The following is a 121,862-nucleotide window of genomic DNA, read 5'->3' as shown; positions in this document are numbered from 1 at the left end:
CCTCTTAGTCTCTGCTGCAGCAAAAGCACTACGCAAAAGGTTATTATTATTTTTTTCTGAAGCTTAATTTTTCCTCCAGCTCAGACAGGACAGGAAATGCATCGCTTTCAAACAAATAAAAGGTCTTTACTTACACGAACCTGTCTCTTTTACTTCAGGTGGACCTCCTGAGCACAGTCTGCCATCAGAGCAGTGTTGTACACCACAGCCACGTCCCTGCTGACTAAAGTCCAAATGGGCTGTAAAAAGAAGAAAACTCGAGTAAAATCTAATCAGTCATACATTTTTTACAGCTGCAAGATAACTCATTATGTGTTATGAGCAAAAAAATTGCTCCTGCCTTTGTGTAGGCACTTTTGGTGTGCACAATGAATCCTGAATTAATTGTATATGCAGCGGATTTGAACAAGCAGTGTAAGAAGTGGAAACAGTGCAAGGAGCAAGCACTGGGAAATGATAGAATTCATCTCAATAATACGCATTATTTCTCCAAAAGGACACTCTGCTGAACATTCATGGGCTTTATCTAAAACTTATTTCAAGTTTTAGCCTTTATCGGTGTCGTCAAATTAGACCTATTTATAGCTTTATATGCAACATTTCCTTTTGCCCCTCCATTTTACGAATTCTATTTTAATCTGTGGTGTTCTGTGAAGAGAAAGTATATTCCATGTGGTGCTGAACGGAAAAATGTTGCACAAATTTCCTGTAATAACAGAAAGATAAATAGAAGTTTGTCTTCTGCTGAGAGAACTATCCCAGAGTGCCCCTTAGGTGCCTTTCATAGGACAGAAGATGGTGTTCTGTGAAATTTCATCTGCAGTAGGAGGAAAAGAAGAGACAGTTGAAAACTTAGGAAATCAATTGTAATTGCTGACTCCTAAGAACTGGAGAAGCGAACATCCTGTCATAGCTATGAAAGTGAGAATAGGGATAAGGAAATAAGAGCCTTCTAAATACACTGACATCAAGGAAAGACTGTAAGAAAACAGCAAACCCTGCAACTTCCATATCCTGGAATGTTGTCTGCTTGACAAAGAGAAAAGAGGCCCATCAGCAATGCTGCACAACTGAAGAAGTGGAATGTGCATTTTCCAGGCTGAAATAATTATTAATAAATAATATTAATAAATAAATAATATGAAAACAAATTATAAATAAATAATGTGAAATAAATATTAATAATCATTGCTTCCTACAAAAATGCAGTAAGCAATAGCCAGGATGTTTCAGCCTAGCAAATCCTGCCTCTTCCATGTGGCAGACCCACTCACACTCGCAGGTTTCAGCTCAGCTTGCAGCACAGAGATGCTTGTACCCAGAGAGGACTGTGCCCTTTCTTTGATCGCCATCTCTGCTCTCCCAAAGAGCTTCCAACTGCAAAGCAAAGCAAAGCTTCAGCACAGTGGAAAATGCCAGCACGCTGGGGTCATCTGTGCACCAGAGTCTGTGGGGCTGCAGATGTGTGTTCCACCATGGACTCATCACGCTCAGCAGTGCCTGTCAGCGCTCCCAGACCAGGATGCTTCAGGAGTCAAAGTGTGTCCTGTCACCTTTTCCTCTTGCAATGCTAATTAGACTCTGTGCTCTGCAAGTGCACAGTGGAGGCACAGAAGATGTTTATGCATTTTGTTTGTTGTAGCCCTGTAGCTATAATAGATGCATCTCAGGACAGGCAAAAGGGCTAAGCAGAAATTTTAGAATTAATCCTGTGTTTTAGAAACAAAGTCAGCAGATAAAACTGTTTCTGCTTTAAGACATTTATACTACCTCATTAAAACTGTGTTTAGGCCGCAAGCAAATAACACAAATAACACTTCCCTTTTCTCCAGATATTTTTTTTTTTCCAAACTTTGTATCTACTGTGGCACAGAGAGGGGAAAAGCCTTGTTTTCATATCTGATCAGGATGGAGACAAGTTTTTTCTTCTGGCATTGAAGAATAATGTCCCATGTAAAAAAAACTTGCAAGTCTGAGAGTGTCAAACAACTGAATTGAAAGCTTCTGTTTATGTTCAGAATTAATGTACCTAGCTAGAGGACTGGAAGTTTGTTGTTTGAGAAGAAAATATCAGCGAACAATGTTTAAATTATCTACAAAGGTCCTAAAGATCTGAAGTATCTCCCCTATGTACATTAATTTATCTGACTGCATTTCCTTTTCGTCCAGTCTTTCCATATAAGAAGCTTTATGAAATAATAAGGCTAAAATACAGGGAATTACATTCTGTATTTTGCTAAAGAGTGCTACAGCTCACTGTAAACCAAGGGTCATGGATTTGGAACTTGCAGTTATCTTTTTGGAGTTAGGCCCATTTATACTTGGAATTAACACCTAATGGGAAAGTAGATCTATCTCATCGTTTATTCCTTTAATTTCTGAATAATGACTTTGTTTAATTGTGAGTGAGAATTTGAGGCAGATTTTATTCTTTAAGATTTTTCCATCAGAAAACAAATCTTCTGCATTTCTACTGTCAGGGCGATCAGAGATGCTCCTTCTTTATTCATATTATTTTGACAGAAGCTCAGACTTTTTCCTGTGAATGAATTCTCCTCATTTAGACGTTTCTTTTATGTGTCCTAGTTTCTCTAGGAGTATGGCATAAGAAACAGGAATGTATCTTCAATGGAATTCCCAAATCGCCACTGACAAAAATAAAATAGAAATACATGGGAGGAAAAAAAAGGAATATAGATGTATTCATAGCTTGCAATTTACAGTAATACCCAAACAATCTGTCTGCCTATTATTACACATTGTGTTTGTATGTACATGCCTGCCAGAACATTTTATACAGTTTTAGTGGTACAATAAGATGATATTAAGACATTTTTACATCAGCTTTACCAGTACTCCTGAAAAACACTTTTTTTGTATGTGTGAAATTTCTTAGATTTTATTGCTGTCTTCTGAAAATTATTTATTACTGTTGAAAAGAACTCATTCATGGATCAGCAGGGAGGTTTCTTTTCTGTAGCTTTATTTCTGCTGTAATTTAGGAGTACCAGCAGGATGATATCTTGTACATACGGTACCTAAAAGGCGGATGATCTGTTAAACATGATACAGTTATTTGCTAAACAATAGTTTAAGAAGAACTAGGATTATTGTGTTTTAATTTTGGTCAAGGAAAAGCATGGTAATGGTTAAATGGTGAGTGAGGAATTGTGACTCTTGATGTTTGGTATGCATTAATGGTGCTTTCTTTTGTTCAGACACCTCAAAGGCAGGGATGCTGTAGCATGTTAGAAGGTAGAAAGCATCTTCTTGGGCAGATTTATGTGGTCTTTCAGTTGTGTCAACTGCAGGGCCGGAAGGATTCAGAAGCAATGGCATATTGATGTTATTGAATATGATGACAGTAAATGGCCTTGCATCCATGAGAGGAGAAATAAATGTGTGAAAGCAATGAACAAGAAATAGAACCAGTTAAATGCGCTCTGAAATATTTTCATTCAGCTCTAGTACTCTGTAATTTAACCTTCCTTCAAGTTAAGTTCAGCAACTTTTCACCTAAGAGTGAACTGCATTAGCATCCTTGGTGCCCCTTCATAGTTGCAAACAGTGAAAGCAGTGGGCCTTTAAGCCAGAAGCTCTTTTTACATTTCTCTTTTCTCTTTATATCCTTCTCTTATTAATAGCCATTTGTCAATGTAGAATTCTCTGAATTTTAGTATAGATGTAAAAATATCTTCTTTTATATGTATCCATCTTTATGATTAATAACACAAATGTGGAGACTAGCCTAAAAAGACTGATTCCTTTCAAAATTATAAAAGGCTTTCTTCCCATCTTCTGATCTGATCTTAAATGAGGACATTTTCAGTTCTGGAAGAACGAGACATTGCTACCCCATATAAATCAAAATCTGAGTTCACAGTCTAATTTAATCATAAAGAGGAAGAAGAGCTTTTACTGGAAAATGCAGACAGAATCTTCAAATGATAGATAACAGAAGATCAATGGAGAGTCGTATCTTAGGAGAAAAATAAACCAAAGATTTACAGTTGTTAGATTATATTTACTATTAACCTTTACAGTGTAACTAAATAGAAACTTTTCCCAGCAGGAATTAGTACTCAGCATGTAGCTTTTGGATCTCCATGGATTTATGAACCATGTTCAATTACGTTTTTAGTTCTTTCCTCATATACAGCACTTTATCACCTTCCCATCTATCAGAGCACCATAAAAATAGGACTCTGCCACTCCTAAGAGACCTATTGTTTCCAGACTTCACAGACTTACTATTAAAGCTCATTTCATGTTTCATAAATTTTTATTTCAAACATTCATCCCGGGCTCACTTTCCTATCTGGATGACATACTGGATCTTATTTTAATGATAAATTAAATCCTTTCAGCCATATTTTCCTCATTCCAGATGTAGCTCTTCAGAATCTCTATGGAGTGACATTTGAGGATGAGAGAAAACAAAGCCCATTTTGAAAACAAAGGGCAAACTTATCTAAAGTTTGGCATACACTGAAATCCTCCTCAGTGTAGCTAATGCAGTAGTTGTTGTTCTCCTGACTCTACAGTCAGGAGAGTCAGTCAGGATGTGTGCTTCTGTTAAAGGCTGTTTGTCCATATACTCATAGCTTTAAGTGTCTGGAGAACGGGAGAGCTCTGGGTACTCAAGCTAGTCATTTTAACTATATCTCTGCCACTGATTCAAATAGAACAGTAATGTATTAGGCAGATAACCAGGGCTACAAGGGCAGATAACCAGGAGGTCCTCAGCTTTGAAGCAAAAACCACAGTTACAGGTATATCGTTATTCTTGTAACTAGTCCCATGGATTTCATTAGTATGTACATTCCTGAGATTAATTCAGAACAGCCATATATAGCAGAGCACAGGCTGAAGGTCAGTGAGACTATTTATGTGCTTAACTGCCTTTCCAGAGCAAGGTCAGTTAAAAACTTGAATTTTAGATTCTTCAGCAGAACTCGGGTCTTTAGAGAGCAAACGTTAAGACACAAGACTTAATTAAATGCCTCATGATATTAGAGAGGAGTAGAGACTAAGTGAAAGTACTAAGCTTAAGGAAGTAATAGAGGTGGTTTAGCAAATGACAGCCATGGATTCGAATATGTATTACTTCCCTCCAGCATAACAAAGCTCATTTAAAATGAGATTTTTTTTCTCTGATAGGTTCTGTCTGACATGCTTTCTTGTACTGTCATTCCTGTCTTGATATTTGCTAGCATGAGGCATCTCAAGCCTTCAAGAATTCGTTTTGTTGGCCTGAGAGGCTTTTATTACCCACCACTGAGTCTGCCCAAGTACTTGAACTTTCTTACATATTCTTAACTTTTGAATTAAAACTCTGTAAGGGAACAGTGTGTTGTATCAAAACTGCATTTTACAGTGGCCAACATTTACTACCACTGCTTCATCTTCTTGTGTTGCATTTCTCAGCCTGCTCCTTACATCTCAGTAACGCAGATTTTCTTGAAAATGCTCACTACTGGTAACTTCAGGTAAAAAAACATATGAAGATTAAAAACATAATTATCTCAGAGACTTAAAAGTAATATTTTTCATGTCTTAATCATTACACAAATAAGTATGAGGATGTTTGTTTTTTTCAGCCATATTTCATCTGTTTCATGTGTAGTGATTGAACTAACCCTGGCTAAAGGAAACTCTTTAAAGGGCAGCAGGCTCAAAGGTGCTGGTAGAGTGAAGTCTTCCTTTTTATATACAAGACTTAGGTTGTAAATATATGTTGCTTCACTTCTTCCTAAGAGTGTTGTGATTCCAGACTTCAGTGAATTTTCAGATCTCGATAGACAAGATAAAGAAAAGCAACAGAAGAAAGAAAGACAAATATGCACACAGCCCACAGATTCTGCACATTATGCTATAGTTTGCTTTTCTATCCTCAGATACTTCAGTTCAGGAATCAATTCCTGGTTGGGAACATAACTAGCAGAACTCAGATTTTGGCTAGTAGCCCAGTTCCTCTGATATAAGTGCATCAGCCATCTCCTGTTCCATTTACAAAACCATAGTTTCATGTATTTGTTACAGAAAAAATGCTGTTAATGCTTAGCCAAGCTCTGAAATTATTTCTTGAGTACTTTACTTATTCCATTACAGCAAAGGAGAAACTATTTTATCTGCGCACATTTAGCTGGCTTTACTTCTGGAGTACGAGATTAATTCTAACATTAAGATGCTACTAGTCAGTGGATCTGCTTTTTCTGAGATACATTCCTAATGCTTAAAAGTTGAACTGGAAATGTTTTAAGAGTCTGCACATGAAGAGTTGTGATTTCTTTGTGCTTTCATTTCTGGTAACAGAGCTGAGTGTGGTTTTTGCTCTTTCTTTGTAGCAGGTCCAAATGCAAATAGCCCTGGCCTTCTCAAGCCATCCCAGCACCAATCCAGGGCACAGGAGGCAACAGGAGGGCAAGGGCATTATATGAAGCCAGAGCTGCACAACTGTAGGAATAAAGACTTTGCACTGAAGAAAGGAGCAAACACATTCCCTCCTTGCTTCAGCAAACAGAACAAATTTGAAATACTGCATCATCCTCAAGCAAATAGCATCACCTTCCATTCACTGTATGAGTTTCCTTTGTAATTCCTACGGCTACAACAAACAAAATGCATAAACGTCTTCTGTGCCTCCACTGTGCACTTGCAGAGCACAGAGTCTAATTAGCATTGCAAGAGGAAAAGGTGACAGGACACACTTTGACTCCTGAAGCATCCTGGTCTGGGAGCGCTGACAGGCACTGCTGAGCATGATGAGTCCATGGTGGAACACACATCTGCAGCCCCACAGACTCTGGTGCACAGATGACCCCAGCGTGCTGGCATTTTCCACTGTGCTGAAGCTTTGCTTTGCTTTGCAGTTGGAAGCTCTTTGGGAGAGCAGAGATGGCGATCAAAGAAAGGGCACAGTCCTCTCTGGGTACAAGCATCTCTGTGCTGCAAGCTGAGCTGAAACCTGCGAGTGTGAGTGGGTCTGCCACATGGAAGAGGCAGGATATGCTGGGCTGAAACATCCTGGCTATTGCTTACTGCATTTTTGTAGGAAGCAATGACTAATTATTTCAGCCTGGAAAATGCAAATCCCTCCCCTTCATTTGTATAACGTTTGTCATCTATTGGGCATTGCACAGGCAACTGAAAGACAACCCCTGAATAAGGAGCTGGCAGTGTACAACGGATCAGATTACTGGCTAAGTGTCCTCAACTCCTATGTTAAATTAAGTTCTGGTTATTTTCTTCTCATATACAAGATTTTCTGTTTTTTCTTGAGAATACTTGCTAGAAACAATGACCAGCAATGATAATAAGCTTAAAAATGCAAGAGAGATTATATTTAACAATGGGCTCAGGATACAGCAAGAAGCTTTTTTCACCACTTTTTAATTCAAAATTATTTCATTTCCTTTGCAGTGGGTCTCCTGACTGTCAACTTAAAAGTAGAAGTCGACAGAGAACAATGTTTTTGGAGAAGTCATTAGCTATAAATAAAGCAGTTCATAGGATCTGATAAACAGCCTCCTGTAAAGGGATCCATGTAAATACATTCTGTTCCTTCTCTGTGCGCTGTCATCCTTTGTTTGCCTATTTTTCATCAGCTGAAGGCAGCTGCCAGTCATTCTGCACTCTCTAAACAGATACTGTGATTGTGGTAAATTTTGTGAGCTGTGAGAATGCCGAAACCCATGGAGGCTGCAGAGAAGAAAACTAAATTTAGTATTGTCTTGCTGTCACCAGCTTCTCCCATATGCACCTGCAGAAATGAATCTGCAGTTGCTGGAAGCAGCAGTAGGGAAGCCCGCAGCTGTTTGAAACTCATTTCCCCATCTGGTGTCAGCTTCACAGTCTGGTGCCTTAGGAAACCTAGGATGATGTGGGAATTGGAGGAAAAAAAAATAAAAAAGCAATAAAAGAAAATTAAAGCAACGTCATAAAATTCTCTCGTAGTCAAATGATTTTTTCCCATTAAAATACAGCTCCTCTGCAGTAAATCTGCACCATGGTGAAGCAGATGGTGCTGTGGTGTGTGGTTTTTTTGCAAAGTGAGAAAGAAGGAGAGACAGTTCTGACAGCTGAACGTATCACACCACACAGCTATTTTAGTACAAATCATACCATTTGGATCTTAGCAGGCAAACTGCCTTGGACAAGATGAACAAACAAAAAGAAGTGCTTTTCACTCTAGACTAACAGGTAGAGTAGGTAACACTTAATGTACATAATAGACATTTCAATTTAAGAATCTGACCACCGTTACCTAACGTCATTTTTAAAGTCTTCTGTGAGTTTCTCTTACAATTAACTACTGCATTTTTGTTTGCATGTTTTTGTTTTGTTCTGTTTTCCTACTGCTTTTTAAATTTCTTTTCGAGCTTTAATATTTCTCTTGGAAGAAGTTTATAGCTGTATCCTGTGGACATCAGCAGTGCTCACTGAGTTTTCTCTGTTGACCCTTTAACAAAAGTCTGTGTCTCTTCCTTCAGCCGCCACTTTTACAATCCCATTTGAGCCCAGAGATGTGAATGCTTCAACTTTATTTATTGGCAGCCCTAACTCAAGCAAATTCTAAGCAGTGAGCATGCATAAATCCACTGTCATTTTAAAAAGAGGGAAAGTCTTAAATTCTCAGTACCCCAGTGGAGCAGTTTTCCACTATTTTTATTTTATTATTTCTCTATCTATCTTCATCACCAAAATCTTGGTGAATAAGTGAGCCATTCAAACTGAGTAACACGAACCTGTCCATAAGGCTCCATAAGAAAAAGCAGCAGTCTGTACAAATTGATCTCATATTCCCAGGAACAAAAGCGCAGACTGCCTGCTGCACGCCATTCAGGGACCATAAAGCAGTCAGAAAGCCAACTTACCTTGTTTTCCCAAGGAAATGTTAGACAGCCTAGGGCTGAGTTACCTCTGTCATGCCTTTTAGAAGGCTTGACTGCTGGGGTAAGTTCAAGGAAAGGTGTGAGTGTTGGATCACTGCTGCCCCTTTGAGATTGACCATGGCTATAATCAGCCTCGTGAAGACTTGTGGCACTAGATTCAACTTGAAATCTGTTCTAAACAGTGCAGTCAGCTGAGTCTACAGTTAATTTTCATTTCAGAGTAAGGCAAAAAAGACATCTGTTACCTCAGTTCCCCTCTCATCCCAGTTTTGATACAAGCTTAGCTTGGCTAAACTAAGGATGTAGTGCAGAATGCAACCCATAATGCTTTGCATATAAGTGTATCTGAAAGTACTAAAAATGCAAGCTTGGAATTAAAATGTGTAAATCACATTTGTAGTCTCTTGCTTAATGCAAATTAAATGGTCTACAATATAAGACAAGAAACATCTGCTAAACTGAGTAAAAATTAATGATGAAGAAAATTAGGTTTCCTTTGTTATTGAATTTTATCAATTCCTGTTCAAATCTCAGAAAGATTTAATAAGAAGGATGCCAGTTCATACCTAATTCTAAGTGATTCTAAATTGCTTCGTTTCTATTTATATTTTGCTTGCATATTTTGGAGTTCTTCATGAAAGTGGTCAGCTTGTGATGCATGAATCCACCAGCAAAAACTTCGCAACTATGTCCAAATATATCTTCACCAAGTAGTGATGTGAAGTTATGCAGCTATTTAAATGAACTACTCCAGACAGCAGCTTTGGCAGTCGGGACCATCTTCAGGTTAATCTGCTAGGCTCCTTAGTTTACTTGTTTTGTTGTTGTTTTTCAATTTATTTTTGTTTTTAGTTTCTTGAAATAATAAATTAGCTTCAGGTAGAACTTACACTAAGTGATGTACTTCTCCCTGACATCAGTACACTGGATCTGGGTTATAGCTGTTTACCTGCATACCTCCAACCTTCCAAACACATCCAAGGGGTGCTTCCTTTGCGCAGCAGTTCACTGTGTGTGTGTGCTGTGCTCTGGTGCACTGTACTTTGTAGCAGAATCTTAGGCTTAAATAAAAGACGTTGATAAAACATGACTGTTTTCCAGAAGTCTCCACACATCCTGTGACCGTGGACACTGCATTGCCAGGAAGTAAACAAAGATCAGACTTTACATGTGGAGATGTACTCTAATGGGTGCTGGGAACTGAGAACCTTGGAAAATAGAAGAGAATGGCTTGCGTGGAAAATTGCTATTTTCATTCCATGTCTGCAAATGTTCCCCTTCAAAGGAGATGCAAGATGAGCGAAATTTCTGTAATGAGATTTCTCATGGGTTTATCAGGAAGAGGGGAGAATCTACCTGTATCGTTTTGTATTTGCTGCAGTGTAAAATTCTGGGAACAATATTATAAAATATTATCTATATCAACTGAAAAGAAGGATAAAAAACATTGGCTGAAAATCCACAGCTTTACTCACCTCTTATCAAAACTCTTATAAAAAACAGTTTCATGTATTGTTATACTGTTATTCCTCTGGAGAGCTGTGTCTGTCATGGCAAAAGAACATTCTGAATATTCTAAAATTTGTTTCTTGAAAACATCTGAAGAAAAAGCAGGAGATATTTGGCTGCATTGCTATTTTATTCTTGACATGCAGAAAAGACCGTTTTGTAGTTTCTGTTGCAATTTTGTATAGTAGCAGGAGAAAAGGGAAGTGAGTCTGTGTGCTTCTTGGGATATTCTGATACAAGTTTCCTTGTTCCACCCTGCAGTGAAAGTTGCCACAGACTACATTTGCGTGTACTTCTGGTTATGATAATAGCACTGTTTGAATCTGAAAATCCTGAGAAGGCTTTTCCAGCAGGCAGCACAATACAGTAAACAACAGAAGCTTACTCTGAATTTTAGCATCCTCTCTAATATAAAGCAGAAATTGTCTGGATTTTGGTGGCATTTTTTAGAGGAAGATTCCATCAAACTGGACCATGCACGCCAGTGCAATTATCTAGTGAGACTGATGGATCATGCAGAATCGTATCTCCCCTGTTCTTGCCAAGGTTAAAGGAGCAGTGAATTCAGTTTGCATAAAGAGTAAATGAAATAAATTATTATTTTTACATTGTTCTGACAAGCATCGTTTTATGCGGCTTCTTACAAACGTGGTACGTGTAAGCAGTAGGAGGAGCTGTTGAGCAAGATTTGTTTTTCCTACCTCATTATAAGGTGTATAATTATGAAGTTTATTTGTGAAGCTGACTCAGCGATTGCTTTTCAAGCTTTTCACAGTCGAACAAGTGCCAGAGTTCTATCCCCAACAAAACCCAAGTGAAATCTTTCAATCACATATGCCACATACTTGTGAAGTTTTTAATGATTTCCTGTGCTGAAAAGAAAGTTTTTGGGTCACGAAGTTCTGGTATCCTCCCACTGGGGAGATTTGCTAGAGAAAGCAATGCAGGATTCAGCCATGGAGCACGTAATGAAACACGTGAGTCCCTCTGCTCTCTTGTATCTATTTAGCAGAAGAAGATTTTGCCTGCAGTGTATTTGTTGCATCTGCATTCCATTCAGAAGTGAAAGCTTTGCACACTGTGCAGCTACAGAGTGTTCCAGATCACATTCTCAAGCTGAGATGCTTTTGGAACTAACTCAAGCTCTCTTGCAGCATAGGGGATGTATAAAGCTAGACAGAAGATAGGCAACAAAACTCAGGATGCTGATGCAGTTCTTCAGGGTGGTGTGAAGCATCTTCTGTTCTGGGGGGCTGTTGCACAGTGTGTGGGTACAAGTCCCCAGGAACTGCAGTAACAGTTTGGGGATGCATGCTGGTGGCTGGAAGAGCACTTTGTGCAGAGTCTGGAATGAAATCACTTTATTTCACTTGGCAATCCCACCATCTGACTTCATACCACTGTCAGTGAAGCACAACTTCTGTACAGGTCACTGTGCCCTCATGGCACACGGACACTTATGTTTCATTAGAATGATGATTAAATAAATATCAAATTATTTGGCTGCAGTGAGTGTTATCCTCCACTCTTTTAGATGTATGTTATCTTCTGCTGAATATGAGATTGAATAGAATTAAAAGAAGCAAGAATAAAGTCGCTAGTAAAAGCAAACACAGTTGTTACAGAGCAAATTTTGCTTAGCAGCCACGTGCAGCTTACAGCCAGTGCAATCAATAACTCAAAAGGGAGCTGCCATAGCATGCAGCAAAAAGCCAGGAAGAAGAAATTAGCTCTCTAAAGTTGCACATACAAAGACTGACTGTGTGGAGGAATCAGTGTTGTAGTGCAAGCGTCCCAGCCATGCTAAGACATAATTTAAATAGGAAAAAAGAAATGAGGCTTTGTTTAAACTGAGAAGTTTCACCAAAAAATCTCTGTTTGTGAAGTGAGAACCCAGTCTGACAGAAAAGCTTCAGTGTAGCCATTGTCAAAAAGTTAGCAAAATTATTCTTTAATTGGTACAACATATTTTCGGCCTGTTTGTCACAGTTAGTTCTATGTTTCCTAAAAGTCCTCCTTAAGCTGGCTGTTTGGTTAGCACCCACAGCTTTGCTGTTCTGATAGTACCGAAATGATGAGTGCATATCTTGGTCTTTCAGGTAAAGAGCTCCTGGCTCAGCTCACATGGATAGCAGCAGAGGGGAGGATGAAGGTAAGAGTCTTAGGCCTGAAATATACGACTTTAATATTGATTTGAAATACTGATGAAGTGTTACGCACCTCTAAGATTTTATAGCAGTATCACTGTTATTTACGACATCTATCGTTATCTTTCCTGCTTTCCAGAGCTGGATGTAAGAATTAAAGCTGATTAAGCTTGACTCTGACTTAAGCTGATCTTTGAAAAGATAGCAAAAAATATCGTGTAAGTTTACGTACAACTTCTGTATTACCAGCAGCCTAAAGAGAGAGGGAGCTGTTGGAAGACTCTGAGGGCACAAGCTCAGCTCTGGCAGAAAGGCAGGTTCAAAGGCAGACTGTTCAGTCAAAATTTCCGACAGGTTTTGTGGTTTGCTAATTCATTTTCAACACCACCCTTATGTGTTTGACTGTCATATCAGCCATCACGCTCTTGGAGGTTGCTGGCTGAATATTGTCAGTTTTCAGACCCCCGTTCTGCCAGCTGGCTGAAATTCCCTCCCGCTCATTTGCAACTCAGGCGGTGAGCTGAATTGATTTTATCCCAGCAAACTTCTGCTTGCAGACAAAGCTTGTAATTTCCATTGCTTAGCAGTTATCAGAAAAACAACTTACAGAAGTGGGTCGGAGAAAGAAAATACACATTATCAGGAGTTCCTTTATTCTTTTCATTAGCTTTGTCTAGACACCCTTGACTATTGGCTTGATAATTTAGAAATGTCTGCTTCTGTTCCTCTTCACCCAAATGTGAATTGCACGTGAATGCATCTTGGAGATTATTTATTACATTCAGAAGATAATCTTCCATGACTGGCTTCAAGAACAGCACAGCCCCGTTTTGTTTCTTTGTTTCTCTGGCTTTGAGTAAAGTAGGGGCTGCCGAGGGGTCTCCAACTGCTGCTGGGCTGCGAGCAGCTCAGCCCGGTGCTTGTACCTTGGGGAGTCCAGCGGTCGGTCACACTGCTGCTCCCGGATCACTTGACATCGATCTTCACTTGAATCTCCCTCTTGCTATTAAGCCCACAAGCGGGATATTTTTGGTTGCTATTCCTGCTAACAAAGCACGCACAGCACCGAAAGAGCTGACAGCGGAGGAGACTCGGGAAGGGTCAGAACAGGCAGAGACGCGTGCGGGGAGAGAGGAGGCGGCAGGAAACTCCGGAGACGCCCCTGGGAGATGCCTGCGGGGCTGCAGCTCCCGGCGCTCGCTTCTCTTCGGCGCAGCCGCTCCGGACTACAACGCCCGCAATCCCTCGCGCCGCCGGCAGCCAATCCGCCTGGCCTCCCGCTCGGAGCCCGCCGGGACTTGTAGGCAGGCGGCGGGGCCGGGCGAGGAGGAGGCGGTGGCGCCCCGCCCCGGGGGAGGGACGGCGCAAGGCGCGGGGGGCACGGCGGCCAGGTACCCGCGGCGGCCCTGCCAGACGCCAGCTCGCTGCGACCGGCCCCCGCCTCCGCGACGCTGCGAGCCGCGAGAGCGCCGGAGCGCGGCTGTCTCCCGCGGGGCCCCGAGGAAGAGCAGCGGCCTAGGGGCTGCCCGCCGCGGGCTCGGGCTCGGAGGGGCGCCGCGGCCGCGGGGGGTGTGCGGCACCGGCGGAGCCTTCCCCGCCGAGCCGGGCCGGGTCGGGCCGGGCCGCTCCCCGCAGGAGGCACGGGGCGCCGCGGGGCCGGCAGCGGCGGGGCGAGGAGCGGCCCCCCCGGGGCGCCGGCCGGAGCGGGGAGCCGCGGGGAGCGGGACTCGGCGCTGGCCGCCTGCCGGCTGCGCCCCGGCCGAGCATGCACTGATCCGCCGCCTCGCCTCGACCCCGTCCCGCCCGCCGGGAGCGCGTTGCATGGTGTGGGGATACACGGTCTCGATAATAAATGATAGAGGATACAATGACTTTGCTGTCTCTGCTGGGTCGGATCATGCGTTACTTCTTGCTCAGACCGGAGACCCTGTTCTTGCTGTGCATCAGCCTGGCTCTGTGGAGTTATTTCTTCCATACGGATGAGGTGAAAACCATCGTTAAGTCCAGCAGGGATGCGGTGAAGATGGTGAAGGGCAAGGTGGCCGAGATCATGCAGAATGACAGGCTCGGGGGGCTGGACGTGCTGGATGCCGAGTTCTCCAAGACCTGGGAGTTCAAGAGCCACAACGTGGCTGTCTATTCCATCCAAGGCCGGAGGGATCACATGGAGGACAGGTTCGAAGTAATCACCGACCTGGTGAACAAGACTCATCCCTCCATCTTCGGGATATTTGATGGGCACGGAGGAGAGGCAAGTGCTCAACTGCAAAAAGGGTTGGGGGGAGGATGATTACAGGACGAGGAGCGGACGTGTCCTTGCCTGAAGGTTCGAGCGGTTATCTTGAGACACTGACTGGGGGATTCCTTTCCTCTTCGGGGGAGCAGCTGGGGGGGAAGAGTTCTGAGTACGGAGGGAGTAATGTACTCCATCTGCTTTCTCTTTCATTACCACTTTCACTTGCAGTGTAGTGTAAATGTGTTCGTGCCCTCTCTGCCCTTTACAGTAGTAAGGTTTAATTAAAGTAAAAGCCGTTGAAGGTGGCTCCTACGTGCGCTGAATAGTGATGATGAGCACAAATTCCCTGGAGGCATCTTTTGTGAGCACGGAGTGCGGTGTGCTCTGATTTTGGTGAAGGGCTGTCGGGGGCTGTGCTCGTCAGCAGCGTTTCCGAAGGAGCATCCTGCATGCGTTCAGCCTCAGAGCTGGGCTGTGTGTGTCTTCTCTGTGATTCGCCCTCCTCTGAAGACAAACCAGTCATGGAGAATGAGTTCCACGCTTATGAATTACATATTGGTTTAACAAAATAATATTTGTGCTTCATACTTGTCCCCTTCCTCCTGGTAATCCAGAAAAACTGTTATTTTGAAACTCGTGGTGTTTAACCTCTGAACTTTTTAGATAGTGGTTTCCTCTCAGTTGTCCTGTGTGATTAGTGTTCTTTCATGGTGTAATACGTCCTTTATTTTAGATGACAAATGTCAAAACTATAGTTTCCTCTTTACTTAGGATTGTGGTGCTGCCAGTTAGCTTTTTGTATAGCAGAAAGCATCTATTTCATAACTGCGGCAAAGAAATGCTGGAGAGGAGGAGGTTCCTTGTATGACATTAACTCCAGCATCCATTATGCAAGGAATGAAATTATCTTAAGGGTTTTGTTAGGATGATGGAAGCTGGAGAGGAATACTGAAGTTTTTCATGCAAATGCTCCTGCTGAGAAGTAAAGCTGCGTGTGCTGTACAGCAGGAGTGCTTGGGTTTTAAACCAGCTGCTTCCACAGGTCAGCTATTGAATCCTTCCTAGAAGCTCTTGGGCAGTGACCAGACACAGGAGCACAAAGGTGGCAGCTGCTGTCCCTCTAAACCTGTGAGTGCTCACTGGAAAATCCAGGCCTTGGGCAAATAATCATAAAGCTTCTCTTGTGTTGCTTGCACAGCTGTAAAGTGATAATGCTTTTTTTTTGCGGTGTCCAGTGTTTTATCCCCTTTAAAATAGAGCCAGCACTTTGGATATTGAAAATTGCCAACTTCATGGAAATTGTGATTGTGTTTGAACTCTGTTTTCCTTTTTGTGTCTGTTTTTTGGTTGGGATGCAGTTGTGCCAACTCTTATTGGCAATGTTGTGTCAGATCGCTGTTCCTTGGCCTTCGAGGAATAGTAGTAGGAATATGTGTGTAGATCACAAACTGATACACATCTTCTCATCAAGGGATATAACTTCTGGTCTGTGAATTTGGTACATCTGGCTCTTTTGTTTTGTGAGGCTTTGGACACAGAGCTTGTGTTCTGTCTTTTGTTGTCTTCCCTGTTGCTTAAACCCAGCGTGCCCATCTCAAATGATGAGCCAGAACAAGTTTGAAAGAATATCTGTGTCGTTTATAAACAGTGCTCTGAGATTGTTGCTGTAGAAATACAGTGTAAACAGTTAAACTTTGGCATTGCTAAAGAGAGATCTGATTTCTTTCTTCAGTTTGTATCATCTGTGTATCTTGATCCGCATTGGATTGCACACTCAGTTCCTTTAATAATCCAAAGCTAACACAGAATAGCAAAAGGATAAGAAAGTGCCCTATGCATATCTGTGTGTGTATAGACATATAGATGTATTTTGTCGTGGAGCTTGAAGTTACATCCATAAAAATGTTAGAATTGTAATACTAGATCTGTGGAAAGCTCAATTACCTTAATTATTTTGATTCCCCAGAGAACTCTTTCTAATTGATTCAGTGACCAAGTGTTGAGCATTTCTCTGAGGCCTGCCGTTTTGGAGGGTTTTGTAGATCTTTCTCCAAGCCTTACTGAAGTTAATATTTAAAAGCATAAGAGCGTCACTTATTTTTCTCATGAAATCCCCAGCTGTTCTTAGTGGCCTTTTCTCCCACAAAAAATAAGTGTCTGATCGCTGGGGGCAGAGCTTGTTCTCCCAACTAGTTTTTACCTAGAACCAGAAACAAGACCTGTGTGCTTTGCATACAGCAAAAACAGGTTGCAGAAAGGTTTTTTATCTAAGCGAGTCATAGCTCTCAACAGAACAGAGGGGAAAGAAATGAAACAACAAAATGAGCAGTCTTATTTAATCTGTAGTACATAATATTAAATTTCAAGTCTCCCTTTGAAACTGTTTTCTGGGTGGCTTATTTGTATCTTTTTGTTTAAAAAAAAAAAATAAAATTAATAACTTCATGTAACACTTTTCCTGCGTAAGTAGCAAAGCCTTTGTAAGGATGATATTTTTGCTCTGGGCTCCCATCAAATATTGCTGTGTAGCAGATAAAGAAGAAGGAAATGCAGATCTCTAGAGCTGAATGTGAAACAGACTGTTCTATGTGCAGGAAAAAAATGGTTTTCCAAATGGACAATGCCACAGATGAAATGCTAGATTAATTCTTTCCAGCTGTATGCAAGGCAACACATCCCTGTTAATTACTTCCTGCCACATCAGGTTGAAGTAGAAGGAAAGAGAAGCATGATTCATGTAATACAAATTACTGCGTAATTCTGATTTATGAGGATACCCAAGTTTTGCTCGAGTATTGCCAACTCTTTGCATAAATTCTACTTTTCTCTTATGTCACGTGCTCTTCCATTTTAACAGTTTTATCCTGAATAGAATGGCATTCACTGACTGAAATTTTGTGGCGGACTTGATAAGAAAGCAATAGACAACAGTTGTTATTAATGCAATTAGAGCTAAGGACGTGGTGCACTGCTGTGATTGCTGTCTAAAGGGGATAACGTTTTAGAGGTGAAACTTGATGTGTGGTGTGTAGTGTGCTCTTTTTATACAACGTCAGGTTGTCTTTTTCTTGATGGCTGAGTAATTGCAATGCAGTGTGGGCAGAGGCAAAGAAACAGGCTTAGGAAGAGTGACAAAAAGTTTTGCCCTGTTGTCTCACTGAGTGACTGGTGAAAGGAGTCTTGGATGTGACGTAACTTAGAATCAAAACAGAAGTGAAGAAAGATTTTGTCTGTCACCTCCTCAGCTTCTTTATCAAGCTGAAAGATGCCTTGCATGTTGGCTTCGTTGTTGTTCATTTTTCTGGCCGTGGGGCTGTCTGGACTGAGGGACTGAGAAGTAACAAACCAGATAAATGATAAAATAATATTCTATTAATTTGAAAGCTGAGCAGTTAGAAGGAAAGGGCGCTTTACCAGAAGGATTTAACCATTTTATCTATAACTTACTAAAGGTTTCTTTGAGATATTTAAGGTTTAAGTGCTCGGTTTTAGCTGAGATCTCAGTATTGGACAAAGATGAAGCAGCTCACCATCTGCAGTTTTATGATTGTGGCCACGTTGCTTATCGTGTTATCAACCCTAGGAGGTGACAACTTTTAAAATGAAAGCATTAGGACCTTAAATGCCACCTTGTTTGAGGTTGAAAACTGATGTGGATTACCGGAGTGAGAAGCTCAGTAACTGTCTCATGAAACGTGTCTTGCTTTTTTTTATTTCTCTTAGCCTCCTGAAGTGTTCTTATCCACCTGGATAAGGGCACGGTATGGCTGGTTTGGAGAGCTGCAGATGGTGTGTTGCACTATGTGAAATACTCCTTATTCATAGTGTAGGAAGCTCAAATGTAAAGTAGAGAATTTGCTGTATGTATGGCTACGTATTCAACCATGCACAGAATCTTCTAAAGCTTTGTGGGCTGTGGGACCTTGAGATCAGCAGCATGAACTGTTAGCAGAAATCTCTGGTTACTGATTAACTCCCAAAGACAAGGGGGAAAAAAAGAAGGTCAGAAGATAATGGTGAGCCCTTATTTTTGTCTGAGCCTGTGGAAATGTGAATGCTGAGGTAAAGCCTGGAGAAGGCTGCCCCGTGCCAGCTGTGTGCAAATGAGCCTGCTGTGCATTTGAAGTACAGGTACTTGAAAGCATGATGAATCCACCCTGATTCACTGGGCTGAGCTTGCTGCTGTGTGCTGTCTTCTGGAGGACTGCCACAGCAAACAAGTTGTAGGACGTTTGATTGGGAGTGAACTTCTGGAGAACTGCATGCTTAGGTCACAGCTCACGTGGTGTTGAACAGGAGCGGGATGGAATGGTCTCCAATGAAGGGGAACAGTTCTTGAATATCATATTACAGGATTATGATTTTCTGCCAAGAAAGCTACAGTTAGGTGATTTTTGGGGTCTGTATTCCCATGTGTGCTGCAAAAAATGTGATTTAAGATTGCTTTTAAAGGTGCAAAAATTTGTAATTGGAAATGAGAGCTCTCAGCACCGTCGCTCACAGCTGTATTATTCTTCGGGTGTGGATCTGAATCTTTTTCAGTTTTTCTAAAAATCAAAAAGTCAATTAATTTTCGGTGTATTCTGCCCACTTAGCTTGAATCCGTCCTTCTATGTTTGGGTGCACTGTTAGCTGCTTTAATTAAATCTGTTTTGATTCACAGATGCTTTTAGATTATGAGCTGTCATTTAACTTTGTCTCTGAGCTTGAATAACTCCTAGGAAGTGTTTGTGTGTGTGCTCCTGCTCCGCAGTAGGAGCTCTGCAGCTTATCCATTGCCATAGATGGGATGGGTATTTCACAGCTGCTGAGCAAGAATGCTCAAGCAGCCCTTGCTGGAGTGCTTGATGCTTTTTGACTCAAAACCACATCCTGCTCATGTTCTTAGGTGTATAGGCAATATTTAAAGGCAAATCGAGGCTCGGTAACGAGGAACGCCTTAAATTGCTTAAAGATGTGCTGATTTGTGCTGCTGATACTACTTAGTGTACTGATAGACAATGGTCTATCATAGCATCCAGCCAGGATGTTTTACAAATAAATTTAAATGCAGCTTTGGGGCAGTGAGATGTTGAAACAGTAAGTTCTGTAGGTCAGGGAGCTGCTTATTTTTGAGTGTTAGACTAAAAATTTATACTCTTTTGTCACATGAGGTTACTAAAAACAGCAGATCACTCGAGCTTTGTGCACTTTTCTCATGTTTCAGTAGCTCTTTTGGACCACAATAATATTTCTCCTTCCTCCTTGTTGTTAGAGAGATCCAAATATTTATGGTGTAAATTGTATCTTAAAACTGGACTTCTGGCTTCTGGCAGCTTCACTTTTAAACAATCTCCTGGCGCCAGATGCTCCGTTCTGCTGCAGTCCAGTTGTCTCTGGTTGGAGCAGCACAGCAGCCCTGGCACTGCAGGTGGGCCCTGTGCTGTGATTCTGTTCCTCAGGGCTGGGCAACTCTAATTTTCCCCTGGATCGTGGGACCCTTTGGAGCTCTTCCACTTCACCCGGCCTGTTCCACGTGTTTCCTTGGCACATTTCTCACACCTTTCCAGCAGGAAATGACAGCGTGTCCATTGCCCCCATGTTCTGATAAGGCCTTGCCTTGGCTCCAGGAGCCTCTGACTGTGCTGAGTTTGGATATATTGCTTCCCATCACGTTCTGAGAGCTATCTGACTAACGCTCCAAGGTCCTCAAACCTCAACATGCAGAGCTTGCTCTTCGTTTTGAGCGCATCGTAGATATAATAGATCCAGAAAAAGGAACAGAATGCCTGTTTTCTGTAAGCTCTGTGAATCCATGGCCTTCAGATGAGAGTCCTGAAAACTAGTTTAAGGACAGCAGCTGCTATAATTACACACAAAGTCTGGGGGCTGCCTTTGCTGGGGTGTTCAGCCTGCGCCTCAGGGTGCCACAGATGAATGGCAATGTGAGCTGCTGCTGCTCGTGCCGTGTGGCACATTCATGCTGCTTAAACTGATCTGTGTGTTCCTAGCAGTGTCTTTGTGCCTCGGTATGAAAACCTCTATAATGAGCTCTGGAATGTGTTCCCTGTGCCACCACCTTCTGAAAAAGGGCGCAGATGAGAATGAGGCTGTTCTTTCTTAGAAGCAGCCTTTATGACTACCAGTTCCCAACAGCTGCCAGCTCCCTGGTCATGTTCATGTTATGATCGCCGTTCTCATCACTGGCCGTTACTTAGATACCAGCCCAGCTGGACAGACCAGTTCCTCTGGCTCAAGGCCATCTCTTTGCCCAGGAGATCTTCAGTGTAAAAGATCACGAAGATTTAATGACCCTCTGTTTTTATTAGCCGTGTAGAGTTTCAGTTCACCCTGATGTGAACGTGACAGCAGGAGACAGATACTTCCAAAAGGAAGTTTCCATGCTGACAAAGATGTACAGAAAGGCAGCTCGTGATCTCAGAGCTGCTATGAGTTGTATGCGTCATCAGCAGCTGCAGCAAGTTGGAGAGTTCCTTTATTTTTTTTTTGTGCTTTCACTCCAGCCTTTAGCTGGTGTTCAACGCTTGAGCTACTGCCTTTATTAAAGCAGTTTAAAATTTACTGACAAATGTAGTAATTTTATTTGAAAGTAATAGAGCTTTAAACAATGATTTTTTTTTCACTATTTTGCTGATAAAATGTTTTGAAGATTGCAGAGTATTAATAGATAGTTAGTCCAGGGCAAATACTGAGAGTGCGTGAATCTGGGTAACTGCCCATTTAAGCCCTGTGGCCTGATGCTGAGAAACGAAAGCTGTTCCTGGTCTGGGATAAGTGATCTACATTGATTGCAGTCGGGAAATAAAAAGATGAAGCTTTTAAGTCTATAATGAATGGCTACCTATAAAGTAATCTGAATGGAAAATCTACTTCTTTTTACTTGTGTAGAAGAATAATTCCAGAGAAACTGGTGACGTGGCTGCACCTGGTACTGAGCTGGGAGGAAGGCTCAGGCTCCAGGTAGAGCAGCTTCAAAGCTGCTGAGCACTAAAGCAGCCAGTGGGAGAGGATGAAGTGCCGCTGCTTGGTTGGTGCCATAACAAACTTCAGAGCGCAGCGTGGCAGCGTAGAGTACCAGTGCTGCTGGTACAAATTGATTGTGATGCTGAAACATTGCTGGCTCTCATCATCTCCGACCTTGTCTGATTCACAGCTGTGTGAGCAGCTGACATCTCCAGCCAGACAATCAAAGGACGTGTTTTAACTGCTAAACCACAATGCAATTATCCATAGCGCGTTATGTCGACAAACCTCAAAGTTCCCCTGGAGAAAGGAACATTTATTTGCATTTACTTTCAGTGCTGAAATGTTATCCCTTGCAAATTTTCTCATTGTCCTTAATGTTGAAAAAGCTTTTTTTCCCCCCTCAAACTCCCTTAAGTTAAACATTTTCTGCTGCAATAGCTGATACTATCATACGGTACTGCTTTCAATCAATACACTTTTAATGTAATAAATATCTTCACCTTTTCATTCTCTACCAAATGGAGAACTGCTGAAGGGCTCAGAATGTTTGTTCTGATAGTGAAGGTGCATGGTGTGTCATACTGCTCTCTGATATGTTCCATGGCTCGCTTGCACGTCTTCAAACTTGCATTTTAAATGGGAACTTGAATTAATTGCAGGTAGTCTACTCATGGACTCCACCAAAGAGTTGCCTCAACTTTCCCTGAAATGTGTGTTCTCCAAACCCACTGATGCAGAGATACTGAAAAATCTGGTTATGATCAGCATGGGAGTAAGAGGAAACGGAGGATGAAATATGCTAATCTCCTTAGTTTCCCTTCTGCTTATTGCCCTCAGGTTCTCCTGCAATTGAGATGAAACCACACTTTCTTGTGGAAGAGCAAGAGTGTTGGCTCCGGCTACTGGGAGCTGATGCTCAATACCCCATGGTGCAGCTGCTGGCATTCTCACAGAGATGTGTATGTGCTTGGCTGGTCAGGTGCTGGAAACTCTGAAGTGTACTGAGGAAAGTTGTTGGTTGGTGGTTGTTTTTTTTTTTAATACCAGCCTGAAAAAAGGGCTGTTGCTGTCTTTTCTGCCCATGCAGAAAAGTGTCTGTTTTGGAACAATGAGGCACAGGGACGAGAGCAGAATGGGGCAGGGTGATGAGAGGGGGAGCTTTCGATTGGAAGACAAGAGTGTGAGAAGAGGAGAAATGGAAGATAGCATGTGGGTTTGCATCATTGGTTGCCTTAATTACTGTAGGCTGGACACACTTAATAACACAGCCCTAGCAGGACTATCGGGCAGCCATAGGAGAACTACTATCAGTTTCAGTGTAGCACTATTTATATACTGCTTGAGATCCAAAACCTGGGAGATGTTTGTGTGAGGGTTTCTTCTGTAGCTTAGGATGAATATTGTTTTATTTCTCTGTACACACTGAGAAACAGAGATCGTGAACGTAAATTTTGGCTGCATCTCTTTGTGGCTCTTGAAAGCACAAACGGTTTATAATTCTGGATGCTCTGAAAAGGAGACTTTGCCCTTTTTGTTCCTACTGATGTCCATTGCTTTGCTGGCAGATATTGAGAGTCCTTATTGCTCAGGACTTAAGGAACAAAATGTGGGACCAGCTGCTCGTGTCGTAGTGCCAACTGGCATGGAAATGTCAGAGAAGAGCTCCAAGCAGCCCCTCCTTTTGCTCATGCACCAGACATAAATAGTAATGTGAGGTGCTGCGTTAACTTACAGTTTGATATGACAGACTTTTTCACTTTGCAAAGCGAATGTTTTACGCTTTCATATAAAATACATCACAGAAGTTTGAGGGTTTTTTGTTGTGTTTTGTAAAAGGGAACTTGCCTTACAGCTACTATTACAGTCGTGGTTTTGAAAGGCAAAGTAGTGTGATTGAATTCTCTGTGGATGAATGCTGCATAGAAGATTTGTAATCTTTGGCAATTAGAAAATTGTTGCTGAGGTTAATGGTGATATTATTTTTAACTTTGAGGGCAGGAGCAATCTCCTGCCTCCAGGATGAAATTATTTCAATCAGTGCTTTAAATAAGCACTTTCTACGATGTTCGAATTTACAAGCATTTAAATCATCATCCTGAATTCTTCTTTTGCTGTAGTATTTGTTTTAGCAATTATATCACTTGATATACAGCTTTACATTATCTGTTCTTGTACTGTTTGTGAAAAGGAGGATGGGATATGCTATCCATTTCTTCTCAGAGATTTTTTTTGCCCCGTTCTTGTGTGGACATCAAAACTGTCAATAAAGGAGAAAAACTTACATGAGACAATGTATCTACACTTGTTAGAAGTTATTGAATGATTTGCTAATAGAACTTTCTGTACTGGATGTTTTGACCCTATGGAGCGGGAATTTATTTGAGATATGCTTTGGGGCTTTTGAGCTTGATTTGACATAGAAGCATATTCTGAGTAGATTCAGGTATCTCTTGAGATGTGTTGGTTTCCACTCTGCACACTTTAAGTTGTGTGTGTTGGAGTTTGTATATTCTGAAGCGTTCATGTAAACTCCCAAGGCTGACAATTGACACAGCTGTTTCTAATAAAGTAAACAACATTATAATGCCATGATGCAGGAGCCAAAAGAAAGTGTATCCAGCTACATATTGGAATTAGCTGTTTGAAATGTAAGTTTTAAAAGCTTTTTTGGCATGTGGGTTATGCATCTCTTATTAAGGAAAACCTGACAGCGAAGGGAGATGAATAATAGGAAAGGACATAACCTCAAGCCTGCTCCAGTACAGAGGTTTTTTACTGGAATGTTTTGCTGCTGAGCTTCCCAGCACTCCCGATTGATTGGGAGAACAGAGTGCAATTTGAGTGACAAATGCTGTTCAACTTTGAGCTTTTTTTTTAATACACAGATGGGAAATTTGGTAGTTTGTCTGACACGGGGGGGCTCTGCGTCCACCTACTTGTGTTTCTGGTTCGAAGTGTTTCAGAAGTATATCAGGAGAAAACATTATACCTCTGTGAACAGGTGTTTTCAGATCATTTTACAGGCTTATATTTCAATTTATGTCCCCTGGCTGTTTGGATGCAAGTCAGTAATACAACTGAAAATAGAACTTCATAGTCCCCCTCGCTTTTTCTCCTAGCTGCAACTGCTCCTTTTTTCTCTATCAGACATGAACATCATCAACTGTGTAGCTTCTGTTTCTTTTTAATGTAATACCATCACCTGCCTGTTGCTTTTTGCAGTCTTCATTTTCTTTTCTTAATGTGGTTATCAAGAAAGTAATGATTCCGAAGACCTTGCAGAATCGATGCTTATTCCACAGCAGCACTGTGGATCTTAATGGCCATCTTTTGTACCAAAATATGGTTCTGCTGTGTCCCTGCTGCTGTGAGAAGCCCTGATGGACACACCAGGGACATGAGCTGGGCTGCTGTGGCTGTGCAGAGCCTGAGCTGGCAGTGGTTTCTCTGCCCAGCACTGCTTAGTGCTGTAGCTCTGAAGGCTTGTAGCTGGGAGTTGGTTTCATAAAGTGAAATTGGTAGTATGGAACAACATGAATAAGTAGGAAATACTTTCATGTGCTGCGTGAGTGTGGCTGCATGGCGCTGCTGGGACCTGGGACAGGATAGATTTTAGTCCCTGCTACCTCACTGGATTAACTCCCAGACCTTCCAGGCCATCCCTGTGGAACTGCATAGGGGGGAGAAGCTGAAGTTCATCTTGGTGCTCACCTGTATCTCTGGATGAGGGGCGTGGTGTTCTCTTTCTTTGATAACAACTCTTTCCATGTAGTGAGCTAATGGCAAGGCTTGAAAACTTGGCATGATTTGTTCTCTCTTGGGCAACATAAAGGAGAGTCACTGCAAGCAATGTCTTCTTGTTATTTAACTACCACAGGTGTCGCAACGTGGATTCCTGAGGCTGTACTCTTTCTTTCCTCTAATTTTCAGGTGTTGAAAGGAGAGTTAAATAAATGCCCTGGAAGACTAAAATTCTGTGGAAGCTGCTTCTTTTGATCTAGGAGGCCAACTGCTTAGAGGCTGGGGCTGTGAGCAGAGCAACTGGAAGGAGTATGGCTTTCTGATATAAGTAAGGAAAGAGAAGTTAAACTAGGAAACGGTATTTTTTTTATATTTTTCATACAAATGCCACAGATGATCTATTTAAGTGTTTTTGGGGGGGTTTGACTTTCAGAGTTATGTTGATAAAACGCTTAAGACTGCCCCAGTTTTTCTTCAATTAATGTTCTGTATCACAAGACAGTTGCCCTTGGCAGTGAGGAGAGCTTCAAGGTGAAAATATGGGTTGGGAACAATAAAAGGAAATTAGACAAATTAAAATTGGGAGTGGAGGATTGTGTTGTTATCATGCCTTCATGTAGCCACGTGAGGAGAGGTAGCAAATGAACCAAGGGGGGACAGTGTGTGTAAACCCCAGCTGAACAGGGATCTTAGCATTGCTTAAGCAGCTCTGTGCCATTGGAAAGAACTTGCAAGTGTTCTTTGTATGCAGGAAGAAATTAGTGAGAAATGAGGGAGGAAAAAAGTGACAGAGCTAATGAATGCCTGAAAGGAGCATACATATAAAAAATTAAGTAGATAAAAGTAATTAGTGGTAGCAATAAGCTAAAGCCCAAGTGGTGAATTGCCAGGGAATCTAGACTTTTTCTAACAAACGGTTTCAAGTTGTCACTGTTGCTTTGCCTACTTCCATCATTAAGCCATAAAACCCAAGAACTTCTTTAAACATCAGAGTTCAGGATCCTGTCATGAAGCTCTCTTTTGAGGATAAAAATGAGGCAAAACACTCCAGGGAAGCTGTTCTTACTAATGTATCCCTGCAGCTGCTAGGTCCTGCTGAGTGCAGGTCCCATTGATGTACTGCAGGAGGCTGAGCATTTCTTTGCATTTAAAGTTGGAGCTCTCTGGCACACGCAGGTGTGCAGGAGCCTGAAGGGAGCTGTGAAGCTCTCCTAGCACTGGCAGTGCTCCTTAAGTGCTTTTTTTCCTCTCCATCTCTAGCTGTGGTGCTTTAGGATGATGGTTTAGAGAAGCACATCAGCTTCCTTAAGAATTGCTGGCTTCCTGCTCATCACCAGGGATACAGGGCCAGAGTTTTACTAGTTGAAGTTTGCCATCCTTTGCCTGTCCCTGTTGCGCGACCTTCAAATGTGATCATTTTCAATATTCGAGACAACTTGAACCAGCTGCAATTAGTAAATGCATTAATGATCTCTTATTTGCATGTCCTTTAAAAGAGAGGAGCTAAATACATTGCAGCTGAGTTTCAAAGGGACCAAAGTAATGATGGGCTGACCTGCCTGCTACAAGCCTTGCATACCTGCTGGGGATGTGATGACTTCTGGTCAGTGAACCTGAAAGAGGGGGGCTTTCTTATTTCTGTTTTCTTCTTCAGTAGGAGAATTTGTAGAGTTGTGGGATGCTATTCATAGATTGAAAAGAGCTTGACTTAATATATTGAAGAATAGAAACTGAAGGCCTTTGAGCAAATGTTTAAAAAATACAAGTGTAACAAGCCCTGTTTTTTCCTTCATATGGAAACACAAAATCAATCAATTGGTTTTTTGTTTCATTCCAGTGAAGATAAGAACTGCATGCTTGGCAGCAGCTGCAAAGAGAAGTTTTCTGTGCATTTTTTAATACTGGGTATTCCTGTGCTCCACTGAGAGGTATTATAAGAAGGAGATGTAAAAGTGCAGTTGCAAAGGTATGAGTATTTTGTGTAATTGCAGTGCACCATGATGTACTTCAAGGTTTACAGAGAGCCAGCTCCTGCTTTGCTATGTGAGTTCGTATCAGGAAAAATCTTGTACAGAAGCTTGAGGCAGTAATGGATTTAACACTCATTTAAAACTCATTTCTTAAGATGAAGAGAAATATTGCAACAAAATAAACATTGTGTTGGGTTTTTGGCACTCTGGGGACTGGCATGCCCCTACTACTGCTGTGGCTGCAGCATACAGAAGCTTGTTAGAAGCAGCAAAGGGTGCTGTGATGTGTAGCTGCAGCGCTGGGGCTGAACAAGGGTGTGCATGGTTAACCTGGGTGCCTCTCCGATGCTCGGTCCTGCTGAGCACATCAGTGGTACAGCAGCCACATGCTGATAATATGCAAAGAAGCTATTTAAAATTAGCACTCCAGTCTATAAATTTATCTTTTGCTGTCTCCACTAGACCTACTTAGTTCCTCTTCATTTTACCCAGCACCCAAGTTGAAATGCTTTACTGCTTAAATAAAATATTTGACAGCTATTGCAGGAGCTAATACTTGATGTTTCTGCATGAAACTAGATCACTGTTCATTAGGATGAAATTGAGATTTCTAGCTAATTAGGGAAGATAAAAGTGCTGCTTCATATTCTACCGTATGAGAGAATTTAGTACTAATTACTCATTCTGTGATTTTGTTTTTTATATATGTTTTTCAAGTACATTTTTAAAATCCTCATACTCCTTCTTGAAACTGAATTTCAGTCTACACTTGACAATCTGGATTTAGGAGCATTTGTAAGACAAATAGGGAAGCTGCAAAGCACCAGCTAGCACTATATCTGGAATTTATCAGTGTTAGTAATTCCTCTTGTTTCTCTGGACAAGAAATCTGCATGCACACTCATTTAATAAATGGTGTGTGGGTAGGAATGTACTGCGTGTTGGGCCGTGGTGCATACGTAAATAGTATGAGGTCAGATTTGAAAATGCTGCTGTTCTTTTCAAGCTGAAAGCAGATAATAACCATAGATGTTTTATACATGGACAGTGTATTTAGTAGAGGTTTTATTAGCAGTTGAGTGTGGTCTTCTTTAAAAAGTAATCTCTTCTTACACACGTACGTGTTTAAATCAGTGATGTTCAGCTGTCATTGCCTGCAGGTATTCAACTTGCTTGTGTGTGGACTCTGGAAGCTGGGTAGGCTGTAATCCTCAGCATCTCAGTGCAAGCTGACTTTAACAGAGGAGGAGATTGGAGGGTTTATCGGAGTAACTTCTAGTTCCCACTTTAGAAAGTTGCTTCAAACTATCCTGAAAGTGAAGTCTATAAATTTTTTAAATTGCCCATACAGTAAAAATTGCAGACTTATGTTAGCTGAATAATTCATTGCTCCCTGGTTGTAATCCTGGTGTGAATGCTGCCTTCCCAACTGCAGGATAAAGTATTCAAGTTGTCTTCAGTTGCAAGGCCTTCGTCTGGATGGAATGAAAGCAGAAGTTTGAGACCAAAAAGAGAACAGACTTGGGGCACACATGTGAGGGAGGAGGTGGGGAAGAGCGCAGGGTAGGAATTGCGGTGTTGTGCAGCTGGATCCAATTTAGTTTTTGCTTTTTGTTAGCGTGTCCAGGACCAGTAATCTGCCCTTTCATGATTCTCCCAGATGGTGTTTTCAGCCCTTGTTTGGCTGACAGAAGACAACTGGAATGACAGCTATTCATTATGTCAGGGGAATGCCTTGCATGGACAGCAGCCTCGCTGTGTGGGAACCAGTTCAAAGGCTGTTAACTAATGTGTGTTAATACACAAAAACAGTGAAAAACACGTCAAGTATGCGATGTAACCCAAAGGTTTATCCTGCCTTTAAAGAAAGATGGCGATTTCTTTAGCAAAAAGAAGCACTGTGACATTTCACCATCTGAAAATGAATGAGAGATATCACTGAAAATGTTCAGTTTGAAGGCTATAGCTGCTCATCTGTGAAACTTGTCAGAGCTGGATGTCAGGAATGGAGAGGTCAAGAGAAAACGTCTAGAAGATGAGGAAGAATCTGGTGTTTTGGTCTTTAGTAGGCAAGAGGCTCTTGAGGATTTGTTGGTTTAGATTTTTCCAAATGGAAAAATAGGGAGCTTTAAAAAAACAGAAAACACCTCTGTCCTGGGTTAGAAGCTATGTCAGAGATTGAGCATTTGCTGTGTAAATTTTATGAGCTATTGAAATGGGGAAGTGATATATGAAAACTTGCTTCACTAATTCCTTTATTGTAGAAACTCCATTTTGCTTACAAAATATTTGGAGTATCTATTGTAAACGCACTTAAAAGAATTTTCGTGTTATTACTGGATTTATGAGTTCTATTTTAAATTAATCCCATCTTAAAAAAAAATAAAAAAAATTACTTCTCTCTGGAGAAATAATACCATTTTAAAATAGGAATGCAGTCATATTTGTGCTCTGTGATTATTTCATCTTCCCCAATCCCAACAAATGATAGTTCCCCTCAGTAATGCCTGAGGCTGGGGTTGAGGTAAAGACCCTCCTGTGATAAATACTGATTGCATTGATGTCCTCCTGAGTTCGGAGAACATTCTTGTTTGGAAACGTTAAAAAGAAATATAAAGTAGTCGTGCTGTTCCAATAGATCTCACAATATTATCCATGGCTACAACAGAGACAAAAACTGATAAGAACTTAATAGTTACTTTAAATGATCTAATTTGTCCTGTGACGCAAATACACGATTGTCTGCAAAATCGGTTGAAGTATTGGGTGACTGAACAGGGAAAAGGTGTGTTGTAACAGGCAGCAAACACTGAAGTTCAGGATGCAATACACTGACAGCCTCTGGTCAGCAGACTTGGCGGAGGGGTCCGTGCGGCTCTGCAGGAATTCCCCAGCCATGAGTTCACTCTGGCCTCTCTGTGCAACAACACACGGATCCCAAACACCTACAACCCGTGTGAATTTTGTCATGTCTGCTTTTTTGTTTGGATATCTTCCGTTTCAAGATCGTCCTAGTTGTGTAAGATTTCAGACTGTAGCAGGAAAGCTGTCAGATGCAGTTTGCTACTGGCCACTCTTGCACCTCTGACTTAGTGGAATGTATTCTCCATCTGCTGTTTGGTTTCTCCTGGGTCTTCCTCCACCCTTGTTTTCTGCTTAAAATCGGGAGCAAATGTATTCCTGTATTCTGGGAACTCTTAAATGTGCAACCACATGTTCAAATGCTGGGCACAAGTAACTGTTTCCTTGGATTGCCCTGTGAGGAGGATAGATTTGCTTTGTTTGTGATGAATTAAGCTCCAGTTAGTTTTCTTAATTATACATGAAATTAAATATACGTTTCTTCCAAGGCAGGATTTTACATACATGACTGAATGTTCTTCAAGAAGCGATCCTTCGCCGTCTTATCAGAAAAGCCACAACTATGGTACTGCAAACGGCACAAGTAAATGCAAGCTAATTCCTTTTCCATGGCAAGTCTTGTGTGCCTGTACTAATCCCTTTCCTGCTGCTAAGGCAGAAATGTGGCATCTGGTGAGAAGGAACATCCTAACTGGAGGTGCTGATTAAATGTCTACTGTGTTAGAAGAAATGTATTTACCAGTCTGCTTTCTTAGGTCCTATGCCTGTTGTTTTAGCCTACCAGTCAGTAACAGAGCAGAGTTGGTTAGATACGTGTATTTACACAGACACCTGTGTGTTATTGGAGTCGTGGTCTTTAAATGCTGGACAAAAGCTCTCTGTGTTACAGAACATGAAATGTTTGCAGAAGACTCAACAGATCAGAAAGTGGCAATAGTGCCCTTGGTTTTCATGCTAAATTCAGATGCCATTGTGAGAAGAATGGGATATGGGAAGGCCGAAAATGGAAATTATTATTCCACTGAAGCCTGGAATGTACCACAAATTTTCTAGAGACATAATGGGAAATTGTTCTTTAAGTAGCAGATATTTAGCCCCAGCAAACAGAATCAAATTCTGTGGACTAAAACTTCCTGAAGCAGGTGTGAAAATCTTTAGCAGGCTCTGATTAATCCTATGGACCAGGTTGAGGGTTTTCAGTTCATTTGTTTTTTCCAGAAAACCTGAGGAAACGGTTCACGAGTTATGCATTTCCAGTTGATGAAAAAGCTGCAGTAGATATTGGCCTTTTTGAGATGCGTGTGTGGGGGAAACAAAAGGCAGGTTTGGTAATTATCAGCATGAAAGAGCAGTGCCTGCCCCACTAGGAGTCAATTGTCTTTCAGGTGGGAGCCCTCGGCCTTTGAGGAAGGAAGAGAACTGTAGCAGGATGCTTTTTTGTAGTAATAAGAAAGATAATCTGAAGGTTCTGAAATTTGATGTCAGGACAAATGTTAGAAATCTCTCAGAGAACCTTTAATATGATCAGTGTGTTTATTCTGGTGGCTTTTTAGGAGGCTTTAGTGTGCCTTCTTAAAGGAAAAAAGAAAGCAGAAAACAATCATAGTAGAACGTTTCAGTTACTGAGAGACGCAGTGAAAAAGCACTAATCTGCAGTGAGTAATACAGTGTGAAGTTAGGCTGGGTATTATTGGGAAATTTGCCATATGTGGAGCTTCCTGCTTCTGATTTGGAGGCACAGAGTAGCTTTCTTTTCAAGCTCATAAAAAATAGCTTTAACCAGTCTTCTCAGACTGTAGTCTGTATTTTCTTAGTTCTCATCAATATTCAGAGGTTCTGGTAGACTGACATTTAATTTATTTGCACTAAATTACTTTGCATAAACATACAGGTCTTAAAAATCCTTTCTCACCCATCCTAGTGCAATGGCAAGCTGCTGCCAGAAGGGGAGCTCCCATTCTCCGTGCTTTTTCTCCATCTTCCTCAGTTGGTGGTGTGATTGTGGTGGTCACAGCCACGGGCTCCTAAATTTCCTGTGGACCTGCTAACCTAGCTGACACCAAAGGTACGCAGTTCCCAACACAGACACGAGAAAGTCTCAGGAAGCTGAACATCCTGCTTGGGATGGACCCACGTCTGCTGGAGGTGTCTTCACCCTCAGTGACTTGCTGTGGCAAGGACTGGTGTCAGCAAGCAGTCTTAGAGCATTGCCTCCCATAGAAAAAACCTGCCACAAAGATAGCCAACAGTGTCAAAAAGATTCTCTGGCAGATAAGATGTTTTTTCCTTTCTGCACAACGTTACAATACATTAAAATAATTTTTTTTGTTCATTTTACAGCCATTTCCATTTTTGCCTCCACTTTCCAGTAATTCTACCATTTTTCTCACCGGGTTCCCTAAGAAAATCTCGTCCAGCCCACTGACCTCTTTAACACCACTCCTTCATCTACACCTCTGCAGTTGTAACCTGGGACAAATCCTTTTGTTCTGTTCCAGTTGCTGCACTTCTTACAGATCTACAGTTGTTATATCTATTTTTTAACTGGCTTAGTTGCCTTCTGCCTGCTTATTTTTTCTTTTTCTGGACACTCAAAACAGTGCAATTAGATTTGTTTCACTATTAGAATAACTCTGGTATTAAATGGGGAGGTTGGTGGCCCTGCCTGTGGCAGGGGGGTTGGAGCTTCATGATCCTTGAGGTTCCTTCCAACCCTGGTCATTCTGTAATAACTCTCCCTGGTCTTTGTTTCCTCCATGGTTTCACTGTGCCAAAAAAAAGCACAAAAAAAGGGACATTCCTAATTCCACAGCTCCCTGAAGGTACTGTCCTAGTAAATACCAGGCACCTTATCAGCTGACAGCATTGAAATGAGGTTGACTTATACAGCTGGGTTGGTGATACCCCTTTAAGCAAAATGCTGTGAATTTTTGGGTGGGCTTGGTTTTGTTCTTTAAAGCCTGCTATAGCATCGTAAGCAAACAAACATAATGCCCTGCAGAGCTCCTCTACCAAAATGAGTGTACCTCTAACTATTCTACCCCATGAAATCAGCTAATGCCAGCCAGCTGGTTTGAAGCTCCCAGCCTGCCTGCATCAGGTTCTGACCCCAGGTAAGAGCACAGGCAGTACAAGGCAGCACCATATCAGGGCTCAGTCAGCTGCAGCTTTTCAGCCACAGTCCCAGCTGTGCTGGGATATTTATCTATTCCAGAGAAAGTCCGATGCTAGGAAAGTGCTTTTTACCTCTCACTGAGCCATCTGCACTGCAGCCCGTTGCTAAATGGTAAGCTTCTCAGCAGTAATAACCAGAACGTGCTTTTGGGATGTCAAGCCTGTGCCTCTCTCCTGCCCTCCTCTCTCCCTGCCACTTGCCTGACTGTCAAGAGCTGCTTCAGGCAGCTGAGTTGGTGGAAGTTTGTTTGCCCTAGCTTTTAGCTATGAGGCATGAGAGGGAACGTGGGGTGGAACTTCCTCTTAGATGGGGTTTCTGCCTACAGAGGCTGTAGTTTCAGGCACTTATTTTTCTGTGCAACTCCAATATAAAAAAAACCTGCTTTTCTTTCTGAAGGCAGTGCCTCAGGTTAGACTCCTTGTGACGATCTTACAAGTATTCCTGTGACTCATTCACTACATCTCAGCTGCTGCTTTCTACCTCCACCCGATCTTCCATTGCATTTTTTTATACCTGTATCTTGTTGGTAATAGTTTTTTCAATTGAAAAACTTCCTTTTCAAACCCTTCCCCACTTCCAAAGACCAGCTTAGCTCCTCTGGCCTTACTATCCTGACTGTTCTTTGCTGACCCCTTTACTCTATTCTTTTTCCTTTCTGAGTTTGATTAAACTGCTTGCAGTTTTCGGTCAGTCTGTGAAGCTATGGGAGAAGTAATTGCTTCTTTAGAAATGTTTCAGAGGTGTGGGAGACTGGCAGTGCTGCTTTCCTGCTCCTGTGTGTGCTACAAAAGCTCAATCCAGGGATGGTTTATGTCTTGTGAAAGGATATACTGCCTAGGAAGGAGGCAGGATTGGTAACTATAACATGGTGTTTGTGTGCTCGTTTAGTGTGTGCATCCTTTGTACTGGGATACAATGAATTACTTGTCTTTGATATGATAAACTGTTATTGCAGATTTAAAAGTGCTTCATAATATGCTAGGCATAGTAGAGACAGAGCAAGTCTCCCCAAAGGCTCTATTAATATTCATTACAGAGTTAATAGCATTACAACACTCCAAAACAGACATAATATAGAGAGAAGAAACTTTGTGGGGGTTGAATCTGAGGACTGTGAGCTAAAAGTAGCTGCTGCACTTTTGGAGCTGGAGCGTGTTGGCAGCAGGAGCAGCGACACTTCTCTCCTTGCAGCCATTAAAAGACAGGTGAAATATAGCATTGCAAAGCTTTATATTTTGAGCTCCATAAATGCAGTTGGAAGAGGTACCCAGATCTCTTGGCACCAGCTCTAGGCAACCTGTTGTGGCAGCCACAGGAACTGCAGTGATGCGCCCAACCTGGCAGCACTCGGTGCTCGGGACTGGTGTGCAAAGCTGAAATGCTTCCCAGGGTGCGTGTCTCCCCTATTAGAGTCTTGTGTAATGAAACCATTGCTGTGTTAAAAAGTAAGCTGTTTGCTCTGTTTATGCGACTTTGAATTTGTGCAGCATTCTTGATATTAACAAGTGGTTTATTCTTAGCAGTGCTTTTACAAACGAAGCAGTCATATTTTATAGGCAGAAAGTGGCTAAAATGGAGCAACGTGTTCCTAGAAAAACTGTGTCATTAGAATAAGAAAGGGACTGACTCCATACCAGCAATTGGAGTAGGACTTCCTGGCTGATTTCCAACCCATTTGGTACTTTGGCTGTTGTACTGGTCAGTACTTTCAGGCTTTTCTTGGCAGTGTACCCAGATGCCATATGTTTCTTCTTTACAGTTAAGTCCCCCAGTTAGTTCCTCATTGGATCCTAGGCAGAGCTTTTGGGGGGGTATAAATGAGCTTTGTGCAGCAGATGAGGGCACTTTGTTGATGTTTCTTTAGGGCTGGACCCCACTGCCTGTCTGATTCATTCAGCCCCAAGGCAGCTTCTGAAGGCAAGCTGGAGTGGGCTGATGGTGACAGACTCCCAAGTACTCAATAAGTGGATTCAGTGCCTTATTCTTCTACCATTTTCTCACTATCAAGTTGCAAAATACCTGGTATCCCACACTGTTTATAGGTATTACTTGTAAATTTTTTTCCTGAATGTGACATTGCAATGAATTTAGTTAGGAGTTGAAGCTATGGCTTAGCGTGCAGTAAATTTGAGTCTCAATGAAACGGCATGTTATTGCCTTTGTTTAGTAAGGTGGCTTTTGTTGTCTTGGACTCTTTGCGTTTCACGCATTCTCAATATTTTGATTTATCACCATTTTGTAATTGAAAATGTGTGTGATTCCAAATTGGCTTTCATGCATCTTGACCTGTTTAGCACCATCTCTGCTGTATTTATTAGTTTTGAATTGCTTTAATGTAAAAGTAGGTGTTCCATTTGATGTTTGTTTTGTGTTCTCTCTTCAGTGTAGCAAAATTTAGAGAGAGGAGTCAGAGATTACCTAATAATAGCTGTAAGTTTTATGAACAAGGCCATAAACGCTGCGTTTTCTTGCACCACTGCAGGTGGGTTAATTAGTTCTGCTCCTCTGTGGCAAAGGAACTGAGTGGTAGGTGGCAATCAGCTCTGTTCTGATGTGTTCCCAGCTCAGGGGAGTCAAGCTTTTGAATGATTGATTTGGGGGTTGTTTATTTTTAAAGCAAGTAATTGTCAAGGCTGAGCCTTTGTAAGGTGTATTTCTGCCTGCTTAGGTGTGGATAATAAGATCTGTCTGTCTCTTGAGTGGAATCAGTCTGAGCATAATGTGGATGAGCAGCCATACTTTGGTAATTGATTGTAAGGGTTTTTGATTCTTTCAGAACTGTGGTTAAAATCAGGCAGAGCAAAACAAAAGGACAACTATTATAATTTCTAAAATACCACCGAAAAGATGATGGATCATTCAATTTGTAGATCTTATGGTGCTCAGATGGAGAAAATACCAATTTCTTAATTTGTGCCTTAATAATGTTTTTAAAGGGAAGATTTAGAAAAGAATAATTATAGGAACTGGAGGGGATCAATGTTTGCAGATGATGTTGAAGTACTGTTTGCTGTGGTGTCTGCCAGTGGCGAGGAGGCTTTGCATCACAAGGGTCACTGGGGCAGCAGGAGGTCCCTGCTGTGCTGCCATCCTCTGACTGTTGCCACAGACAGTTGCAGCATGGCATGCTGCTGTGTTTGGTTTGGGACTCAACTTTGCATCTCTGTGAAAGTTTGTGCCAGTGTTGGTGTGGAAATATTGCCAGGAAAACAAATGCTCCCATCTCACAAGTTCCTTGAAAATCAGTCACCGACATGAGTTGTGTTTGTTTAGGTTTTCCCCTCCTGCGACCTAAGAGAAGCACTGCCCTAATCCTGCCAGATATGGTAACAGCACGTGGTGGAAAGCTCGCAGAGGATTCTGTTGATGGATTCCTTAATATGCTACTTTATTGCCACCTCACAGAGCACAGCATTTGCTGAGTTTATCTCACCTCATCTACACTCCAGAGAGTCTCTTCAGACCAGTGCTGGCACTGGGTTTTAAACCAGTGGTGACTTTGATGCATCCTGTTTTGGAGACTGATGGGTTGGTGTTATTTTGTTGTTTTTACTTTTTTCAATATAGATAACGTTGTCTACCTGCATGATAAGTGCTTATCTGGGTGCAGATCTCTGTTGGTCAACAGGTAAGTAACCAGTGATGTCGTTTTGAAAGTGAGTCTGCTTACTGTGTTCGTGTAAAGAAAGGCGAATGTCTCCTCTATCTTTGTTTCAGGAGATTTGAAGGCAGACTGTCTGTGATGAAACATACACAGGAGAATCACTTTATGACATTTAATTTGTAGAAGAGCTTTTGGAAATAGCCGTGAACACAGTAAAAATGACTTTACGCTTCCATCTGTTGAGTGGCAGCCACAAAAGAGATGTCTTGTGTTAAATCCGTGCTGTATGACATAAAACATTCAAGCTGTTAGAAACAGATAAACAACTTGATATGGAGCTCTTGCATTCACTGAGAACAGCTTTGGCTGATGAATTTGAGGGGTGAAAATTATAAACATACAGCAATTATAAAGGCTGAAAGATATTTTGAATTAAAGTTTCTAGCTTCTTAGAATTCACTCAATCTGATATAATGGGAAGATTTAGGAGGGGTTAAGATAACAAATAGCAAACCTCTAATTTTAAAATTGATTCCCTGCAAAATCAATTATACTTCAAAGTACACTATGCTAGGAATAACTGCATGGTTTTGTTATTGTTGTTTCATATGTTTTCTTTGCAGAGCCAAAAGAAACTTTTTTTTTTTTTTTTGTATATTCCTTCTAGGACTCTAAGCTTGGTTGCTTGTCAATAAGGATTATAATATGTTGTAAGCATATCATCTTACGAAGAATTGGGATAGTGAGGAATTAAGCTGCATTGCTGGGGAAACAGTAAAGAAATAGACAGTGGGTGTAGGGACTGAATTGCGTTTGTGAAAACAGTTTTAATGGAGTGTAGAAAAAAACCCAAGTGCTGTGTGGAAGGTAGCTGAAAATTTCAGTAGAGGAGAAACTGTTTCTAGTGCTGTTGTTACACGTATGTGTTTGCCATCCGTTTGCTTTGTGCTCTGTTAGTATGAGCTAGTGTTTCTAATTGGAATACCCGTTTTCTGTGAAGGCCGATTTGCTTTTTCAGGTTTCCTTAGAGCTGTAGCACTGCTGTGCTGGGGAGCAGCCAGAACAAAGCACTGACCTGATAAATGTGAGTTTGTTCTTCTGCCGTAGCTCAAACAGCCAAACCCGAGCGTTCCTCACTGCAAGTTTATCTCATCCCAACATTGCCTAAAATCAGGTGTGATGTGCTGACCTTGTGTGAGCAGGACCATGAGTGCCAGGAAGGTAAAACCAGTGCTTCTGATGCACCAAAGTCATCATAAACGGGTAGAAATCCATTTGTTACTTGTTTTTTGATATTATTGGGTTGCACTTCAGTCCACTGACACTCCGTGTTCCTTAACATCTGTGTCTTCAACAGACACTGGGTGCTATTCCTGAGGTTTCAAAGAATGCTTTCTATTTCCTGCCTAGCAGTCTTCCCAAACTGATATTTGTGGCTGCCTGTATTCGGTGCGCAGAGCTGTCCCCACAAACACTCTGTGCCTTAAATGGAGAAATACTAAAAATAGTTGCAGTCCTCAAAAGGAGAGGAAAAACAAATCAGGCTATGGCTTTTCTTCACTTCTGTGGTCTGTTCTGTACCCTGGTTTTGATACAATAATTCTGATGGCAAAATCTTATATTCATCTTCAGTATTCTCATTCATGTTTTTATGCAAGATTTGCAGTTTATCCTTGCCGTGTTTTACTCCCGAAAACTTCCAGCTCTGTGGTGTTATTTGTAGCTTTCTCTCATCTTCTGGTCCTGTTTGACTTAGAATTTAGACTTCCCAATCGTTTCGTGTCTCATCTTTTCCTGGGCACTAGTTAATTTTCTTCCTCTCTTTCATACTTCTATTCCAGCACTTCTTACCTGATCTTTCTCTCCTTCCCACATTCTGGCAGAGTCCTTGAAAGCTGTATGCTGGCCCTTTTTCTCCTTTGAAGTCTCAGGGTGAAATGTACAATTTTCACCCTCTGTTCTCCCTGAGCTGAGATGTCAGTGTGCGTGGCCAAGTCTCCATCTATCACTTTTACTGTTATAATTTCCTTGACTGACAGTCTATATGCCCAAGGGCTAAATTTTGCAACACCGTGTCACACACATCCATTTCCTTGCACTAGGCAAGTCTTGTCCTTTCAGTCGTGTTTCCAAGCCAGATAATGAATATTACTGCTTTGAACAGAATAGTGAGGCATTTTCTCCACTCAGTTCCCAGTCATTTATACTTTTTTTTTTTTACTGTTTTCCAGGTGTGTTGTTAATACTGAGTTCAGCTTTCTTATCTAACTGCTTCTGAGCCTGTCAGCCTCAGATTTCCACTCAAATCCAGCTCATGTCTTATCTGTGGCACTGTCCTGGTTTTCTTGCTGGGGAGAGAGTCCTAGATTCCCATTGCCTAGTTCTTGTGTTTCCCCTGTCAGGGGAGAAGCACTACTTGTACGAAAGTCATGTTGGTTTGGTAGATTTTCTAGTTTTACTCAGGTGAATTGTGGTCTGTGGTGATGTGGGATGAGCATGCAGCCCTTCAGAGATGCTGAGCACAATTTACAGATCAAGGCCTGATAGAGCATTAGGTGCAAACAGCAGTGAAATAGAATAAAAAGCCACTGCCAAATGTTTATGTTCAAACAGTTTGCTGTTGTTTGTCAGCTTTGCACAGTAACCCTTCTCTGTTGTAACAACATCTGACTGTTTATCAAGCTCTGATTTACTCTTTTGCTCAAGTTGGTACTCATTGCATGGCTAGATTTTCTCAACCAGTTCATCACTCAGTAATACAAATGTGAAACACAGAGTCTGGAGAACTTGAGCTAAATTTGATATTTGTAATGCCAAGTGAATAAGTACGTTGTGCTAAAGCTACTTGAAAAGTTCTCTGCATAAAAGGTGATCTGCCTGTATGGTACACCCAGCTGTTTGATGTCCAGCAGTTCTCACGTGGGGGCAGGGTGAGGAGTTGTCTCACAGTGCTGTGACACCTTGTGGGTTTCTATTTGTATCTCCTGTATAGATTCATCCACTGAGCAGCATTCTACTCTTGGTGAACTTGTGGGCCCACAGTTAGTTGAACAAACATCAAATGCAGAATCCCCCAGCACGCAGTCGTTGTGCTTAAGTGCAGAAAGGAAAAGGAAAGAAAGCCAAGAACAATGCATGATGTGTGTGAAACAGAAACAAGCAAAACCTAAAACCTGCCTATTTTGCATGGTATCTTAATAGAAAGCGATTGTTCCTTGCAGAGCCTCTGCTCTCTTAGCCTCCTTATTCTTTTGCAGGAATGTCAGCCCACTCTGAAGCAGGCTTGGCTGCTAGGACAAAAGAGGTTATTATTAAGTTATTGACGTTCAGAAATGGGCTTGGGTGGTTAGATAAAACCTTGTTTTAAAACTCAGACCGATGCTATCTTTTAGTTGCATCCCCAAATAGCCTAATGGCATTTGATGAGCTTTGAGGAGAGGTGAGCTACAGCGATGTATTTGCAGTGTTTCAGAACAACAGTGTATATTCAGCCTGTCTTAGGTAACTTCAGTGAATTCCTCACATCTGGGCAAGCTGCAGTGCCTTTGATCAGATACGAGCCTCACTCTTGCAATCCCTGTTACAGGAGTCAGCGTCGCTCCCTGTTGCCTCCAGCATCTTCAGTAGTTTTGCTGAGGTTTGGTCGTTGTGATTCAGACAGTCTAATACAAGCCAAGTGAATTCACTAGATTGGGCCCCAGTCATTTTGTAACAGATGGGCACAAATTAGGTATCACATGGCTGAGGACCATGTAAGTATCCAGCTTAAATGTTTAATGATACAAAATATTGAAAACTAACTCTCCCTTAGCCAGTAAAATAGGAGGATGTGAAAGCTTCCTAGTGACATTTAATTGTAATGTGAGTGGCTTTGGGATGTGAAGAGCAAATGCTTTGGGGGTTTATGTAGTATAATGAAAGCTCTGTAACAAGTGCAGGACTTTATTCCCGGTCTGGGAATGAATCCTGGCATAGCTTTCCACAAGGGTGGAGATCTTTTTTACTTTGAGAAGATAAAAATCCTCTGCCTGCCATGCAGAAATGCAAACAGTTCCCTAGGAGCTGCTAGGAATTTGAAATAAAAGATCACAGGACCATGTCTTTCTCTTTCATATGATTCCCTAGTTGTATCAGTTTAGGCTTTCCCTACTTAACAAGTACTGTGCTGTGAGAAGAAAGCACTTCGTGTTTAACTTCTTGGCTCTTAAAGCAAAAACCATGTAATTATAATTGGATAGCTTGGAAAGGCATCAGCATGGATTAATGAGGTGGCCTCTGTCTTTGCTGCTCTTATTGATAGTAAAAATCAACGTTTCCTCCTGAAATGCTTCTTCCCACTGAAATGGTACTTAGTTGATATATAAATTTAGAAACAGATTTCCTTTGAAGCTTTTAAAGTAAGGAATTAACTGTCCAGAAGTAAAACTTTCCCTTCAAATTACCAATCCTTTCTCAGTTGGTCCAGTGCCTGGTGGCCTGTCCCTGATTTGGGTATAGGACCTGGCCACTAGAATGGGGTTAAATAGGTGCAGCTGGTATATTTACAACTGCTAAACTGCTGCTGTGTTGGAGTTTTTAAATGAGAGCAGTGGTGTCTTGGCAGAAATGGAGTAATGGTTCCCAGGTAGGATTTTGAAAATGTAGATCAAATATGGGTTTTTGATTCTTTTGTTTATATCTATTTCTATGTTGCGTGCTTGTGTTATTGTCAGTAATAACCAACTGTATTATCAGATGTTTCTTTCTGTTTATAATCTAATGATGAAATGTATTAACACTTCTGCCTGCTCCCTATCTTCATATTGAACCATCTCTCTGGCTGTTGAGAATATGGCAATGCTTTGCAAATAAAGAGCAGGCTGGAGAAATGCTCTGTGAAAAGGCAAGCCCTCAGCTGCACAGAGTCAGGAGTGTAAGTTCAAGTTGGTAACAAGTTTAAAAATAAATCACATTACATAAACATAAAAACACTGTATTAGCATAGCAGTTTTGAGTATGGGTAGTAAATGTAATAAGCCTGCTTGTGGCCTTGCCTAAGTACATACTTATAACCCCTTTTCTTCCTATTTAATATCAAAGGTTAAGATTTCAACCTCTTCAATATGTGAGAAGTTCCAAAATGCTGCTGTGATTGTAAGCTGTCCTTGGAGGAATCTGAAACCATCTATTGTTTTCTAACCTGTGAAGGCAAGACTGCTTTTTCATGTATTCCTCCAAAGCTGAAGTGCAATGGAGAGTTGTCTTCAAGCAGCAGAGCAGATGGAGCCTGAGAGTTGTAGCTCCCTTACATTGTAATGGTGTCTGTAAAGCCCTCCAACCCCTGTGCCTTCCTGCTCATAGCAGCACAGCAGGCACTGGCTGTGACCTGTGGTAAGGAGACCTCAGAGGTGTCTTTTGGATCTCCTTAGCGGACTAAGAGTGCACAAAAGTAACAGGGTAACTATTCCTTAGCAGCTTTTAGAAAGGCTTACGCAGTCAATCAGGAATCAAGCTTTCTTCTGGTGTGAGTCATTAGAGACCAAGTTTTTATCCCACTTAATAACTTGTGTGTCTTGGCTCGTGCTGAGACATTGCTCCAGGTCTTAAATTTTGGACAGTGGTGTTCATTTCTTTGTGAAAAGTGTCTCAAGGTGGAATTAGAAAAGTAAAGATCTTGAGAAAGTCTTAATACAGACCTGCACGCTGTTTTGTGATTGTCATAAGCGTGCATTAAGCAGCATTGAAATAGAAGTGTCAGCTGAGCAAGTGCTCGTACCTCTCCTGCTTGGGTGGAACTAAGTGTGGGCTCCTCCCACGTGGCTGAAATTGGTTTTTGAAAATAATTTTGAAATTTAGAGAAGTGCAAAGGCATGCAGGGTTGTGCCACGGGCTGGAGGAATGGCTGCCCTCACCATTGCCTCCATGCTCTCTCCTGGGCAGCTTAGGGCAATCCTCATGGATTTGTCTCAACACTTTCATATGACCCAGTAGATTTAATTTCTTAATCTGCATGGGTTTAATTTTTTCTTCAGGGAAATATGTTGAAATTTTCAATGATTTGGATTGCTTGGAATTCTTGGCACGAACCAGGGAACAGGCTGATCCATGCTGTAACGTGGCAGCTCTTATGAGGATCTCACACAGAACTCCTTTGCAAAAGAAGGTCCAGATCCTGCCACCTGTTAGCTCCCCCCATGTGCTCTCGATTCACACTGCAGGAGTGTGGTGGGCATACAGGGCACCCAGCTCCTCTTGTGTCTTCTGGGGTGAGCAGGCTGTGCCAGGAGCTTGTTTTTGAACATTTACATTATGTTTATAAGTGCTTTACTGTATGCTATGTTTGGTCTTCATGTACAGCAGTAAGAAGAAAAGGTGATGAGCTGCTCTTACGTCTAAGAAATACTACACATTTTCCTCTGTTCTTAAATTCACTTGTGAATTTGTATGCAACAAATGTTTTTATCTTCACCTTTCAAATTCTGAGAAACAGAATTGGCCTTTTCTATAGGTTTATAGGATATGATGGTCGATAATTACTGCTTTTCTTCCAGAGAATTTGGCCAAGCAGAGAAATAATAGCTGGTTTCAGCTTTCAGAGAGGCACTTCAGTGTTAAACTTACTGTATCCCTTAAAGAATTCAAAATATGCCTGGTTTAACTGCTTGCATAGATTTGTATAGGAGGGGACAAGCCCTGTTACTGCTTTCAATGTTGATTACAGTATGCTGGAGACGTGGATAGATCTAGGTCAGCTGAAACAAGCAATGGTGGGTGCTGCTGGTGTCCAATGTGGGAGATGGAAGGATTTTAATCTGGTTCAAAAACTTAAAGCTTTTTTACCCTTCCCCTCTCCTTTATTTTTAAGTTTTCAACAGAAACCTCTATGAAGAACTTCTAGAAGTAGCTTTGGGCCTGCTTTAATTACACGTGTTGAGGTAAACATGCAGTTTTCCTCTACTTTGTACAAGCAGCGTGATAAATATAGTCTGTTTTAATTTGCCTGTCCTGATTAATGACATTTCAGCTTTTCATTTACAAATCACTAGGGCATAGCATGTTGAGTTGTTGGAATAATTGTGCCTTTCAGGAGAAAAGAATAAATGGAAAGAGAATAGCTCTCTAAGACTGTTATTATGCAAAGACTGTGGGAAGCAACATTGCTATTATAGTCCTTTTTGGTGCTTCTATTATATAAATGCTCGGTTTTCTTGAATTTGTTGCAAGTGGAATAAGTTGACACATTAATGCTGAGTGAGAGCTGGACCGCCCCGAGATGTGTCAGCCAGGAGAGGGCTCATCTGCTGGGATTTGGATATTCCTCTCTGAAATAAAAAGGGTCGCCGAGTTTGGGGTTTGTGCCACATACAGCTGCCATCTGCTGCTCTGGATGCTCCAGCTCCAAGCAGGCACCCTCTGGCCATCCTGCTGCAGGCACTGCTGCACCTCCTCTGCTCAGCCTTGTCCCAGCAGCTCACAGCCTTCTGAGACCAGCGTGCTTTGAGCCAGGAAGTTCTGGTCTTATTCATGTACTCTGATATTTTTTTCCTGTCCAACATCACATGTAAGGAAGCAATTAAGACTTTGGGCAATTAACCACCAATTAAACTGTGGCTCTTCTTCCTAAATTACTTCCGAGGAACTGTGAGCTCAGTTCATTGAGATGAGAAATTCAGCAAGTAACATCAGAGTTTCATCTGGAGGGAGCTTTTGTTTCCAGAGTGATCAGCTTCTGTAAGACCAAATCAGTGCCATTAACTCTGCCAGGAACACCTTTAAAGCATGGCTCCAACCTCATCATCAGTAATTGCTGCGATCAATATGCAATTATTGCAAGTAAAACAAGTTCCTAATTAACTTGGCGAATCAAATAATGTCCAAGTTTATTTCTCTCCCTTTTAAATGAGATGAGGATTTTAAAAGATATCTTTCTTATCTACTAAATCAATTAAATTGTTTATCCAAATGCAAAATGATGTGCTGTATATCTGTATACACCTAGCTCTTCTTTTTATTGAGAAGTCTTGTGATGGGTTATTTTTTTTTTTCCCCATGCTGCTTGATGGCAGCCTGAAGTACAAAATAGTTTTGGATGTCCTCTTTGAGAGATGCTAGGCCCCATAGCTTATTGCCCACAGATTTCCAAGGCTTGTGTTGTTATTGTCCCAGTGAACTTGCAGCAGGGGGAGGATGGCAGTGACAATGCCGGGGATGCCGGCTGATGGAAGCAGCTGCTGCTGCGTTCTTCTCTTGCAGCTCCTCCTCCTCTATTGTGCCGCTCTCAGCTGGCCTTGGCAGCTCAGTCCTGGCCCTGAAGGACGAGGCTGACAATAGGGGATTAGCCTGGCCTCTGTTGATTTAGGGTGCGGTAATTGGCAGGTGTAAAGAGATCTGTGAGTTATGAATGGAAAACACTCCCCTGGTAGCCTTTATGAATATGGATGTGTAAAGTATTGTATCAACGAAAGTAAATTATGCTGAAAAATGGAGCACTGGCAACAATGCTATTAAGAGAAAATGATATGGGCTCACCCTTTCTGAAGAGAAGTGCCCCCTAGCAATATCATTTGTCCAAATCTGCAGACTATGCAGCCTAACATTTAAAAGGCCCTTCAGTATTCCCAAACTGAGGAATTATTCATAGCATAATGTACATATGAACTATTTTTAGAAGGTGCAAGCTAGAGACTCCATTCATTTTACATTTACTTGGGGATTTAGACTGTGTTTTATTATGTACTGTGGAGTGACTTCTCTTAAAATGTCTGCTCAGAGAAGGAGGAACGTAGAAAGTGCTGTGCCTGACTGCTATTTTCTAACCATACATTGCATATTGTAAGCATAAACCTCATCCCTGCATGCAGATACTTAGCAGAACTGCGCCTTGAACCAATTCCCTGCAGTTTCCCCTGTACAACGAGCACATAGAACACACAAACACACTAAATGCCTTTTCAGAGGCTTGAGGAGTATCCTTTACTCCTAGCACACTAACACACACTTCATTCATGTTTATTTTATCAGTAAAGATGCGTTAGGCTTTCATTCAGAACTGCAGCAGTTAGCAGGATGCGATCTGCTCTGCAGGTGGTGACGTGCCTGAGGGCACAGCGGTGATGCTGGGCGGTGATGCTGGCAGCCCGCTGGGCTCAGGCACTCAGAGCTGCAGTCTGCCTTGCAGTGAGAAACCTAAGAGGGAGATTTGGGGCAAATTGCACTTTGCTTCCCGGTAAAGCATTCGCTGCTGAGGGTGCACAGCTTATATCCTCTGCCTGTCAGCTTTTCACAGCCATCAGACCTATTTTTTACATGAGCCTTTAAACATGACTGAGGAGAAGCCCGAGCAAAACTCAGAGAAGATTTTGTTGGAAGAGTAATATTTTAAGGTACTTATTTCATTTTAAGTATCTTCAGAGGAATCACTCTGAATGTTTGCCCCGTACCTTTTTCATTAATATTTATATTGGAGCAGCTGAGAAGGCAGAAAGGGAGAGCCTTTGTGTATTGGTCTGTTAGTCTGGAGGTGAGACAAGAACACATGAAAGCACTTGCTGACAATGCAAAATAATGATAGAAATAGAATTCTATTTTTGTGCTCTTTGGGGAAGCATTTTTTGTTAATGGCTTTCACTGCGGTGGAAGTGATGGTACGGATTTGGCTTGGTCTTCTGACCATTCATATTTGAGTAGGGGAGAAAAAGCATTTTGCAACTTTCTTCCAAGCGCTAAATGTATGTCTGAAGTCAAACCATGCACTGAATTTGGGGAACAATTTGTCTCTTGGAATACCTTGTAACTTGTTGCTAGTGTAACGACTGCCAGAGATGGGTGTCATGGTTCATTTTGCAGCCAGAGCTGTTTCATTGAAGGCTGTTTGTGTGTGTATACAGAGAGCAAACTTTTCTGATATGCCCTGATCAGAACTGACTCCCAGAATAAAGCAGAAATTCTTCTCTTCTTCAGCTCCTGCATCCTGGTAACAAAACTGAGCAGCGTCCAAGGATCCTGTTGTAAGTGCATCCCCCTATGCTTTGAGAGGAGAGCTATTTCCAATTACTGTTTCCAGCGGAGATCTGTCACAAAGTTCCTTGCCAGTCCTGAGTATAAAATATGCCTGACATTCCCAAGTGAGTTGTGAGGCATCATCGAAGATAAGAGCAGTATTACAGGTGCTTTTGGGAGGTATTCCCACAAAACAAGGTTATGAGTAACCTTTATCTTTCATGCATGTTTGGCTGAAAACTGTGTGTTGTCAGGCTGATGGTGAGGGATGAATGTACCGATACATGAGAATCTTTACCAGCGTGTTTCTAAGGCAGAGCTGCTGGAGAACCACGCAGCAGAGCATTACCAAAACTTAAAATTCGCAGGAATGCCTTGACAATCCCATGTATCAGCTCTTACTTCTGGTGTTTAATTACTGTTTCACTTTCCCCATGAATTCTTTTGCTGGGCAAGTATTACGGATCAGCAGAGTAAGCTGATTTTTGACCTTCTGTAGTAGGACTATTAAGATCTGTATAATGTGCTGCCAGTCAGGCAGAACTTGGTCAAATTGCAAGAATTTTATGTTAGCAGAAGTTTACATTTGCCTCGAACCATCCTGTCCCCTATCCTGTAGCAATGGTGAGCTCCTCCAATCACACACCACTTTTTACCACTTGCTCATATCTTCCTCTCTGCCCTTCCCACACAAAGAGGCTTTTTGGCTTTTCAAGCTTCTTATGCTCCCTGGCTGAAGGCTTCTTTGCTTCCACACCCTTTCAGATTTACTCTTCTAGAAGAGAGGCCAGAGCTTATTCCACCTGTTTTCCCGGTGTTCAGAAAGCAGCTGAGCTCATCCAAGCCCTTTTCTCTTCTGGTGCTTTCCTTTCCTCTTTGCCTGAGAAAATGGAGCACTGTCCTGTCCCTTGCCTGGCAATAGAAGAGGGAACGAACATTCCTGCATGGATGCAGTCTGTGACAGGTGACAGCCTAAAACTCAGCTGAGTACATATTCTGCAAAAGCCTGTCCTTCAGTAGTATTAATAGTGTGACTTTTTATTCGTATTAATCAGTCTGACAGTTTCCTCTTAAAAGGACAGTTTCCCTCTGGGATGGGAGCTGCAGATCAACACGCTTCCCGTGCAAAAGTAGGAGGAAATTATAGAGTTTCTGAGGTTTGTAAAAGGCAGCTTAAAGAAGTGACACTTCTCTTTGCTCTTGGCAAACTGTCAGCTCAGTGCTGTCAGCGATTACAGTGGTAATTGTCACTAAAAATGCCGATGGATTGTCTCCACAGTAATGACTGAAACCCATTTGAAACAGGTCTCTGCTGCTGAAGTGCTTTTCGTGACAAAAGCAGCTGCAAGTCTACAAATAGTGAGGTGGGCAGGGTGCTGGGAGACGGGCTGAAGCCCGGAGTTTGCAGGAACACACATCTTCAAGTCTGGAGCAACTTTCATCTCAGAAGTATTTCTCAGAAATTCGTCGTTTTGTTGACAGTGTGATGTTTAGATTCCTTGAAGTGTTCTTTCAAGTTGTTCAGCCTGTGTGTACACACATTTCGTGCTTTACAAATTCCTGTACTACTTGTCCTTGTTGAACTAGCTGGACTGTGCTAAGGTACATAACATACCTCATTTTTCTTAGTATTGCTTTTTCCATGTGGAAACCTGTTTGTGCAGCATCGTGTTTGCTTTGGTCTGCTTTGTTAGACTGGTATTTAAAAAGTACTACTTTGTCTGACAAAGTTGTAAGAGGATGTAACTCAAAGCAACACACCCTGGGAGAGTGTAAGCTTTGCAGTGTCCTTCAGCTTCATTTAGGAGTCTGGATTGTAAAAGCAGATGGGGGCAATAGAAGCCACATCTCTGCACAGTGCCTGTACTGCTCTGGGGGGAGGGCTGCATTTTGCCTGAGGAACCAGTAATGTTTTCTGTCCTAAAGCTTGGGATGGTGAACTCAATGTGTACTCTAAGTGTAAGAAGTAAGATGAAACTGATTTCGTTTATATGTATGTCTTGAATACTGAGATTATAAAACCCGAGACCAGACTTGCACTGATAAAGAACCTATTAAAATGCATCGTATTAATGTGGAGTTATTATACACAAGGTTTGCAATTTTTCTATTCTGTGCACAGAGTTCAGTGACTGCTTAAGCCCATTATTTGTTTTTGCATTAGTAGTATTGCATGTCTATTTCCACAACACAACTGGTGTAGATTAAAGCCTATCGGCGCACAGTGTTTCTCTTGGCCACTTCAAAGACGTGTGCAGAGCAGGCATAGGCACTGACAGTGCACACATCATCAGAAAGCTGGGCTAATACAGCACCGAAAATTGTCCTTCTCCAAGTGATACTACGGGCAGCATTTAAGAATGAATATTGTTCTTGGGATAACAAATCATGTCTCTGTGCTATTTCCAGGTTTCAGATTTGCATCAGCCTGCACCGACACAGAATATCGTGTCTCCTAAACGCACAGCAGCTCCCACCCACCGCTTACCCAAACAAATCCTCTCCTTTTTAGTACTGCTGTTGTGTCAGAAACAACAAATATAACTCATCAGGTTTCTTATAAGAAAAAAGAAGGAAAGGCGTGTTCTTGTATTTCCTTCTCTAGTTTTTCTGGGAATGGCTCTGCTTTATTTATCTTTAAACCATTTTTTCTCTGATTTGACTTTTTAAAGATATGCCAGCTTTTGAAAGGTAGATTTTGTTGCTGGGTGCATTAAGCAAAACCCTTGCATAGCTTACCTAGCATTATATATATGGTGTATATTACTTAGTTACATGGTACTCTAAGTATGGGAAGTGCACGTATATATTACAGCATGTTTTCTGTACTGCTGTGCTGTTGTTTGAAGTGCTTTGAGTATTGCCAAGTGTTGGGAGAGGACACTGAGGCAGTGGCACAGGCTGCTCAGAGATGCTGTGGATGTCCCATCCGTGGAGGTGTTCAAGGTGAGGTTAGATGAGGCTTTGGGCAGCCTTGTCTGGTACTTGATTTAGCAGTTGGCAACCCTGCCTGTGGCAGGAGGGTTGGAACTGGATGATCTTTGAAGTCCCTTCCAACTCAAGCCATTCTTATGATTAACTTAGACTGGCAGCTCTGAACAAATTCCCTGTCATTGAAGATTGGCAGGCAATGTGATTTCTGATTCTTGTTTCATGGATGTTCTACCAGAAGTGCCAGAACCCATTCCTGCATCATACAGGAAGCCCATGGCTGATGTTTATGCAGCAGCTGTAATGCAAGCAATGCTAAGTTAAATAAATAAATAAATAAATCTTTTCACTGTGCTGTAATTATTTTGTATTAATATTAAATGGAGATAATATATTAAGTTAACATCTACAGAAAGATTAGAGTCTAGACTGGAGTAATGAGGCAGACACAGCAAACCCATTTTAATACAACAGTACTGAAACAACTGTTTCAGTAGACTGATTTCATAGCATCAATCCTGCTGCCCTGTAATGTTCAGGCTTCATATTTGGAATTTCTCAGGTAATAGCAGCATGGAATTATTGTTTGATTTATAGAATTATAGAATCGTTTGAGTTGGAAAGGATCCTTGAAGGCTATCCAGACCAACTCCACTGCAGTGAACAAGGACACCCACAGCTCAAACAGATGCTCAGAGCCCCATCCAGACCTTGAGTGTCTCCAGGGATGGAGCATCCACCACCTCTCTGGGCAGCCTGTGCCAGTGCTTCACTTGTGCATTGTGCTCTATATCCTGGGTTAGGGGCCCTTTAGTTGGTGTAACTCAGCTCTCCTTGCTTGGGAGAGATTCTGTACTTTGTTCTGTATCAACAGTATCTCTAGGTCTTTCCCATCCCCTTTCAAAATATTACTGTTCTTGTAGTGCATTTCCAGATGTCTTTGCTGGAGCTGGAATTTCAGAGTGTGACATTAAAAGGAGAGAAACAAAATCCACAACTGTTCCTGAGCATACTGAGTGTAATAGGTTTCTGCATGGTGACCATGCCATAACTGCTTTAGCCTTTCTGTCCTTCTCATGCCATGTTCCTATGTCATGACTTGGGGGTTTCAGCCCCAGAGGTGGGAGCTTTCACAGATGCTTTCACAGATGCCTACCTTTGTGAAGTCCCTGCTGTCTGGAGGTGTTCCCTGCCTACTGGGTGATGCCTGCTTGGTACCTGTGGGCAGAGCTCTCTCCACCATCTGCCTTGTTGCCTTGCTGTCATGTTCCATGAGCAATCTAGGAGCTCCATCCCCACATTGCTTTTGAAGTTTTGGAGCAGAATTGTCCTTGCTGTCACTGCTGTGCAGCAACATTTCCAAATGGGGCTGCAGAAGGGCAGACCACAGTCTCTCCCATTCCCGTGATGTGCAAATTGGGTTCACCATGACTAACGCAGGTTACAGTGTGGCTGGGAGGCAATTGGAGTTTCTATAGCATGAAGGAGATTTCTAAAGTAGAAGTGAATCTTCCAGGTTTTCTTAAATAGTTCTGTATGTTAGCAGCAGCTGAAATAACAGCTGTGCTGTTGATTCTTTGCCTTGCATGGTCTCTGTTTATTAACAATTAAAAACACAGCTTAGGCATTCAGTCATTAGAAAGATTTCAAATTCAGCAGTGTGAACTGAACCCCTGGACTTTTAAATGCAGGGGATGCAGATTGTTGGTCATGCTGAGTGCATCTGTCCCAGGCTGGCTGCCTTTGTGCAGCAGGGCTGGGCACTGTGAGGGCTTGTGAAGCCCTGTACCAAGCAGCTGCTGCTCTGTCACCGGGCTGCAGGTAGCCACAAAATCTGTGTGTCACCAGAATGTGGCAGAAATTCAGGCAGCCACCGGGTTGTGAATGCAGTGGGCTTCTGATAAAGCTGTTTTTCTAAACTGTGTCATGAACTCCAGTTTTTAAACCTTTGCTCTGAAGTGCTCCAGAGAGGCAGCACCAATTTTGGAGCTTCGTGTTCAGCCACCTCGTGCGGTGCCTGCCAACAACACGCCTGATTCTGTATTCATGTGTGCTTTTGCATTCCCATCCGAAGCAAGAATTACATCTGAAATTCAAATCTTAACTCTATTAGGGCATCTTTTAGTTCTGTGCTGAGGTTATTGTTTTCTTTCTGAAATGGATTCATTAAATGTTTATACTGGGGTAAAATTAGGGAGAAAAACTTGGCACGTGAGCCATATGCCAGCAGCAGTTTGGCCACTTTGATTTCTGGAAGGAAAAAAACCCTCCTGATTAACAATTATATGCATTGTACAGCATATGTTCTGTAAGCAGTACAACTGTGAAGAAGTGTGTGCGTTCATAAATACAGCAAGCATAGCAAAACACCCATTCATCCACTTTTTGCTTTCACGGATCCACAGAATGCACCGAGTAGGAAGGGACCCACAAGAGTCATTGCATGCTAATGCTGCTGCAGCATAAAAAGAACGTTCTGAAGGTTATAATCTCACAAGTTGAGAATGCTGAAGTTCTCAAACCCATGTGGTTTGTAGCACGCTTCCCCTAACGTCCGTTTCTGTGCCATTCCTTATATTAGCACTAGATTTAGATTTCGTTTGCATCTTTTCTTTTCTAGTGGTGGTTTAAGGAGCAATGTGATGCTAATTCGACATTAACAGCAGGAAAAAATTCATCTGATTAAATTAAAATGCATAGCTGTGATTTCATATTCAATTCTGTGCTCCTGAAGGAAGCCTGTAAGGTTTCTGATCAATTCAAGGGAGAGGAAAGCCTGCTCCCTTGGCTGCTTAGACCAAGCTCCTCTGGACTTCAGTTCTGTCCTGTGTCACCCTGGTCTGTGGTCCTCTCCATGGCTGAAAACTGCACCCTGAATACAAACCACTCATGCAAGTATCTAACGTTCAATTCTTTGTGCTCCTCATATTTGAATTCTACTAAGTTACACATATTGTGTGCTAGCTGGGAATGGGGCAGAGCTCCGTGACCTGTGGCTGTTCTGCACTGGGCGTTCCTCAGTGTCTCCTCCAGATGTTTTGAAGGTATGAGCAGTATCTTTTGCTGCTGTGCTCTGGAGCTGTGGTGCCCTGTGTTTGTGTATTTTCCACCTGGGGAACAGAGCAGATCCCTTTCCCTTTGTGCCTCGGATGACATTTCACTTTACAGAGTCTGAGAACCATGGTCAGCAAATCTCAAAGTAGAGGTGCTGCCATGGAACAAGTCACTATTTCCTTATGCTGATTGTGGTTCACCCTTTAAAGTAAACACTTAGTAATGCCAGCCTTTGCCTGTAGTACGTAATATCTTGTGCTAAGCAGTTTGTATTGTAATTTCCATAATTCTCGTGATTTAACTTCTGTACCCACTGGTACATAAAAGTAGTTCTTGGCTAGATGTAAACAACAGTTTTGCTGCCATTGTTTCCTTTTTATAATAACTCATATTTAATGGAGTGGAGAATAAGTAATAAAACCGTTTGGTGGTCTGTCTCCTGGAAACAGAAGAAGGTGTAATTGCTTTTTAGTACATTAGTGCCATCAATCCTGTCGTTAGCCAGGAGCCCAAGCTGAGCTGTGCTGACATGACCAGAATCTGTACTTGGGGAACCAAAGATGCAGCTCTGCTGCACTCAGGAATCTCTGTGGGTACCACCCAGATGTTCCATCTCTCTCCAGATTTCAGTTCTCTGACTCAGAGCATGACTTCCAAGAACTCACGATTAAATAACTGTTTCATTTAGGCAAGTCTGGACTTCTAATAAATTGGAAATCCTTTTTATGCAGTCACATCATTAAATTTTAACTTTTCCAGGCCTCTTCTAGAAGGGCTTTAAGCAGGATTTTTCCTTTGCTGGGATAAATTACATTTCTCTGTAGCTGCTGTGGGTTGTAGTGTATTTAAGAATGATGTTACATGGATTAACCTCTAAACTTTCTAGTCTTAAAAATACTTCAAAACCCCAAATATGAAGCAGACAGATTTTTTTGGTAGTTTTATAGCTACATGTTGGGTATAATGTACTTCATTTGTCATCTTCTGTAATTATTTTTCTAACGCTGCATCTACCACAGAGACAATGTGTGAATTTCAATAAGCTGTGAAAACTGTTCATGAAGGGAATAACAATGTGGATGTGTGGAGGTAGTTACTTGCATTCATTTATTTTTAAATAGAAGTTTCCTTTTCCTTTTTATTTTTGTCCTTTATTATTAATAATGTTGTAATTTTCCCAAAACATTGCTGTGTTATATGTGAGCTCTGCAGACAGCAGTACAGCAACAGCAATTTCTTTCAATTAGGTTGAATTAGCTAAAATGAGTTAAAGCAACAAGGAAGCAACTGGGGCTGCAAACCTGAGCTAAAAGCCAGAGTCGTTCTGCTCTCACGCACTGCGACTGAATGAGAACCAAAGGCTTTTCCAGCACAGGGATCTGTGAGTAAAGTAAATGCCTGCTTGTTAGCAGATACTGGTAAGGCTTCAGTCTCTGAGTACTGCCCCTTTGGGGTAATATTCTGACGTGTCTCCTATTTGATAATCTCCCATTCAGTGTGCTGTTACTCCGTGGGTTATGTTTGTGAATTCCCTGAAGCTTTTTGCTGTAAAACTTAGGAAACAGCCTCTACCCGAGATCTTCTGATAATTACTTTTAGTTTATTCTGTTCTGTCTGCAACCAAAAGGACTTGGTGGCTTTTGCACAGCAATAAGGGCAGTTGCAGAAGGCCAAGGTTCTGTGCTAGCCAGCTAGTTCTTTCCTCTCCAGTTTCAGCCTCCTCCTTGTGTTGCTGATTGAAAGACCACGCTGTGCAGAGCTCTGTTCCTCACAGTGCGGATCTGGCTGTGCCTTAATGTCCCAGTGCTGCTGCTGAGCTCTGGCTCATGCATTGCCTTCCAATTGTCATCAGTGGTTACCGCAGCCAGGCAGGAAACCAGCGGTGCCTTTGCCTGTTCTTAGACTTAGTGACCTTTGGAACTGCACGCAATGGCTTTTTCTTCACTTGTAAATTCTATAATATCCTTTTATCTGATTTTTTTCCTTTTGCTTTTTTTTTCCTAGTGTGCTACCTTATTTTTCAGCTGCCAGCAGCTGTTTGAAGTATACCCATGTCCCTACCCCTGAAATCCTTCCAGTCAGTGAGATGACTGTATCTTAACACCTGCTGACTTCTTCTATATCTATATACACACGTGCATACTCCATGTCTCAGGTCTCTGGTTCTTTATTTAGGAGAAATGCAGCAATTCTTGTATTCGCGCAGGCCTACTGAATATCACCTTTTTGATGGGCTCTGCTGCTCTTGTCCTGCCTGGCAGACAGGCAGTGCTCGGCAGCCATAAGCCTGCTGACTGCACTGCATGCACCCACATGTTCCATGCAGGTATGCGCCCCGTGCAGCTCATGTCTGGGGCACTCTCTACCCCCTCCCAGTCCTTTCCTACTGAGATTCTGTGAAAGAAAGCTCTGATTTCTTCTTATGCTGCCTGCTGAGGAACATTTTGCCAATCTCACGTGGCTAAGCTGCATTCCTCGCTTTCAGGGCTGTTGGCGTTTTTGCTTTTCTGCTCCTTCACATTACCTTCCAAATCCTTTATGCTGCATAGAAAAGAGAATGAGGATAACTTGTATTGCTCTTCTCTTCATCTGATGACCTGATTTTCTTTTGTATTGTTTTTGTCTCATGCTGTGTATTGGATATTGTCAGGGTGTGACTCAGAAATGCAATTAAGAAATAATACACTAAATATAAGCAAACTCTGTATTCTGCACATATTCAATAGATTAGATCTTGAAAAAGTACCAGTGTCTCAGTCCAGGCCTTCTTGGCCAAAATGAACACTGGCAGCGATGATGAGAAGTTTTCAGTGTTACAAATGTGTTGGTGTTTAAATACAGAAATATGAAGACTTCCTGAGAACTGGCAGGTCCCTTCCCAGCGTGTGCTATTGTTATTAGAGAGAAGTCTTCATTATGGGAAATTTGAATTCTGTGTCAGGGGAAATGAAGCTGAGAAGAATGCTGCTTATTGCTCACAGAGATGTTGTAATATGAGGAGCAATAGTGATAACGTGGACTTTATTATCATGGAGCTTTCAGCAGATGCATCATAAGAAAAGATAATAATGAACTTATTAATGCAGAATGAAATTAGCACAGAATCAATATTTGCAACTGCTATCTTAAAGAAAGAGTGAAATGCTTAAAGTTCTTTCAGAGAAAAATAAATGAAATGGGGGATTTTTGAAGAATAAGCAAACAAACAGACTTACTTATCCTCTGCCTGGCAGCCTGAGATGTCCTACATCCACAGGGAAGGCCAGGCTGAGTGGGAGAAGGGCAGGGGGAGGGAAAGAAGGGAATGAAGTTTATGAAACTGATTACTGTTTAAAATGTGAAGCAATTTTCTGTTAGTTGTGTGGATTTAGAATTCAGTATTTGCACATTTTTCTTACATTTTTGGCAGCCGATCACTGCATTGAGATATATGAGGCTACAGCCATGAGCCTGAACTGGTGCTGTGGGGCAGCCCAACGGGCTCGTGTAGCAGGCCTGCTGTTGTCACCTTGGGTGCTGCCCTCATTGTATTCTGCTGCAACTGCAGTCAGCTCAGCTCAATTGTGGCTCTGTACATTTCTGTAGCGATGTAGCTGTTTCTGGTGTGAAGCTGATAACAGGTAGGTAGCATCACAGCTGACAACAGCAAGCCACATTTTGTCCTGTTCACCTGATTTCTCACCTCTTACACGGCTTCAGCCATTCTATCTACTAAAGGTGCTCCTGATAAGCTTAACCTAAGCTAAGTGAATCTGTGTGAGCAGGAGGTTCTTGTCCCTGCCAACTCTGCCTGCGTCTGCTGCCCTCGCCTGCACCTGGGTGTGTGATCCTGCAGCTCTGCAGGATTTGGATTAGCTGCATATCGGGTCGCTCACAGACTAGAAGTCTCATGTCGGTTTTTCATTTGCCCCGGTTGGTTTTCAGCCAGATCAGCAAGCTGATCCCAGCGCTGTGCTGAGCCCCGACTGGGCAGGATGTGATGTAAGTGACACGGGAACATGTGCCTGGTGTGGGCAAGAGCAGTGCTGTCCCTTCTGATGATAACCAGCTGTTAAGCCTTGGATCTGCATGGAAAAAAAGCCACAGGGCAGGGAACAGCTTTCCTGGGACATGATGTTCTATTGCTTGGTAGTGGCAAATGCTGCAGTGCTCAGCTCCCACCTTCTCACCCCACATCTCCCAGACCACATGCAGGTTGTCCTTGGGTTTACAGTCATTTGGTGTTCTTACTTTTCCTGGCTTGTATCAACGGCACGTGTTTTTTAGTCTAAGTAGTGCATGTTCCATCAACTGCTTCCCAAGACTGGAAGACCACGGATGTTGGTGAGACTGAAATGCTACCGAGGGTGCGTTTGGGGCCAGGAAGGTTTTCCTCGGTCAGCTGTTGAATGCTCTTCCAGCTTCTACTCTGGCAGCTTCCCTGAAAACATGTGTTTTGAACATCATGCACTGCTGGTTGTTCCAGGACGCAGTAAATCCATTTTCAGACACAAAACGTACAAACATCCTGTTCATTTCTGCGTGAAGCTTCATTCCCAAGGCAAGTATCTTAAGATCATGCTAAAAGGGGTATATCAAAGGGAAACCTTGTAAAATTTTTCCCCTTATCTAAAATAAACCTATGAACAAAGCCCTGGATAGGATGTTGGTACTAAGAGTGTTTTGTGTTGCTTCCTTGTTGACAACGAATCTGTAGCTTCAGGGATTTTTTATATCTATTTATAAAGTATTTTCTATTCAACAATTTAAATGCAGAGGCTTTTATTCTGATTTGTGAATGATCCTTAAGGCAGAGTGATGAGCTGCCTTCTCTTCCTGCACCTCTATAGCTAGCTGCAGCAGCTTGCATACACACAGTTAAGAAACAATTAATTAAATTATACTACCCATAATTACTACAGTATTCTTTGTAATGTCATTCCACCCAAAATGTGATTTTTTAAGTGCTTTGTTTAGAAGCTATGTCTAAATTACCCCCAAATTTAATTTCAGTAGGTTTATTTTGTTACACGCAGGTGAGGTGGGTTCCACTTTACTGACAGTTCAGAATAAGTCAAATATTTTGTTCTGTTCCGACCATTTCTTTGTAGATGGCCGTGGTCAGCATTCCTTCAGTTACAAGAGGTTTTCTGATTACGCCCATTTTTTGCCAGGAAATGTTGGTGCCAGTGGTGCAGCTGCACTCCTGTTCTGCTGCCTGCAAGCTGCCCGAGCCCTGTGGACCCAAGGGAGGCAGACCAGCAATGCAGCTTCAGGCTTGCTTACACCACACCGTGCTGTGATGCCAGGGAGCGTTTTGGTGCACCGTGATATTCCACGTCTAAATCCAGGCTGATTCTTTGAAGTTTTCATTGGAAATAATCAAGGGAACTTTTGTTGGCCTTCCTTATGACTCTTCAACATGTGGTGTTTTATTAAAAAGTAAAAATGCCAAATCTGACATATGTGTTTATGTTAAACACCTTTAATGAAAAGGAGAACAGACACAGAACTGCTGGAGAGCCAACCGCCGAAGATATGATTTACCCTGAATTCCCTGTCATATTTCTACCTCGAGTCATTTTGTAGATGAATATTTCATCACTCAGGTGGAGTTGCATGGAAATTATTTTATTAGGTCCCTTTCAAAGTTGAAGTGTTAGTCCTTTTAAAAAGAAACAATCTGCCTGTTATTTTGGCAGTGCTTGGGAAGCGAAGAACAGAGCGCGGGTTTCTCCTGTAATTGATTTCATTACAGAAAGTATGTGATGTTAAAGCAGGGAGAGACATTATTTGAATGAATGAGTTTCTAACTTGGTTTTTAAGGGAAAGCAGGAGTATTTCTTGAACACCTAATTATGGAAGTATTTTACCAGCTTTCTTGCTTCACACAATACATTTTATTTTATGTAATGCCTGAGATCTACCAGAGCACCTAGGCTATGCTGAAAGGTAGAGAGCATAATTCTTAAAGGCTTAAGGAGTTTAAGGAGAATTAATCTAGATGCTCTAGAGAAGTCTGCCAAATAACAGAGAGTTGGGGAGTAAAAAAAGTGGGAAAGCTGTGCAAAAAGGCCAAGGGCAACAGCATGGCAATGAGAAATAAAAATAGCAGGATAAAGATCACAGCACTACAAAGAAATGGCTTGTAGTTCCTCATGTATATGCAGAACTTGAATGTGACCAAAATAACCTTCATGGAAGAGAGTTCCAAGATATTCACTTACAGGCTCTCCAGACACGTAGTTATGGTTGTTGGTGATGAAGGATTTCCTTGTGAAACAGCTTTTTATCCAGTGGAATAAAATCAAACTGAATTGCATTTTGTTCCTTTATGTTTTTAATTGTTAGGATTGAAGATTTCCCGTTGTTTTATGGCAACGTAACTCATCAGTGATGTCACTTTCAGGCAGTTTAATCTCTAGTTCTTTAAAAATACAACCTATCTTATTTGCACCTAATGACAACATTCACTACAAAATGCTCTATTTGAATTCATTTATCCCTTTTAATTTCTTTCTAATTTCACAGATGGAATTTAAAACATTGGAAAATATTAAAAAAAAAAAAAAAAGGCAACATTTTAAATGTTGGCAAATGTCCGGCATTTCTTGTGGTTACCCGGGCTTTGCTCTCGTAGGTTTGATTTACCAGTTCATTAAAGTGCTGGTTTTGAAAAAATTGCATCTAGTTGTGAGGAAAAGGGGTTTATGGGCATCAGAAATGGAGAAGGTCAGAAGCAGCTCTGATTTAAGTTTTCTTGGGCTTTTTGTTTACATGCCTTGTTCTGACATTTTGGAGAGCTTCTTTTAGTTCATCTGATTAATTTGCTCTCAAATTCCTGCATTTTCATTCTAGAATATCTCGGTTTTTACACGTAAGTATCTGCAGCTCTTTAAGGTGAGTCTCGTTCTTAATATTTATTTTGCAGGAGATTAAAAATAGCCAAGATTTAATCAAAAGGCCAAGCAAGGCAAACTAATCTGGTCTGAACTCCTGAGCTGGCTCACAGTGAGGGATGTGCTGGCTCTGGGCTTGGGAGCTTGCTGCCTTCAGCTGCAGGTTTCTTTCCAAGTGAAGCCCAGCTCGGTGCTCCCATCAGTGCTCATCTCCAGCCAGTGAGGTGTTCTCAGAGTGACCTGATACTAAAAGCTGGGGATTTCTGCAGAAGTAGCTCCAGAAAGAAGCAGCACTCCTACTTCTAACTTGTGATTTGCTCTCTCCTTGGGGAAATGAGTTGTATAAAGTGTGGGCTCTGGGTTGGTCTTTGCATGCCCATCTCACCGCAAGGTGACATAACAATCTGTGCTAGTGTTGAGAAGGGCAGCATGGCAGTGCTTGGGCAGTTACGTTGTGCTGATTCACCAAAGGTTGTTCCAGCTTCTCTACCCAAACTGCCTTCCACGTTGTCTCTTACATTTCTCCTTTCTGTCACAAGCTTTTTGGAGGCTGGGCCTCCCTTCTGATTCCTCCTCTCATCCAAAGTAGTCTCATTTCTCTTTGGCTGCACCACACCACCCCAACCTGCTGCTTCTCAAAGTGGTTTCTCTGTGATTGCCAGGTTTTACCCCTAGTGCTTCCTGTTGGCATTTCACTTTTCTCTATTTAGCTCAGTTTCACACCCACAACATTCTCAGATCCGGTTTGATCCCTTTTTGCTCACCATTAGCACATGTATTCCAGTCTTGCTCAGAACACTGGGATTCTTTCAGATTTTGCTTTTGCCTCCATGTCCCAGCATCAGTCACCAAGGAGCAGCCCACTTTCTGGAGCACAAAGCACCAACTCCAGCAGCTTCCTGCTCAAAATTATTTGTTCACATTTTTGTCTTAATCTGTTGAGACCCTCCAAGTAGCATATTTTTCTAACATTGCTTCTCTGCTCTGATTTCACCACAGTTCATCCCATCAGTATGTGCTTCTGCTCAAAACAAGGCCTTTCTTGCCATTGCCCTGTAACCTTGCTGTCCTCCCCTACAACAAGGAGCATGCTTCCTGGGTGGGTTTAAAATAGGCTGCAGTTTTCTGGTGTGCTGGGAGGGCTGAGAGGGCTCCAGTGCAGTTCAGCCATCAAGAGCAGGAGGCAGAGCCAAGGCAAAGGTTGTCTGCATGAGGAATGCTGGCGTTCTGCCTTCTGGGGAAGAGGAGCATTTCTGGGAGAGGATTAAGAGCTGTTCTGACACGATGTTGTCTTGCAGCATTGTGTGAATATCCCTAGGTAAATGCTGAAGCTATCTGACTTCTATTTTAGTTTAGCTCTAGAGCGTCAAGGGAGATTGGCAAGTCGTCAGCGTCAAGCTTACAGCCGGTTTAGTGTTTGAGTGAGACTCCTTACCTTGGACAAGCATTATGAAATGCTCATGGAAAATAACAGGTGGGATGGGGGTAACTCTGTGAAAAGGATCCAGATGGAATAATTAGCAGCAGGGAAAAAAGAGAGTGCCATTCAAGCGGGCCAAGATCTCAAGCAGGAAATCCTGCCAGCGGTGTAACGTTGCTGACAGGCCTACGGATGGATGCAGTGCCTGGAGACGTGCTGGTGGGCATCTCAGCCCCTGCTGCCTTCACTCAGAGACACCCCAGCATCCCACTTGGCTGCTGCATTAGGCTCTGTTTTCTTTCACATCACCTTCGTGTTTTGAAATCTTACCTTGAAATACATCTGCTTGTTCATGCCTCCCAGCAAATCTGCTTCTGCTGTGCAATCTGCATGTGGTTTCCTTGCCTTAAACTGTATCAGATATGGTGCGAGCTGGGGTGAAGGTTCTCAGTGTGAGGAACGTGTTGGTTTAATACCAGTGTTCTTCAGGGGAAGAAGCTGTTTATTTCACAGGGAGGGAGAAATATGGCAGCATGGAATTGCGTTGCAGGACCAGGCAGCACTCACAGCACCCAGCACGTGCTCTGGTCCCAGGCCTGGCTCTATTTGCAGAGCCCATAGGTATGTAGGTGCCACACTCAGAGCTGCTGTGTCATACTTGGGCTTGTGGCATGGCAAAAACCAGATTGGAGAATGGTTCACGTGCAGCAGAGTGCAGGATGTAAAGAGGGGTAGAAGGAAAGCTGGGAGAGCTCCGTACTGGGGAGGAAACTGAAGTCAGGGGCGGCACCAGCTTTAAAATCAGAGCATCGTATCTTGCTAGGAGGCCTTGGCAAGGAGATCGAGTGCCTGAGAGTGCGGGGCAAAAACAATGTAGTAACTACAGAAACTTATAAATCAAACCTTGCAGAAGAAAGATTTGCTACCAGCCCTTTTTGCTGAGAAAATAATTTTGATCTCCCCAACTTCCAACTCCGTGCCTCAGAGGCTGGCAGCTCACTGAATCAGAAACAAGGGTAATTTATTCACAAGAGGCAGGTACTGCGTGGGGCTGTGAAAGGGAAGGCTGTAAGATAAGCCACTTGTTAGCTTGTTAATCTGCTTCACAAGGAACTGCCACATTATACTTTGCTGTTGCTCTTGATAAAATCAGAGCAATAACATTCTTCTCACGAGATGCATTGTGTGCTGGAGGACTGAAAGGACAGGACCTGCAGGATGATGAATGCTTCGTGGTGTAAAGGATGCACAGCTGTTCCCGAGCGGGTGATGGCAGGATGCATGTAAAGCGCCTTGCAAGAAGACTTCACTGCAAGTGGGCAAGTTGCAAACCTGTTTTTCTTTAGAAACATTCGCTTAGGTTTATTTAATTTCTATTTAAATTCCTGGAAGTTAAAAGGTTGAATGTATTTGGGAAGTCTCCAAAATATTGAGTGCTGTTACAGAAGTTGCCTTGCTATGTAGTGCTGATAAAAGGTATGGGCTTTTTGTCGTCCTGAGGCTTGCTGTGAAATCTGAAAACTTCAGACTGTGTCACTTTAATACACAAACATGCTGAGCAATACAAAAGGCTTAAAATCAAAGCTGTGCTCTGTTATCTCTTCAGACCAGGAGCTTTTTCAAGGAGGTTCTAATGCAAGAGCAGAATAACTTCCAGTTGCGTCTTTGAAGTTTTTTTAGTGTGATATCTTGGACATTTAATCCGTACTGCGGCTGCTCTTAAAAATAGTGAGAAATTGCAAAGTGAAGCAGTAACCAAAAGGAGCTGTTTGAACGTTTCATCGCTTCGTGACGTATGCTGTCTTGATTTCGGTGTGACAGTAAGCCTAGTGATGACTGCAATTTCAAGTCTGATGCTTCCAAAATGACTCAGTTTAGGTGCAGATGATGTATGAAGGCATAAAAACTGCTGCAGCAATGACTACAACACATGCTTTCATGTAATTCCAAGGCTGAGAGCGTGTGTGTGTGTGGTTGGGGCCAATGGAGACTCAGTGTGTGTCCTGCAGAGCCCTCAGATCTCAGCAGTGTGCTCTTCAGTTACACTTGAAAATCAGCATATTGTGAAGTAATTTTTTTTGCCCATGTATATTTGCTTTTTGGGGACTTTTTGTTGTTTTCATTCAGCCTTACATTCTTGCAACTAATGCACAGAAAGGGGTTTGCTCAAACACTCTGGTTTCAGCAGGGCTCCAGCAGCAGCTTGTTTGGCTGAGTAATGCCATTGCTCATCCCTTGCCTCATCCCAGTGATGACAACAGCCCGATGTCAGCTTGACCTTCTGCTTTGTCAGTAAGTGCTATTCACAACCCCTTGTCCTAATGAGCCAGAGAAGCAGAATTACTGGGTACTATCATATTTAATTAAATTGTGTTTCAAGAAGCTGCCATTTAAACTGTAACTTTTATTTCCCTGGCTTGGGTTTCATCTTTCCTTTTCCTAACTTCAATCCTCATTACTTACCCTTCTCCCAGTAATTAGCATCATTTGTTCTTTTTTCCTACATCTGCCTCTTTTCTCTGTATTTTCCCTGTGTGCCCCCAGGCTCTTGGGCTCAGTAAGCCCAGGAGTGCTGATCGCACAGCCAAGAGAACTTTCTGGTTCTTTAGCTGCATTCATCTTTAGAGAGAAGAAATAACAGCATCCAGGCACTTGTGTTTATCTTGACTGGGGGCCTGATTTATGCCCTTTTTTCTCTCAAGGATGCTCCTTTCAGGGTTTGTGTAGTGAAATGGCACTACAAGACGAGCATGCGTTGGGAACCTTATTTATAGATTGCAATTGGCTGCTCTTCTGTTTAATGGAGTTCTGTCTCTGAGCTGGTGTCGTTTAATTATGTTTTTTATGTAACTGCTCCCTATTCATTCTTTCCACTCTGGAAGGGTTGTGTTTTCATACTGAAGAGGGCATTTTCATTTTCATGAATTTGGTAAGTCCATAACTTGAGAGACAATGCTGCAAAGAAAACAGAACCCCGAAGGAGACACCTTTTGTAGTGTATTGGGTGGAGGGGCTGCTAAAGCCATTCTTTTTCTCATCAGTTACTGATCTACCAAAAATTTCTCTTATTTCTCCTCTTTTTAGAAAGAGGGTTTGCAGTCCAATCTCTCTGTCAGTAAGGAATTGGAGGCACATCTGTGCATCTTTGTTGGAATGCCTGACCTGGCTTTCTCTGGCTAGACACTGTTTTCCATTAACAGTTCCATAATAAAGTCCTACACTCAAATGTTACTTTTCTATTCGTGCATTTAGGAACACAGTACCCTTCTTAAGGGTGTGTTGTGCCATGATCTTGTGTTTCAACTCCTTACCACCCACATGAAGGGCAAAAGCAATCCCTCTCCTGGCAGCCTGTTATTACACCAGCACACACAGAGGGCAGACAAAAGTCCCTTCTATTCTGGAATGATGTTGGATTAGTTTTACACAAACTGTGAATGCAGCACTTTCCTAGCTAGCTCCGTGCTCATTATTTGCAACACGGGTCAATACAGTGGCCTTTTCAGATCTGAAGCGAGGAGAGAACCTAAGCAAAAGAACCATAATTGCATTTAAACAGAGCTCATTGAGTCTCAAAGTCATTATCTTCACAAATTTCAATTTCCATATACATGGCTAAAGGAAAATGTCATCAGGCGCCCGTGGTAAATCGTTTAAAGAAGACACGGGCACATTTCCCCCGTTAACTGTTTGTGTGCACTGTTTGTCACAGCTTTTGAAAAGGCAGTGGGACGCAGTGAGTGGGGCTGGAACCAATTGTGGTTTTGTCATCTATTCATTAATCTCCCGGGTTCCTCTGAGCAAATGGTGCAGCACAACGCAGCCACAGAGCTTGGATTAACCCTTAGGCCCTGCGACTTCAAATACATTTTTTTCCACAGTGAAGTCATTTATCTTGATTCCTATCTCTTTCTCATTGCAGCATTGGATGTAGCATGGGGTTAGTTATACACGTGGTTCTTTATACAGAATTTTCATAAGGTCACTCATAGAAGAAATGGAGACCTAAATGAAAGCCTGAGAATTGCTTCCAGCATTAGGCTGTGTAGTGAAAGCTCTATCAGGGCAGGACTGGTGTCGTGTTGTGAAAAGGAGCAGTGGGAGCCTTGCAGGTACTCTGGCTCTGGGGGAAAACACACCCAAGGTAGCAGCCAGTGATCGGTGCATGGCTGATCCTGTGCTTCAAAACCTTTCTTCTACTTTTTTAGACTACATTAAAAGCAATCTTTATAAATTTGCTTCTCACCACGACCAATGCCTATCCACAGTCTGAAAGTGTAATGCAGGATTTGCATGTACCTCGTGCTGCAGTCTAAGCCCTGAGGAGTGCCTTACAGACGGGCATCTGCGCACCTGCCTTTCCGTGTGAGAGCCTTTAAGTACAGAACAGCTCCATGTGAGCCATCTGACAGACTGCTGCAGCTACACCCAACTGGTCAGGATTGGAGTGAGCTCTGGTCCCAGCCAGCATCCCTCTGAGCACACATCACACTGTGCAGCCAGGCAGCAGAGAGGACTCGAGCAGCAGTGGTACGGTTCTGCACTGGGTATGGCTAGAAATGCACGTTCCCTGGTGCACACAAGGTATCTGTGTGCTCGCTTCTCCGTTCTGCACCTGGCAGCATGCCTTGCTCCTTCCTAGGGACAGCCCAAGCAGTGTGGGCACCATATGAGCTGCATCTGGGTTGTACCCTGCTTGAGGGACTGGGGTACTGCCAAGCTGATGGTACTTGAGGAGTCCCAAACGTGACTTCTACAGTGGGAAAAGCAGAATTTTGTTCCTTAATTTCATTCTGTGATTGTTTAGACTACTTTTTTTTTTTTTTTTTTTTTTTTTTTTAGAGTAAGAATCTCAAATAGCTAATAAATTTCAGACCAGATGGTTGGATTTTGGTAAAATGATAAGCAAGTAAAAATAGAATCTTCTCAGTCTCCTGCGTAATGAACTAATTCTGAGAGTGTTTCAGCCCAGGCTGAATCTTTCTAATTCCTTTGATGATTTCTGCTTGGCAGAAAGTGATGTCTTTAAATCAGGAGAGACCATTTAGACTGAAATATTCCACTACACTCGCTCTCCCTTTGCTTGGAGAGGGAGAACGTCAAAGAAAGAAGCAAGCTTCTTGCTATTTAATGTGTCTAATAGGCTATAAATACACTTTTCACTAAATGCACGTAACAGAATGGAAGGCTTTTGGTAAAAACCTGATTCTTTGTAAACCTTCTTATATCCTACTGCCATTTGCAAAAGCATCTGCACAGAAATACCTGTAAGGCATTTAAATAGCTGTATTGATGCAAGGTTACAGTCCCCAAGCTTTAATTATCATTTTCTCAGGGGTTGCACAAAGTTGCATTCGTTCTGCAAAACTGGTGGGGTTTTTTTTCCTTCTTTGTTAAACTTGATGAGCTCAGTACAACACAGCATGCAGTATTTTTCTGTACAAAGCAACATTTGCTGCCCAGCTTGCCTTAAGAGCAGTTCAATACTCTTGTAAAGTTAGTTGTTTTAATGATATTTCAACCATTATTTTCAGTGTTATCTCTCTGCTTCTGTTGCTTCTGGTTTTTACACCAACATAAAAAAAAAAATTGATCCGCTTAGATTTGATTGTAGTAATAGAAGAAAATGTTTCCGTTTCTCCTTGTTGGATGAAATTCTTTCTGGCAGATCTTCAGCAAATGCAGTATCGACGTTGCTATTTGGTGATCACTTCTGACCTTCTGACCATGACTTGTAGTTTGGGACCCAGATTTTGCTGCAGTATGAAATGATGGTGGACAAGTATTTTCATGCACTTTTAAACCTTTTTTTTTTTTTTAATTGTTTCCTAATTCAATATTTGGTTACTCCTCCGTTAGTACTGATAACCATTATCATTAGATTTGGGCTAAACCTTGACATTCATACTTCATGTTTAATAATTAATTCAAGCATTCTTTCTTTGTTCCATTAGCTAAATGATGCCTGTTGGTAAGTACAGATGTCAGTCTCGTGTGCCAAACAGTGAAGTCTCTTACGGCCAAGTGGACATGGAAGTTGTAATTATCGTTTGTCTTTTTCTGTGTCTTCCAGGACTTTTGAAATACATCATTTTTGCAATAAGCTTCAGTTTCTTATTAGTTAAAACTACCCGGAGTATTATAAAATTACGGCTTTGTCTGTGGTAATTTTCACTTTAATTTACCTACTAATCTTAATTCTTCTCCTAAAAAGAACATGAATAATAATTGGCTTCCCAGCACAATTAGGATTCAGAATTTGTATCCATGCATGTGCAATTTAAGTGCTAATGCATTTGCTTTTATTAGGGTAGTAACTTTGCTTATTCTCATTATTCTTAATGTATTTACTGAAGCTTTTTTTTTTTTTTTTTTTTTTTTTTTTTTTTTGTGCACATATGCAGTTGTCAAAAGACCCAGAATAAACCTGGGTGGAGCATCACCCTCCTGAGTTACCCGGGAAGGTTTCACAGCGTGTTGAAGGGGCTGAGGTTGGAGGCAGCCTTGTGTTTTTGGTAGCTAAGTAGAATTTCTGTAGTTTGGTTTGTGCCCGTTGTCTCTTGGCCATTCGCTGTGCACAGCTGAGAGGAATTTGGCTCCATCATCTGTGTTTGTGCACATGGATAAGGCCTCCCTGAACTTTGTTGACTTTGGGCAAAACCATCCCAGTTTTGCTGAACTCCATGAGATTTGTGTTGGCCCATTCTCCAGCATGTCCAGGTCCCCCCGAGGGGAGCACATCCACCAGGAGGAACAGCCTCTGCCCCTCTGTTCATTAAGGAGTGGACGTCATTTCCTTGGAGATAGAATTCCTCTCCATGGTGGAGATCTCACTGTGATCATTGATAGTAATTGTAATGATGGTAAACCAAAACATACAAGAAGGACACGTATTCTGACTTGATGTATTTGCTGCTTTGAATACTTTCAAATCAATGTACTTTAATGTACACGGTGTACGTTAAAGGGATTAAATTCAGGTTACATGATAGGCTTCATGGCAATTTTGAGCAGACATTGTTGAGTAGGTATATTCATAAGGAAACCCTCCTGGCTCTTGTATGATTGGGGTGTAATAATTGTATCAAAGATTGGGATAGTGATAAATAATGAAGGTCAATTGAAAATGCAGAGTAATTGGATACATTTGCTTGGTGAAAGCATGCACAGAGCACGCCTTTCAGTACAGTAGGTTGAAAGGCTGTAGAGCTAATACAGCAGAAGGCTGAGGGGTGCTTGCACCGAGGATGAGATCTCATGGCAATGGAGAGCAAGAAACGTTCTACACGGGGTAGTGAAGGGCTGGTTTGGTATCGCACTGCAGCACTGCTCCCAGCACCACTAAGGGCAGAGCTGGAGAACTGCAGCTAACAGGGGGGATCAGGAGTGCTCGAAAAGATTGGTTAGCCCGCACAGTAACTTGACAACTAACAATGTGCCATTCAATGAGCTCCATCTATTTAGGTTATCAATGAGAACATAATGGGGTGATTTGATCAATTTGCATGTATTTACATGAGAAAAGGAAAGGTAGGTGAGCAGACATTTTACTTGATTCAGTGTTGGAAAGTCATAGATAATAGCAGATTCAGGCTGGAAATAATGTGAACATTTTCTTTGGTATGTGAAATTATCCTCTAACTGTAAGGATAATTAACTTCCAAGGGCAATAGGAGATTCTCTGTCTCTGTTTCAGAGTAGAAAATTTTTCTAAATGGCTTATTCAAGCAATGAGAAGGAAGTTCTATGGTCCTTCTGCTTCAAGATGTCAGACGAGATAATCATAATGCTCCCTCTTGATTTGATAGAATTAATCTTTCAATTAGACGTCCAGATTCCGAAGCAGCCCTTGTAGCTCTGCCAATTACAGCGCCATCTCTGACAGGTCAGTGTCTGCTCTCAGTTCCTTTCCTTGTCTGTGGAATGAGTGACTGCTTGACTCTATCATATGCAGCACTTTGGGGTAATTTTAATTAATTAAAAATTATTTATTCAAAAATGAATTATTCAAGTATTTTGCTGTCCCTTCCCTAAGCAGAAGATGGAAAATGATGGTTTTGCCTTTACTCTCACCTCTTCTGATCCATGTCCTAGAATTATGAGCCCCATGCAGGCACTCAAGTGCTGCTCAACGTAAGAGAATGCATTCTTATGTGTGACTGATGGAGGGGGGAGTGGGAGGCAGAGCACAGCGTGTAATTTTTACATTACAAATTTTGTTGACTTACTTGCTTCTCATTCCAGGACATTTAAATAAGTCTATTTAAGAAGTGAGTGACGAGTGCTGTCTTAGGGAAGAAACTTAAATACATAATGTAAAGCCATAAATCATCATCATTTATCCTTTTTATTTTTATTCCTTCTGTTTGGTGATATGGCTGCTTGGAGGGCTTGCAGCCATAAATCACATATAGGCTGTGTCAAAGGAGATCAAGCTCTCTGTGCTCAAAGCACAAAATCAGAGGAAGCTCCACAACAGATGGCCTTTGCTTTCCATTTCATGGGCACCGGTTCTCACTGGGCAATTCATTATTTTCTACAGTTGAAGCAGCTGTGGATTACTGTAATTATAGATTAAATATATCTCTGACAATCCAGTGTGAATACTAATTTGAACTTTATACATCTCCTTGGAATCAGGTTAATTTTCTCATGATTATACAGCCTCTGATTGACTAAAGATGTTTGTGAGGCTAATATTTCTCCTGCTATGGAAATAAATTGTGCATGGATTGCAAAATACCAGTGGTGTTCTTAGGGCTGTTGAAAGTCCTGAGAGAGTATGCCTGAGTCCTGCAAGCGTTTCTGACGTCATGCTTTTCCTACCAGCCTTGGTTAAACTCTGGGCTTGGCTTTCCTAGGACACTTACTGATCAATCGCAAGTTATTGGCTTGAATAGTCATTTCAGAGGAAAAAAAATAAAAGGCACTTTTTAATAGATATAGTGGGCTAAGCACACCAGAAGTTTATGTGGGAAAACACTGCTAATGAGTTACGTTTGACTTGTTTGTTCTTTAAATAGTTCCTTGCTATAGAGGGCAGAATGTTCATCCCAGTGCCATTTGTAGACCTTGCATTATCCTCTTGAGAGTAAATTATGTTTTGCTATCATGTTTTCCTTCTGAGTAACTATTAATAGACTCATGTCCTTTGTCCAAGGAATATGGCATAGCAAAATTCTACTGACTTCATGGGAGTTATTTGTGGTTCTTGCTGATGAAAGAGCAGCATCAGCCTGAGCGAAGCTCTCCTCAAGGCAGGGATCCAAAGAGTGCTCCGTAACCATTTCTGTGTGCAGTTAGCACCCAATAGAGCACTGAGGCGTCAAGAAAAACCTCTTAAAGGTTTAGGGCTGTGCTGCTTGGTTTGTAACCATGGTGAAGTGGGAATAAGTGTGCTTGAGCACAGCATGAGGGGTGTGCTGGTGGAACTGTCCTGGTTGGCCCTGGCAGCAGAGGCTGCTGTGTGTCAGAGGGAAGTGTGCGCAGGTAGATTGACTTGAGGTGATGTGTCTTCATCCCAGCAATTTGAGTTTATATATATAAACATTTATTTAAAATGTATTTTTGTAGTGTACTTTTTTGAAATAAACAGGAAACTGCTACAAAAAAAATCACTAATGGACTGGAATACATTTCTTGTCCACGACCTCATCTTACTGTAAGATATCTAGCAAGTTAAGGGCACTGTTCTTTGTGTAATGAATTGTGGCATGGTGGATTTTTAGGTTTTGTTTATCAGTTTGTTTTAAGATATTAGCCAAAAACATGTGTAGAAAAGTATCCTTGCTAAGGAGTTCAAGTCCAAAATACGGAATGTGAAATCTCAAGTGGGATCATCGCATATTTCCAGCAGTACTTCTGGTGGAGTCCTTGAGCTGCTCCCCAGTCTGCACTGATGGGAACCAAGCTACTGTGTCCCTGCATGCCCTGAGAGAAGCACTTTGCTGGCTGTGCCTTACAGTTCTTGCTGCTTTCTCATAATAGAGATCATTTGATCTTTTATTCCGCTTTTAGGCACCGAAGTTGAACTGCCTACTCTGTTATTCCACTTCTCTTCCTTTATCCTATTTTAAAAGTAGCCCCTGTGTTTGCCCTTTCCAAATAGTGTCCTCTTGTGAATTTTCAGAGACAGAAGTTGTTAAAGAAATTGTTTCAGTCAGCCACCTACAGCTGAACTAATTTCATCTGGCCCAGCCAGCTGGAAAACCCTGATCTTTACAAACACTTCCTAATGTATTCTTTCCCTATTTTGTCTTACAATTTTGGTTACCTTCCTCTGATATAAACTGCCACTTGAATGCATGAAAGTAAAGGCAGTCATACTGTAACCAAAATGAGACTGCAAACACTTCAGCTTTTATGGCATCATCTGTCAAAAGCTTTTCTACTCTGCTGAGCTGTAGACCAACATTTGCCTGTCTTTTTCTTATTACAAATGGACTTGCAGAAACTTTTCTTGCCACCTTGGCTAGCTTTAAGTCATTTTTTACTCCAGTCTCCACTTGTTTCCATCCTCATGATTACATTCTGACCGTGTGTGTGCTTCCTTCTCAAAATCCTTCCCTCAGCTGAACCAGGAGGTGAGCAAGGTGCCCCTTTTCCAGCAGCTCCTGATGTGTTGTCTCTGAAGCGTGTAGTAGCGGCCCTGTGGCCCTCAAACAGTGACAAGAAGAGGTAGAAAGATGTGACAGAAGAATCTTGATCTCGTTTGTAATCCTTCAATGTAGATGCTATGCCAGCAGTACCGCTCTCTAAAATGGATCTGTATTTTCCTGTGATCTCTGGATGTTTGCAGCAGCAAGGTAAACAGGACAAACTGTCTCAAGAGTATTAAGGTCAGACATCTGTAGTTTCCCTCCTGTCCCTGTAAATCACTGCAGCCAACGAAGAGCACAGGTCTCAGGCAAGGAAGTCCTCATCTTCCATTCTTTGCACTGGAGATCTGTGTTATGGCTCACAGCTGTTCCATCTCCTTAGCTTCTCCACCTGCTATATGTGCACTTGTGCTCATCTTCCCACACTGTTTTCTGTAGCACTCCTTTCTCATAGGGCGTGGACCTGCTTAGCACTTGGTCCCACCATCATCACATTTGATGCTGGCACTCTGGTCTCTTCCTGTGTGCTCACAGGGTGCCAATGGATGCAGACCCTCTGGCTGCATGTCCCCAGTTGTTGTTTGGCCACCACCAGCTTTATGGGACATATGGGGCAGCTGCTCATCCACTGAAGACATATTTCAGGTGGCAGGAATGCATGGATCATGAGTTTGCTTTGGTGGAAGCCTGAATTTTACAGGTTGAGCAGATTGGTAATTCCAAACTTGAGAAGTGTTGAGCTGCAGCAGCCTGTAGAATGCAAGTAAAACAGCCGAGGCTGAGACTTTCTCTTACAGAAGTGGCTCTTTCTCGCACACCAAATATTCAGCTCCTTTTGTGTGAGATGTAGCTGTGTAAGGAGACTTCTTGCTGGAGCTGCCACTTGACTCCTGAAGTGGCTTCACAAAGAAGTTGTTAATTAACCTGTGTAGACCTTTACTTCTCCATATATAAGGGAGCTCCCAGCAGAAAGCAGAGCAAAGGGTGACACTTGGCATAACTAAAGAAAGAAAATACTTAGAATAAGTATTTCTCATTGATTATAAATGTTGGCAAATTTGGGAGTTACTGGAGGGCAATGGGTGCTTTGGAGATCCAGAATGAGATACAGCGAGGGATTTCAGCATTTCCTGATGTGATTTACAGGTAGCGTTGTGGAGAAAAAAATGACTTTTTGTGAATAAGCTCTGCAAGTCTTCTACAACATTAATGATTCTGTGACTCTATGATTCTTGAGTTATTTCACTGTAGGTAGGTGCATAAGATAATAGATTGCTATTGTAGAATGAAATACCTTAAAGGCAATCTGTATAAACGCTGAGGAGTTCATATCCATTTTGTCATTACTTTACAGCTCAATATCTAGCTGTGGCATGGAAGGCAGACATCTCAAAATCTATTGAGAATTCTTTTCAAATCCATATTCAGATCAGTCTCAGCCCCATGAGCTTGCTCTCCTTCAAGGCTGAGGCTGGGCCAACTACCTGCAGCCCTGGGCTCCAGGCTGGTTGCATCCTGCTTGGCAGAGTAACACTTCAGCAGGAAAGTAATTGCTGCACATATGTTTGGAAATGTCTACCCATTGTGCACATGTATCTCTTCTGGGTCAGGAGTGCTGCTGGGAATGACTTCAAGCACTCAGTGCAACGGCATCCCCTGAAGCATGGCAGGAGGAGCTCTGGACAAGTGAGCATCTCAGGAAAAGGCGCTTGGGCAGCGTTTCTCCATGGATTTGGGGTGTTTTGATGTCGGTGATGAAGGCGGCCCTGTGCTGCAGGTGCCTCACTGGGGCTGCCTCCTCACAGCCGGTGCCTTTGGTCCTGGTTGTGTTCCCATCTGCTCCCATCCATCTGTCTCTGGGCTTTTGCTCAGGTGGTGAGGTCTCTGGGTCAGAAGTGATAGCGCTTACAGCCACTGGTGTGCTTGCTCAGATGGCGCAGGAAAATGAATGTGTGTAAACTCTTCTTCTGCTTTCTGCTCTTCAGAATTGCTGCAGTGGGAGAGTACAAAAATACCCCCTGCAGAGTGAAGCCTCTTCTCAAAGCAAACGTTAAATATAAATGCCTGAACGTGGACTAAATAATTAGTGTACAGTGTGTCTTTTGGCCTTCCTTTGGAAGGAAACAGCTATTAAACTGTAACATTAAATATGTTGTACTCATGTGGACAGTTTGTTTGGTTTTTGTAGAATAATTTCATTCGTTTCATATGGCTTAGCCTGCAGATCAATTGAATGCAACTTCAGTGATATTTTAAGGTTGTGACTTAATCAGCAATTGACTTTGGCAAACTAAATATAGAGCCAGGAGATCATGCTGCTGAGCAGGGCTGTGGTCAGTCCCAGGCCTGAAGCAATGCTGTGTTTATCATTTTCTCAGGGAGCTGCCGGTGCCTCGTGCTGCACAGAGCAGCAATGGTGGCAGGTGGGCAACTGTCCAGAGGCAGATGCTTTTCTCATTTACTTCCCTGTAAGTTTTCTGCATGTTGCTCTGTAACACTGATGCAACCATGCCACCTTGTGTTAATTTCTGCTTTCTTATGGTCTTAATTTTTTGTCTGTGTGACCAATGAAGAATTTTCTGTGGATGTGTAATACATCTGCAGTCTCCCTGTCCAAGCCTGGTTATGTAACAATAGCAGGTGAAGGGATTCCATTCGCTCACTTGATATTTTAAAAACTCTTTTCAAACTGTGTTTATGATGAAGAAATGTGGGTATTGTGTTATGTTCCTATTCAGGCATGATTAACTGCTTCTGGACTGCCATAACCTTCCTGCTGAAGGAAAATTATTTTCTTTTTATAATGTATTTTCACTGCTGTTTTTACCCGTTAACTTTGTTTGGGAAACATTACATGATTATCCTGTATTGAACAGAAAGGTAGCCGGAGCTCATCAGCTGAGATATAACAAACTAGCAGAGCTGCACTGAATGACAGTGCAGGTGGGGAGGGCTATGAAAGCTGAGCATCAAAGCCTAAATCCCATTCATGCCTCAGTGCTCCACCGCAACCCCAGGGAATGTAGGAGACCAAGATTAAAACTTTTTGAGCTACTCTGTGTCTCTCAGTTTGCTGTTTATGGACAATCAAATAGCACATTGTTAAGGAGAAGCCATGACTTGTACATGCTGCTGTAGGAGAGTAGGACTGTGCTTTCTCTCAGAGGAATTTGTTCTGTTGTATCCCTGCATCCATGGGAGTTCTGGGCACGCAGGGTGGTTTTGGCAGATAAATGACCTGTTGATTTTAGCACTATGGAGTTGGTACTATTAAGAGCATTCTATTGTATGGATTGTTAAATTTGATAGTGCTTTAACTGAAAACAATACTAGTAATAATGCTGTGGACATACATGAAGCTTTTCAAAAGAAGAAGTGCTAATTAAACCTTTGTTTCTTTTCTACATAGTCGGCAGCAGAGTATGTGAAGTCCCGCCTGCCTGAAGTCCTGAAACAACATCTTCAGGACTATGAGAAGGACAAGGAGAACAGTGTGATGTCCTATCAGACCATCCTGGAACAGCAGATTTTATCAATTGATCGAGAAATGCTGGAAAAATTGACTGTATCCTATGACGAAGCAGGTATGTCTTTACTTCTTTCTAAGTCATGTGCTACTAAAAGCAAGTTGTTCACTTCCAGTCTTTAGAGGGATCGTGAAGCCTGTTAAAATGTTTTTGTCAAATGGATGTCTTGCACATTGCTGGATTCTTCTTCACAACTTACTTGTTTTTGAGCTCGCTTAGCATGGACTGGGTGGTCACAAAGTCTGATTTTTAAATGTGTCATGATGGCTGTGGATAGACAAAAATAGATAACTGGTAAAATGTCAGAGGCATTTTATTAGTGCAATTACAGGGCTCTGATGATTGTGTCGTGACAGTCTAGATTCCTGAGGGTTTGTAATTATAGCTAATACTTTTTACTAGCATTTAGTTTGAAAGTAGTTAGAAGTGTCCTAGCTTTTGGATCCTTTAGCTTTGGGATCAGTTGTCCTGATGCCAGGTCTCCTTTATGATTACAGAGGGAAAAGAACAGATGCTTTGGATGGAGTTTGCTGATCTTCCAAAATAGCCACCCATATCTGCTATACACATCATCCCCTGGCTTCTCAGCCTTAGCCCAGTTCTGGAAAAGCAAGCATTGACAAGCTTGTACTGTTTTGGTGTGTCACTTTGTGCTTTCAATGTAGTGCTGAGAATACTCAGAACACTTGGATACTCAGTCTGCTGCTCAGACTCCTGCTCTCTATCAGCGTCTTTGATCTCAAATGCTCAAGCAACTTAAAATGCCATGTGCAGTGTCTGTTCTGGGTACTAGCAGGGCTGTGAGCTTTAGTGACTTGAAACAATTACAATACTCTGTTAATTCATCAGCTCCTTTCACATAGTCACCCACTAAATGCACCTCATTCTCTTAAAATGCTTTGATCTCAGAAGCTCTCAAGCAACTTGCAGTGCCTTTGCAGACTGTATGTGTCATGTGCTTAAGGAGCTGTGCGTCATACGAGTTCTTGAAGGACAGCACAGTTAAACCAGGGGCTCAGGGTATATTTTTCATCACGTATCTCCAGTTTTTAATGATGCTTTAAAAATAAGCTTTTTAAAGTTGTCGCTTTCTGTTGCTTATATTTTTTAACGAGGATTTACCAGTCCAATGAACAGTGTAGATCCTTTGCTGTCACGCTGATTTGGTCACTTCATCTCTCCAGTCATTTTGATTGATTGAAGTTTGTTAGGAAGGAAAAAAACAGTGGAGAAAATTACCAACCTCTGTCAGGAGAAAAAGATAGCATTTTCCTGTATTGAAAACTGCACGTTTGTATAGAGAAAATAAAGACTAAACTGCTCCAAACACACTTGGAGATTCATATCATACAATAAAGCAATCATGCAGAAATGTGAAGCTATGTAAATAAGCATTTTAGTAAAGTCTCAGCATTCAAAACTGAGAGAGGATGCAACTCGCTGTAAATAAAAAGCCAGAATTTGAGTCTGCTAATCAGCTAGAGATACCTCTAGAGGTTAAAACACTGAGATGGCGGTGGCTCGTCAGTCTGATCATCTCACTTGTTCACTAAAAACATATAACTGGTGCTACCTGCTCTGGAAGGAAGATCTGATTGTGATCCTAGCACAGAGAATGTGCTGCTCGAGCCATTGCAGCAGATGTTGGTGATTCCAAGCTCTCCAGTTATTCAGACTGTTCAGTCTCAGGCCAGTTGTGTTGGTGATGTATTTTATTAATGTTTTGCCGTATCAAAGTCAATTTAATGAAAAGATGAAGCTGCTGGCAGTAAATACAAAAAGTGGAAAGCAGTCTTTAAAATCAAAATAGTGAGATACCCGTGATTATTGTGTATGGGACAAACACAGTTTTGTCTGACAGAAGCTGATGTGAGCCATGAACAAAACCCATCCTGGGCTCCAGGCAGTGCTGCTGGCTGGGATGCTTGTCTTGGCACACAGAGCCCTGGTTGGGTTTTGCTTCAGCCATTTCCAAAGTGGTTCTGAAGTCCTCTCTTCTCAGGAGAGCATTTTTACTCCTCTTTTCTTCCATCAGCGAGTTCTTTCAAAGAAAATTGGTGGATATTGTACTTAAATGCTGTACTTATAGGTGCACTAGAGAGAAAAGCACTCATCAAAATGGATCTAAGCTAATTTTTCTGGTTAGGTATCCTAACTCCATCATTTTGTAGGCTGCAAATGCTTTTTTATTTTTTTTTTTCTTTTGTGTGTGTATGTGTGTAGAATTCTGCTACATCCATTTGCTGGATTAAAACAGTACGACTGTGCATGTTGATTCGGCCTTGGTAGCACAGCATGCAAGTATTAATAAAGTGGAGCTTCAATGGACTCAATGTTCTAACGCCCCTTTTTGTAAATCTTCCCTGTAAGGAAATCATTAGATTTGAAACTACCAAATAAAGTGAGTTCATCTAAAAATAGGCAGCTGCTGACAGGATTCTTAGTGAAGTTTGACTGAGAAAGATTTGTAAATGAAAGCAGGCCAAATGTGACAGATGGATACAAATCCTCTCGTAATCTTTAAATTCCTTCGTTTAAAAAGTGGCATTCTTGAGTAGCTATGGCTGGATTAATTTTGTGCAAGAATATTTTCTCTGCTGAAGCTTTACTGGATGCTGATCCTATTCCTTCCATTTAGAGCACCTTAATGTTTGGGCTGGTCAGTGATGCCTCAGCACAGATGGATGTTTAGGACACGGAAAGGCGCTTTGGCATTGAACTTGTGTGTGCTGGTTAGCTACAGCCTGCAGGAGGCTCTCCTGACATTTTCGTACTCACAGGTTTCTCTTTAATGGATAGCCTCTCTCTGCCAAAGTCCTGTAGAAATTGAGTTTCATTACTGAGTGACAAAAGAGATGAATTTCATTTTTCCCTTCAGTGAAGCTGTGGTGAGAGATATTGATTGCGGCCAGTAGTCAGCTCCAAAAATGCTTCTTTAGCCAGTGGTTATCAGTGCGTCCCATGTTTCCACGCAAAGCAGGTGGCTGCTGCTCAGCACACCCTCCCCGAGGGGACCCAGAGCTCATCCCTGCCCTGCCAGTATCCAAGGGCTGTGCTGTGCTTCACCCTGTGCTGGGGAACCGCATCCTCACCATGGTTCTGTGGCTTAGGGTAAGCCCAAAGGAGATGAAGCATGGCACTGCTGCAGGGCTGGGGCTGACTCAGAGCTCAGAAGGGAACCACAGAGGGCAGGAGGAGCCCACCAAAGGGAGCCCATTTTTGGTCCTGGGGAGCTTAGGTTTCAGTACTTCAGTCCCATCTTCCTCCTCCAACCCATTTTCAGTGCCTCTGAGTAAGTGAAATTGCTCGTAACAGCAGTTTATTTTCTTAAAGTGTATTTTTATGCTAGCAAATCACGTCCCAAATTGCCTGAATACTCCAATCTTACCAACAAAATTTATTTGCTGCTGAGATAATCTGTCCATTAGCACTATGACACACAGCAGTCTGTCTCTGGGTGAGATGAGGTTTGTGCTCTGCCTCCACCAAACATGCCCACGTGTTGTGTTCCGCTAAGAATCACGCAGTGTATCGCTGTCCTCTCCGCCATCCCTGCAGGATTTAGCAGGTAATGAATTGATAATGAATGAAATGGACTCCTCTTACTCAGCCTGTATTTCTGTGCCTCACAGAACATCATTTTTTTTCTGTAGCTGCAGCTGTGAGAAGCTGTTCCGAGCATGAATGTGGGATTCAGGCTTTAGGATTTGCTTCAGGACTGCAGCCTGACACTGTAGTGAGCTATATATCCTATACAGGGATAATAAATACCTTGTTGGAGAAAATCCTTTCTTCCCACTGAAAAGAAGAGCTTTATCAGGTAATGTCATCATTATTCTACATCACAGCAAAACTAAAGGAAGTTAACTTCGCTGTGATGTTTATTGCAAGGCAGCTCATGCACAGGAGTAAGCCATTAAAAATGCAGGAAGAAATCTGTTTGGTTTGCTATAGCTACCTTTTTTTTTTTTTTTTTTAAAGAAAAAAGTCTTAAAATGCTGGAAGTGTGTTTCTGCCTCGTTTTGGCTGGTTCTTTCTGCATAGGGTGTGGTCTTTAGGGAAATGCAGCACCCAGGTTCAGTAGTGGTGACTCATTGGGATCTTCAGCTCTTGGCCTGAGTGGAGCAGGGGCTCGGGACCATTCCTTGCCCTGCTTCACCACAGCCCTCCCTGGGGTCAGGGTTTGGATGCGCTGCGCTGCCAGCATCCCTCACCTCACCTCACCATACACCATAATGGCCTGTGATGACACACAGCTGTGCCACGCATGAAATGACCTGAGCTTCAAAAAATATTGAGCATCTTGGTGGAGTGTGCAGCACTTCAGGAAGGATTTAAAGAGCAGGGAAGAAAGACACACACTAAATACAATAAACACAACCATTGCAAAGGTATTGGATTGCACAGAATATCCAAGAACAAAAAGGAGAGAGCAGTAAAGAAGCTGCTGGGAAGAGAAATGCCAGACACAATGCCTTTCCTGAAGAAAGGGCATGTGCAGGCAAAGGATGGCTATATGAATGGCATTTCCATTATCTCAAGAAATGGAACGGGATAGGGTTTCTGTGTGTTGTTGTGAGCACTATTTGCCAGCGTTGTAGCAATGTGGTGAATTTATTTTCCCATTTGTTACAAACACATTGACACAGCAGACGTGTGACTAACATTGCTCTGTCTGTCAGGATAACAGTTACTGCTGCACTTCCTTGTGACAGAGACTGAAGCTCTGTGGCCAGGAGTCCACTGCTGTTGTTTGCTTTCTCTCAGGCTCAGGTTTCATTTTGCAATGATTTTTAGATATTTAATCTCAAGAACGTAATCTAAACCAACAACATTCTTTCAATCTTCAGTTGCTGTCAGTGTAAATTCAGCACTGAGCCTTTTCCAAATAATACAGTAAGAGCAATTTTTACCCTTTATAGCTAGATGATTACTTCCGTATAATCTGCCTTATGCTCAATGCTTTCCTTGGCACATTTAATTTTTTTTACTCACTAAAACTGCACGTTGTTCCTGGTCACCATGAGCCAGAGCCACGTTTCTCAGCAGGGGACCAATAACCCTCACAAAACCCACAGGGCCATCACCTCAAGTGGGGTTTCTCCCTTGTAGCTGTTCATATTTCCATTAGAGACATCAAATTCCGGACCACTTTTCTAAAGCTCTTCAATAGTGAGCAGGGAGAAACTGGAGGTTCTGGGGAATTCATGCCTTTATTTTAAGCATATAAGTGAAGAGATCTTAAACATGCCCCCTCTTTTCCATAGACTATGAATTAGCTTTTACTCACAGGTGCATAGAGGTAGACAGCTCCACTTGGGAGCCTAAACATCTCTGTATGCATGCCCATAAAATAAATTACATTTTGGTGTATGTTGCAGCAGAAGCTATGTGACTCTGTCATTTCCTACACATGAGCTCATACAATGCCCTGTGGTCTCTACAATTCCTAGAACATGGACAATGTTTGTAACAACAGGTGTATTAGTTACGTCTGCCCAAGTGCATCGCGTTATTTTTCTTCAGTTAAAAGAATTTTTTATAATGCATGTAATTATAACCTTTCAGCAAAATCTCAGAGCAGCAATAGTACTTTGACAGGTAAGTGCCTACTTGTGTGTGACATACCCCTCCCTTCCTGATGAGTTTTTTAGCAGTTCAGCTACTGAAAGTCATCAGTTAGCAGTGGTCATTCAGATGGAGGGCAGTGCTGCAGTGCTGGCATTGAGGCACATACAGAAAGCCAGCCCTGGGCCATGTCAGTGAGTTAACAGTACTTCTGTTAACCATGTGAAGTGTTCTGTGTGTGTATGTGTAACTGTTTGGTTTTGCTGCAGAAATACCATGCGCTCTTCTCTTTGACATTTATACATTTGTAGCAATTAAAACAAAGAATTAAACATTCTACCATGATATATGTTCCACCAGAAAGAGGTGAAACTAACACAGCTCTGCACTGTGGGCATTCAGGGGTGTAAGAGGAGAGTCATTTGTGGATTTGAAACCACGTAGACAGCAGTGTGTCAGTGACCTGTTCTCTTTCCTATTTCACAAGATGTCTTTGAAAACTTGCAGTAGAATTGCTTGGGATGAACTTTCCTGTAGGGAGAGCATGTGGCAGCAATGAATTCTTCTGCTGCCCGTGCCCAAAAAATACCACAAGGAAAGGAAAAATGACTCAGACAGCTACAACAGAAACTCTTGGCTCGGTGTGCTGAGTACATCAAAAGAGCATTTTGGGTTTAATTCCTTTCTCTGAATGCTTATCAGTTAAGTCTGGAGAGCATCTTCAATGCAGAGGCTTGTTTACAGGTGCTTGCTCAACTCACCCCTCAGCTGTGAAGGAGTTGGCTCAGGCCTGTGCCCAGAGAAGCAGTACAAAGCTTGTGTGAGGACTTTGTGAGGGACACTGCTTTATCACAGCCTGATCGCTTTGCTTTCATTCTATCTTTGGCCGATGAAGGTCTTAAAAAATATGTAAGAATTAAAATGCAGAAAATGCAGAGAATTAAAACCCTTGTTTGAGGCTCATTTTGTATAAGTTTGCGTTAGATTTCTTTTGAAAACCTTTATCTTCAGCTGACGTGCTGGAGGTGCTTGCTGTTGGTACTGCAGTATGTTTCTTCAACATCAGATGCATGTGTTGCATGGTGAGAGATATCAGCACAGATTAATGTTTTTGTTTTTAATTTATTTAAGAAATATCAAGACAGCATTTGAAGACATCAGTTTGCTTGAAATTCAGTGTGTGCAGAGGACATCAGTTGCAGGCCCCTGGGAGAAAGCCGCTCAGCTAACAGAGCTTTGTCACTTGCTGATGGGAGCAAACAGAGATGCCTGGAGGCAAAGTTTGTTCTACCTATGAGCCTGGCAGACTCTTTAGAGATCCTTATTAAATTTTCCTGCATCGTTACCCAAACAGCATTGCTGTCGCGGGACAGAGCAGCACAAAATCAGTAGCAGCTACACCTTTGCAAAACCCTTCATTACACTTGCAATTGCAGGATCTCTGTGTTGAAATGAATCTCTTCAGCTTCATTGCTCCAACTATTGCCATATAACATACAAAAAAACTAATATTTAGGTTCTTTTGAAAACATTTCAGTGGGAGAATCATTGAGAAGAAAATATATTGTAACAATGTCAAGCACATGCACCTGCACACAGATTTATGGTCTGAGGGTGCTGCTGTGTTTCAAGAGATTGCTTACACTCCTGTCTGCATCTTTATGTCATGTCCTTGGGCTCTTATTTGCAGCATTGTTCAGCTTGTGCTAATCCCTGCTTTGCATGCACAACTGCATTGCATGCCACAATCAATCACTGTTAGCCTTTTTCATTATTTCCCGGTGTCTGAATTATACATGGTTCCAAGTAGGAGGAGAAGGGAGCAGGAAGAAAAGAAAGCTTTCTGTTCTCAAGCACAGCTCTCTTAAAAACCCCATCCATAATCTGTAACAACCCATTAAGGTAAAGAAGTTGGCCATAAACAAGTGTAACACCTTTCTAATAGAGGCGGTTGCTGAGTTTTGGCAATCTCTGTGCTTTTTGCTTCCTCCGTTTGCATGCTTTCTGTGCAGCTTTGCAATTACAGCCAGCAGGCACTGGCTGCAGCTGTTTGTGGGTGTCTTTGGAAGCTGCGTGTCTGTCTGGGTCTGTCCTCCAGCTTGGTGTGCTGAAAATTGCTTCTGCATAAGAGAATGTAGGAGGAAAACTGAACAGTTGAAGGTAACTTTTGGCCTGGAAGATGATTAGCCTCCCAGTTTGATTAACTTGGTGAGGGGAAGAGCCACCAGCTTGATTTAAGCTGCATTCTCAGCTTGGTACGTTCTGTGTCAGCAGGTTTTGTGGGGGCTCTCAACCCACCCGTGGTTCTGGTGCATTGTCACTCCCATCCCTTTATTCCTTCAGTCCTTACTCCCAATCTTCTGCCAGCACGTGAAATACGGAGTCAGACTGTAATCCCTTTGGACAGAGAGCATGTTTGTTTTTCTGATTTTGAGTGCACCTTGGGCACAGAATAAATAACTCTTAAATACCTCCTTGCTGCACAGCTCTCTCTTTGCACTAATAAGTTTCTTATTTGTTTAGGAGTTAATGTGAGCGATCTGTCATGCAGGGGCCTCGGAGGCAGCTGGAGAACAAGACAGCTACTTACAGCAGTCCTCTGTGAGATCAGCAGTAACCTGAGTGATGCTTCTGCCACTGCCACCTTATCCTCCACAAACCCGAGGGCTGGAGCCCAGGGCAGTGCAGCTGGAGCCTGGCCCACTCACCAGCTGCAGCCACCAGCTAGTAGGGATTTCTGAGCAGGCAGGTCCTGCTCCTGGAAGGTGGCTACTATTTATGCTGCTTGTGAATAATTTACCAGCTCTAGGTGTTGTGTTCGGTGCCTACCTGCTGATGCCATACTTACTACATCTGGTATTTATGGCTCACAAAGTGCAGGGCAATGCTTTGGTTCGAATGAAGCATTGCAGTCTTGATCCTTTGGTCAGAAACCGAGCAATACCACTTGAATTTTGTTGGGTGCTTTTAATTTTTTTTATTTTCCCTTTTTCAAATGGGATTTTCAATTTGCTTCTAGTTTTTTCTGCCTTCTTCTATTTCTTGGTCCCTATTGGGAGGTTTGCTTTGACTTGGAAGCCAGTGCCAGCATACCAGTACTGCTGGTGCAGACGTGCTCTGCCCAGACGTCTCTGTGTCCTCCTCCTCTCAAGTGCTGCATTTGCCTGGTTCTGCCTTTGTCCCTCTGTGCAGAGAGCACCACTCTGTCCTGACAGCAGTGAAGTGTGCAAGATGAAATAGAGCCTTTGTTAAATGTTAGTGGCAGGTAGAAGAGAGATGGCTTCTAAACTACATGGGAGAGGAGAGTTAGCAAACAGCCCCACACAGAGAGGACACAGATGCAGAGAATCCCAAGGGCAGCCTGATGCTTTTGTTTAAATTGATACTATTGGTAAAAGTCGTATGTGACAATGCAGTCATCTTTCTGCACAGAAAGCAATCATGATGCAAAACTTCTTAAAGCTTTCGAAGGTTTCTAGTGCATGTAAAAGAATTTGGGAAAAAAATTCTAGCCAGAAAAAAAATGAAACTGTTTTCAATGTATTTCTACTTCTAATGTATTCAACAACTGAGTGTGGTGCTAAGGTGAAACTGAATATAGGAACAATGCCAAGAAATCAACTTTTAGGATATATCATATGATAGAATCATAGAATGGCTTAGGTTGAAAGGGACTGCAAAATTTTGAAGTAGTATTGCATACAGTCAGGTAGGAATTGCTTCATGAAGGGAATTAAGCTACGATCTTAGAAACTGGATGTGAAGTAGTTTCTATGTATTTCTAAGAATGATGTTTGTTTTAAACTCTTTTAAAAGATGGCATTCTTTTAATCTTGAGAAAAAACTTGAGCTGATTAAGAAACTGAGACACCTTGCCTTTTTTCAGAATGGTTCTTCTTAGGTCTGTGCTCTATGGAGCAGACTTTTGCAAAGCAGTTTATTGCACTGCAGAAGAGGCAGGTATCAGTGCTAAGGGGACCCGAGGACATGCCTAAATGGCATGCCTGCTTGGCCCTGTGCACCTCATAGGGAGCTCCAGGAAAAGGAGATGGGGACAATTCCTGAGATGAGATTAGACTAATTTTCTATAAGGAACACTTCAGCTTAATACAAGCTCCCTATTATAAGCCCTGTTTGTGTGAGAATTAATGTAGCTTTTAGCCCTCTGGGGTTTAATGCTTTCTGGCCAAACATTAAGAGGCAGAGTTGGCCTCTCCAAAGATAATGCTCACAGTCTCTGTTATTGAGGTCATTATCTTGCCAATTTTCTTGTTTCCCTGTACGGTGGAAATGAAACTGAGCATGCCATGCAGTCCCACACTGGATGCATTGTGGACAGTGGGGCTGAGGCAGCATGTCCTGCTCCTCACTGCAGCAGCCCAGGGCAGCTGCTTCCACTGGTGTGGTTCCACTGGTGGCACAGAGCAGGCTGGGGGACACAGCGGGACTGCGCTGGGGGATGGGGTGCTGGGTAGGGGATCAGTATCTGTATGGCAAATGGGCTGGCCTTTAGCTGAGAGAAGAGGCCCCTCTGGAACAGAGAAGCAGATCGGGAGGTCTGTATGGAAGCACTGGTGATGTCTGTGTTTGCAGATGAGATTTCATAGGAGTAAAGCCTATGGAGAAGGAGTCAAAGACCATCAGAGTTGTGTAAACCCTAGAGAAAGGGAGATGAAGGCATCTTCAGAGACTGTGCTGGGAGAGAGATGTTTGTGATTAGAGAAGCAAAGGTGAAATCTAGGAAAGAAGAAGTATCTCATCTGCCGAGAAGCGCTGAGCTGGCTGTGCCGGAGGCAGATAAGAGGAATGGAAAGAGATGGCTGTCTTCGCTTTAGCTCGAAAACATTGTTAAGATCTTGGCAAAAGCAGTTTCAGTGGTGAGCCTGAGGCAGCAGCTATGCTGGAGAGCACATAGAGCAGAGCTGGAGGGAAAGAACACCGCAGGCAATGACTACGAACAGCATGTTCAGTGAGCTTACGGATAGAAAAGGATGTGGTAGCCATAAAACACATGAAGGTTAACAATGTTATGTTTAGAAAGGGGCAATGCTAAGGCAAGCTTGTGTTGCAAAAGGAAAGAGCCAGAGAACCCTAGGGATGGGGTGACAATGGGAAAAGAACTGGGTTGGGAATGCAGCCAACAAGTAACTATGGTGTATACAGTATGAGGGATGTTCTGCAAAAGGGGAAGCCGTGACTAAAACATAGGATGTGGAAGTCTAATTTTCCAGTTTTCTCTATGTGCAAAGATCACATAGGTGGAGGAGGATTGGAAGAAGCATGCTAGAGGAGGTAGGAAGGCACCCGTGGGAAGTGCAGTTGTTTGGGAGAACTGTGGGGAAGCTCCTTGTCCTGGACCTGTGGCAGTTTAAGAGCCTGGGGTAAGGGCATACAGCACTATCACTTTTTACAAAGGAGGAATGGGCAAAAATTCCAGATAGAAGAGTGTGAAAAGGAGAAAGAGCAAGGGACCAGGTTACACGTGCTCTCTTATATCAGGTAGTGGCTGGAAGAGAGAAAGAAAACTCAGCAGAGAGGGCAGAGAAGAAAGGTGGGGATTTGGTGGGTGCCTGGGAGATGGACTGCACTTCTGCTGATGGAGTGGGATGAGATGGGGACAGTGGGGGAATTTCAGTTAGCTTCTGCCATCCAGGGCAGCCACAGCCCTGGCTATGCTGCTGCCTTGTTTCACTTCTGTCCTTCTCCCCTATTTCCTGCTCCTGTTGCCCCGTGATGGATGTGCTTTGTTCACCAGGCCTCAGTCCTTTATTGCTCCCTTCTTAGCCCAGGCTTCAGAATTGCTTTAGCTCTTCTGTTGGTTAAAAAAGGCTCCCTGACCTTTGTGTGCATCACCTGCAGCTCATCCTGGCTGCCTCATGGCATCCTCCTTCTGCTGCTTACAGATGTGCCTTTATTTTTCCTTTCTTCTATCTCCTGATGGATTCTTTTTCCCTCTTTTTTTCTCACTTCTGTATCATTTCCTTTTCCTCATTTTGATAAAGCAGGTACCTAAAACCCAGTGTAGCTGGTGCAGCCCTGACTTCTATAAGGCACCTTGGCTGCGCTAAAGTGTAACACCACTAATCTTACCTGACTCAGAAAAAAACCAACAAAAAAAAACCTGAACCGAATATACACTGTATCTCTGCAGCCAATATACCACAGGTTTTAAATTTCCTGGTGATTTCCTTCTTTAACTGCTCAGCAAGGCATTATTCAGGCAGCTGCACCGAGGGACCAATATAACATGTGTTCTCCATTTTGGAACCTTTATGTTGGGAATTTTCCATTGTGCAATTGCATTAAATCTGAGGCAACTGACAAGTGCGCAATGGTTTCTAACTCTGCACAAGGTTAAATGACTGAAATAAAAATAGATGGAGAAGAAAACAAAGTAAGAGAAGTTTGCTTTCCCATGCAGTGGCAGGCAGCACCATGAGGTCAGGGACTGATGCAGCCTGCCATCAGTCAGGGGCTGCTGCCGAGGCTGAGGCATTGCACACTGGAGCCAGCACTCGGGGTGATCTTCTGGCTCAGTTCTCATTCTCCTTCATACACACAGATCATACAACCAGAAGACTGTGTTCAAAGTCTTCATTTTTACATGGGGTTGTAATAATGACTGTATTACTCACATTGAACATTTCATAGGTTTGGGTTTTAGTCAGAAATGCAAAAGTGGCTGTTAATTTTCTCTCAGAAATTTAGACAAGGAGTCAGAGGCAGGTGCCAGCCACAGAGTTCTACTGTGATCATGATGCTGCTTGAACAACCAGTAAGAAAAGCCTCATAAATCAAGGCAAAATGGGGCACCATTGATTGATGTAGTTTTCTTATTGAAGCAGAGCTTTTATCCATTGACAGAGTTAATGGTTTTTGTTCAGGTAAAGAATGAGCTGACCTCAAATGCTAAATTCCAGTCCGTTCTGCATTAAATGCCCATAGGTACTCTCCTGCAATACTCTGTATCTGCACATGCTGCTCCCTCCCACAGACCCACGGCGACAGACGGCCATATCTCATGGTAGCCAGGTGTTGTGGTGTTGCTACTTACCTGCACTCTTTCTGCTTTCATCTTAATAATGCAGCTCTCTTTCTGATACCTTCCAAGGTTTATTTGTAGAACAAGCTCTTTAGTACTTACTGTTGCAACTTCAATTAGCCAGAAAGCGCAGAGTCTGTTGGACCATCCATGACTCCTGTGCAGAGCTCTCACTCCAGCCAGTGGCTCTGCAAAAAGAAGGCAGAGTACAACACTTCAGTGCTAATTCAGTGCTTTGAAACCACTAAAAGGGCACTTTGCTGGGCAGAATCTCATCATCCAAGGCAGTAACAGGTGCAATAGTAGCCATAAACAACCCCCACACCACTCAGCACAGGCAGAAAGGATTATTATCCATACTGAGGCATGAGCCTGCACCTGCACTGTGTTATTTTGTCTTTGTTCTCTGCTGAGGGCAGGCAATGGCACACTGAGTGCTCTGAACGAGTGCTGGTGCTTCACCTGCCACCCTGCTGGCCTTAGAGCAGGGCTGTTCGGGGGGGGAACGCTGGGGTCTGCTGCTCTGAATGCCCCCAGCTTTGCTGCTGGCAGCTAGCTGAGCCAGCAGGGAGCGGCCATAGAGGTGAAAGCTGTGCAGAGCAGCAGTGCTGCCACAGGCATCCTGCAGCCTTTGAGCACCTGCCAGGCTCCTATGTGGCCTTCAGCTAAGGTACCTCTGGAGGGGGCTCTTAGTTTGACAAGGCCCTTTGTGTCATGCAGGTGGACAGGTTGCTCTGTTGTTACATGAGCCACAAAGTTGTGCAGCTAGCTGGTTTTTTCAGCCACAAATGGGAAATTATCCATTTAGGTCTGCAACGTGTCAGTCTGTGGCACAAAATGAGATATATGTATGTGCCTGTTCTGTGAAAAAGTATTTTTGGTTTAAGGCTGTGCAAGACAGACCATTAAGATAAAAATAAATCTCCAGAACTCAGTGCATCTAAAACCAAAATTGTTTACTACAGGCTATTATATTTATTCCAGTCATGGGATATTCAACTACTGACATGGGAACTGCAATACATAGTTTTAAATTCTACATTTGGACAGAAACGCACAAGGTGTAGCTTTGAGAATTTGGATTTAAGAGCACAGAACATAGAGTCGAGCCTTAATAAGGTTCCTCGGGAGTAAAACCAGTGGTCAGGGTGCTGCCATGGGTGGGATGTGCCAGCTCTGCTGCTGTGTCAGATGAGAACACACACGCAGAGATGTGTTGCTTTGGAAGCTGTGCTGGCTGAGGACTCATCACTTAGGCCTTTGTGTTGTGCATCTGCAGGAATCCATTCCTGCCTTTGCCCTCATGTGGGCCAGTGAACAAGTCCCTGTTGGAACAGCTGTGAAGGTTTGCATGCTGCCTATCACCCATGCTCCAGCCTGTGCCATTTCTTCCTGTCAATCTCTGTTATGGGAGAAGAATATGTGCCTCACTGTAAGGAATAATTAGGTGTAAATTAACAACAGATGTGAAAACTCAACCATGTACTTCTCTAGACAGTGAAAAAGGAAAAGAAAAGAAAGCAGGCATGCAATTAATTCTGTTTGCTGTTGAAGGACACTAGAGTACCTGGTAACGATTTTAGGACTGCCATACAATCTAAGTGTCAGGAATATTCCCTTTAAATGTTTGTTAGTGTATATATATATATAAATCTATTTGATATTCTTCTTTTCCAAAATATGAATGAAATTCTGACACCTGGGCCAAACTCAGTGCAGGGCTTATTTTTAATGCTGAGGGTTTGGGTAATACAGCTGATATAACACTGGCTACAAGGGGAAGATGCACAACAGACACATTCATAATGGGGTCTGGTCAACTTTCACTCTGTTCTGCATCAATTAAATGAGGAAAATAAAAACAGTAGTGTCAGTACTTTGAAAACAAACAATTATTTCAACACTTTCCTATCACTTTAGCTGACAGTACTATGCTTGCTGAATACTATGGTCAATGAATGATTAAATTTTTTTCTGTGTATTTAAAGGTTAAAGTAATTAAAACTGTCAAATCATTTCCTTTTTCCAATAAAACATCCTTCAGATGTATAGCTTGCCTCGGTAGCAGCAGTTTGGGCCTCCTAATGGTGTACACAGGGCGCTGTGCAACAAAGCTCATCCACTCCATCCAGGTATCCAGTGCAGCCTGGGGACACACTGCCATGGGATGTGAGCCCTGACAGCAGTCCTTGGAGGAGCGAGGAGACAGAGATGGTGGACTCGTGTACATTCAAGTGCTGTAGCTTCAGTCCATGAAAGCAGCGCGTGGGCTCTGCTGCCATTATGCACTTTTCTCTTTTATTACTTTTCTCATCCATTAGGAAAAGACAGCTCTCAGAGACTGGAGAACACTCCTCCCCTTTGAGCTTCTCTCCACCATTATCCATCTAAGGAACATTTTCCTGCCACTGTTTGTTCCTAGCTGAGTTTAAGACCAACGAGTTTAAGATTTTCAGCTTCACCAATGCTCACCCACCTGCCAGTCTGTGCAGGAGCAATATAGAGCAGGTGCTGAGATAAGTGTGCACTCCATGTAAGAATTTGACCAAATAACAATAAGAGAGAGAGTGAGCAGGGAATGACTCAGTAATACCCAGTGATAAGAGAGAAAACCTAATACACTTAAATATCCTTAGAAGAGAGCTGTCAGATTTGATGACAGCCTCTTTTATGGCATTGATAGAGTAGAAGATGCTTCAGTCAGATACCAGTACAGCTGCTGGTCCACATGGCCACAATCAGCCACTGGAGAAAATGTGCTATGTAACTGCAGATAGATACAGCCTATCTATCTGTTTCTGTTACCCTTTCCCCTCTGTTTTTTCTCAGGTACAACTTGTTTGATTGCGTTGCTGTCAGATAAAGAGCTCACTGTGGCCAATGTTGGTGATTCGCGAGGCGTGCTGTGTGACAAGGACGGGAATGCCATCCCCCTGTCACACGACCACAAGCCCTACCAGCTGAAAGAGAGGAAGAGGATTAAAAGAGCTGGTGAGTTATAACATTTTTGCTTTGGATTGAAAGTTCATCTTTTTCTTCTCTGCTGTCAATAATATAGACTTTTCCCCCGTGAGACAGTGAAAAGTACCAGACCGAGAAACCAGCAGATAAAATCTTCCATTATTAATACAGCACTTTTCAGAGGGATTTCATGGTGCAGACTGAGAAATGGAAACAGGCTGACCTATCCCTTAATGAAGCAGTGTCAAAGTAAGAGGAGCAGCCTTCATCTTCTACAGCCAGTTGACTGTCCCAGCTGGTTCCCTCCTGATCTCTGCAGGGAGCAATTAATAAACAGGCACAGCACCATTACAGGCTTCTCCACACCGCATCATATCAGCAGCCTTTATGTAAGAGGCTGGGTCTTAAGCTGAGTGCAATTTAGTTACTAAAATAAGCAGACCATGAATCTAATTAATTAAAGCTACTTTTTGTTCCCATATAATGACTGTAAATGAGCACAAACACATACACAGTAGCAGAAGTACAAGGAAAAGAACATTAGAAATGATAACCTTACACAATAAATCTTTCTAGCTTTCTTAACTTGTCACTTGAGACCTCCTGGGCCCGAAGTTGCATTTGGTATCTCAAGTTTAATGGTCAATTCTCCATGAATTTGTCAAAACCTCTTTTGAAACTGTTTCTATTTTGGTTCCCATAGCAGCCTGCAGCAGCAAATTATTTGATGAAGAAAAAGTTCCTCTTACTTGTGTTAACCATACTGACGAGCATTGCCTCTAGAGATGCATTGTTTCTCTGCCTCAAATTCTTCATCTGTTAAATGGAAATAATACATTTTTTTCCTGAGTGTAAAACATTTTTAAAACCTATAGGTATTCAGTGGGCTCACACTAGTATAAATGCCTGTACATGGCAAACTCATGCCTTCTGCTGTTTGCTTTTATCTCCGAGGAAGCTGAAGAGCAGTGTGATTCTTCGTGCCACTACAGAGTTTGAGGGTTGTATAAGTTCCCAAAGGCGAACAGAATGTAGAAAGATCTCGAGAAGAAAGAATAGGAAAATTCTAGTCTCACTTTTCTTCATTCAACTGTATACTTGGGATCTGTACTAAGAACATCTGGAGATCTTTCATTCAGTAGTTGAACTTCTTAAGGCCTCCTTTACCAACATCATCGAGGTGCTCTGTACAACTGTGCATTTAGAGAAGGCCTTTGCTTGCAGCTCTCATGCTGCAGTCCCCAGAAGCCAACACACAGATTGCTCCTGAGTGTTCCTGTAAGGCAGTACAAGGTTGCCACTTCTGTTTAACATCTTCATTGATGATCTTGATGAGGGGATTGAGTGCACCCTCAGTAAGTTTGCAGACGACATCAAGCTGGGAGGGGGTGTTGATCTGCCAGAGGGGAGAAGGGCACTGCAGAGGGACCTGGACAGACTGGATCGATGGGCCAAGGTTAACGGCATGAGTTTCAATAGGGCCAAGTGTCGGGTCCTGCATTTTGGTCACAACAACCCCAGGAAACCCTACAGGCTTGGGAAGGTGTGGCTGGAAAGCTGCCTGATGGAAAGAGACCTTCGTGTTCTGATGAACAGTCGGCTGAACATGAGCCAGCAGTGTGCCCTGGTGGCCAAGAAGGCCAATGGCATCCTGTCTTGTATCAGGAATGGTGTTGGTGAGCAGGACTAGGGAAGTCATCCTGCCCCTGTGCTCGGCATTGGGGAGGCCTCACCTTGAATACTGTGTTCAGTTTTGGGCACCTCAGTACAGAAAGGACGTGGAGGTACTGGAGCAGGTCCAGAGAAGGGCAACGAGGCTAGTGAAGGGCTTGGAAAATCAGCCCTATGAGGAGAGACTGAAGGAGCTGGGGCTGTTTAGTCTGGGGAAGAGGCGGCTGAGGGGAGACCATACTGCTCTCTTCCAGTACCTGAAAGGTGCTTACAGTGAGAGCGGGGCAGGTCTCTTCTCACTGGTGACAGGTGAAAAGATGAGGGGAAATGGCCTCAAGTTGCACCAAGGTAGGTTTAGGTTGGACTTTAGGAAACACAGCTTTACAGAAAGGGTGGTTAAACATTGGAATAGGCTCCCCAGGGAGGTGGTTGAGTCACCGACCCTGGATGTGTTTAAGAGCCGTTTGGATGTGGTGCTCGGAGATATGATTTAGCAGAGGGTTGTTAGAGTTAGGGTACTATGGTTAGGCTGCAGTTGGACTTGATGATCCTTGAGGTCCCTTCCAACCTGAGTAATTCTATGATCCTATGAGTCTATGATTCTACTGATACCAACATTTGCAGCCAGTACCAAAGGAAAGCCACTAGCTGAGAGAACAGAGCCCTTGCTTTCTTACAGACATTGGTATTACCTGCTCAACAGCATGCTTATGTAGTTAGCAGTGTGAGTCACAGGTCCCGGTCAACCCTGCCTGCTGCTATGACTGGGAGCTGCTGCCACACACTCGTGACTGCTGTAGTGCTGCTCCTCTTGCAGCTGAATGAGAGCAATCCCAGCACTCTGATCCTTTCCCATGAGACAGAAAAATGCACGTCTTTCTGCAAAAAATACAAATCCCCTGACTGGGATGTCCTGAGCAAAGGATACAGTATTCACTTAAGTGGGGGCTGTGAAACAACTGCAGTCTTGACTTGTGAAGAAACGCTCAGTTGTAGCACCACAAGGTGACTGTCACTGATAGAAACTGTATTCACCTTGAATGCACTCCTTGGAGCTGAACTCTCTACGTGTGGAATGTTTGTGTGGCTGCCAAAGAGCTTCTATTTCCTTAATGTCTTTTCTTCTCCAATGACAGCTGGAACTGCAGAACGTTTGCTTTTTCTTAAGAATTTCTAACTACTCTGTATGGATGACTTTATAAAACAAAACACTACAGGTGCCAACAGACACTTCACTGAACCTCAGGAACTTGTGCCACTGTCACTTTCAGCTGCCACTTGACAGCAGCACTGGAAAGTCATTTTGCATGTATAAGCACTGCCTGCATAATTTACTGTCAGTGTGCTGCAACCAGTTAGCAGCATCAGCTATCTCCTCTGTGAGTGCAGTAATGGATGTCAGCACTGCTTTCCTCTAATTGTTTGTATAATACATACTTAAAACTGCCTCTTCTTAATGGCATTTTGCTTCCCATCACTCCAATATGTACGTATGATTACTCTAAGGTACTGCAGTTCTAAACACTTGTGAAAAAAGTGCTGGGAAGTGGATGGCTGAGTAACTTGCAATCAAGATGCCCTCGAAACATACTGCAGCAGCTGGACAAGGCTTATGTGACTGCATAGCTGAGGTGGAATTGCAGTAGGGCAGAGTGAAAAGCTGAATGCATTCTGATTACTATAAAGAACAAATGTTTTTCTAAAAACACCAAAGCAAACAACTTGCAGATGTAAAGGCAACAATTCTTCTAATTTGGTTACATGTTTTAATGCTCCATGATAGACATTTTGCAAATTATTTGTCCTCAAGCGACTCTGACTTTTGATTCATGTTAAGAGTGGAGGAAATATAGCTACACATCATTGCAGACAGTGGCACACAGACACATGCACACAAAACTGAAGGTGCTTCAATTCTGCTTTGACCTTGAGGCACTGCATAGTTCTCTCCCTAGCACAGTCAGGCTGGGTGCTGCCCAGGTACTGGCTCTGTCAGTCACTGACTTCAGTGGGAGATGTATCTTCCTGTAAGCAGTTCCTAAGCACTGTAAGAGATCTGCAACTAGAAGTAGCCCTAATCCTGGTGATGGTAAGTGCAGTCAGTCAAATGCCACAGTGCATTTTTCTAACTCAGAATAATACTTTATGATGGGTTTGTTCACAACACTGTTCTGATATTTTTTGGCACACCTTGTGCAGGGCAGTTTGCTAGAAGAGCACTAACTGGAAGGCACAATCCAATTCTTCTTTGCAGTACTGTGATATTTAATTATGACATCTGCTTTTTGAGATGTGTAACATTTATAAACCTCAGGATACCGCAGCGTCAATTTTGGAGTGGATGTGGCAGGAGGTTGGAGAAAGTTTTAACAGTGTTTGGTGTTTCTCTCCAGGTGGATTTATCAGCTTTAATGGCTCCTGGCGTGTTCAGGGCATCCTGGCCATGTCCCGCTCATTAGGAGATTACCCTCTGAAGAACCTGAATGTTGTCATTCCTGACCCTGATATTCTCACCTTTGACCTGGACAAACTGCAGCCAGAGTTCATGATCCTGGCATCTGATGGTCTGTGGGATGCCTTCAGCAACGAGGAAGCCGTCCGATTCATCAAGGAACGCTTGGATGAGCCACACTTTGGAGCCAAGAGTATAGTTCTACAGTCATTTTACAGAGGGTGTCCCGATAATATAACAGTGATGGTGGTGAAGTTCAGGAATAGCAGCAAAACAGAAGAACAGTAATTACCAGTGGTTCTTTGCCTCACCGAACTTAAAACAAACTCTTACATTTTAAACATAGTGGAAAGCTCTAGTAAATCCCATTAAGATTCCACGCAGAAAGAACAGATTCCTCTGGGCTTTGTTCTTTGCTTAACAAAAGGAGCAATATAACAAATACATTTTGTGTGATGATAAGAATTAAGTTTCTTCACAAGCACCTGTCTCCTGTGACCTTGCTGCTCCTTAGAAGCCAACTGTAATCTTTCATTTCACAATTTCCTTTACAAATCCCATGTATGCTTTTCATTTCTCACCTCTCCTTTCTAAAAGAGGTTCGTTCAGATACACAGCAGGGTCAGGGCAGTACTGCTGCTTAATAGCAAGTGATAGGAATGATGTTGCTTTTTCACTTGTAGATGTGACGTTTCAGAACAATGCTCTAATGTTTCTCATCTCTTTTTTAATCTGCAGTGATAAGGTTGTGTTGGAAAAGGTTTGTAATTGTTGGTCTGTTACGAAGGAGGGAAAAGAGCCAACTACTAGTCTGCTGTCACAGAACTGGCTCTCACACTTTGTTTTTTCCACCGTCAATTAAACAAATTCCTGCCAAGCATGTGGTTAGGTATAGCTACTGAATTACCTGAAGACAGGTTTATTCAACCTGTGCATTCCTTTAATAATGTTTATTCTATGCCATGTTGTAATGTTAAGCTCCATCAAAATACTCCGAAGTCTGTCACCTTCTCTATCAAAAAAATAGCTCTCCTGTGATAGAAGAATGAGTGCTATTCACTGAGACTCCTTCCTATTAGGTTCTTGGCATGGAGTTTTCACAGTCAAGTAAGAAAACAATGCAAGATAAAATTAATTGCATTAGTATTTGTAAAACTAATCAAAGCAGAGTGCTCTATGGAACTGCCTAGATGGAAGTCATGGCTACAAAAACTTTGTACCGCTGCAGATTAATTTGTGGTTTTAATCTGGGGGAAGACCACTTTAGGACTGAGTTTTGGTATAGTATATAAATGCCAGACAGTGTAATTGCACTGTTCAGTTGAAAGCTTGTGATAAATCTAGATAAAAATATTTTTTTATCTAACTTTCAGTATTTAATTATACTTTGGAATCTGTGACTATTGTCTAAGCTGTACATCTGATAACTCAGTTGGCCACTTCACAAACAAGTGGCAGCAGTGGTGGTGTACAGGACGTGTTTTAGAGGAACACATCAGGGCCTGAGGTAGATGTTAATATTTTGGGTGGCTTGCTTCCCTGTATCATGTCCCCTAGGATCCCTTCCCTTCAAAACATGGTCCTCTGGATGATCCGCTGAAGTCTCTTGTCTGCAAGGTAATGGAGGTACTCAGTCCCTGGGCCCTGAGCTAAAGCAGGGATATAATGTGGTAACTGACGCTGTCTGTTTCTTGGATGAAGATACACAATGAATTAGATGAAAAACTGCCTTGTGCTTATCACCCACCTGGAGTGTTTTTTGAGAAAGGGGCTTGCAGTCTCAAATACTGTCATCTGTTGTGGTTGTGTTGGGCAGGTATGATATCTCTCAAGACAGAAATGAAAGAACACAAATTCTGCTTTCCACTCACGAAAGAATTCTCATCTTAGTCTTTTCACTTTGATTTCTAGGTGATCTCTTCCCTAACAACCTTAGTTTGTTTGGGGATCTTAATTAGATATGTTGCCACTGACAGTGCCCTTCCAATTGTATACGTGTCCTTACATGTCTACATTCTCTCCTCCTTCAAAACTGTGAGTATTTGGGCTCTGAGTAATGGTTAATGCATGCCAGTGAGCAACAGAAGCATGAAAGTGTCCAGCGTGCTCTGAAACTCCCCTGCACTGTCCCTCCCCAGAGGATGGAAGGTTTCAGATGTTTTTAATCGCTTGAACAGGACGGACAGCACTCAGTTAATTTTAAATGCAATTCTGCAGTTAAATGGAGAGGGTAACAAGGAAATGCTAATAATTGCAGACTGCTTCAGTTATTTAATTCTGAAATAAGTTTTTGAGGTCAAATGTTGCAAAATGCAAACCGTGTGTGATATTTTCATGGGAGTGCTTCATCATGGACTCAGTAATGCTGCAGCAGCAGTATCAAAACTGTGCTCTGGGCAGAGCTCATGGTGCGTGTAGCATTTGCCTTTCCTTTCTCCTTCACAGATGATGTTTCTGTTGCACTGGCTTTTCTTTGTAGAACAGAGACTGGATGTTTGTCAAACAGCTGCCCAGGGAAAAGAAGAATTAGATGTAGCAGTTCACAGAAGGCTAAGGCTGAGAAGTTTGTACAGCTGCTACAAATCCTTTACAAGCATTTGAGAAGTTGGAAGCAGAACAATGGTCGGCACCAAGAAAAAAATGACAGACTAATGCCACTTCAGAGAAAAGATTCTGGCTGCCAGTAAACCTCTCTACAACTCAAATTCTCAAGTTATCAAGCATTGCTGAGGAATTGCAGACCTTCTCTTAAGCACAGCTAGCCCTCTGGTTGCTCTATTGAAATGGATGGGAAGAGGAAGTGATGGGAAACGTGTGTGTTCACAGACTCTGGCAGCATGAGGAAGCTGTGGGACAATGGCACACGCTAGGAGTAAAGTGAGCTCTTGCATGGCTTGCTGAAAGGATTTAAGAAAACCCAGAGTACAATACAAAACTGTTTTGAGGACTTTATTCACTCACAAGGCCACCCAGTCAGTTAAACAACCCTATTTCTACCTTTGAGTGTTTGCAGTTGCAACAGCAGTCGATGTAGCACTTTTAATTTTTTCTGCAACACTCCCACCTCTTTAGTAGCTCCCTTTCCTGGCTGAAGGTGTTCATGCCAACGCCATCTTGTAAGGCTGTTGATATTTCTTAATTTTTTTTTATTTTTTTAAACAAAGATAGTTTAGGGCATGGTGGTGATGGGTTGGATGGTGGGACTAGATGATCCTAGAGGACTTTTCCCACCTTTAATGAGCCCATGATTCTATACTTACAGCTACTTTAGGTTTAAAAAGATGAAGGACTAATGAAGATGACAGGCTTTGTGCAGTCTTCCGCATATGCAGTGCCTACCCATGTTACTCATTAGATGTCTTCTAAGAAGCTTGCTAATCTGGTTCTAGCTTCTCAGTCATGCCAATTTGTGCCAAATTCTGTTGTGTTACATACAGCTATTGGATGACAAGATTAGCTAATGTACATACTGCTGTACAGCCTGAAAGATCCTCTACTGCTCTGATATATCCCATCTATCCTATATTCTACATCTGGAAAGAAATATCCCCACAATGTCAGAGCTGTGCAACAGAACGTGGTCCAGCATTGGAGAGGTAGCAATTTCCACACACCATCAAGTGCTGCTTCCCTGTCTAGGCTCCTGCCCAGAGAAGGGATGCACATTTTGGTTAAAGTGCCTCACATACGTCTCAGAGCTCCCTGATTCCTGTGTTACACATTTGTGAAAGTCTTTTGATGGTTAAGCCAGAGTAGGTCCATCGGCGGCATCTGTTCTTAAAGCAGGTGCTGATATATTGAAATGCTGGCAAAGAGCATTTTTCATACGGTCCAATCTGACATACAGAGCTTAGGCTCTTAGTGCTACTGAAAACATCAGTATAACTCCTGTGATAGAGATACTGCCATGTCGTGTGGATAACGTGCGGACTTAGAAAGGCTGCTCCTCCCAGCAATGGCAGGGCTACCAGCGTGGCCATTTGTAGCTCCCCGTAGCAGAGGGAATGCCAGCCGTGATCTCACAGCTCCGCCCAGTGGCAGGCATCAGCACATGAGCCCTGCTGGGCTTCTCAGCGCGAACTGCTCTGGTAGCGCATTTGGAAAATGTGATCTCAGACTGCACCGTGCCTTGTGCACATGTTCGCTGTAAGGTTAATGCAGACCATTCTCCCAGCTGCTAAAGCAGCACAGGCAAAACACGTGCAGCCATAGGCATAGCTAAGAAATGCGGGCACTTGGTTGCTAAAACTGTGTGAAACAGCCTGGCATACCATAACTATGCCCTGCATCCCCTGCCAGCTACTGACTTGTAAACTGAAGGTCAGTACCAAAACTACTGCTACTATTACACTATGATACCTTTTACATACAGTAAAATAAAAGTTGTGCAAATTTTAGAATACAGAAGGTTGTACTCAAACACCACATCAGCCTGAAGTAACCATGCTTGCTGCATTACATCACCTCAGAATATACAACACCCTCGCTTTATATACTATTAATCTATCGCTAATGTATCTAATAATTACTTGATACAGAAAAACATTTCATAAATGCTTATATCAAAGAAAAAAACCCAGCTCGTCAGCTTTCATTCTAGGCAGTAAGTTTTTAGGCCTCTATCCTGCAACCTGGCCATACAAAATCGTGAGATTAAAAGTTAGAAAATTCTGCTCAAGTTTGACAACCATACAGACCAGAGCTGCTGCCCTTCAGTCCTGTCAATGTATAACTTACCTTTCTAAATCTGTGGAGTCATATCTAATGCTACCTAGTAAGATATTTACAATTAAGTCTATATTGATTTGAATTTTGAGTTACTTTTATTTGTATAGTACCAACAGGCTTAGGTAAGCAGCAGTTTTAAATACAGTTTTGCCCTAGGTAGCGGTGTCCTAGGCATCAGTTTGTCTCTGGTTATACAGATGTTTTAGATATATTTTGCTCTGTTAAGCAGAACGTGTGCTGCCAAAGCAGTTGAAGTTTGTCTAAAGCCATAAATAGAAGCTTAAGTCAAGAGCAAATCTTAACTAATGTTTTGAAATCCAATTTTTTGAGTAGGTCGGCTCCTATATCTGATATTAAGGATGAACTCTAAACTAGTTGAGCAATAGGGAAATGAAGCACTTGGTCCTGCATTTAAAGAACTAGCCATGTTTTAAGCCTGTGGTGACAATTAGTACTTCTTGGGACAAAGATGCTCAGCATTCCATTTCAGCCTGTATTCCACCAAGCTAAACAAGCGATCAGTTTCAGTGTTATAGAAATGTAGATGTGGGACTGTTGAACATTGCTCTGTGGCATTCCTACACTGTAGTCAGGGGTGTGAGAGTACTGCAGATGCACTTTAACTGCATGAGCTTTAATCTTGGAAACAATAATAGTCATGAAGTCGATCTGTACAGACTGGCAGTCAAATACCTGCTCAGCACCCCAGCAAGCACGGCTGTGTAAATGCCTCTTCCACTGTTAGACTGAGTGACTGCAAAACCACTGCTACCCACAGTACTTGGAAGTGCTCTCAAAGAACAATAAAGAAAAACTAATTAGGAAAATGACCTGCACATGAGGATTCTGTATGGACAGTGCAGATGTTTCTTAGAGAAAAGCCCGCAGAACAGAACATACAAGACAAGAAAATCACAATGTTTAAGCAATTTGTCTTAGCGAAGGCAGCTTCCATTTAGTGTAACAGTGCTGTTTTATCTTAGATGAGAGCCTCTTCAGGCTTCTTTTTAACATTTTTTCTCTCAAAGCCAGAAGTGTTTTTTAAGATTACATCTTCACTGCAAGCTCAGAGGAGACTGCACTTTACTCTTGCTTTAAGGACCACCACAAACAAAGCATTACTGAGAGGAGCAGATAGGGCTTCAGGCTGCAGATTGGGATGCACACAACAGCTACGCCATCGTCACTCCACTATAAAAAAACTTCATTCAGGTCATCAGGATTAATGTGACCTGGAAAATTAATGTGCTGCATAGCAACTGTCAGAAGGCTGGAGGTAAACAGCGCTTAGAGACAGAAGCTGTCCCAGCAGAGGTCACCCGGGGTGAACTCTGTATTTTTAAAGGCTTATTTTATTGGAGGACAACTAAGTCCCAGAGCCCCAGCACTGCAAGTGGCCTAGAGAGCCTGCTTTGGCAGGGGGTTGGACTAGGTGATCTCTGGAGGTCCCTTCCAGCCCTTACAACTCTATGATTCTGTGTGACTCTGTGAAGCTGTGCTATAAAACACATTTCCTCCTACGAGTTGCAGGTTTATACTGACTAGCTGAAAATCATGTAACAGCATTTCAAGGAGAGCAACTACACTGAGAAAGTGGTTTTTAGAAACCCAGTATATAGACAGGGGGAAGGGGTGTGTTCTGTTTGCTTTTTACAAGCTTAGGTTTCTTTAGAATAAGGACTCAGTTACTCATAACAAGAAACAAACTATCTGCCTAGCTTCATTTGAACTCTGTTTGCTTTCCTTCTTACACAGAGCTTTTGCATTTGGGTATGGCAATACACAGTAACTGCTTCAAAACTTTCTGCAGTCTATGAAAATCATCTCTTACCCCTACACCTCTGCCTTAAGCAGGCTGTAGACAAAGCAGCCCAAATGGCACACACTAGTCAGACAAAAATAGAGATGAAAAACATGGAGTAGAGCTCTGCCTCCCAAACGCCTTTTGCATGTCTAACATATCTGGCAGACAGATCAGGAATTCAGTGTCACAGTCTGATTAACCTCCAGTCAGTTTCTAGTTTAATTTAAAAGAAATAGAATAAATTTACATTATTTTAATGTGCATCCAGATGTTGAACTACTTACAATGAACTTGCATTGAACTGTGTTAATAGTAACTAGACAATGTAAAACATAGATGTTTCAAACTAAATCATCTTAATGCTGATCTGACTACAGAAAATAAGGCCTCTGAATCTGCAGCACCTGCTTCCTGACTTACATTGAGCTTTATTTGGGAATGCACACAACACCTTGAACCATTCTGACTTATGGACTCGTATGGATAATACACAGGATTGGCACTGTACACAGTAAGCTCCTCTTGCTATGCACCCAGAAGCAGTTTCCAAACATCTTTGTCCAATCAATTATTCCACTTTCCAAGGTTGAAAGCCCCCAGTTTTCCTATTAAAATCACAGTTCCTTGGAATTCTGCTGGAATATGGTTGAGACACTTGTGTGCATAAGAATCTTAGGATGTGGAAAAAATTTAGCCTATAGTTTGTGATTCATTTTCAGTAAACTGCTCTAAGCAGGTGCTATGAAATTTGCACCCACCACTGACTTAAATACTGACATCAGTTCCCAATGGTAAGCTTTTTTTACCTCTTGCATGGCAGCCCACACCAAACTCTTCCAATAGTTGCTTTAAGCAGACATGTGATCTTAGTTATGCATTATTACAGTCTTTTAAGCAATAAGAAGGTTGGGTTCAAATATGAATTGTATCTGGAAGTGAGTTTTTACAAAAAACTCAAGCACAGATTCTGTAATACTTTACAGTGCAACTTTGATCATCTTAAGTTACAGTGTCAGGTGGCATAAACAGATGGCTGTTTTAAACCTACATCTGAGAAAGCAGAAGCCCTGTAGTCTATGAGCAGTGTTATCATTCTGGAGCACCAATATAGCAATGCTGGCTTGGTGACACGCACACTTTTACAGCAGTACAGTGCAGCCATTTCTCCACCACAGTCATTTTATTCTCACCAGGAGCACTGTCTGCTCTCCCTACCCAGCTGCTGAATATTGCATAGTCTTTCACAGTCACATTTTTTTGAAGAAGCAATACAAACTGTACTGTGGTGTCAGTGTTCTTGTCAGAAATCATTTATTTCTAAACATGTAACATGGCAGGCATAAAAGCAAAACAAGAAGGGTTTTTTATTTCCATGTGTAAACAACCAACAAACAGTTCACACTGCTAGCAGAGCTCCTGGGAGCTGACCACAGTGCTGCCCACCAACCAATGGAGCCCAAACCCAGAGGAACAGCTGCAGCTTCCTCTGTTTCAGGAACCACCGAGCATTCTTTCCTCAGTTGTGCAATACTGTATGTTTAGCTATTAGTTTAACAGCAGCAACAAAATGCATTTTTGAAAAACTTTGACCTTCTTGGCAAACATTCTTAGAACACTGAAATCTGAAATACTTGTTTAGACAATATTCTCTCCAAGACATCATTTTTGTATTTCAAAAGGTAATGTTCGATAATTCCACTGTAAAATCATGTACAGTTATGGAAAAGACAGAAGTCAATACTGACCATTACCACAATGTAACAAAAACATTGGTGAAACCTCAGTCTGGGTACTGGAGGTTTCTGCACCTCTTCTAATTTGTCTCTAAGAGACTATCTGAAAGACAGCCAAATGTAAATATGTCGTAACACATTAGCTATAGAACAAAAGGTGGCAGTGCTCTGTCATTCTAGATGTACAGGATGTAACTACAATATCTTCACTGTGTATTAGATGTGTCTAGGATAATTATGTTCATGCAATTGCAAATTCTGTATTGCTGTCAATTAAAAGTGTAAACTACTGAAACCTTGGCCTTGCTGATATGAATAAAGTGGTTAAAATACCCATCTTTACAGATACAGTCACGTTTGTCTTCTTTAAGACATGAGAAGCCTAGAATGTCATTCTTGTTTTCATTTTAAAATTTCAAGCAAGAAAACTATTTTTGAAATGGATATGAAGTCACAACTTAAGCACATCTGTCTGAATCTTCCCTGGGTAGCTACAATAACTCGGGGTGCATCAGCACACACACACCCGTGTTATCTGATAACAGCACTGCATGAGACGTCTCATACCTGAACTGCACGCGAACTCTTCTGCATCTAGCTCTGTAACAGCCTGTGAGCATTAGCAGTTCTACCTGAAAGACATCAAAGCAATTCTATTTTGCATGTATACAAATAAGCTTACATTTGAACACAGACTATAAACATACATACATTCAAACACTGTTTAAATGAGAAGATGCAAAGCTCCTAGAAGGACAGAGGGGATACATTTTAAACAAGAAGGTAGCTCCAAGTTTTGTGCTGTGCAGAGAACAAATACTTGAGGGTGGCAAAGGATCATGCAGTTCACAAAAGGACCAAAAGAAATATCATTAAGCAGTGATGTGAGAAGCATCTTCCCAGCTCATTTCTTGACATAAACATTATTCTTCAGTGACACTTCATGAATTCCAGATTTGGGCAGACATCCCATGGTTACAGCAGAGTGCACGGAGAAGGGTCAAAGCAAGACAGTGCAGTGCATTCCAAATACCCTCTGTGCATAGGATAGGCACATGGAAATGTGCTCTGTGAGTTCCTAAATAAAGGCACCAGGAACCTCAGAGGATCCCAGAAGAATGCTGCCCTCACAGTTCTGCTTCTGCAGTACAGCTGGCTTTCAATCAATGTCATCTCAACACCTGTTTTTGTTCCATGTTGCCCTGTACTTCAGTTCAACATTTTTACACTGGAATTCAAAGATTCAAGTGATACAAGTGATACATTCATCAATATATTAATACAGAGTCAAAGGCAAGTAACTGAAATGACGGATGACAAATCCTTCCAGAACCTGATCATTTCACTTGGCGTAATGCCATGCACTGCAATCAAGCGTCGGTACTTACAGATATCAAAATCAATTTTATCAATAAAGAATTGTTGATTACCTTCTGGAATACTGATGTTCACCTTAAGTATATTTAAGCAAATTCCAACATAAACATCCTCAAACTTTATAGGTTTGATATGACCCATCAGTTCATAAATCCTCAGAGCCAGTTTTCCATCCAGTACATAACCCATTCCACTGCAGTATGGAGGATAAGACTTGAACGGATATTCATCATAAGAAATGTATGTTTTTTGGTAAAAGCCTCTATAGGCAACATTACCTATAAGAGGATAACCTGTAAAAATGCTTTCCGAGGAGTTGAACTTCAGAAGAAACTTCACTAAGTTACCAGTGTTGATGAAGACATCAGTATCTGTCTTCATGACGAATCTAGCATTAGAACAGAATTCAGTCACCCATCTGAACGCCATGATTGTTTTCAAGGTAAGATTGTTGTAAGTGTCCATAAAATCTTGGCGAATTATGTCACCATAGAGTATGATTTCATCTTCTACTGAGAGTGCTGCAGAATTGTCCTCTGTTTCCGTTTCCTGACCTAATAAGAACAGGGTTAGAACTCGATGTCCCCACCAGAAGCTTTCAGATCCCCACGTTATCCTTATGGCTTGCCTTGACTTCACATCCTTAGGTCTCGAAGACACCAAGATGACCAGAAATGGATTAATGTCTTTGCATTTCAAGCGTTGATTTGATGTGAAGAGGTAGGCTTGCTTGTAAACTGGTTCATACTCATAGAAATACATGCTGTTCACGTGCTCAACCACAACGTTTGAAGAAAAAGTAATGTACCACATGGTTACAACAGAAAATATGAGAAGAAAGAAAAAGATCCATTTTAATGGGATCACATGCATGACACTAAATGGAACTGGGCAGTAACCGAAGTATATCAGTAGCCTTCAAAATCTGTACCACAAGTTCTGAAGTACGTCTCTTACTGAAAAAGAAATGAAAAAGTAGTGTTCAGAATGCTATTGTTCAAGCAGTACCTTTTTCTTAGCGTGTCAGCTAAAGTGTGCTGTAATGAGGATGAGAAGCCCAAGAGTCATTGGCCCAGCTGTCACATGTAGCATCCTATGCACCATGGATCAGTACTGTATCCCAGAGTGAGCACAAGCAAAATGCTGAGCAGAAAGAGAACATTTCAGTGAACAAGATGAAAAATATCTAACTTAAATTAGATAGACCAATGCTTAGTATTTGATTTTATATAAATAACATTTCTCAGGATTTGACCAATCTGAAGTAAACCACATCAATGTGTGGTCAGTTCTTGACAATCTAAAGGAAAAAAAATCTGGTGATAAAGATTTCAATTCCTTACAGAAAAGCCTGATTCTGCGACATTTTGAACAACAGAATCAGAGACCAATTCCTGATCTGATAAGCAATGAAAAATCTGAGAAACAAGGAAACCATCTCTTCAGGTCCCTTGTCACACTATGCAGAACACAATCTCAAAGCTGCCATATCCTTTCTACATGCTGGCACCACACAGCATCCAGAACAAGAACTCTGTTTGCTGCAACCAGGAATCCTTCTGGTGGAGCTGTGAAAGTTCAGCTCAGGTTCCCTCAGACCCTTGCAGTCCTGTTCCACCCTTCCCACCCCTGCTGGCCCTTCCAAACCCTCCTCACCATCTTACTCATCGAAACACCAACACTGAACCATCTTCACCTTTTTTGGAAATACAGCAGCTAGCACAGAGGCAGAGCGTGCAGCCGCAAAAGTGAGAGAACAGGATGTGTGATCAGAAATGAGTCCTTGCAGACTGCTGGTAGAAGAGGGCAAATGAAAAAAAAGTCCACACTAGGTATGTGCCAACAGCACCATCAGCTCAACACGATGGTCAACGATGCACAAAGCATTTCTGCATGCGTAAGGTCACGTTCCCTAAGTGATATGCTGACCTGTTCACAAGTTAGCACAGGTTCATCAAAATAAGGCTTTTACAGAGGTTTCTGGGTGGGCACTACGCTCCCTGAAACATCAGACAGCTGTTCCTGTAGTGCCCAGAATAAGTAACACAGGCAGGCACCTTCCAGCTTTTAGCAGCAGAACTCTGCCTTCAAGCCAGTGCGGAAAATAAAAGAAGGGCAGATTAAAGGGGAAGCCCTCACTGCAGCGGGTGGCAGAAAATTCCCCTTCTGTTCTTACATCAAAAGCTCAAGCGAAAGAGAAGAGGCAGAGGAGACCAAGTGCAGCTCAAGGACTGCTCCTCTCACGGTGACATTTGTTTCCGGGCTCACGGCTTGCTGGAAAGGCCGCACCACGGTGAAGTTACCTCCACGTGTTCGTTCTACGGCTCACAGCAGTGCCTGGAGGTGTTTTTGCAGGAGCCCGGCCTTCGTAAAGCAGTGCGGCGTTCAGTGCCGCTCGCAGCAGCTCTCACAGACGCCTCGCTGTGCTTCGCGCTGCCCGAGCGGCCTTTCTTTGCTGCAGAAACCTCTTTTGAGAGCTGACACCCACCAGCCACAACTCATTAAGAGGAAGCCTGCCGCCCTCTGCTGAAACTACTCGAAAGTTAAATTGCTTTCATGCTCATATTAGCAAAGAAAAAGGTTAAAAAGTTGTGGGGACTTTTGTTCTCAGCACCTTTAAGGAACCGCCGGCCCCTCGGCGGGCACAGCGCGGCCAGCACAGCGCTCCGGCATTGCCCAGCACAGCCCGGCCCCTCGGACGCAACCCCTCCCCCAGCTGCCCGCGGCCGCCTCCCGCCCGCCATTACCGTGCCGCGTTACGACGTTCCGCCGCCGCCTCCCGCTCGCCGGGCGTCCGCGATGTCGCGCAGGGCGGAGTGGGGCGGAGCTGCCCGCCTCCCCCGGGTAACGGCAGCGCGGCCGCCTCACCGCGCCACCGCTCGCCTCGCGCCTAACGGCCGCCGCGCGCCGCAGCCCGCCTTCCGCTCGCGCCTCAGCGCTCGCGCCTCAGCCCTCCCGCCTCACGGCCGCCTCGGCCCCGCTGTGGCAACGTCTCGTGGGGGTTCCAGCGAGAGAGGCGTTTTTCAACCGAGCTCGGCCTCCTTTAGCCGCAAAATTCACCGCTGTGAGATCTGCCCTCAGAGCCTCCCCGTGTGCCCCGCAGCCATTACGGTGTCGCGCTGCGGCGTTGGGGAGAACATCCCAAAAGCGTTATGGCGTGAGGTTCCTGAGTTCTGACATACGGCAAACGGGCTGCCCCCATGTTTTACAACTCTAAGACTTTAAAATGAATATCCGAGCAAACCCTATCGACAATAACCGCGCCCCAGCAAGGCAAACGCACCTTTGGACGCCAGTGAGGCGAGCTCTGGTTCCCACACGTTTTGCATGGCTGCCTGTCTCCCATCTTTCAGTTCACTGTTTATAAAGAAACACAAATACTTTCTTCCGTGGTTTAAAACCTCCTGAAAGAAATCTTACACGTAATCCATCTGTGTCATTAAATACGAAGAATGTACAAAAGTGAGTATGTCACCGTCATCTTTTGTTGCCCCAGTTAGTTCTGGTATAACCCCTTCAGCTTCAAGAGAAACCAGCTTATGACTTGTCTGTCAAGACTGAGGTTTATTTTACTCAATGTGAAATATCAGGGCAACCCGTGTCATGAGTATCAGAATGATTACCTGTATCAGTCAGCAGCTTATTTAGCCAGGAGACCTTTGCATCTTTTTGCTGATTATGTACTTCCTGAAGCACAACAGATGTACTGATCCTTATGAGTCCATCTAGGTATAAGGCCAAATAAGTAGTGAAGCACTCAGTATGCATCAGGCTAGCACAATGTAGATCTACCAGCTGTCAAAAAATGGAGACTCAACATGATTCAAATAATATTAGACTGAATTTTCAATTTCCTCTTATTTAATCTATAGCTTAGAACACTAGTTTAAAAAAATCTCTTCTGATTCGGACGCAGATACTTCCTCCTTTCTTATTCCTTTCTTAAAGGAAATCAACACAGCTTCTGTGAGCAACAACAGAACAGCTGATAGCAAAGCTAACAAATGTCAGGTAGCTGAATCCCACCAGAGATCAGATCTTCAGATCTGTACTGAGACTGCATCGTGCGTGGTGCAGTTGGACGTGTTCACACAAACATAACTCAGAGTTTGTAATCAAAGCAGAGCACTTCATGCAGGAAGGAACTGGAAGAATAACTGCTGAGTTATTATAAAGGCAGCCAGCTTTAGAGCGCAGCACATTTTTAAGTGCAAGGCTAATATAGCTTGATTTTGAGTCCGTGTGTACCTACACAGGCTTACATTAGAAACCACTTGAGATTAATATATTGCTGAGAGATGAGATACTCTGGTGAATCAGGAACTTTGTCAATGCATGGACTGATAAGCCTGGGCAAACCAATAGGGTTTTCCTTCCTCACTGGCTGTGTTATTAAGTTTCTTCTCCAAAAGGGATGCAGTAACAAAGTGATGTCTCTGTGGGCACGCACTGAAACTGTTGCAGGTGGGTGGTGGTTCTCTGGACTGCGGGGTTAGGATGTATAACCACATCACTGCTGATTCAGAGCATGCATTTCTTCAACATAAAAAGAGTTCCTATATTCTAGAGGATGGTCAAGTGTGTATGGTTCAGTGTTTGAGCATGTTTAGAGACCTTTGGGCTTTGTGACCCATTGCTACATTACTCACTGCAGTTCCACCCACAGGCTTGGCATTGAACATTACACCTTCATAAATACTGTTTGCATGTTATCAACTCAATAAAAGCCAGAATGTATTTGTACAGAGCTTTTACTTACTTTTCATAGCACAAAGCAGCTGCTTCCACTTCCTTTTCCTTACTCTTTGTGCTCCATCTGACGGAGGAAGAAAGAAGTCTTACTGATAAAAACTGGCTCCACAGAAGACAGCGAATTCTGCCTTTAAAGGTTTAATACAGAAACCACAGCACAAATGGGCCTTCACATCACCAAGCACTCCAAAGTAAAACAAGCTAATATACTGATGTTAGGACTTGATTCTGCAGGGAAATCTACTCTGCTGTACAAGTTCAAGTCTGATGACGTTTTTCTAACAATTCCAACAATTGGCTTTAATGTCGATATGATGGAAACTGGGAAAGATTTTACGCTGACTTTTTGGGATGTTGGAGGACAACAGAAAATGAGACAGCTTTGGTGCAATTTCCTGGAGAATGCAGAAGGACTCGTGTATGTTGTGGACAGCGCTGATAAGCAACGTCTAGAGGAATCAAAGAAAGAATTTGAACTCCTTTTAAAGAATGAATCCATAAAAAATGTACCGGTCGTCGTGCTAGCAAACAAGCAGGATTTGCCCGGAGCTTTAAATGCTGAGGAAATAACCAGGAGATTCCACGTGAAGAAGTACTGCTGTGACAGAAATTGGTACGTACAGCCCTGCTGTGCTATCACGGGAGAAGGTTTGTCAGAAGCTCTCCAAAGACTGACTGCATTTGCGAAACACTACAGCAGATCAAAGGAGATCTCTACAAGTTTTAAGCAAAATGAAAAAAGTTAAGAATTTCTACCGTCAGATTTTGGTGAATATGACTCAAAATATTTTATCAGAAAGACTAAAATATTTAATTCTGGAGAACTCTTATAGGTAAATAAATATTTATAATGCACTTTGACAATTTTAAATTATATTCTTATACCTCCAGATGCTTCTGAGATACTGCTGCACTTCATTTTATTAGTGGCATCATACTCAGGGTTATTCAGCTCAGAAGTGTGTGTTGAATGGTAAAAAAGGCAGAGTTGACCACTTTAATTTTTGCAGTTGCAAAGAAAATAGGAGAGCAATGCTTAAAATGTTTATGCCAAGTAATTCATCAAAAGGTAACAGAGCCAAGCAGTTCATTCAGCACGCAAAGCAAGAGATAAGATGTTGTTTCATTAGATGTACTTTGTGGATGTATCTGTTGTATATAGTTGTTTGTAGCCTAAACTCTTAGTTACGTACAAAAAGAAATGTGACATTATTAAGTATTTGTTTGGATATTACTGCATTCTAGGACCGATTACTATGAATAGATTTTAACAAGCAGCATCTGTTCCTGCCAAGCCACAGATAAATCTGCTTTGTAAGGTGTAGGTCTGATGTCACACTGTTACCCACCTCCAGGTACCCCCCTGTCCCTCTGCTTTTGTTTGGGGCTGCTGGTCAGCTCTTAGAAATCGGGATGGATCCTGTCCTACCTGTACCAAAGCCACCTTAGATTTTGTTACTGACTAATTTAGTTCTGATTAAATTTGACATAAGAAGTGCAACAAAGTGCTAATCCTGTTACTACAGTTTGGGGATTAAAAAATAAAAAAAATAAAATAAAAAAATTGAATGAAATTTCTGTTGAGATTTCCTGATTCATGGAGTGAATTAGTATTCTGAATGCTATTAAAGCAACGATGGATTGTTAACTAGAAGTCTAATTGAACTGCATCAACCATGAAAACAGTTTAAAAGCTAAGATGGAAAAGTTAATAGAGCCTGTTCCTTCATAAGGAAGCGAAAAGAGACCATGTAGTTATTGGTTATACAGTTCCAGAACATCCAGACCATCTATTTCTGCCTTTTTGAGCCATGTCTACAGAGGTAGGATGCTCCGAGGCTTAGGATGCTTGCTTAGACACTTGGATTTCTTCTCCCCTGGATCTATCATAATCCCTGACCACAGGCGAGTCCTTCAGTCACTCTCAGCCTCAGCAGTCCCTTGGCAAAATGATCTCTGAAAAGCTGTGGCAAAGCTCAGCACGTGTGCCTTGTCTGCAAGAAGTCTGCAAGAAGTCTGCATTTCATTCTTACTAATAAACAGGCAGAAATTTCAAGTTACAGAAGGGTGAAGAAGTAAGTAAAGCACCCAGCTGTACCCTATTGTCTCATGCATGTATTATTCACAGACAAGAAGTCATCAGGTGAATTCACTGCAATAGTGAACAAAGGAAGCTTTCTCAGCAGAAGCTGTTATTAACACTGACAGTAATTACTGTGGGCTAAATCCTGAGTCATGTTGAGCCTACATTTCCAAAAGCAGAGCAAGTTTGTAGACTCGACATTGCCTGGGCTGTTCGTTTAGAGTCAGTGTAAAATACCTTGTAGCACAGAAAATATTTCTGATAAATGTGCAACCATGGAAATGTTATTTTTCCAAACTCGACAATTCAATGTTAAAAATGTAACATTTCAGATCAATAAATTTATAAACATTTGTATGAGTGTGATTTAATTCTCCCACTAGTTTAATCTGATCAGGTGTCTATTATAAATCAGAACCCAGTTCACTGGCCTCAGGACTTCCTCATTCAGCAAGAGATTTAACGAGTGTACCATGGTCTCTAACTAGACAAGAAGCAAGATCTGAAGGGAGAAACAGCACAGTATGATTAGACCCAGTTGATAGAGCTAAAATACAGAATAAGCTCTCTGGCACACAGTCGCTTCTCCAGGTTGTCAGATTAAATGATGCCCACATTGATTTGAAGAAAATCTTATACATTGCACTTCAAAAGAAATAAGACTTTTTCACATTCACTTAATATTAAGTTTTTTTATTATTTTTTTTTTTTCTAAGGGCTTTCCTCATGAAACAAATCCACGGCCATTTTATCTGCCTATGGAGACCCCTTTCCCTGAATAATTTTTAAGCCTTAAAACAAATATCAATCAAGTTGGACATATAGGAGGATTCTCAAAGGAACTGCATGCTTGAAAGTTTAATTTAAAAAATCAATGAGATAGAGAAAAGTGACCACACTGGTGCCCCCACTGAAGGCAAGGCTGATAAGGTACAAGAGACTAATCTCCCAGGGGATAAATGCTCCATTTTAGCATTTCAGCCACAAGAGAGCCAACAGGAAGAATAAATCCACAGAGCGCAAACCTAATTAGTTCGCCTGCTCCCAGAGCTCCTCCTTGTTGGTATTTTTCTATACTGTATGGATGATGAGTGTATTGGGCTTCTTTGGGATGAGGATATAGTAGGCATAGAATCCACTGTTTAAAATTTCCTTTCTACATCTGGAGTAAAGCATCTCCTTCTGTACCCACTATATCCAGGGCAAGGCCTGTCAAGAGGCTTATTTTTTAGGTAAGAAGGTGCAGAGGAAGTGCAGCCTTTGTCTGAGTTTCACAGGAGCACAGAGCAGAGCACCTCTGGGTGGGTTCTGCAGCCAAGGTGGCACATCTCCCTGGCCCACAGCCAGGCACGGTTTGTGCTAAATCAGAGGTGGTGAGCAGGGCCTCCTGTGCAAGTTGCCACATCTGTGCCTTCTGCTCTTGTGCACATACACAGCCCAGGGCGCTGTTTGCTTCCTGCTGGAAGCCTGCAAATTGTTTGATACCTGATCCCATCACAGGTCACATGTGAGATTAATGGCAAGGAAGTTAAAAAGATATTTCACCACTCCATCCTGCTATGGGGAGCTTCAGATCATTCAACTGCTTGGCTGAAAAATACAGTAAGCAGAGTAGTGTATATGTTAAGGAGCGCAACCAAACTGAATCCTACATAATACAAGGCGCAGCATCATAAGCACAATTGATTCCTGGATAACTTTTATTTTGTTATTTAAAAGTTATATTGGATACTCACTAAAAACAATTTTAGGATTTTTGAAGGAATGTTGAGGGTGCTTTGAGAAAGCAAGAAGAGTGCTGCCCCCTGGTTGTGCAACAGGAATGTCAGAAGCTGCTTTTTCACACTGCAGCCAAACTGAGTAGCAGACCAGATGGTGTGTGACTGGAAAAATTCGCATGGGGGGAAGGTTTTAAAGGTATTGGAGGTCCTGCCAGCTTACTATAATGATTCTGGGTTTAGAACTTTTTTCATTAGCTTTTGCAATGAATCACACCCTGACTGCAGATCCCTGACCTTACGTTCCTTGCATTGCTTATTGATACATATGACAATCTTGTGCAATTGCATGAGACAGGCAGAAACATCAAATATGTTTTAGCTACACTGTAGGAGTCCTACAGTGTCTGCTATTACACAAAGTTGGCTGTGCCTGTTTGTTTCTCTTTAGAACAATCATCCCTGAATAATGGTGCTTTGCTGAGACTGTGAAACACAAAGGGCAGGATGTGAGAATCCTCATGCACGCTGTATGCTGTCAGCTCTCGAGGAGCTTATTCAGTGGGAAATGTTTGGGTGTGACAATTTAGAAGTTAACAAATATGGAATACGGGGAAACATCCTTTTGACCAAACATTGATGACTGTGGTATAAAATCACAATTGTCTTTCTGAATTTTGGAACAGGTGTCACAGAGCTGATTGAATGCCATCCCAATAGGATTGAATGCTGTTTTAAGGAAAGACAGCAAACAACCTAAGGAACCATGGCACATTTGGATTGTAACACTCCCTCCTTCCTCTGGGAAACAACAACTCCAGTAACTGAATACTCTGCAGAATCAAAGGAAGGGATAGCACAGAAGAAATGCAGGACAAGGCTTTCTCAGTATCAGGTAATCTAAGCTGGTCGAGTTACCTCACATGTCTCTATTGCCATTCCTCCTCATTTCAGACAACTTAACTGAAATAATGGAAAACTTTCGTATATCAAAACAAACATCCATGTGTTTTTATTTGTTCAGAATATTTAGAAGCACTGTGTGCATGTTGAAGTGCTTAAAGTAGGCTTTTTTGCTAAAGTAAATGACTCATGCAAAGTTCTGTGCTGCTACAATTAGAGTTCTTGCACTTGTAATTGACTCAAGTATTCCTATTAAGCACAGACATAAGGATTCTGGACATTTATCTCATCAGATCACAGTAGATTATTCAAGTCTCTGTAATTCAGAATGTCAATTCTTGAGGGTGGAGACCCTACTTAAAAAGCAAACACCATATTCTGGGTAAAATTTCCAAATACAAATTAATAAAACTATAATAATTTAAAACAGACCTTATTTTGAATACACGTGACTTCAACAAATCATGCTTTACCTCATGACTTCATTCCTGCAGTACTCTGTGATGTTCTTGTCCTGCTCACAGCAGTGCACAGTTTACCTGCAGTGTCACTATGCTACATCTGGAGCGAAGCTGGGCTGCCATAAAGGGACACCTCCCCTCCCGCTCTTCTCCCTGACCCCTTCCCCAGGTACACAGTTACACTTGCAGGTCTTTGCACAGCAGAGATTTTCTCACTTTCCCACTGCTTCAATAGTTACCACAGAAGCAATGGCAGTTTTTGTGGTCTTTTTATTAGATTTTCATTGAGCTGTGTGTGCTTGCTCTCATGCTGCCCCTTATACTTGGAAACAATAACCCAAACACATTTACAAAACTGTTTCATTGTTTTCTTCCAGATCCTTCCTTAAAGCACTCCCTTCCCACCATGTATTCAGAAATCCTGACAATAGCTCTCTTGCTTTTATGATACGGCCTTGGCCCATATTTTTGACAACTATTTTATTATTTCCTTGTACTCTTCTTTTAGCCTCAGAATGTGCTTTCTTTGGTCCAAAGATCATCTTTTTGTTCTGCATTTCATATACTGCCTGATTGATGAGAAGAGTTTATAGACTATATCCTATTGCTATCGTTAGCCCCAGTCCTATGGGATATCTGCAAAAATAAGCAATTTTTGAGTTAAAATAAACCATAAGGCTTCAAAATCTAAGCCTTGTGTATTTATCCTTTACAGCAAAGATAGTTGGAGACAGCAGCAACACCTGCACTGCTCCAAAGTACAGCCAATCTCCCTAACAACCATGCTTGGCTGTTAAAGGGTAACTGCCTTAATATTGCTCAGTTACTTTATCTAAGGTATACATATTAATCACTGAAGAATGCTATTCTCTCAGCCCTCTCTTAACTGATTTGGAATTCTGAATTCATGAGAAAATCCCTCATTTTGACGTAAAAATGAAACGTAAAGGTATTCTGTAAACAGCTTAACAACTACATGAGAGATGAATGTCAGCCTCCATCAGCCGGGTTTGATGCCCAGAGCCCTTCCACCTCTGGATGCTGTCATCTCACAGGGCCATGCCTTTTGACTGAAATCACCATTTTATTTTGCTGAGGATTTACAATATAAGGTTCATTGTACCTAAAATGTACATAGCTGCTCACAATAGGAATGCTGATGTATTCATCAGTTACTTACACATGCTGCAGGCAGCACAAGTGCGTAAAAATACAGCTTGATTTACTCTGGTTTATTTCCTAATCTAGGAAGATAAAATAAAATAAGAAATAGTCTGCTTCAGACAAGGTATATAAGGAAAAATGCAGGAGGTGAACTGAGAGAAGATAAGTAAAGAAACACAATGGAAAAATAAAAAAAAAAAAAGAAAAAGAAAAATTGGTGAGAAGGATTCCCAGGGCAAACACAGCAGTAGGTACATGCAGAGAAACTGAGCAACACAAAGCAACACAAACAACAAGTCATGCTGCAGTCACTAACTCTTGAGCATTTTTCACATTTCCTTCTCCTAATAAGTGCGATAAGAAGCCTCTTCTTATTTTAAAATAAATATTTAATGCATTCCCACTTTTGTTCACATACGTAACCACACAAGTGTTCTCTCTGTGTGCATTACACACAAAAGGAGATTTTTTTCCATAGATTTCAGTGACATTCGGCCCCCAAAACAACATCTCCTTAGAGAAAATGCGGTACAAATAACTGACTCCCTACAGCAACTCTAAGTAATATTAATTAACTATTTAATCCCAAATGAGAATAATTAAAATATGTTGCACATATCAAAATCAAATGTGGAAATGAAATACAGTAGCCTAAAATTGCTCTCCTATCTATCCTACATAAGACACTTGTGTTTCTCAGCTATCATCTGCTTAGTAAGGGCTGTATTTCACACCTTTCCTTTTCTAAAACTAAGATTTTCCAAAGAGTCATTTGGTTCATTAAGCACTTAAAATAATCATTTACTGCCTATGCCAATGGGCAAACAAATACATAGTCTTATGTCTCATCTTAGTAAAAAGACCATGTAGAGTTCTGGGCAAAATTCAAGCCAAATTCTGGAAGTCTTTATCTGATTTGAGTAATATTACAAAAACACTTCATAGAACTTCAGTACTTCCTCACTGAGACATCTTGTGGCATGTAAGACATACTGCAGTTAATAATAATTAAACTCTCTGATTGTAAATTCAAATAGCGACAATGTGAGCTTGAGATCATTTTGGTTTGAGATGTTTATACAACACAGAGCTAAAAATCTGCACACTCCTTTTTCAACTACAAACTCATTAATTACAACAGTGATGAAGCATCTTCAGATATTTACAGCCCAGTGGTAACAAATTTGGTACTTCAGGAAATACCCACGTTTCATTCCACCTTAAGATGACTGTTTCAAAATTACAGCACTTTGGGGAACAGAAACTTCCTAACAGTGCATGTTTTTTCCATGAAGTGTCTAAACAGAGCAATGCATTTACTTTAATATTTGACCTGGACAAAAAATCTGCTGCTTTAAACCACTTCAAATGTAAATATTCCAAATCAACTCCAAACGCCATGGACTGAAATGTTCAACACTCTTCTGTCAAAAGATTTTCCACAGATAACTTATTTTGAGGAAATTATTTAGAATTCTCTCATTAACAATTCTTTATATTCTGTTCATTTGTACCTCACTGGGTCATCTCATCCTCTCGCAGCCCTTCCAACTCATGAAGATAAGTGTACCACCAGTGAGGAAGTGGCCAGAACAGCTCCCCTGATACACAGGCGACCTTCTGTAAGTGATTACTTACATCATTAACACAGAACCCTTTTCTATATGTTTCTTCCTTTGCTCTTGGGGCTTACAAACCTCACTAACCCACTGGGCACAAAGACATTGTGTATTTCCTTGTAATTAAAAACCCATTCAATATGTCAGCAATGTAATTCACATATACAGCAAATTGTATGACGTCTTTCATATTTGCTTCACGGGGTCCTGATTTATTTACAGTATGTAAATGCTGAGAGGATTAAAAACTGTTTCTATCTTGTGGGAATCCCTCTTGCAATCTGGTCTATAGAAGGAGCTGTGATTATCATATATAATGAGCTAAAGTTAGCAGAACAACAAGCCTGACATTTACTTGAAACATCTCTTGAAGTTATGGAGTACTGAACTTAATTTTTGAAGAAACTTGATTTAATATTTGACTGTAACATTGCTGGTGCATGGTAGTGTCTTGTTTTAGTAAATTCAAGAGTAATTCCATAACAGCACTCACCCTAACCCAGCACCCCACTGATAGCCAAACCTACCTCCCAAGAAAGTGAATCCTTGTGCCATCAAGCAGGTGGCTGTGCCCCTCCCTGAATGGCTGTGGGTGGGTTTCCCAGGTGAGGCAGTTGTTACTGGGGTGGAAATCACCCACTGATTCCTTTTTCTAACTCTTGGTTGTAGCCTTTGGGAAAAAAAGTAAACAACAGTCATTCAAATATTCAATAAGCTTTACCCAGTAACACAGATGTCCAAAGCTTAACAACCCATTAGTGCACAACGTGTGCCTTTTCCTTTCTTCTTTCACTCTCTCCTTTGTTGCTTTTTTTTTTTTATTTTTCTCCAAAAGCAATTTTTATCATTTGAGTAAAATGTACACTGGCAGCTATGGACACAAAAACAAATATTCTGTGATGGTTGGCCATCACAGCATCCAGGACTGCCATGTTGCCCGTCCTGTCATTCAGCAGCACTGCTTCCCCCCCATTCATCTCTCTTTGCCAGCACTATTATCCTGCAGGAACAGCACAAAATTCTGCCCTATCTGTCTCACAGATTAAATATCACAACTGAGGAAGGACAACAGTTACTCCATCACTTATTAGGATGTAATTATGTGCTCCTAAACCAGAATTGCCATTAACCTTAAAATGATTTTCACATGAAGTAGTTAGTGATTTATAAGAGCCCTGAATTACAGTTCAGAACTGAAAGGAGATTTTAATAATATAAAAAGAAGTAATGAAGTCTAAAAAAAAAAAGAGTTGATGTAGGTGATCTGATAGAAGTACAGAGTTCTTTAAGCTACTAAAACTCCACATATTTCAGGAAAATTATGTGGCCATTATTCCCCCTCCAAAAGAAAAGCTGAAACAGAAATATTACCCTTTATCAGACATAAGAAAATAAAGGAGAGCTCAGTCACAAATCCTTACAAGAATGGGCCTCGTTAGTGCTGCTGCTCAGAAGTACTCATTTTCTTCATTATAGTTCAACAAAGAGATATGCATAGTTAGTATATCTTCACATCTCTACTCAATATCAATTTTTCAGCCTTCCTAAATTCCAAACACAGTTATGTATTCTAGTTCCCTTGCAAAATTAGACTGAAACACAGCATTGAAAATAGCAATCTGCATCTGGACATTTACATATTTGTTGCATAAAAGATGCATCTCAGATCTGATGCCATTTTATATGCTAAATTCTGCTCACTGGCAGCATCAACAGCCAGAATCATAGAATGGCCTGGGTTGAAAAGGACCTCAAAGATCATCTAGTTTCAACCCCCCTGCCACAGGCTGGGTCACCAACCACCAGACCAGGCTGCCCAGAGCCACATCCAGCCTGGAAAGAAGTAACACAGCTTAAAATTCAGGTGCTCCCATAAGTGTCCCTATCTCTGTGATCCTGTAAGTCGTAGAGCCGCAGAATATTCTGAATTGGAAGAGACCTACATGGATCACAGAGTGCAACCCCTGGCTCCACACAGCACCACCCAAAATCCAAATCCTATGTCTGAAAGCATTGTCCAAACGCTTCTTGAACTCCAGTACCTTGGGGAGCCTCTTACAGGCCTTGAGTGTCCCACATCCGATGTGAAACTCATATTGCCTAACACTTCATATTAATTTTTAATTATCTAAGCATATTGTATATAATACTTGTTTTTCAAAATACAGCTCTGAGCATCATTCTTCCGTCCGACAGACCAATGAACTGAGGATATGAGGGCAGATGACCTCCCCTTGCTGCAGACAGCACAGGAGTGGGACAGAATTCAGAATATTGAAGTTCCCAGTCCTGTGTGCAGATAATAGTTTTTTCTTCTAAGAACCATTACAGAATTCACCTAAAGCAAGAAGATTCCTTTCACTGTGGTATCATTAGTGGAGCTACCAGAGGAGAACTTGGTTCCAGGGACTTTGTTAGAAGGGACTTTTTTTTTAAACATGGAAACAATATATCCCCAAGCCTTGCAGGGAACACAAAAACAGCTCATTTAATCAACAATTTCCTCACTTTTTATCTCAAACAAACTTTTTTCCCCCAGTATTTATTAGGAAATTGTTCTCTTTGAAAGGTAGAGCTGCTAAAACAAAGACAGGAAACTCAACACCACAATCTGCTGATCCCTGCTTGGTTCTCCTTCTTCTTCAGCTATTTGCAGCTGACAGATTCCGTGATCACTTCCAGCACCAAGAAACTTCCTTGGCAAGAGTTACTGCATGGTCCCTAAGTTTGTCTTCAAATGATCTGATCATTAAAAGCCAAATGTACAGAGACTGGTGGATTTTTCTACAGTTCAATTTAAATCAAAAGCAATCTCAAAATAGACGGTTATATTAAATACAAAGTTATGTTAAATCAGACTAACTGAGCTCAGGCATAGGTTCATGTACTGCTCCAGATAGCTCTGACAGCCTGACCATAAATTCTAACATGAGTGCCTGCTGCTCAGTGTTTACAGTCATGTGGGAGCCCTACGTTTATTTTCTAATCACAAGAGCAGATGTTCAGCTGATGTGAATCAGCAAACCGCCCCCAAAGCCAAAGGAACTACCTTTAATTTGTACCATCTGGGGATCTGTTTTGCAGGCCCTCTTTTTGAAGGCAAAGAATGCAGTGTGTTATCTTAGAACTAATTGCACAGTAGCTTCCAAAAAAATGGAAAAGGAAAATATCTAAAGCTCTTTAACTAGAAGAAAGTCCTCATTATGTGGTGTTTCAAATTCAAACAGGCCATGTGGGAGGATATCCCCAGGACCATTATAATACTTAGGCTCTAAGTAAGCACAGGAAAGAAAGCCTGGTAAAGGACAGTGTTAAACGAGTGAGAGCACTAAAACTAATTTGGCACAGTGACATCAACAGGCCTTTGGATTTATGAACATCTGATATGGGCCAGCACTGAAACCAAGCGCGAGGACATCTCTCAGTAATGTTAGTGCATTGTACAACATGATTACAGTGTCATAAATGGAAAGGTGTTGAATCCTACTGAGTTTTGAACAGCTTAGGACATTTTAGGCTGATTTTCAGTTCCGTGCAGTTCATTACTCTGAGTATTTGTGTTACTAGAAAGTAGGTTTGTAAGCACTGCTCCAGCTAAAGGGTAGTTTTTAGAAGTATAAATACATTAGGTTTTTCTCTAAATACTGCAAAGCTAAAATAAAAGTGTAACTAATGACTCTAATTTCTACTTGTAAAATGGACACAGAAAAATAAAAGGGACACGTGTACCAGAACTCCACAGCTTTTGAATGTGACAGAAGCATCCCACTGCATGAGAGAATAACTCTTGTATGCAAATGAATTTAGCCCAAAGATATGAGAGCTGAAACTACTTGCAGAAAATTCCCTAAAAGTTATTTCTGTTCATGCACTGTAGCAGCACCTGTCATTGATTACATGGGCTGTATTATCTTTCAAAGCAGGGTAAATCATTTCCCTCCCAGCCTGGGCTGCAGAGCAGCACTGTGATGTCTTCCTAGGAGTAATTGCAAGGCCTGAGATGAACACAGACACTTGCCAGGGGTGGTTACAAAATGTTGGATTACTATACTACATGTTAGGTATAGTCAAGAGTTTGAGGTTCGCATATTTTACTACTGTCATGCAAAGGACTTCAGGCAGCTTCCAACAAAAAAGCAACTTTAAACAGCAGAGTAACAGTTGAAAAAGCACACTGAAAAAGTGAGGAGAGGGCAGAAGGCTGTACCTTGTTTTAGACATTCATTTATCTAAGATAGTGGTATTAATGTATTTCTAGTTCAAAAGGGATGACATGCATCCACCCCACACAGTCCATCATACTGCACTTTTCACATGCCTCCAGACATCAGTAAAA

The 121,862-nt window shown here is 42.1% G+C and overlaps 3 protein-coding genes and 1 long non-coding RNA gene across 11 annotated transcripts; 3 read left to right on the top strand and 1 right to left on the bottom strand.

Moving 5' to 3' along the window:
• The first annotated feature begins 14,219 nt into the window (after positions 1–14,219).
• PPM1L (protein phosphatase, Mg2+/Mn2+ dependent 1L) lies at positions 14,220–104,010 on the top strand. Its single transcript, XM_031603712.2, has 4 exons — positions 14,220–14,801; positions 75,373–75,547; positions 90,930–91,091; positions 95,126–104,010. Exons 1-4 carry the CDS (start codon positions 14,403–14,405, stop codon positions 95,470–95,472), a joined length of 1,083 nt encoding a protein of 360 aa, XP_031459572.2. The 5' UTR covers positions 14,220–14,402; the 3' UTR covers positions 95,473–104,010.
• A 536-nt stretch (positions 104,011–104,546) lies between these two features.
• On the bottom strand, positions 104,547–108,538 carry B3GALNT1 (beta-1,3-N-acetylgalactosaminyltransferase 1 (Globoside blood group)). Of its 7 annotated transcripts, XM_090147630.1 has the most exons (3): positions 108,450–108,488; positions 108,110–108,183; positions 104,547–105,782 (listed from the first exon to the last, which is right to left on the bottom strand). In XM_090147630.1, exon 3 carries the CDS (start codon positions 105,697–105,699, stop codon positions 104,737–104,739), a length of 963 nt encoding a protein of 320 aa, XP_090003756.1. In that variant the 5' UTR covers positions 105,700–105,782; positions 108,110–108,183; positions 108,450–108,488; the 3' UTR covers positions 104,547–104,736. The 7 variants fall into 7 exon arrangements, with proteins under 7 accessions (XP_090003756.1, XP_090003757.1, XP_031459571.1 ...); XM_090147631.1 differs by lacking the exon at positions 108,110–108,183 and having other exon boundaries at positions 108,450–108,538; XM_031603711.2 differs by lacking the exons at positions 108,110–108,183; positions 108,450–108,488 and adding an exon at positions 107,574–107,714.
• LOC149916644 (uncharacterized) lies at positions 108,228–121,484 on the top strand. 2 transcript variants are annotated; one of them, XR_016469746.1, is made up of 4 exons: positions 108,228–108,288; positions 114,066–114,274; positions 117,450–117,529; positions 119,695–121,484. It is a non-coding gene; the product is annotated as an uncharacterized LOC149916644 (long non-coding RNA). The 2 variants fall into 2 exon arrangements; XR_016469745.1 differs by lacking the exon at positions 108,228–108,288 and having other exon boundaries at positions 113,093–114,274.
• On the top strand, positions 109,739–110,865 carry ARL14 (ARF like GTPase 14). The gene has a single exon (XM_031603713.2). It carries the CDS (start codon positions 109,740–109,742, stop codon positions 110,322–110,324), a length of 585 nt encoding a protein of 194 aa, XP_031459573.2. The 5' UTR covers position 109,739; the 3' UTR covers positions 110,325–110,865.
• Positions 121,485–121,862: the final 378 nt, after the last annotated feature.

This window comes from Phasianus colchicus, chromosome 10, assembly GCF_987193195.1.
Source record: "Phasianus colchicus chromosome 10, bPhaCol1.hap1.1, whole genome shotgun sequence".
NCBI classification, from domain to species: Eukaryota; Metazoa; Chordata; class Aves; order Galliformes; family Phasianidae; genus Phasianus; species Phasianus colchicus.
The sequence above is the reverse complement of the archived record's forward strand: the minus strand, read 5'-3'. Positions and strand labels throughout refer to the sequence as shown.

Bases quoted from the DNA above. Each gene is read 5' to 3' on its own strand.
- PPM1L (XM_031603712.2), top strand. From the start codon at position 14,403: ATGATAGAGGATACAATGACTTTGCTGTCTCTGCTGGGTCGGATCATG. The intron at 14,802-75,372 runs GCAAGTGCTCAA...TTTTCTACATAG, and splicing joins TTGATGGGCACGGAGGAGAG to TCGGCAGCAGAGTATGTGAA. The intron at 91,092-95,125 runs GTGAGTTATAAC...GTTTCTCTCCAG, and splicing joins GAAGAGGATTAAAAGAGCTG to GTGGATTTATCAGCTTTAAT.
- B3GALNT1 (XM_090147631.1), bottom strand. From the start codon at position 105,699: ATGCATGTGATCCCATTAAAATGGATCTTTTTCTTTCTTCTCATATTT.
- ARL14 (XM_031603713.2), top strand. From the start codon at position 109,740: ATGGGCCTTCACATCACCAAGCACTCCAAAGTAAAACAAGCTAATATA.